At 42.1% G+C, this 119,207-nt stretch overlaps 1 protein-coding gene, 1 long non-coding RNA gene and 1 pseudogene across 3 annotated transcripts; all 3 read left to right on the forward strand.

Moving 5' to 3' along the window:
• Positions 1–13,785: 13,785 nt before the first annotated feature.
• LOC136833912 (uncharacterized) lies at positions 13,786–14,938 on the forward strand. Its single transcript, XR_010851621.1, has 6 exons — positions 13,786–13,855; positions 13,983–14,048; positions 14,171–14,236; positions 14,362–14,453; positions 14,569–14,651; positions 14,746–14,938. It is a non-coding gene; the product is annotated as an uncharacterized lncRNA (long non-coding RNA).
• A 3,760-nt stretch (positions 14,939–18,698) lies between these two features.
• On the forward strand, positions 18,699–39,134 carry LOC136833777 (tubulin beta-1 chain-like; annotated as a pseudogene).
• A 5,909-nt stretch (positions 39,135–45,043) lies between these two features.
• LOC136833770 (myb/SANT-like DNA-binding domain-containing protein 4) lies at positions 45,044–105,231 on the forward strand. 2 transcript variants are annotated; one of them, XR_010851583.1, is made up of 4 exons: positions 45,044–45,715; positions 64,948–65,099; positions 89,784–90,395; positions 96,921–105,231. XR_010851583.1 is itself a non-coding variant. In XM_067096020.1 (3 exons), exons 1-3 carry the CDS (start codon positions 45,450–45,452, stop codon positions 90,233–90,235), a joined length of 870 nt encoding a protein of 289 aa, XP_066952121.1. In that variant the 5' UTR covers positions 45,044–45,449; the 3' UTR covers positions 90,236–105,231. The 2 variants fall into 2 exon arrangements, 1 of the variants encoding a protein (XP_066952121.1); XM_067096020.1 differs by having other exon boundaries at positions 89,784–105,231.
• Positions 105,232–119,207: the final 13,976 nt, after the last annotated feature.

Raw genomic sequence — 119,207 nt, forward strand, 5'->3', positions numbered from 1 at the left:
TCGCCGATGCTAGGAATAATAATGTCTGAATGCTTGACTTGCATTGGTTTTCTGCAGTATCCTGTTACAAATGAAACCAATGAAGCGGTTCCGTATAAAAATCCAACGCAAGAAAATCTGCAGAAACTTAACCGAGTTGACATTAGATTTGTGAGGTTTCCTATGACGGAAACATGACCTAAAAGTATGAAGTCTATGCCAAGAACAGCTATGATTTTTCAATAAAATTGTGCGTGGAGTCACATCAGAGTAAAAACTCCCAGTAAACTAAGCGAGTCGACTAAGGCTGGTAGGCTAAAATATAAAAATAGAAGGCAAGTAGGATTCGGTCTCAGCTGAAAAGGAGATAAAGCTCTTGAAATCTGGAAGACGCAGGGAAACGAGACCAAGAGAGGCAGACGAAAATTCTTAAATACTCTTGCGAACAATAACAAGACGACAACGGAAAACATGAGAGGGTCGAGAAGTGAAAGCTTCTAAAAGAAACGGCCTTAACATCGAAGAGGTCAGAGAATGTTTGAAAGATTTAAGTATCTGGAGAAGAATATCTTGATGGAAGATGTTGTTGGTTCGCTTCTGACAGATTATGTGAGGCAATATTCTACACAGCTAGATAAAAATATAACAGGGGTGCCATCCTTCATAGCTGCATCTGAGGCTAAATTGTTCAAAAAGTGTTTCGCTTCCCTCTCCGGAAACATAATCGATTAGTCAAGTTTTCGCTGACATACAAATACATATATACATATATGTACACACACACATATATTATATATATATATATATATATATGTGCGTGTGTTTGTATGTGTGTGTGTTTCTCTCAACTTGTGGTAGCTCCTGAGAAAAACAACATAACGGTCGTTGCCACATTCATGCTGTACTGCCGAGTCGTGGATGAACCCCAGTGCAATAAAACCTACAAAATATTAGCCAATTTATGCAACTATACAGAAGGCTCAAAAGAGTGTTAAAACGGTGACTATGGTTAAACACCACATATGCAATGGGCCATTCGCCCATATTTGGCACATTCTCACGCTTCCTGGATATTAGGGCCCCACCTGTCCAATACCTCTTCCACACCATCTACTGAACCATTTCTATGTCTTTCTCTCCGCCTTCCTCCTTAACACTCGTGAATTATATAGTATTCTTTTTTACCGACTTTTCATCGTCCATTCTTTCCACATGGCCGAGCCATCTTTACTTTGACTTTTCCTTCACCTATGCTTACCTCTTGACTACTTTTACGTATCTCCACATTTCTCACCCTATTCATTCTTCCTATGTTGCATATACTACACAAACAGTTCATTCCAACAGCCTCAACCTATTTTGCTTTCACTGGCATTCAGCATACACCCTTGACTTTCATAATGGAGAGTTGACTCAACAAATCCCTCATCCACAGATCATCACTCATCCTACTCTCATCCATTACATCTATACCAGAATACTGATAGGCATCAGTTGTTTCCTTACTTCTGCCACTCATTTTGACATTAACTGCTGCATATTCCTGATCTACATTAATATTTACTTTCAACTCTCTCCTCTTGCAAACACTTTTAGAATCTTTTACTAGTGTCTGCAGTTCTTCATCACAATCCCCAATCAGCACTGTATCTAAAAAACAATCAACCATTACACATCATTCATAACTCAGCTTTTCTTATCTCGCATCACTTTATCCATAAAGATGTTTAACAGCCACGGAGATATTACACACCCTTGTCTCAGACCCGCTTCTGCATCAGATCGGTCTATATTCTAACATTTCATTTCCTCTGTAAAAACTTTTAATTCCTCTAAATTTCTTTTTTTATACAGCATATTCTCAACGCTCCACAATGCCTCTCCATCAATACATCATAACTTTTTCACGGTCTCTATAAGCCATATAATCTACAGTATTTTTTCTTTACTCTCAAACTTCTCACATAACAGTTTCATTGAAAAAAAAAATTGATCTACTTACCCTTTCTTCATTATCTAAACCAAGACTGTCCTTCCTCAATCAGTACTTTGTAATTTGTTTTACTTTCCCGATCAAAATCCTTCCACACACCTACCCATGGTATTCTTCTTCATCCAATCCTTCAGGACCCTTCCCTCACCCTTACACGCCCAGGACAACCACTCACCCACAATACCATCACAGCGTCACAGCGTTTCACTTGTAATCCCATCTACTCAGGTGTCTTTCTAGTCTTCATTTTCTTAGCATCTCTCCTTATGCCTCAATAGTCACTTCCACAAGCATTCTCCACATTACACTAAGCCTTTCCATTCTTGCTTCATTCAGCGCTGCATTTGTTATATTCTTTACATTCAACATCAAAATACTCACTCCATCGACTCCAGAACTCCATTTAGACCAGACAGTATCTCTCATGTTGCAACTTTTGATAATTTCATTATACATTTTCTTTGCATTCATTTCCGTGTGGAACAAAATTTTACTGTCTTTCAAGTGCGTGTTCTTTTTCTCCCTTCTAATTTTATTACTTACTCAATAGAGTAAGCCCAAACAACCACTTACACCTCAAATAATCTCTCTTCTCCTGTTGTACATTATATATATATTTATATACACATATATATATATAATATATATATATATAATGTATATATATACTGTATATATATATATGTATATATATATATATATATATATATATATATATATATATATATATATATATATATATATAATACACACACACACACACACACCCGCACACGCACACACGTGAATCACATAACTCTGCGAGATCAAAATTGCAGGTTTGCCACAAAGACGAGAAAATGATAAACTAAATACTAAGTAGTTCTCTGCAAGCGTTACACTACTGAATATAATAAGAGAATTTGTGTACACAGTTACTTAAGTAAAGGAAACCCACTAAAATATAAAACAACAGTTAGAACAAATAACAGAACAGACATACAAGTCTATTCTTTTACCTTACAAGTTAATTCCCAAACGATTCAAACCATACTACCTTCAAAATAATTTAGTTGTTAAAAACAGATCACCAAACTGGCCCTTTCTTATTACAAAGCAAGTATTAAGCATTATGTTTTAAAGAAAAAATTGGAAAACATAAGGAAGTCAGAGGAAAATTTTGAGTTAATAAGCAATAACCAAAAATGATGAAGTGATTAACAAGATTAAAAAAATTCAAGACGAGATATACGGTATATAAAACATACATACATGCATATACGATATATATATATATATATATATATATATATATATATATATATATATATATATATATATATACATATATGTACTGTATGTACGTACGTATATGTACGGTATGTATGTATGCATGCAATGGAGCTAAGGTAGTTTGGTAATTGCGTCAGTAGGATAAACAGTCACGTACAGAGTTCGAAATTTTCGTTTCCTAACAATATCTAGGCGCGCTTGGGCATTAACACATTCTTTAGTAGAATGGAGCTGTTACTCCACCGTTACTCATGTTGTATGACGTAACGAGGGTCACTCGAAATTTTAGGCTGCGTCCACACGATGGAGCTTTGTTCGACGAACTTTGTCCTGTGTGACGTCAGCTGGTTCCATTGGTAAAAAATATAAATGTTTAGTTATGGTGGTTTTAAGCTTGATGGTTGCTTTAGGTTACATAGCCTACATACATACTCATGAGCACATATGAAGTTCTTACATTTATGCATAAACGTTGCAAAACATATACATTATGAAGACATCCTCTAGTGAAATGTAGCTGTTATTCCTTCGCTTCTCATGCGTTATGACGTAACAAGGGTCACTTAGAATTTCTCAGTCTCGCCCAGAAAGCTTCACAGGAAAGAGTGTAAAATAATTGTCTCCCTTAACTTCAGTGCATTTGGTTTGCTTTGCTAAAAATGAATGAAAGTTTAGTTCTAGTGTTTTTTGAATTGGGTGGTTTTTATTAATGAGGAAATAGTTAAACAACTGAACACAAATATTTTATGAATAAATGTGAGACATGGTATTTAGGTTACACTGTTAATTTAGGTTCATGTGCTCGTAAGCATTTGTGTGTGTATATATATGTGTATATAAATATATATATATATATATATATATATATATATATATATATATATATATATATATATATATTAGTGTAACACGATTTTATGCAAATATTTTGGAAATGAAAGAAAAATCATTCTGAGCAGAAAATGTTCTATGAACATATACATTTTAAGGCTTAGTTTGTCGGTGAGGTGAATTTTTAAAATAAGTTATCATTAAATGGGCAAGTAAGCTGGCCCGTACGGGATGTCGGAGTGAGTAGTCAGGGATGTGGGCGGAAGGGTTGATGAAGCACGTTAGGCAACTCAATTGCTAGCCTTTTATGATTTTCTCTTACAGGTTCTTGAAAAATGTACACCTACAGCCCCTTCAACTAGAAAATCAACTGTGAACAGATTTCATATAATTAATTTTAATGATTAGCTTTAAGTATCAAGAAAGTTGTGTATTTATTTGTGATCGTTGAATTCTAGCGCAAACTGTCCCGCCGTCTCGTCACGGAATTGTTGAATCAGGAGTCAGAACTAGGCCTACGGCATTCTTTTTAATGTGACACAGACGAAAGCGTTTTCATAGGTGGGGTTTTTTTTGCTTTGACTGCCGTGTGATGAGTACTTTTGATGGAGAATGAGAGGTTTTTGATAATACTCTTTAAATCTTTGATGGGTGTTTAGTGAATAGGCCTATCTTTGACGTAGTGGAGATTCCATTAGGCTTGCTTTTCTTTCCTTTATCTGAGACCAGTGAATACCATTAACGGAGAGGGAGGTTTCAATGATGCATGCATTTTTCCCCCTTTGTTTGGTATCTAAAGAATACATTTGATTTGGAGGTATTTTATTCACATCGACCTGATCGCCGATTTCATTTTTTGTATAACAGTGGCGTTAACAACCGTTTAATCTAGAAATGGAACTGTTGCAAAACCCGTAAATAAACATCTTATCTGCATATTCTACATTACTGGAACGATAAGGCTTTGCCTCCAGTTTCTTGCTTTCAAAATGAATCCGGAATTTGACACTTATAACCTAGACAAGCTCACTTATCTTGGCGGAAAAGCGAGACTGTTCACAGCAACAAGTGAACTGATCAGCTCCATACCCCATCCGCACCATATCTCTGGCTACTCACTCCGACACCCTGTACACCATCTTACTTGCCCGTTTAATGATAACAGTTATTTAAAAAAAAATTCACCCCACCGACAAACAAAGCCTTAAAATGCATATATTTATAGAAAAATTTCTGCTCAGTATGACTCTTCCGTTTCCCAATATATTTGCATAAATTCGTGTTACACCCTGTATGTATATACACAAATACGAACACATGAACGAATTAAAAATGTAACCTAAATACCATGTCTCACATTTATTCATAATATAAGTGTTCAGTTGTCTAACAATTTCCTCATTAATAAAAAAAAACCATCCAATTTACAATCACCAAACTAAACTTCCTTTCATTTTTAGCAAAGCAAACCAGATGCAATGAAGTTGAGGAGAATTATTTTATACTCTCGCATGTGAAGCCTTCGGGGCGAGACCCTCGTTACGTCATACTGCACGAGTAACGGAGGAATAACAGCTACATTTCACTAAGGAAGTTTTCATAGGCGAACGCGCCTGAAGACTTTGAAAACAAAAAACTGTCGACTATACTGACGCAATTACTAAGCTACTTCACTTCCATTGTTGATTCCCCATTATGTCGCTTCAGTTAATTTGTGTGCTTCTGTGATCCTTGCCAGTCGTCATTTTTGCATCTTACTTGACCAGCCCACCAAAATGCATGTCACACAAGTTCGTACAGCATTTTATGCTCAATGTTATTACTTTTGATTTTTCCACAGTACAAAAATGACAACCATGCAAATTCACCAATATCAAAAACGAAGCTACAACGAAATATATAGCACAAAAATGACACACGCAAATTCAACTGTTATTCTTAATCTATTGGTAATTATTCTTAAAAATAGCCCGCTAACTTGCGTATTCCGAAGCCAAAATGATGTACTCTTTGTGAACAAAGTGTCATTTACTCAGACGTACAATGGAACGAAAAACACGTATGAAACTGGTGTACTGGTAAGCATACCACGGGCTGTATACTGATGCAGCTGTACGTAATTTAATTTTAATCGTTTTCCAAAGCATCGTCTCAGGATACTTGTTCAGCCTAGATTCAGCACGATGGCAAGATTTCAAAATGACGAGAATATTGTTCAAATAACTAAAAAGGTATTTAATTAGACATAACCACTTATGAAAAATGTAAAACTTGGTTTTTATATATAAACTCTGACACTGACTGTATTTCAGATGTCATTATGAAAAATAATACAGGGGAGGCCAAACTATCTATTTTCGAAACTTATATGCCTACTATAAAATTCCTTTACGTACGAGACTTGCATATTTATGCATGAATTCCTTGATAATCAGTTGAAGCTATTCTGCTAACTGGATATTTTACAGCACACAATGGCAACTGAGAACGTTGGGAAGTAAAATCTGATTATTTTCTTTCAACGATTTGCTAACATTTAGCGTTAAGAATAACATACAAATCTCAATTCAGTTTAAATAAAACTAAAGGGCGTTGATACATCTGACTAGATTTTTAAGTAAAGAATTTCATGACACATTAATCATATAACACTGATTATCATTTGCTCAATTAAATTTTGTAGCTTTCCGTTCACTGTATTTAAACGGGAAGATTTGACAATGACTTATTGTCATGTAAAGAGTGATGCATTATACCGTCGGATAAGTTACTAAACTAACACTATTTGTACATGTATTTAATAAAGAAAAATGAATTATCACCCTCTAGTAGTAGAGAAAGAATATTCATGGCACCAACTGTTGAGTTCAAGATCTATAGAATGACGCCTTAAGGAGAAAAAAATAATAAATAAAAACAGACTAACTGCTTTATCCATGTCGAGAAAGAAAAAAACTTCTTCCTTCCTGCACTGCATTAGGAAGGACAATAGAATTAGAACCTCCCTGTATCTATGGATACAATATACTAATTACTAAGGACGAAAAATACTGAAACATTTGTGTCTAACCGCACCTCTCACTTAATGACGAGCTATCGAATTATGATGACACGATTTTTTTTATCCAAATGCACTGTGAATAACTACATCCATGACGAACACGTTTCTTTAACCTTGCCACAAAAACTCTGTCTCTCTCTCTCTTTCACACACATACACTAATCATATATAAATAAACAAACAAATATACATACACAATTATATATGCATGTACGTGTGTGTGTGTCTTTAAAATAACGTTAGATAAAACTGATGTAAGCTATTTTGTATTAAAGTAATACAATTACAAACTGAACACACAATTCCTAATTTGCAAAACTGAAAGGTAGTTTGCTTCGCTTCATTCGAACGCTGACATACAGTATAAGGTATAAATAAAGAACGTCCCGTACTAGATCTGCACTCGTATTTTCAAAAATATAATTTGTAGCGAAGTATCAAGAAGAAAAATGTAATCATGCATTCAGACTGTGTGAAAACATCGATAATCAGAATTATTCTGCTACTTATACATAATTCATTGGCACGGATTCTTTCCAACTTGAAACAAAGATAGCCTATATGCCCACGGGACCTCTCTGATGGAAATAAAGATATCTGATTTATCTTCTAAATGAGATTTACTATGTACGACGGGGACCTGTAGCCTACCTTCGCAACTTGATGTTTCAAAGTACTAAGGCATAACCAAATGATCATCTCATTCGTTATCTCATCGTAAAGCATGAACAATACCTCGTCACAAATTTGCAATGGTACAATTTGAGTTAACTGGATTTTTGTTTGTAACTGGGTACCTGTTTATTTACCATTACTCTCATTAATTTAACTTAACTTACAGTGGATATAATAACCAGTTATACATCACTTAACCCATGCTCCTTAATCTGGCTGGCTTGCAACTCTTCGCGCATTATTCAACCAAACTGAACTGTTTCCTCACATATGGGCTACTTTTATTTTACTGGTATCTGGGGAGCATGACTGAAAGGTGGTAATTTTTATTCTTCACTGAGTGTGTAAATTTATTTATATATCAGCATGTTCACAAATTTGCTATGTAGTCTATGCTCTGTGTCCAAGTAGTTCCAGACAAAATACTCAAGATATTAAATAGCTATTTCTGCATACAATAAAGTTACTTTAATAAAGCATGAGCTGCAATATGCCCTTTACCTCTACCTCACTTCCTTTATGGTTATTAAGTACTATATTTCTTCATTTCCTAACCAACACCACATTTAATATCAGAAAAAATATGAAGGCTTGCATCATATTCTTGGTCCATTGTTACTGTTTTGAGGATACAGGACACTGGCCAAATTCGGGAGACGATATTATTCCAGTTAAAAATGTATTAATTCTTACACTAAAAAACTTGAATGTTTTCTGACTACTCGCAATTAGCACAACAGTTTCTTCAATTTAATAATGTCCATCTTGTGTGTAACAGGTGCTGACGATCGCAACTGTTATATTTCATATTACTAATAAATGTCTATCCTCCACATTGCATGCCTTGGGTGGAAGAGCCAATCACTAGGCTTGGGTATGAAATAAAGAGGGATTGTGTGCCTTGTAGTTTTGTACCTCCTAACTTCAAGGTACGGTAAATGATCAGTGCAATGCTAAGGAGGAAAAATTGGGTGTCCCGTGCTAGCTGATATAAATTTCTGTATTTGCTTTTTGTGTATATGCTGTAGGTCAGCTTAGGATTGTAGTGGGGAGGGTCCTTAGGGGAAAAGCCACTGGGGTTAGGAAAGGCCTGGCAATCTAGGCTAGGTTTGGTTAGATTATGCAGTATCAAGATTTTTTGGCTAGGTTAGATCTGGCTGAACCCCTGTAACCCTCTTTTCCATATTGTCACGCTTGACATAAATGAATTATGTGTATATGTTGACATAAATGAATTATGTATATATATTCTATTGACATTATATTTTGATTTGTACTCTTCCTGAACGGTACATTGCACTTGTTTCTGATGGGAGATGTTGATGGAGATCTTAAATATGTTCTGTATGGTGGCTAGTAATAAAGTCACAGGAAAACGAGTCACAGAAAAAAAAAGTCACAATTTTGGCTAAGAAAAAAAGTCACAGGAAAAAAAAGTCACAAATTTATGGTGGCTGGTAATCATTAGGTTAGGTTAGTTTTTTCCTGTGACTTTATTACCAACCACCATAAATTATTGTGACTTTTTTTCTACGACTTTTTTTACCTGGATTCATTCTGTATCACACAAGATGTAAAATGAAAGACTCAAGGCTAGAAGAGATAACTGCTAAGTATAGGAATGGAACACAAGAAACTGTGCTTTGTAGCTGTGTACCTCCTAATGTCAAGGTAAGGAATAAACTCTGTGCAAATGTAAGTGGTAGGCAGTGTTGGCCCCCTTAACAAGTCGAACATGATTTGTAAGGTTTGGCCGAGATGAATTTATGTACCTGACTTTTATGATTTATGGTGGTCTTGGTCACCTTAGGTGTCCTGAGAAGCAATATGGCGTCCTAGGTTAGATTAGGTTAGGATGCATCCCAGTATTATACTATTCGAGACTTTTCGGGGACTTTAGGTTAGGAACTTTCTGACGCTCTCTCAAATTACCGCACCTGTACTGCATTAAACACGTCATTTACAAGAGAGTAAAAAAAAAAAAAATTATGAATAAACGATATCTGCGCGCTGGCCCTTCCTTACAATTATCCTTAATCGAGCAGATGTGTAACGGCTAATATACATTACAAAAATCTTGCCTACCTCTGACACTTGCAATTTAAATCAGGTGTGCTTCAGTTCTAACTCTATTCCCAGCTTGCAGGTTGCTGTATCTCCGAATTACACTGCGATGTAGCATGAGCTAGACCAGGTAGTCTCCTTGCCAAAGCCTTATTTGGTTCACCTAGTTTAAAAACAAACACTTCCATTTCAAACACTATCTATATTGATCCGCAAAACCATCGCAGTCATGGACACCAATAAGACGTATTCTAAAGGTGACCGAACTTTCAATGAGACACAAATATATGATGGCGAATCCTTAAAATAGCGTTATAAATACAATAACTAGCAACTGAGTAATTTTATTTCTTCGTTTTCTGGTATCACTAAGAAAAAAATGCGATCTATTCTGTCAAAAAGTGCTGTTATATGTGTGAAATATTATTGCCAAAATTATAATTTATGTCAGAAATGTGGATAAGGTCCGTCTCGTGTCACATGTTTAGACTTCCCTCACGTAATATTTCTGTAGGGTCCTTAATGGTCTGGTTCAGAAGAGATGTTCATTATGCTAGCTAGAGTTTCTAATACTAGAATTATTTTTTTAACAGCAGGCTAAGAAGCTTACAGGAATAATCGTTTTCATCTAACGATACTATAATTCTATGATAACTATATTAACTCCGGAAAAAAAATTTCTTATATCTATTTTACATGAAAAACAACTCGTGTTTTCTGGTCAAAAGAAATATTGAGGCATAGTTCAGCAAGTCTTCATTGTCAAACGTCTTTTTATGCTTTTGGCCTTAAGAGAAATAATGAATGGAACTAGACCTATAAAAAAAAAATGTCAGCAATTTACTAAGCTTCAAGCAACACTGAGTAGACAGTACAACTATGATTACTGGCTCATTTGAAATTCCTCTTCTTCGTTACATGCTTTACCACTGATAATGTAAATTAAACACTTCTCTCTTTAATCAGATTGTTTCCACACTGATTGTTTGCTTTCCGCACACATAGCCAAGAAATATTCTTTTTTTTTTTCAGGAGAAAATACACAGTAATTTTATCAATACGAAATATGTCTATCAAATATTTTTTCAGTCGCATTAGTACCAATATGATAAAAAACAAAGAAAACCTGTGAATTCACTATGGACTTTTTACCTAAAACTCTATTCTTTCCTCATCAACTGAAAATAAAAATCTAACCAAGAGAGCAAAAGCTGAGAGACTTAAGTGTAGGCTGTGAACTATGAAGTCCTACTGGGGACACATACATACACATATATATGTATGTACAGGCGGTCCCCGGCTTACGACGGTTCCGGCTTACGACGTTCCGAGTTTACGACGGTTTTTCAGATATATTCATTAAAAAATCCAGGCCGGCTTATGACGTTTGTTTCGAGTTCTGACGCAGCCCGTTCTACGACGCAGCCTGTTTACGACGCTTTTCAATTACGTATATTTATAAAAAAATCCGTTTCTGGTTTAACAGTAATCATCAAAAATCAGTTTCTGGTTACAATTATTAAAATACATTGCAAGGTTATGACTTTTTTTTCGGCGCTTTTACGCCGCTTTGTAAGCGGAACTAGTTTCGTGGCGTAGCTGCGCTCTGTATGTAACTGCATTGGTACTGTACAGTAGTTGACCGGACAACGACCTTCCTGGGTCGATCACGCGGCGCGTAACAATACCAAACAACCCTTTCCTCACTCACGTGTTTGCCTCCGCAGAGTTAGGTACGTTGCCTCATTGTTGCTTTTCTTTAGCTGCAGTTTTTCGTGAATTGTGCCTTCACTATGGCTCCAAAACGGCAGAATTTATCATCTGATGCTAGTGCATCCAGAAGCCGAGGAAGAGCATCACCATGGAAGTCAAGTACGACGTAATTAAGCGTTCGGAGAAGGGTGAAAGTAACACCGAGATAGGCCGTGCCTTGGGCCTTAGCAGAACGACGGTTGTTACCATAGTGAAGGACAAGCAGCGTATTCTGAAACATGTGCAAGACGCTGCACCAATGAAGGCAACGGTGATTAACGTGAAGCAACGTAGCCAGAACGTAGTGGAGATGGAGAAGTTATTGTTGATCTGGCTGGAAGACCAGAACCAACGGCGTGTTCCAGTGAGCCTGAGTGTGATTCAAGAGAAGGCTAGGGAGCTGCATGCGGCAGTGGTGAAGAAAAATGGGGAAGGCAGTGCTAGTGAAGAATTTTCCGCCAGTAGGGGTTGGTTTAACCGCTTCAAGGCTCGTGCAAATTTGCACAATGTGAAGTTGCAAGGTGAAGCTGCTAGCGCTGATGACGTAGCAGCAGAGAGTTTCCTAGTGGTTTGGCTGAGATAATTAGGAAGGTGGTTACACTGCTGACCAGGTATTTAATGTAGATGAGACAGGGTTATTTTGGAAAGAATGCCAAATCGTACATACATTTCCAAGGAGGAGAGGTCAGCACCAGGCCATAAAGCTGGTAAGGAGAGGCTGACTTTACTCTTTGGGGCAAATGCTAGTGGCGATTTGAAGCTTAAGCCCTTGCTAGTGTACTTGGCAGAAAATCCCAGGGCTTTTAAGGGCATTTTCAAGAGTCAACTCCCCGTCATTTGGAAGTCCAATAAGAAAGCTTGGGTTACCTTGATGGTCTTCGAGGACTGGTTCAATGACCACTTTGTGCCCGCAGTGGAAAGGTATTGTGCCTCGAAGGGTCTGCCTTTTAAGGTCCTGCTTGTCTTAGACAATGCCCCTGGTCACCCGGCTAATCTTAGTAATATGAACCCTAATGTGAAGGTGGTGTATCTACCACCAAATACTACATCCCTCATACAGCCGATGGACCAGGGAGTCATTGCTAACTTCAAGGCATACTACCTGAGGAGGACAATACGCGCTGCTTTTTACGGGCCGTTGAAGGTAACAAGGAGTTGACTCTGAAAGATTTTTGGAAGGGCTACAACATTGCAGATGCTGTGACGAACATCGCACGTGCTTGGGACGAAGTAAAGGTGTCGACTCTGAATGGTGCGTGGAAGAAACTGTGTCCGCAGTTTGTGAATAGTTTTAAGGGGTTTGAGCAGGCAGAAGATGTTGAGGCTGTGACAAGGAAAATTGTTGGGCTAAGCAAGAGGCTGAAACTGGACTTGGAAGCTGAGGATGTCACCGAGCTGCTGGCATCCCACGGAGAGGAATTGTCATCGGAGGACCTCATTGAGCTGGAGAAGCAGATGATCGAGGAGGAGGAAGAGGCACCACAACCAAAGGTCAAGGAATTAACAATCAAGGGCTTGACAGAGGGTTTTGCTCACCTGGAGAAATGTTTGGCAGCATTTGAGGGTGAGGACCCTAACATTGCCAGGTTTGAGAGGATTCACAGAGGAATGCTGGATCTTACTACGTGCTACAGGGGAGGCGCTGAAGGAGAAGCAGCTGAAGAAGAAAGTGCAGTCTAGGCTAGACTCTTTCTTCGTGAAGAAGTCTTCAGCACCACCTGCCACTCCTAGTCTAGGTAAGGATTTCTCAACTTTATTTTTATTAACTGCTGTAATATAAATTGTTATAACTTGTAATAATATTTATAAAAAATGTTACTGCAATTTATATTTACATACTGTAGATACACAGCATAACCCAATAAATTTTATCATTTGTATCATTGCAGAAGTGACTCTAATCCAGATTCCCCAGAATCTCTACCTGGCTATGAATCAGAACCTGAGCCTGAACCTGTACCTGCAGTAACCTCCCCAGCAGCTTTTCCAGCTCTATCAGGTAAGGAATTCCTAAGTGTTTAATTTTTATAATTTTCATGCATGAAATCATTTGTACATACAGTACTGTACATATATGGTACAAATTTTATATTTACTATCGCATAACCTAATTTATTTCATTATGTGCCATTCCAGATCTCTTTGGTAGTGATGACAGTCCTGACCCCCTGAAGAATTCCAGGGTTTTGAAGTTACAGGACCTCCTGTCTCCTCTCCAACTTCACCAGGTAAGGAATTCTTAATGTTTTATAAATTTTTATAAATGTTACAAAAAGTGTACTGCACTTCACCCACTGTACAGTACACTATTGCTTTAGTATTTGCTGTAACTTTACATCATCATTATCATTCCAGATCCACATGTTACAGCCTCCTCCCGGCCCAACTCAGCTGACCTTATCCCCTCTCCAGCCCCATCAGGTAAGGATTTCATGACTTTTTTTTCTTTCAAATCACTTTATAAAACTGTATACAGTACAGTAGCTTATTGTATACATACCCTGTGTGGTAATTTCTATCTTTTATCATTCCACAAATGACAGGTGTCCCCTGCTCAACTCCAAATTCACCTGCACCAGTAGCACCTGCACCCATTTCATGTCCACCAGGTAAGGAATTCTTCACTTTTTAGAAATTTCTATTAGCCTACATTGTTTTAAATTGTGTTATTATACTTATACAGTACAGTACAGTACTGCTGTGTACAGTATCATTTCTATCTTTTTCATTGCAGACTCCCAAGCACCTGCAGATGCCACACCATAGCCCCCCTGTTCTCATCTACCATATGCCCATCCCAGTAAGCAAGCCAACCACTAGAATTTGGTAAGAACACTTTCTGTTTTATAAACTGTTATACATTTTATAAAATTAGTGTACTATTTATGAAATCCACAGAAGTACTTTATTCTAATCTTTATCATGTACATTATCATTCCAGACTGACATGCACCTTTAACCTGACCTCTACTGGAACTGTACAAAACCTTCCTCATGTAGCCTACATCTTTCAAATCACTCAAGGTATTGAATTCTTCACTGTTTTTAATGTTATAAATGGTCATATGTACAGTAAATTTGATAAATATAAAGTAACGTCTTCATTCTAATATTCCAGACTGCCCAGCACCTTTACTAGAGCTCCCTCATCCTCGCCTCCATCTTCTAAAAATCACTGAAATTAGGTAAGGCATTCATATTTTTATTTTGTACTGTTGAACATAGGTTTGTGAAATACCTGAACTGATACAGAACAGTGTAACACATACAGTACAAACTCTGCAGCAATTTTATCCTTATCATTGCAGGCTCCCCACATACAATCTCCATCTCCCCCAACCTAGCCTGCGGTTGTAACAGCTTTGACAATCACTGAATGAGGTAAGGAATTCCTAACTCTTTATAATTTTTATATATTTATTATTCTACTGTAAAATACTGACTGTTCTGTATTTATACAGTACAGTACTATACTTTGTTGCATGCAGGACTACTGTACAGTATTATATGTACACTAATACTAAATTTTTACATTCCAGAATCCCCTGAATCATGAGGCCACACCATTTTTCCAGGGTTAAGAAGCACAGGGTTTCCAAAATAAAAGTAAGGAATTCACTTTTTTTATCTTTATAAACTCTTTGGTATAAATTACAGTACAGTACAGTGTACTGTACACCTGTGTTACTGTATAACATGTTGTATTTTACTTTTGTGCAGTATATGTACAGTACTCTATACTTTACTGCATACAGGATTTACTGTACAGTACTGTACTTTGTAGTAAATTGTAAATTTTACATTCCAGAACCACCAGTTTTGGATACACACCACATCAAAATGTAGGTAAAACATCAAGAAACAACATGCAGTATACCCAAAGGATTAAAAGTAAGGCTTTCATAACTTTTGTTTCAAATTTTTATACAATTTTCTGGCGTCGTATGCCATCGTTCCGCTTTGATGATTTTCGGGTTACGACGCAGCGCAAGAACGGAACCACCGTCATAAACCGGGGACTGCCTGTATGTACATAAACATATATTTATATATATACAGTATATATATGTGTGTATATACTGTATGTATATATATATATATATATATATATATATATATATATGTGTGTATATACTGTATGTATATATATATATATATATATATATATATATATATATATATATATATATATATATATATATATATATATATATATATATATATGTGTGTGTGTGTGTGTGTGTGTGTGTAGCACTTGTTATACTTCAGTACTCGTGAATCCATTTTAACCTAGTTAATAATCGGAATTTCGCGAATCCGTTTCTGCTTACATACATATGCAGTAAACACACACACACACACATACTGTATACCAGGTGGTTAAGGTCAACGAGGAAGTTCCACAAAGGTATAGTGGGCGTCTACATGTAAAATAACTATCCTCATTTTCTTCGAGATAACTCAGTGGGTGTAATCTCTCTCTCTCTCTCTCTCTCTCTCTCTCTCTCTCATAATTCAAGAATTCACCTAATATTTATACTGGAGTTTCTGTGAATTATGATTCGGTCTGGATTTTGAAAAACAACGACCTCGGTAAAGAATCCCTCTCCTTCCTTGTCCCAGAGACCATAAAGAAACCCTCAATTTTTAAGTTATGCTCTACCAACTGCTATATATATATATATATATATATATATATATATATATATATATATATATATATATGCAGTGTATATATATATACATACATACATGCATATATATAATATATATAATTTTCAAACATCTTTCATCCTCTATTTATCAGTCGTTTTTAACTGTTTTTGTTATATATATATATATATATATATATATATATATATATATATATATATATATATAATTAACAAAAAACATCTTTCATCCTAAATAGAAAAATGTTTGAAATTATATATATTTATATATGCATGTATGTTTTTATATACACTGTTTTTTTATATTATATATTTATATATATTTTCTATATTCCAATCATATATATATATATACATATATATAGCAGTTGGTAGAGCATAACTGTCACTCTATCAGAGGGTAATTCTTTACAAATAAAATCTGATAATTTTCCAATAAATATTAGTGAAGTCTTGAATTAATGAAGAGAAGAGAGAAGAGAGAAGAGAAGAAGATTACACCCACTGAGTTATCTCGAAAAAATGAGGATAATTATTTTCATATATAGACATACAATTGACTGGAATAAGAAAAAGTTTATATAATATAATATATATATATATATATATATATATAGATGATTATATATATAAACTTTTTCTTATTCAGTCAATAAAAACAAATCTGTCACTTATCAGAGGAAAGGAAATATCTGATTTTGAAAATGTCAGGCTTTCCGTGCGTTGGTTCGCATGCTACACGAAGAAGGAAAGTCTTCCTTTATTTCCCATTTCAGACTGAAGGCTTTCTATGATAATCGAGATGAGTCTTTTAATGTTTATTGACAGGTTTCACTTTTGTAGGAGTAGCGGTCTGCAGGACATAATCCCATGACTCAACCCCAGTTGCTAAAATGACGCCGAGTTTAAAGGGACCCCAGAAAGCTCTTTCAGGTGAGACGCTGGGGTTAAGTAATGCACCATCATGTAAAGCATAGAACTGAATTATGCATAAGAGTTTTTGTTGAATTTTTTTGATGAGCATGCTATCCTGTGCACATTTTTGTATGTATACTCTAAAAAGTGGAGAGGGAGAGAGAGAGAGAGAGAGAGAGAGAGAGAGAATGACTCACTACCCATGGGTGGAGTCGTACGGATGAGCCCTAGGCGTCGAAGACCGGCTTGTCTATCTTAGCACAACTAGGAAGGGCGTACTGAAACCCCCTTTGCATTGGAGGATAGAAGGGGGACCGGTTGACACAAACGCCCTCCTCACAATACATAACCTTTAAGGGCGTTGTAAACGGTGACAGACTGAATCTCCCGTGACGTCATTTATTCCCTTGCGAGTTCAAGCTGGGGGTATGACCTTTCTTATTTTTTCCTGAGACAGAATGGTGGAAATATTTATTTATCAATTTCCACGTTCCATTCTTACCTTTCTTTTTTTTTTTTATCCAGTCCTTCAGAACAAACATACAGTGTGAAATAAGCAGATTTAATCTGTGCCTTCGGCTTGCTGTTTCTTGGTGTAAATTCGAATCTCTACTTTTCTCCCTAGAAGCTCCGAATTCTAATGCCGACTCCGTCTTTGCTCGTATTCAATAGAAGGTCCATAGCATAAATTTATCATCGTTATTGTTACGTCCGTCGCAGTCCATGATAAGAAAACAGAGCAAGGAAATAAGGATGGTTGCGAATGTGGAGCAACGGGCAGCATTAAAGTCTCCTCTGCAGAAAGATTGGCCTGTCAAGTTCTCAGGTGGCAACAGAACAATCTGCTTGCAAAAGTGTGCCTAATTCAATGGATCTGACTGCAATTGATTCAAGGATCCCTGCTGCTTTTGAAAGGGGGATGCATTTTTCGATAAAAGTTAGAACTTCCATTGACTGAATGGCCATTGATAATAAATCATGATATTTTATGGGGATTCTGACAAGTGGCCTCCGTTGTCAACGTTGCCGGCCGGTGCCATCCGACCAATCACAGCTCAAAGAGTAGATCCAGGCACCTCTCACCCAAGGATGACCGAAAAAATATTGATCTCATCCCCCATTTCACTTTTATTCATTCATTGAAGACATAGTTCAACCATGAATTACATAACCTGTAAAAATAAATGCGCTTCAACTTGAATAAATGCATTTAGAGATAAAAGGCACTTCCATATCTTAAATTCAAAAAAGGAAATAATCTGGACCGCAGCTCCACGGAGGGCAAAAAGCAAAACGTGGATGAGACCTTTAATGGAAACTGAGTGAAAATAAAATGCATGCGTGTGGGTTGCTCGTCGGGAGGTAGTTCTTTGGGGGTCACCCATAAGGCGGGGAATGGACTCGGGATGTCTGCTGGGGGACGAGAGGCGTGGAGGGGAAGGAAGGTTTGAAGGTAGCGAGCGAGTGGGTAGGACACTGAGGTGTATCGGTGAGTCTCAGCTAGTCAACACACCACCGCTTGACACCGTCCGAGCTAGACGTGCCGGTCGGGTCCTCCAAGAGCCATTTGAAAGACATTTTAGAAATATATTTATATTTTAATTTACAAACATGAGGGAAATTCTTCACCTACAGACTGGCCAGTGCGGCAACCAGATTGGTTCCAAGGTAAGAAAGATCATTTGTTACTTTTTTTTGTTCTTGCGTCTTTGAGGTGGATTCCTTTGTACAGTACTGAAGATTTACGTATCGGGGTAAAGTGCATTGATATGCTCAAGTGAACATGTTGTTATGCTTTAGGAAAGAAATATTCGTTGATTAGTGATGAAATGTGTACTTGTCGCCGGAGAAATTAATTTCGGGTGAGCTTTTTGGTGCGTGTGGTGCAGAATAAGAGATTAAATAATTTAGATCGCAATACTGAATATTCATCCGTCGTGATGATAACATTATGGCGGATAGCTTGTATATCGTTTCACGCCAAGAGAAAAATATCCAGTACCATATTGATAATTTGGCAATGATTACTGTCGTCACATAATAACTGAGTCCCTTTGGAGCAGTATTCAGTTTTTGTTTCCCCTCACTGCAAATTCCATAGCAGAAATCATATATTTTCATAAAGAGCTGGATTTTTTTTACAAATATATAATGCCTACATTATAATTTTAGGGTTTTAAAGGTTATAAAGGACTTTTTTTTAAATCAGTTAAGTTCATCCTATTATTATATTTATGCTTGTACGAAATTATTTATGTTATTATTAATGCTGTTACCATAACAGTGGGGCAGCAACGTCAGTCCACGCTAATAGTTGTCATATCTTAAGTAGATTTGATTAAGATTATTTTCGTTAGTAGCTGTAGTCATGATTATATTGCAACGAGGTGATTTATGATTATATTGCAACGAGATGATTTACAGTTGAGTTACATATTATTAGTGGTAGACAAATGACACGCCCTTACTTCTTAATTACGCATTTGTTTGCTGTACAGTCCGTGGCACGCTTGCGTGTCGCTTCAATTCTTCGCTTAATCTTTAGGTGTATTATGCATGCAGGGTGTGTGGAAATGCCTGGATTTAAGGCTTCTGGCGTGTTTATGTTTGGTCTCGCGGTAAGCTGGTGGTCTGGCCTTTACGGTTAAACTATCCCTAAATGCGGTTACATTGCGGTTATGTGGGATGCTAGTAGTCACATGAATGTTTCAGGGCATTTCGCACTTCGGCCTCTGTATACATAACACACACATATACATATATATGTGTGTGTGTGTGGGAGAGCCTGCACTTTCTTCCCCAGTGAAGTGAAGGTATTCAATTGTTATGGAGTCGGGGACGTTTTTTTTGTAGGGAATTCGTGTTGCTTGCGCATTACATATCTAGTGAAGTCATTACGAATATTGGAAATAGATGTCATGGGATGTAAGCTTGACGATGAGTGGGAGGGAGACAATGGGCGTCAATACCCGATGGCCTTCTTGCAAGTGTGTCTCCTTCGGCGACGGTGTTGGAATCTTGTCTTCTCCCTTTGTGAAACTGATATTTTTCTTGTTTGTACGTACTACTAATACCGTTATTACTTGATTAAAAAGAACTGCACTGGAAGAGTATATATTAGATGAGACATATGTAAGAAACAACACCATTTTTATCTTTAAAAAGTCATAGATATCGGATGTAACAATATAGGGACAGTATTTTTAACATAAGTAAATTAAATGTACTGCCCTTCTACAGTAGTAAGTGACTGCAGCTTTTAGTCTTCGATATACGGATCTTTGTGAAATGCTCAGATGAAATCAATTATTATTTGTGGTAAAAATACTTAATATTATTCATGTCATCAAGTGACAATGTTTCTGACAGTTATTTCAGGGATGGATAGGCTTGTGCAAAGATGATATTTTAAAAAACTTCCTTTTATCTGCTCCTGGGACAAATATAAAAAAAAATCTTAGTAAAGACAGTGCATTAAACAATAATCTAGATAATTAAGTACTATTTAGCGCATCCTTAAAGAATGTTTGAATGATTAAACAAACAAACTTCGACCCTATTCAGCACAAACGCGTCCAAATAAGTGTCAACGACTCCAATTCGCGATCGATGAGGTTAGTCCCGTGTATGAGACCGAGTAGACAAGCCCAGTGTCTCGTGTCGCAAGTTGTACTTATGTATTCACTTTGTGGATATTGCTGGTAGATTCGATGGTTTGCGTGTTACAAATATACATCTGTTTCCCAAGTTCTAATGCATTCATTACTGACTTGTCATGTGCGTATCAGGAAGGAATGCTTTCACTTGACACGCGTACTCTCTCTCTCTCTCTCTCTCTCTCTCTCTCTCTCTCTCTCTCTCTCTCTCTCTCTCTCTCTCTCTCACACACAAACAAAAGTCCTCTTAGAGCAGACAGGCTAACATAATTGGATCCACCCCCTTTGGGGGGAGGAAAAGACTTATGGTGGAAATTTAATATATATATATATATATATATATATATATATATATATATATATATATATATATATATATATATATAGTGTGTGTGTGTGTGTGTGTGCGTGCTTGTATGTATGAATATTTAATATATAATATAATATATATATATATATATATATATATATGTATGTATATATGATATAATAGATAATTTTACAAATATATCATACACAATAATAGATAATTTTACGTATGATTAAATTGCTTTTCAATTAACTCGAAACCCACCAGGCTTCTGTGGAGTTTACAATTTTATTTAAGATACTCATTTTTGGGTGAGTATAGGGAAGAAAACTTGACGTTTTCATTGTTTAACTGCAGTGCTCATTTATCTGGACATTATTACACAAAAAATAAAAGTATAAACTACTTATTTAAAAAAAAATACAGAAACCCTTATATAGATAATAGAGGTCATCGTGTATCATCCCTCGCCCGTTACAATTGCAGTCGTCTGTATTGTTGATTCAAAGAAGGGAAGGGCAAGGGTGCTTGCCAGGGAGCTTACGTGGGTCCTAGCGGGTGCATGAGCTTAATAAACTCATGTCCAGTGCACGGGTCCTTAATTTTTCAGTGACTGGCATTGCTGAGTTCCGGTGCCACTCAGTGTGCGTGATGTGCACTGTATTTTGTATGTTTGGACAGAATGCTCAAATTCATTTGATTTGATTTTGCAATTGTTTCTCTAATTTATCCTCGTTCTGAATTCTTACCATTTTAGCTATGTAACAAGGAAATGGAGGATATTATATAAGCTACGTAAAAGTTAAATGTCTAGGTAAGAATTTGGTCACGCTAAGAATAAAAAATATTTGTATGGATGCTCCTAGGCATACGTATATTTGTTGGCTGTATTCTCACAGCCACTCTGGAAACGAAATTAATCACCTTTACTTGTGATTTAATTTCGTTTCCAGAATAACTGAAAATTCAGCCAGCACACATACGTAGGCCTAGGAATATAAAAATTCTCACATAGACATTTAACAGGTAGGCTATGCCTATCCACCTTTGTCCAAGTCCAGGGTAAACTCATGCTAAGAAAAGAGGGGTGGAGGCAGTTTGATTTTTTATCTTCGGAACCACCTGTTTTATGACTGTTTACGCAATAAAAATACTGGCGAACTCGAAAAACTTAGAGCAAGTTAGTTGGATCCGAAAAGTAGACCCATTATGGGTTTGCAAGACCCGAATAGGTGGATACACACCGGTTTGATACCCATTTAACATATATATAAATTATATATATATAATACCTTCTATATCCAGGTCGAAGCACTTCTTTTTAACGTGTTATTAAGGTTGGCCATCGTGGTGAGTTTTGAACCGATACGAATGCCTTTAATGAGATCGCTTTATCTCTGTTCGTGCTTCGTGTCATGACTCTGATAAAAAAAGTCAGCCTAACGTATTAAATATTCGACCGTTAGTGTTGCCTCTCGTTATAGATTTCAAGACTGATCAAACATTTTGTTTTCTATTTGATGATGCATTATGCCTTTACCGCGGTTTCGTTCTGTAAATTGCAGTTTACAATCTGAAAAGTTTGTAGCTCACAAGGTTATGATGTCATCTGTCAACATGAGTTGTTCTGTAGAGTCTTCTGACAGTACCAACAACAACAACAACTGAACACTTATGTTGCAGGCTTTCAGAGCAGATTTTTCATGAAAATGGAGACTTACTGCCAACTATTAGATTGGCCTCTTCCGTCCTTGTCTGGCCCGACGTCACATAATTATGTAATTCACATTCTCTTTTGCCTCCATTTTTCTCTTGTCTCTTCTCATCTCTTTTTTCTTTCACTCTCGTCTTCTTTTCCTTTCCCCGACTCTCCATGAGATTACCCTCTCCCAGATTCATTTTATGGAGAAGTTGTAAAAACTGTATTGACCTCGTTCTTGTACATTCCCTGCTCACGGCTCGTGGCTTTAACAGAAAGCTTATTGATTCTTATATAAACCTAAGTTAGGACCTACCTTTTGCAGCTGCTGCGATTTTGTGAGGAGCAAACGTCAGGCCTCCAGTAGGTTACTATTATTAGCAGATGCAATGAGTCTTATTACGGGTGAAATTATTTGTCTCATTTTTATCGAATCCATTCCTTAACAATGCAATAAAAGTTAATAACTTATGCACAAAAAGAGTGAAAGTCGTTGCGTTAACTGCTCCCTAGGATTCTTGCAATTACTTCGATTTTTCCAGAGAACTTTTCATGACGAACTAATGAGATTGATTTCCGCGTCGGCAGTTTATTTTTACGACAGCTGGATCAGGAGATTATGCTACACTAAAACTTTATAGTATCAAATAGCGTGCCTGTTTCTATACAAAGGGGGCTGAAGCACCTCATTGCTCTATCCAAGATATATTTTGTTTTCATGTTGATCTCTATAAGAGGGCAGGTGGGTTGGGTTGTATTTTCATATATTTTCGTCGATAAAACTGTTTTTGTCTCAGTCTGTATTGTTTTCATTTCCACGGTAAATTTACGAAAAAAGAGGACGACTTAATGACAACGGGCACAATAAAAGGCAACACCACCCACATGGAGAGAGAGAGAGAGAGAGAGAGAGAGAGAGAGAGAGAGAGAGAGAGAGCGTGCCTCGCAGAGACAAACGAAGGAGAAACCCCCCAAGCAGGAAGAAACCCGAAACCGTCCGCGGGAAGGAAAAGCAGAAATGATTAATATGGGTGGAGTAGCCTGACACTGGGTGGAGTGACGGGCGCATTAAAAATCGGCCGTAGAGTAAACTGGAAGGAGAGCTTATATGGGGCGACGTGAATATCAGAGTAACATATTATAAAGAATGTGAAAGCTTTTGTTCTTTCCCTTTTTGTTATGCTTTATTATGGGTAATTAGAATGTGCTCTCGCTTGCTATTCCGGATTGCTCTAAGATATTAGACCGAATTCAAGTTGAAAATGATTTAGCATAACCATAGTTTTCACCTTGTTAAAAAAATAAACGAAGGCATGGGTTTAGTAATTTTCCATCCACGTTCCTTTGTTGAAAATACACAAATGTCTTAAATCCATCAAAGGAAAGCGTGAGTGTGACGCCCATTGCGGCATGAGTGGTAGTCAGCATCACACCCAATCCCAAATCGCCTTCAGTCTAGCACTGCAGTGAAGACATTTCAAGGTCACCGGCGGACCATTCATTCCATCGATTCTTCTTTGTTTTCCTTGTTTGCATTCATGTAAGTTCAGAAAATATAATTTTACAAGGAATGAACATAATTTTTCCCTTTTGAAGACGAGAGAAAGGTGTAACGTGTGACCAAACCGTAAACGTCCTTTGTTTGATCAATCGCCCTCTGCAGGAGGTAGATTCAAAGCGGTCATTTATTGAACAGTTATTCATATTTAATAAATTGGCCATGACTTACAAGCATCCCTGTACACGACTTTGCATTCTTCAGGGGTGATTTATGCATATTTCTGCAAATGCTCTGTTGTAAGGAAATATGATAAAATTACTCTTAACGGCAATATAAATTTACGATTTGCTATTCAAATTTTATCTTAATTCATATATACCTTCATCGGTATTGTCAAAGTTATTTTATAGCTTTCTATTTGATTATATTCCAACCCTGACACCTCTCGTACCCTCCATTCTTCAGTCACTCATTTCATAATCCTTCATGAGGCCCCCAGCCTTCCCCCGCCCCCTCCCTTACCTTTTCTTTGTGCTTAAACACCGTCCTTTTATAAACTTGCGTGACTCGTTCACACTTACTTTTTTATTATTATTTTTTCGTGATGTAGGGTTTCTGGGAAACTTGAGTGGGACTGTATTGATTTATGCGTCTATGTTCGTAGCTAACCTGTCACGGAAGCAAAGCTTCAAGGCAGCCGAACGGCCCAGGGGCGTGACGCCTATAAACACGATTTACGGCCAGGGAAGGAGACTGCGCCAGCTGCCCTGGTGCAGTTGGTTAAATCTCCAATTCCAGTATTCCCAGTTTGATTGATTAAAACTTTCTGGCGCCGCAACAACTACCAAGGACATGGACACCATCTTTGTGAACAGAAGGAAGTTCTTGGCACTGTCCAGGTTGTTGCGGTTGTTGCGAAGAGTGCCTTTTTACCTCGAGTTAAACAAAATCGTGCAACAGAGAATCCTCACGAATGATAACTTTCCATTATTTCCTTGATAACCTTTGTTTACCTGGAGGCATACCTGATGACACCTAAGCATTCTAAGCTTTCACTGTCACGAGGTCTATTCAGGCACCGTGTTTATGGACGGGTCGTGGGGGAACGAGTCCATTTTAATTGGACATTGCAATGCTGGTGATTCTCCCCCCTCGGTCGCCACCCACTACTTTGTAGTGCATAATAACGCCTCCTAACCTGCTTCCCTGCTGCCTTCCTTCGCATGTTGCTATAAATTCCTCCATGGGCCCACTTACCCGCTCAAGTAATGCACCTCCTTTCATTACTTACATGACTGACCCTGTTATTATCTGTTTTCGCGGGTTATAGCCTTTTCCTCCGTTCCTTTTCTTGCTGCTGCTGTTACATTCTCGCAGGGATGAACTTGTTTCTTCTTTTCGTTAACATTTCCATTCGCCATATGCATTGCTGGCCCTGTTTATTATCTTTCTTTCGCATCGTGTACTTTCCTCCGTTTCATCTTTGCTACTGTCATCATTCTCTCCTCTCCTCTCCCTACCTTTCTGACCTCACCAAAAACATGAAAAGATAAGAATAATGAATAATTATTTTGTGGCGTCATTTCTTAAATATTCATATCAGCTCATGGCCATTATTTCATTGTAAAATGCCGCATTCGCTCGCTCTTTCTCTCTCTCTCCCTTTCCTTTTTTCTGCAGGGGAAGACTGTCGTCGCCATTCCTTCCCCTCCGTTAGCCCTGAACTGCAACAGGTCTTTGGGGCTAGACTAATCTGCAGATCTTTAAACGACTTTGTCTCTGGATCTTTTATTCAACTTTTGTTTACTTGTGCATTTAAACTCTTAGAATACTTCACAGTTATGTCCCTGCGAGCAACAGACTAGCACTCTCGCTCTTATTTTCTTAAACAGAACGTTTAAATACTTCACTTGTTCTGAGGAGCATGCAAACTTGTGCAATCTCTCTCTCTCTCTCCGCTCCCTCCTCCTCCTCTTCATCCTCCTCTTCATCTTCCTCTTCCTCCTCCTCCTCTTCCTCCTCCTCCTCCTCCTCCTCCTCCTCCTCCTCCTCCTCCTCCTCCTCCCCCAGCTGGGCTCTATTACAATCATTTAACCCACCCCTTCAGACTCACTGCCTGCTGTACTGCAGTCAGTCAAAGCTTCCACGTTCGTTTGAGAGTCACAAGGGCCGATTCCTACTTTTTTGGTGAGACATTTAATGCCCTTGTGTCCTACTGGGTGTTTTATACGTGCTAATTCTAATCAAATGGCGTCATGAGTTTATTAAGCAACCGTTTAAAGGTCCTTTGAATGTCCTTATTTTCAGCTTAGTGTTTTAGATAATTCTAATCAACTGTCGTCATAGTTATAATAAGCGTTGGCTTAAATGTCGTGGCATCTAAGTGCGCAAGTGCTTGATTGGGACCTAATTGGATTGCTACTGATGTCATTTGCATAAATTAGAAAGGAATTGATTTGTCGTTCACCTCGGATAGGATGGCATGGTAGTTGAATATTATTAAATATAAATGATTCCCATTTGTTTTGCAGTATAGCAACGAAGCTTGCGTGTTCATTATTTCTGTAATTAGGACTTGAAGACTGTTCATGTCACTGTTTTCATATTTCTAGCGTAGCACGTAACTCCTACTGCACAAACGTGCTCCAAATCTAAGTAGTCTATTTGCGTTTTTTGGGAAAGCATAACGTTCTTTTGCGGGCTGGATTTATCTGCACTGAAGACAAAAGACTCGGTGTTTGTTGAAGATCTGCTTGTTCTTGTTTCTTAGACGGTAGATGATCACAACCATCTCGGTGACTGTGATTCTGGCGTTTTGTAACTTCTGGCAGTGAGGATTGCTGATGGCCACAGCGGATGGCACGATAACAAGACACAGAGCCCACCTAGTAACAAACCTTAATTTAACAGGAAGGGAAAAGACAGACAGACAGACAGATAGATCCAACACAAAAATTGAGTTAGAGTATCCGAGTACATCCACAGCAGTCTTGCCGCAAGTATGAAGTATGCCTTAGTTTAACCAGACCACTGAGCTGATTAACAGCTCTCCTAGGGCTGACCCGAAGGATTAGACTTACCTTACGTGGCTAAGAACCAATTGGTTACATAGCAACGGGACCTACAGCTTATTGTGGAATCCGAACCACGTTATACCGAGAAATGAATTTCTATCACCAGAAATAAATTCCTCTAATTCTTCATTGGCCAGTCGGAGACTCGAACTCGGGCCTAGCAGAGTGCTAGCCGAGAACTCTACCGACTCGTCTAACGAGGAACTGCCGCAAGTATGAAGGTCAAGGTCGACGACATAAATGAAAGTAATGATATAGTAATAAGCTGGTAAGAAAAAACTAGTACTTTAAAGTACTGATACTTTATAAGCACCACGCGTGGCCTTTTAAATCTCCAAATATGGTCGGTTTTACTACTTGTAACCTTTCGATTTTATGAAGGCGTTGGTAGAGTCGGGTGTAAAAGGCGTTTTAAATGGACCCCTGGGGCAATTGGACGGTCTGAGATTTTAGTGTTGTTTTCCTTTCGTTTTTATCAAAGGTAAGACATCTTAATTTCCTTTCTTAAAACAAGGCAGTAAACTTGGATGCTCTTAATTGGTGTGCAATAAGATAAACCCAACGGAGAAAAGGTCAATAGCTTTCAGCACTTGCTTTGCTCTTTCCTTATGCAGGACTCTTTTTGTTTTCGTTTTCCTTTATGTGAGCAGTAACTCAGTTTGAGAATGAAAGAGAAGTAAACGCCTCAAAATAACCTTTGTGGAAAATCTGCCACTCGTACAGCTGGACTTTCTGTTGTTTATCATTGGTATTTTATAAGTTCAGTTCATTTAGTCAATGAAGGCCACGAATTTCTGAGCAAAAAATAAGTAACAGAACAAATGCACCAAATCCATCTGCACCCATAACAAAAAGAAGAAGAAGAAGAAGAAGAAGAAGAAGAAGAAGAAGAAAAAGAAATTGACTCTTAAATTCGACCCAGGAATGACCAGAAGCAAATTCTGGGCTGAGCTTCATTAAGTTAATCATGGGTTGCAGACTTTCTTGCCTAACCAGAGGTAGACATAAGTCAAGCAAGTGAATTTCAGATCCCGGCTGTATTCCTGGATTTTGATTTCAGATATGTGAAGGAAATTGCAGCTGCATTACTGGTCTTGCAATTATAGCGCAGTGGCCTGCTATACTTCAAAGGGAGGCTATCTCTGTGCACAATTTTATCTTGGCATTTAGTTCGAGAATTTTCTTTGTATATATATATATATATATATATATATATATATATATATATATATATATATATATATATCTTCACCATCAGATATAGGTCTGAATGTCTGAATTTGGAAGTGATCATGACATTATGTACATGATATATAAAAGAATGATGGAACCAGTTAGGAGATGGTCCCCTATCCCTGTACTCCACGACCTCCGTCATTTTTAATTTTTGCGTGGGCAAAGAAAGTTCTTGATGGAATGAACTGTATATCTGCCTTCCCCTGTTGTTTCTTCTCGTCATTCCAGTGACCAAAGGAAGCGTTTTCATTTTCGTTTTCATTTGCGTAACCAGCATCAGTAAAAGTTGCGGTGGTAGGAGGAGTAGCAGTGGTAGCGAACGTAACAAAACTAGTTCTTCTTAGCTAAAGAGAGAAGAAAGTAGAACGTGTGGGTCTGGAAACAAAGGTGAGCCGTCCTGACGAACGCGATGACCAGTCGAGAGGGGATTCAAACATCAGCTTCCGAATGAAAAAAGGCTTTTATTATCCTGTAATATGACTAAAGCTTAGAAAAACAAAAGCAAATTCATACTTATTTTACCTTCTCTTTTTAATGTTCAAACGGGCACAACTGACTACCTCCAAAGCCTTAGGAGAAGATATAGTCAGCACAGATGGTCACCCAACCTAAAGGTTTCTCTCTCTCTCTTTCTGTGTGTGTGTGTGTGTGTGTGTGTGTGTGTTCTTCTTCCTCCTCCTGCCCCTACCTCGTATCTCCCATGACCCCTTTCCTATCCATAAGGTCTTTCCACCTCCCCACCTCCCACAAACGGGTTTGTCACTCGTAAATAGGGCGTATGTAAATTCGGTCTTACTTGTTGTGTAGATCTTAAACTTGTGAGAGGAATTTTCCAGACATCAGTGTCTCTTTTTTAATGAGTGACACAATCATATATACAATACATAGATTTAATAATACATATTTTTCCAACACGAAGGCGTTTCCCAAACAGGTGGTCTCTCCAGAATAAAACAGTGCACAAATCTTGGTGGAAATGTGGCTCATCAGCAGGTCCTTGGAACCGCCTAAACACAATGCACTATTCACATCTGTCTTTGTGCTTTCTGGGTAGGCAGGCGTCCTTTTCCAAAAACTGCTTCACGCCGTCTGTACACCGTCCTCCACGTCTTCTTCTGTTCTCTCCTAACACTTACGCTTACAATTTTGACGAAAAAATTGGCCTCCACTCTCTCCACTTGACCAAACCATCTTAAAACATTCTGATCCATCTTTTAACCTACGTTAATTTTCTTACCACTTCTCTTCCTCTATGTATCTCGAGATTTCTCACCCTTCTATTTCTCTTATACCACAACTACTGTACACACATATATGTACATTATATATATATATATATATATATATATATATATATATATATATATATATATATATATATATAATATATATATATATATAATATATATATATCCACAGTCGTAAAACATTAATATAATTCAAGGTGTGTAAATATGAAATTAAACAATTGCTTGCTTGAAACAACCGTAGAAAAAAAATGTTTGAAAAATACGGAACAGGCAATGCTGGGTCACAGCAGTTTTCTTCGTTTTCTTTAGAACATTGGAAAGGCGCCGATCCAGGTCCCGTAAGAGTGAAGTGCGGGTAGTCTTCAATTTACATGCTCTCTCTCTCTCTCTCTCTCTCTCTCTCTCTCAAACTTATTTGCATATTTTATGTATCCTTTTACATCTTTACTGGAACCTTTAATCACGTTTATTTTGTTTTTACAATTAAATGTTGTCTACCGTTCAGGGTTGTTCCACCCACTTGAGTAAGACAGGTGTCTGACGAACTCTTCCAAGCCATCTTTGGTGTTGGATCTTTGTTGTGCAACCGCCTTCCTGTCGCCATTGGTATATATCGAGCTATCTCGTACGCCTTTAAAGCCCTATTCGTACTAGGGCGGGTCGCCGGTTTGTAACCCGGTTTTTTATTATTATTAAATCATGTCAGCTTTGTAACGGGGCTACCTTTTCCTTCATTTAAATAATTATGCAATACATTTTTTTCCCTTTCTTTTATCATACAAGTTTTTTACATAAATAATCACTTGTGACCTACAGTATTTTGTGCTTTGGTAACTTTCATAATAAGCCAGTTGACTTCCTCTTTTACTGGCATGGCTGTGTGAGGATCTCTGGTGTGCTTCGGTCAGTGCAGTCTTCCCATTGCTACTTGTGTTCGTGGCAATGGCTTTTCATAGAGAAAGCCTGCACTCATTCCTGTTGGGTACAGTCCAAGATACTCAATTCAGACTCGGTGGAATACCAACATAACGCCTACCATACAAGGTATTCATGTGGTATTACCCCAGATTGATTGATTGTATCAATTGGGTCCTCTCTTTCTGAGACTATATCATTTCGGCAGTAAATCCCGTGTGGTGAAAGAATGTATATATATATATATATATATATATATATATATATATATATATATATATATATACTGTATGTATATATATGTATATATATATATATATATATATATATATATATATATATATATATATATATATATGTGTGTGTGTGTATTAGTTACTGGAAATTAAACAAAAGACATTCATATCCACTGAACTAATAACTAGTCTATCTCATTCAGAACCGTTCTTTCACACAGACAGTTAAACATGCCAATTACAATGCATAATCATGTATACACTTTTACTTTCATTCCTTTCAATATACCTCATTTAACAAATCAAGTTCCAACATTAGAACAGAACTCAGATTGCATATTAATATGAAAATGTATACATTTGCATACAAGAAAACATTAATATTCACACTTAGGGTAAATCTTCTACGTTTATATATATATATATATATATATATATATATATATATATATATATATATATATATATATATATATATATAGAGATAGAGAGAGAGAGAGAGAGAGAGAGAGAGAGAGAGAGAGAGAGAGAGAGAGAGAGAGTTTGAAGGGATATTTTTCACACTCTTATTTGTGCTTATGTGAATGGAAGCCGATGTCACTGGATGCTGAGTCACGAATACTGTTGGAACCTAAAGAAGTGACTTGACTTTCCATATCCACCAGGTCATTCTCTCTCTCTCTCTCTCTCTCTCTCTCTCTCTCTCTCTCTCTCTCTCTCTCTCTCTCTCTCTTTAAATGGAAGGTGTATGGAGGATCTAGGTTCTTTGGCTCGGAGGGTTATTTTTTTTTTACTTTGCTTATGCATTCCATACAAGCATTAGTTAAAGTTAAATCCTTCGTATTGAGGGCGTACATTATTATTATGACTGCTACAAGTAGTATTGCTAGTAGTAGTAGTATTGCAAGCTGTCCGCTCTGCCTCGGAGGTTGCCTGGATTATTGACTTGTCACACGATTCCCCGCATTAAATAAGCCAGTCCGCAGGCGTGCAACCTGGTAATGAAACATGCTGCGGAGGCATTCGCATGTTGCGATGTCTTCAGAAACTTGATGGTCGGTAGCCTGCAAATGCTCTGGATATCGATTCATCCTGGAATCTAAGTTTAGCTCGTTCCTGAAGCACAATTTTGCTCCATGAATCGCATTTTTTCATAGGTGCGCTAAGCAGTCACATCTAGGAAACCTTACTTTCCTTTCTTCAGTACTCGCTTGCTTGTGAAGCTGGTGTGTTATTGTTATTCTTTTCATTACGCAGGGCTGTGTCACAAATGTTGGATTTCAGTTGGTAGTTGATGTCTGCGTCAGTTAATGGATAATAGTAGCTTTACGCGTATATACCAGAATATAGGCCTATGTATATATATATATATATATATATATATATATATATATATATATATATATATATATATATATATATATATATATATATATATGATATACATATACGTTATATATATATATATATATATATATATATATATATGAATACATTAGCGTGAGGGCTCGTTACAGAGGACATAAAGGTTGGATAACCAAAGGATAAGCAAAAGTTGGAGAAAGTGTTGTAGTCGTTGCATCTGGTTATCGGAGATCACTGGGACACAAGACCACCTGTTCGGAATGTTCTCCGTTGTAGGGGAGAAACTGCTCTCACCTGCCACTAAAATCGTTCGCTGAAAGTCACGCAAACTGAAAGAGTACTCTGGTAACCTCATGAAAGGTCGACGAGTTTGTTTATAAGGATGCGAGAGAAAATAAGGAGGAGGAGTTAATGGCGGTACCATATGACTAATAGAGAGGGGTTGGAGTCGGGGACGGGTTAGGGCAAGGCCAGGAGCCTGTGGCAGGTTCGCGATCCTTGGAGCAAAAGGCAGGGAGGGAGACGGGCATTCAGTTGGACGTTCTTGAACAAGATCAGCCAAGGTGCACCTTCTCTCTCTCTCTCTCTCTCTCTCTCTCTCTCTCTCTCTCTCTCTCTCTCTCTCCCAGTCCTTATTAGGTCCACTCGAGCCAAACAGTGTCACCTGCCCTTCCCCAAAGGCCCGGTCACTGTTTGCCTTCTTCATTTTTCTCTCTGGGCACTTTCTTCTCACACCATAGCTGATCCTTTTTATATACACCATACGGTTGTTTTCTTGCTCTGATCTAAAGGTTTGAAAAGCAAGAACGGACCTACAACAAAGTTTTCAAGGGAAGCTCCTGAAAACTAGACATTTACCTGTGTTTATTATCTCGCTTGATGCACGCCACCAATATTTGCACACTACTGGTAGGGATTTGATGTTACGTTGATGTTTTGCTGTGCTATGTCTTTTCTATAATCTTGAACATCTGATCCGGCGAGGCGAAGAGCTTTAACAGATAACGTGAGTTGCTTGATCAGCACAAGTGGCAGCAAGGACACAATTTCAACGAAGTCAAGTGGTAATCCCTTTCCCAGGAAATGCTGCAGTTTATTCATCCCTACTTTTATATCACTGCATAGCCACTTGCTTCGACAGTAACCAGTTCACTGCGCAAATGAAGGGAACCCCGTTTATACACTGACAATCAATAAATATTTGTGAAAGAATCTGTGGCAAAAAAATTTATTTATAATAAAACAATTCTATATAAATTTATCAGTGCCATTCGTAATTCAGTATTCATTTAGAAGACAAAAAAATTACTGTTGTTTAAACATAAAAAAAAAAAGATTTTTCTAATTGTGTTGTTTTTCACTTGAGCAACTACTCTCTTGTATTACGTACTCTTATCGTTCAGTAAGAATTCCACATAGCGTGACATTTGTTTTAATCTTGATGATTAACTACTGAATGCGCTAAAATTTTGAAACATCTACTGTCTGTGGCAATATACCCACGTAAAACCAGGTGGAGTATATTTTCCCAAAAAGGAAAATCTCAGGAGAACGAGATGAGAGAGGAAAAGTGACAAAATGTAGAATGTCCATGAACTTCGGTACTTTCCAAAACGAGTCGTTTGCTCTGGTCGCCTCTTGGACATCTCGAGACTAGTTGGAATAGCCGTAAAGGTGTCCCAAATAAGGAGGCAACAGTCTTTATGGTTTCTATTTGCATGCAAGTGAAGGGGACCACAATGGGACGAGAAAAGAGGGGTGGTTGGATGCACAGGGTGGACTGCGAAAGGACGCTTGCATGGTATTTAGGACACTGAATCCCTTTTTGGGGGTCTTGGGAGATAAAGCATATCATGACAGGGATTTCAAAAGGATAAGACGTCGCATAAGGAAGTAAGTAATCGCGTAGCATCTTGTGTGTGTGTGTGTGTGTGTGTGGATGTGTGTTTGTGTGGGTGTATATACAAATGGGTTAGGTCTATAACACACCATAATATATACAGTGTATATATATATTATTTATATATATATATATATATATATATATATATATATATATATATATATATACATATATATATACACGTTTGTGTATGTGTTTCTGTATCTGTTTGATATGTGTTTCTGTGTGTGTTTGATAGTGTGTGTGTGTGTGTGTGTGTCCGTCCAAGTGTACATTACGAGATTCTGCGGTTGATTTCTTCCAAGTTGGATTCTGGTCTCACTTTTCAGTGGCAGGTAATCATTACGTTGCTCTATTCTTTCTAATCTTGTAAGTGGATAACAACAACCTATGTGCACGTCTCTCTCTCTCTCTCTCTCTCTCTCTCTCTCTCTCTCTCTCTCTCTCTCTCTCTCTCTCTCTAAGTATGTAACTTCCAAACTTGTTTTTGGATGATTCACCTCCGGGCAAAAAAATATTGCATCTTTATATATAGACATGATTTTCTTACAAGGTTTTTTGCCTTCCAGTCTCTCCTGGGGATCTTATCGTTGTGTTGGGCAATCAGTTCGTACATGCGTCCATATACGGTTATGCACAACGTTTCACACGTTGTGCACACACACACACACACACACACACACACACACACACACACACACACACACACACACACACACACACACATATATATATGTTAAATAATATATATATATATGTGTGTGTGTGTGTGTTACGCTAGTGTACGCGTGTGTAATATCCAAACTGACCTTTTGACTTCTTGATTTCCACTACCCTTTGGGAACACCTACCGCGTTATCACAACAGGCCTTGTATATCTCGATGAGGGACATTTCAGACACAACTCATCTGCATGTCAGGTGATATTCGTGGAACCACCATTTAATTTCTCTGTGGAAATGCAGCTTCTGACAGAGTGGTGGTGTTGTGCATGTTACCGGACAGTCAGTCGCTTACCGTTTACACTTTTCAATCGTGCGTTCACAGAGAGTCAAAGTTACACCGACACTCGAATTGGGAAGTTGCCGCGGACAGCATTTTTGTACTCCCACTATCGCTCACCGCCTACAGCCCTGGCATCTCGCCTACACGTTTCCATCCCCTATGGCGAGTCCATGTACCGCCCATAGTAGCATGCCTACGCCCACCTGCTCTACGCAACCAATTCCCCCACGCCCAACTACATTGCCTCAAGGACATTACCTAATAAGACACCTTGACACCCGGTCAGGCGCCCGCCCACACTGCCAAATGTTGCATATCTCTCAGGTCACTTTCTGCTTTTTCTTCTCTTTTTCTTTCAACCTCCTTCTTCTTCTTCTTCTTGAGCGCCCATTGTTTTGTTATACAGACAGCACTGAGCATTTTCTCATTGATTTTTTCAATCGTTTTTCTGAGAAAGAATTCAGAAGAAAATTAACTCAGTCTTGCTGATAAGTTCGCTTAGAATAAACGCACACTTCTTCTTGTACACTCACAAACATTTTTTACAGTATACTCACGAAGTGTAAGATTTAAGTCTTTCAGTCAAAGGGTTTTTCTGAGAAAGAATTCAGGAAGAAATTGACTCGGTCTTGCTGTTAAGTTCGCTTAGAATAAACACTTTCACGGTAGCTTTCTTGGCTATATACACACACACATATATATATATATATACTGTAAATCTCGCAAATGGAAACTATTTTTCTTAGATTATAAGTATATGCTATCACTTGGTGAGAGACAGTTGCTGTAAAGAGAAAGGGCTGCTGTTGAAGTGAAAGAATACAGTGCAAGAAAATGTCGAAGAGAACAGGTCACATTCTAACCTGTCCGCGCCAAGGGTGAAGTACTGTACGTTGAACCGTTGAACGATGGCTTCTCTTTTTCCCAGTTAGCTATCATTGTACTTGTGCTCTCTCTCTCTCTTTCTCTACACAGCAAAGATATTTCTTAAAGGCATGGTACTATGAAAGGCAATATCGTGAATCACGAAAGTTAGATGCTCGCAAGGAGATACTACGCAGCTGTAACAGCTTATAACTGTATATGTTTAAATTTGTTTGGGTGATGTTTAATCGTAATTTAATCGTATTTTCTTTTATCATGCGCATACATGCAATGTCTCTCTGAATAATCTACGCAAGTAAAACAAGCACAAAACAACATAATGTAATGCTACATGAAGCAAGGCATTAATAAAAGATAGACACAACTTTATTGAAAGCAAGTTTATTTTTATTGACTTTGAACTTAGAGCCTTCAGTGAAACTGTTATAGAAGGACAGTATGACGTGATTGTCTTTGTAATCAAACATTTAATATATTGTAGAGTCATACGAACCCGGAGGATTTTTTCTGCTTTTACTTTTCCTTGCGTTGGCCAGTGAATAAGCATTTTTTTATGATTGAACACTTGTTTTGCTTTAACTTCTGAATATCACTAAAAACATCCTTCTTTATGTTTTAGTTCTGGGAAATCATCAGTGACGAACATGGCATCGATCCCATGGGCGTCTACCAGGGGGTCAACAGAGACATCGAGGAACTGCAGCTGGAAAGAATCAACGTTTATTTCAACGAGGGATCCAGTTACCACCACTATGTGCCCCGCGCCATTCTCGTTGACCTGGAACCTGGAACCATGGACTCTGTGAAAGCTGGACCTTACGGACAGCTTTTCAAACCTGACAACTTCGTCTTTGGTACGTGAAGATGGGACCTTCTTTATGGTTGTATTAGTTGGTTATGGCATGAAATAATAGGATATAACACAGGCCGAGCTGCCAACGCAATCTGCCTGTGAGGAAACGTGCAAACTCCAAGCATATGAGTCATAATAACCTTTAAGAACTTGCTCAATAACAAAATTCATAAATTATCATCAGATTAATAATGTGCTTCTTTACCCATAAGGTCAAAGCGGTGCTGGTAACAACTGGGCAAAGGGACACTACACTGAAGGAGCTGAACTGGTGGACTCCGTCCTAGACGTCGTCAGAAAGGAAGCGGAAAATTGCGATTGCCTGCAAGGATTTCAGTTGGCCCACTCCCTCGGCGGAGGCACCGGCTCAGGTCTTGGAACGCTTCTCATCTCCAAGATTCGTGAAGAATACCCAGACAGGATTATGAACACCTACTCCGTCGTCCCTTCACCCAAGGTTAGCTCCAGTCCTGAGAAAACTTTTATATTCCTCATTCGCCTTTAAAAGTATCGGCAAAGGAAATGTAAACGTCGGAAAGGATTTGATCTTTAGTAATTTATTTATTATAGTAATTTATTTATAATAGCTTATGGCTGTTTACTGATTTAACTGGAATTACATATTTAATTGCAAACGTTTGTAATGTTGGTTCTTATTCTTGATTACATACAAATAACGTCGTCTAGTTTAGCTGTCACTGAAACAAAAAACCTGTGGTATTATGCAAGTCTTAACAATTCTTTTGCAATGCATTATGTTTACATTTCTTCATTTTACCACAAGCCAGGGAAATACTAGTATTCTGTTACTGTTTCCTCTACAAATTTTAGATTACACAACCTTTTTTTTACTCCGTTATATTCAATGTAGTCAAGTTGGATTCTTCATATTTTATCTAGATGCATATTTTATATGCCTGTACTTTAGTGTGCAAGTAAATTTAGTCAATTTACTTATTCTATATTCTACTCAAACGTATTCATTCTTATATATTTATTTTATCTAAATTCTGTTCATTTGATCTAAACCTGTTCATTGAATATACAAAGAAACTGATACCAAAACTCTTTGAACAGGTCTCAGATACTGTCGTCGAGCCCTACAACGCAACCCTCTCCGTCCACCAACTAGTCGAGAACACAGACGAAACCTACTGTATTGACAACGAAGCTCTCTACGATATTTGCTTCAGAACCCTCAAGCTACAGAACCCAACTTACGGTGATCTCAACCACCTTGTATCCCTCACAATGTCTGGCGTTACCACCTGTCTTCGGTTCCCTGGTCAACTGAATGCTGATCTCAGGAAATTGGCTGTGAACATGGTACCCTTCCCCCGTCTCCACTTCTTCATGCCCGGATTCGCTCCTCTCACGGCTCGTAATGCTGTTGGTTACAGAACTCTCAACGTACCAGAACTCACTCAACAAATGTTTGACGCCAAGAACATGATGGCTGCCTGCGACCCCAGACATGGACGCTACCTCACCGTTGCCGCCGTGTTCCGTGGAAAGATGTCTATGAAGGAGGTTGACGAACAGATGCTCAACATCCAAAACAAGAACACCTCCTACTTCGTGGAATGGATCCCCAACAACGTCAAGACTGCTGTATGTGACATCCCACCACGTGGTCTCAAGATGGCTTCCACCTTCATCGGAAACTCAACTGCCATTCAGGAGATCTTCAAACGCATCTCCGAGCAGTTCACCGCTATGTTCAGGCGAAAGGCTTTCCTTCACTGGTACACCGGGAGGGTATGGATGAAATGGAGTTCACAGAGGCAGAATCCAACATGAACGATCTCATCTCCGAGTACCAGCAGTACCAGGATGCCACTGTGGACGACGAGGAAGATTTCGAGGAGGAAGACGCTCAGGAGGAAACGGATTAAGGGGCACGCCCCTGTTGCTGGTCGTGAAATGGGAATGGCAACATTGCTCTGCGGATTTGAAATGTCAAATGTGCAAGAGCGGCTCTCTCGGAACATTTCATGAATCCGGTCACTGTTCGTTCCTGTTGATGCTAATCCAATCAGAAATGTCAAGGAAAACATATCTCGTAGGACTACTTGTTTCCAAGATGTAGATCTTATCATTTCTTTCTTAATATATCTTTGAGTATCCTCTTCTTTATCCTTCCGATTCTTTTTCTTTCTTAATATTCTTCTCTATGTATTTGCTCTCCATATCTCACGTACTATTTTCCTCCTATCGTTGCTTTACTGCTTTTCATAAATTAAGGAACAAATTCTTTAAAGATTTTTCCAATTTATTTGTTCAGTATCCTTCCCTAACTACTATTAAATACTATTTAATCTAAAGTGTTCAAAAAATTATCTAATAAATTATATTTTATTGTTTGCTGGTGCTATATTTAGGTAAGAGACACAAAAAAACGGATCGTGTATTTGTAGGGTACACCTTCCATTCACCAAGTGCTTTAATGTATGTGCTAACAATGGGTAGAGTACACGGAGAAATGAGTCAGTGAGATTCCTCTTCGGTAGTCCATCATTAGAAGTCTTGGACCTTTTGAATATCTGGTATCTTTCGATTTACCTTATCACCCAATTAGTCTCTGGACTACGACCGCAAATTGTGCCATTACCATCATGTCGTTCATTCTTTTTTTTTTTTTTTTTTTTATAACTGGAAGCTACTTTCATTACTGTGGCTTCTTGGTGTTGTGAACGGCGTTAATGTTTCATGTGAGCTACTTAACAACTAGTATAGTTTTGTATTAATTTTGAGATATGTTCCATGCGTTGATGAGAAAAAAGATCAGGTGCAGCCAAGTGTCAGGCGGTGTGTGTCAACTTGCTTTGTACTAATTGGTCCCGTGGTACCATGCTTTAAAGTGCCATTTCATTGGAAAAAAAAAATAATGAAACTCAATAAATTATTCTAAAGGATTTGTTTGTTTTATCACACAGACTCGCAAAGAGTCCGAACCTTTTATTTATGCTTTACTGAATAAGGTTTTAATCGGTAATCCTCAAAAAATTACATACATGGTTCTCTTAACTGTTTCTTTCTATCTGCGTATAATCCAAGAAATCACTTCCTTTCTCTTTTTCCTGATTCTTACATTTTTTTTTTTTTTTGACGGTTAAGCCTCTTTCCTCTTCCTCCACTCTCCTTTGTAATGTTTTCTTCAGGTCTGGGCTAGAAGAAAATCACTGTTTTGTGCCCTAGTGACCTTTACTCATGAAAAAAAAGAAATATGTTTCGAAGTCTTATTTTGATTTGCTCAAATCCTCTCTTAAAGGTTAATTAGACTCATAAAAGCAGTTTTGCTGATTTACGATGATTCTTCAAAGCCTGTTCGTGTTCGTAAAAGGCTTGATTCATTTTGAATCGATAAGCTGGACGAAAGACGTGGGAGGAACACGAAATACGATTCATTTGGGCCGGATAATAGATGAATTTATGTAATAATAGACAATTTTGCTATAGATATGAAATTATGAATCACGAATGTTATATCCGGTTGCCAATTTGACATAAAAACTTGAGTGACTTGAGAAACAAACTCAAAATGGCAAATTTTGAATAAAAAGAAAAAAAGATTACATGTAAGATCTTAGTCGCTAATTCATGAACGAAAAAAAAAAAACGAACAGCCATACTGATTTATTATTAGAATATTAATTCATCAAAAATGAGATTGTTCTCTTTTGCTAATCATCCGTTCTTACATACAAGTATATTCTTTCCCAAATATCAGTTGGTCTCCCAAAGATATTCCACATGTAGCGAGTCCTTGACATTCAGATAGGGAACCAAACTCCGTTCAAGGGACAACAAGCATTTCCACCCACATACCAACTACCTGGAAGAGAATAAGTTGCTTGCTTGCAGTTGGATGCTGGAGTTACAGACTAGTCTGTTTCTCACGAATCACCAGTTCTTGGAAACCTGCAGGATGTGGCCTTAGAAAGAATCGAAGCGAAAACAGAATTAGATGAATTGTCTCGAATAGACGTTGAAATTGATGAAAAAACTAAATATAATATCAAAACGGAATAAAACCATTAGGAAAATGTTAATTATCTATGAACGTAAGAATGCAATAACCGCATTCTAAAACACTGGATAAAAAGAAGCGTCTAGTAAAAGAAAACGTCGCTTACGAAGACAACGTCCACAACGAACCTGAATCGGAGGCTACATGGAAGATGATTCTGCTCCAATGAAATCAAGTAGGTTTCAGTAACGAATGCAAATTCATCAGTACTTCAGAGGAAACAATTAAAGTGCTTATACTTCAAAGCATAAAGTAAGGATATGACTAATCCGTGATCTTACTATGTGGGGTTACGTTTATAATAAACAACAAATCGAAATGATAACTAAGGTGTCATAATTACCAAAAAGACAAGAGATACAGAAAACACACCAGAGAGAGAGAGACCTTTTAAAAGAACAAATGGAGACATTATATGCGATGTCCTATAGTAGAACAATGGGTAGAAAGGCGTGTTGGAAAACACCAATAAAGCCATCATGAATCTGCCTTACAAAAGTAATATATTTCACTAAAACATTCGAATAGTTTTTGGGGTGTGTGTGTTTGTGTGTGCTTTTCGACCACTAAGCCACTGTCTGTAACAATTGCCCAAGATAAAAAGACGAGAATCGCTGCCAAATTTATACTTTAACTCCTTAACCTTGGATGAACCCTCGGCGCAGAAACTTCCAAAACATCAGCCACTTCATTCAACACCGGTGAGGCCCATCAGCATGAAACTGAAGATCTCCCTCACTTCGGATATTAAATCCCTTCCTTTCCAGTACCTTTTTCACTAGATTCATCCAGCATATTTTAGGTGTTGCTATGTCTCCTCCTCCAGTACTATTGAAATATAATTTCATCGTCGGTCTATTGTCCTCTCTTCTTTTCATATGTTTAACGTCTTTTCCACCTCTACGTACCTCCATATTCCGCAAAGGAGAGATGAGTCAACAATCTCTACATCTGTTCCAACTTTAGCATCGTAGACACCCCAACTCTCTTCCCAGTCTTTTACAAACGCCTATATCTACCTTCCTAGCTTCGTCTATTCTGAAACTCTCCTCTTCGCTCATCCTGTAAATCTGCTCCAAAGTGCAGATTTTAATCAACTGCATTGCATTTATTCTTTTGCTATCAATAAGAACATTTATTTCTCTATCTCTACTTGCAAACACGTTTGAATTCTTTCATTTGTTTCCACATTCACTGTCCTCTATCCAAGGTCTTGCCTCAGTCCCTATGAAATCCTCTGCAAACACCCACACGACGCTCCATTCATGACCTTTTTTTATTATCCAACAAGACTGCAAAACATCTGCTGTGCTTTCTACGGCTTTTCATAACCCTACAATCCTACATTCATTAATAGCCATAAACACGACACACACACACACTCACACGTCTCACTTTTACACTAAACTAAACCAGTCAACGTCTCTCTATAAATCCTAACATTTGCTTTGCCTCTATCATGAAGAACACTAATCACTCTCCTCATGTTTGATGTCATAATTTCTCGACAACTACCACATTGCCTCTCTACTGATTCCAACATAAGTTTTATGCAGGCCCTTGTATGGCTAACACAGCTTTTCCATTTAATTTCAAGCTACTCACATAAGTGTTTCATAACGAAAAATTCATCCACACACCTTCATCCTTGTCCAAGCCTGCATTGTTCTTCCTATCAATCATAACAACGGGGTTATTTTTTAATCAGATCCTACTACATACCTACCATTATATATATATATATATATATATATATATATATATATATATATATAACATATATAAAAATAAATAAATAACATAATATATATATATAGTATATACGAAATTGGGTAAATGCTAATTTCTTGAAAGTCGGATGGATAGTATGAATAAGAGGAGTAAAAGGAGGTCGTTCATTCAAGTTTATTTATATAAATATTGCATGGCTTCATCATCACACAAAATACAAAAGTTAGAGCAATTAAAATCGATAAACATGACTAAACTAAAAGCAGTAATATGAAATTAGATATATATATATATATATATATATATATATATATATATATATATATATATATATATATATATATATATATAAAAGGACTCGAGAATATGGAGGGAGGTTTCATCGGAAGCTTGCCCTATGATTTCAAAATCATCTTAGGAAATAAAAGATTTGCACTGTTTGGCATGTTCCTTTATGTACAAAAACTTCCTGTTCAAAGTATAGCTTGCTCTATGGCTAACACTACGATGAGAGTTGATTCACTCTTAGCATTATTTTGGTGGAACCGATGAAAGCCCCAAGATTACATCTCGGGCGAGTATAGACTACTTATAAGACACCGTAGAACACATAAAGGTGGGCACAGTGCCTCTGAATTTAAAAACTGACCTAATTGTTCTTGGATTCCTAAGAATCAGGTAGGAATAGACAGTAAAAGTGTTTCTTAAAAGTTTGAGTAAGTGAAATTTAAAACTGTCATCATTCGTAAAGGACAGAAAAACATAAAAATCAAGTTTTAGTTACTGTGTGAGCAGGGATTTTCAGTTGAAATTTGTTTATCAAGGATCTTTGGAGATATTTCTCAAATAAAAGTTTCGGATAACAGTTATTTTTTAGATATTATCTGAGACACCCAACCTCATTATGAAAAAATAATGATTCAACGTGAATTTTGCTTGCTAATGGTTGTATCATCGTTCTGAAAACTGACGATACAGGGTAAACAGGTCCTGTCGCTGTCATCGATGGGTGGGATCAGTAGAGGTCTTCATGGTCATTCCCATAATTGAGATAAATACACACACTGAATATATATGTATATATATCCAAACACATTTACATATGTATACATATATACACACTAACATAATGCTATTCTCCCTGCATTTTACACACGTTTAACTATTTATTAATTAATTAATTTATTTTTTCTTTTTTAATAAGTAAGATCCCTTCTTTCTGTATTTTCCTTTACCTTCTCTTACTTCTTCCCAATGAACACATTCTTTGGAAGTTTGAATTTCAAGTCAGTAAAAAGTACACCTCAGTTAACCAGACCACTGAGCTGATTAACAGCTCTCGTAGGACTGGCCCGAAGGATTAGATTTATTTTACGTGGCTAAGAACAAATTGGTTTCATAACAAGGGGACCTACAGCTTATTGTGGAATCCGAACCACATTATAGTGAGAAATGAATTTCTATCACCAGAAATAAATTCCTCTTATTCTTCATTGGCCGGTCGGACATTCGAACTCGCGGCCAGCAGTGACTCCTGTTGGCTTGTTCCATATGAATAGGGTTCATCTTCTGAATAATAATAATAATAATAATAATAATAATAATAATAATAATAATAATAATAATAATAATAATAATAATAAAGTCACGTATGAATTTAGCGGCAACACTGATGAAAATATTTGTGGGGATAGGTTTGTAAATTTAAATTCGTAAATTGTGTTTGCAAAAACTTGTACATCGTGAAATATATATCAAACATTTTCTTAATATGTTCCAAGGAGAAAGGACGCTATAATCATAATAAAGTTTATGGGAGGATCAAAATTTGATGCTGACATTGGATATTAACGCATTACCTAGATTCTTTTCTTTCATCATGCATAAGAGGAAGCCGGGATAAAGATGGTTAATATCCTTTTTCAGGAAGTTTTGAATGAGAATTTAGATATCGCTTATGACAACCTCCTTTTTACCGTGTTTTATTGGGAGAATTTGGTGAATGTTTGAACTCATTCAGATTCCTCAAAACAGCAATTTTTTTTATTCATTGTGTACAACCAACATCTGTCCTGTAAAATAACGGGGCATACTGGCATTGGCACTACCAAATCTATCGATTACCAGTTGGCACAGGCGAACGTAATAACCCATTTGTTTATTATCTTGTTCCTCTGCAACACTGTCACTTTAGTTTGTTTTGACTGGTGCGTCAACGTCATTTCACTGTTTGCAAGGACAACAGACATCCATGGAGCGGGTGCTGTAGTTGTGTGTGACCGTATATCTGTTTAGTTTACTGTGTGTAATAGTGACTGTGACTGGATGGATCTGCCCAATCAATGACAGCTTAACTAAATTAGCGGTATATCCAAATCTACGAAAATATGCCTGAAATTTTGGAATCGCCGTGAAAAGCAATCGTGGATTGGAGTCGTATGTTTCTTTGATATATACAGCCAGACCCTAATGACTTCATTTTGAAATCTGTGCAGGATTGATTCATTGTGTATATTGGAAAAGTCTTCCAATTATGAAGGTTTATGTGGTAACACTTCTACCCCGTCTAGTTTGTTTACATCAACATGGCGGATTACAGTGACAGTACTGAAGGCAGACGAAAATGGTTTATACCCTTAGAGAAAAAAATCCTGACAGCTCTTATTGAGCAGCACAAAAGCGTGGTAGAGAGCAAAAAGAGAGACGGGGCATCCAATCGTGAAAAAGAACAAGTGTGGGAGGTAATTGCTGCACAGTTTTCAGCTCATCCTTCAACTCAGCCAAGGAGCAGCCGGGAGCTAAGACGCTGCTGGGAAAATATGAAAGCTAGAGCCAAAAAGGCATTGGAAAGGTCAGGATTGTAGGTTATGCCGAGTAGAAAAGTCAAGCATGCACGTACCCTGTCCATGTCACAGTTGTCACTTCAAGTGTCATGCCAAAGTTTAGGTTAGAACCGTGGGAGTCGGCTTCGTGAGAAGTCTTGATGCCTCAAGTCTGGGCTATAGTAACCTAAGGTAGGATTAGGCTAGACAGTTGACCTGGTTATGATGGTAGCCATTATACGTCAGTCTCTCGGGAATAGCATTAGGTTATTAATTGTTATGGTGTAAGGCTAATGTAGTAGCGCACTTGGTTTCTCTTGAGATAACCGAGGCCACTGGTACCACACTTGTTCTTACAAGAATACGAACTCACCTTTGTTCTGACACAAATACAAACCTGAAAGTCTTTACATAGGATTTAGCTTGTGAACGCAAGCTGGAATGGCCAATTAACACTCAGACAAGGTTGTTAACTACCTATGGTAGGGGGAAAGCCTGGCCCACTTATCAATTTGCACTCCACTTTGCTTTCAGCTTCTGTTGTGTGAAGACATCTCTGCATTTCTCTGCCCGACTGCCGTTTGCTTTCTGTTTGTTTTTCTCTATTGTTGAAATATTTTTGTGTGATTGTTGTTTGTTGTTTATGTATACAAATATATACAAAACCCCTGAATCACTTCAGCTCTTTATGGAGAGGAAACTGCAGGGTTTAGGAGCTGTCCAGGGAAGGACAGGCCATGTAATGAGTTCCTCTTGCTGTTGAGGTTGATCCTCTCTCATTAACGTGTATCACACTGTGACATGAGTGTAATCAAAACAACTAATCCAATTCCTATTGCAGGTGTTGTGGAGGCTAAAGGTCTTAGAGAGATGTGCTGCTCTAGGCCCCTTGGGGGAACCGAGTGCCTTTGAACTTAATGATCACTTGTAAGCTATGAGGGGTCTGCTGGTATCTGCTCCAACCGTGACTGTGACAACTTACTGGCCACGTTGTCTGCTAGGTGTAGGACTGCTTCTACTTCCTTGGTGACCCCTCATGCAGCATTGGGCATGTGTTCCTGTATGCTGCCATATATGTGATCTCTGGGTGTTGTTCTCCTCTACACACTGTTGTTGAAGGCTGCGCTTGACAAGATCAAGAAGAGGAGAAGGAAGTCGTCATTGTCATTTTCACTTTCATCTTAGTTGTCAAGTCCCGTTGCCTCCTCCCTTCTTCTTCTAAAACTAGCTAGCTGAGGAAGAGGAAGGTTTCCTGGTCCTCCTGCGGGAAGTCTCGTGGTGCTTCCAGTAGCTAGCCCTCGTTTTGCAGAGAGGTCTGACTGTCTATCGCTAGTGAAAGTACCACTGCTTCCTGGTGCCTAGCACACGGGTGCAACTGCTCCCAGATTCTCAGGAACCCCGAACCCTGGTAGCCTGCCTACCTGGGCCACCCTGGCCTAGCCTGCCTACCCAGGTTACTGGTACCACGCCTGGTCTCTCACTAGTGGTACCGCTGCTTCCGTTGGTGAGTGCACTGGTGTAACCACTACCTGTGGTTCTTTGAGTCCCAGATGTACTGTCACCAGTCCTGGTAGGCCTCCTACCCAGGCTTCTGGTACCAGCTGTGGTCTCTTGCTAGTGGTACCATGAGTACTGCTGCTCCCATTGCTGAGCACACGGGTGCAACCACTACCCAGGTTCTCCAGGCCCCTGGTATACCAGTACAGGCCACTGATAACAGGCTACCAGGGTTGGCAAGGGTCCCTGGTCTATGGACCCAGTCCCAGCTGCCTGCACAGCCTAGTGAGAGAAGGTGATCAGAGAGCATGCAGGTGCTCCCTCACCCCCCTCCCACGCTTCCAGAGAGCAGCCCAGGGGTCCTGGGACAGTGGCCTGACCTGACTGGCATGGTCACTCGGGTAAGGCAAGAGGAGGTCCCCTGCTCAATGTTCCTGTAGAAGCCTCAGCTTCTAAGAAGATTGGAGCACGTTTATGGGACAGGTGTCTATCAAGTTCACGTGAGCGGGACTACTTTCCCCAACCCGTGCGGACATTGTCGCTGTGGGTTGATGACTTCTTACAGCTGCACTTGCCAGCTGGGACTTCGGTCTTCAACAGGCTGGGCAGGGGAGCTTGTGATCTCTCACTAGTCCCCTTCTCCCCCTTGTAGTTTTTTTTCTGAGAGATGGGAGACAGACAGGTTCTCCCCAGGACTCCAGCTCCCATCCTCCCATTACACACAGCACATTTCTGGTCTGGTCCTTGCTCACCAGACAGGAAATATGTTCTTCAGAGAGATCAAGAGATCAAGCAGGTGGACTCTGGTGAGTGTTCATTTTCTACAGAAAGAGCAACTCAAGAGGAACATGTCCTGGAGGGAAATGAGGGTCCTGTGCCCCAAGACATGAACAATTTTGAGTTGCAGAGGCTTTTTGTGGAGATCATGAGAATATGTCATTTTAATGATTTCGAGGAAGAGACATTGACTTTTCTTGCACATGCTTCCACCATTGGGTCTTTCTGGGGACCCCAAGATACCCCAGAGTGTCTATCAACCTGTAATGTTCTAGACTTTCTGATGAGGTTTTGGTCCAGGTGAACTCTCTTGGTTCTGGACAAGGGCATTCTCCCCAGTTCAGCCGTTCATTCAAGGGACTTTGTCTGTCTCTAGCTCGCTAGAGGAAATATGTCTGTCTCTAGCTCACCAGAGGAAATATGTTCTCCCAGAGAACTCATTGCCATCTAAGCAGGTTGACTTGGGCCTGAGTTGTTGTCCCGCTCGGTCTCTAGAGTGTCCCCTGTGCGGAGGGAGTCTCCCTCTCGCAGGCAGAGGCAACGGCACTGGAATCGACTGCCATGGCAACATTCCAGTCAGTCTTGTAGATCGATTCGTGGGTCCTGTCATTGGTCAAGATTGTTTATTCTTTGGGTTCCCACAACCCGAGGAGAATGCAGCCCTCAAGAGTTGTTACTGGAGGCAGGGCTAATCTACTTGGTTCACCAGACAGCAAACCTAAGTCTAATCCTTCCCCTGCCATCAGTAGTTAATGGCCATGTGTGAAAGCTGTTTCTAGCTCAGCTTCTGTAGTGGTACAATTGTTCAAACACAAATACAGTACAAGCTTTGGTCTTTAATTTAGGATTTGTTCCTACATGATACACAAACCATCGGTCCTTTACATTAGGAATTACTTACATCACAGCTGGAAATGGCTGTTGAACTTTCAAACAAGGTGGTTAGGCAGTTAACTACAGTCCGGTAGGCGAGAGTTCCACCTGCCCGGATGTAAACATTCCAATTTGCCTTCAGCCTTCAGCCATTGTGCAATGCAGACATGTATTCTTTCCCCTCTGCCCTGACCGTCGTTGAGCTGTTTTTCCCAGTGGGATCTTTCTTTTTCTTTTTGTGTTTGCTTATTTGTGTGTTTGGACTATGCAAGCTCATGAAAGTAAGCCTCATAAGCCCTCATTCCCCCAGCGTGTGTGCCCTGTGGTTGGTGGGAAGAAATGTAGTAGCTTCCATTCAAATGTTGATGTTGATCCACACGCCCTTTGCTCCTCTTGCAGGGGGTGTGTGTATACCCGAAGTTCTACCTGTACTGAGTGTTGCTCATGGTTGGCTGAGCAGTGGGTGAAGTTTGAAGGGGGAAACATTACCAGAAGAAGCCTTTCAAGGTGTCATATGAGGGTTATACGCCCCCCGACAACTCCCTTGGTGGCTAACCCTTTGTCCTCACTTCTCTCTTCCGGCAAACTTCATCTTCTGGCTGCCTCTCCTTCGGGAGAGGACTCCCTCATCTTCACTCGCTTCGCCGGGCGAGGAAGGACGGAGGGGGGCGAAGATCAGGACGACCTCCTCTCGGTGGTCTCTTCTGGTTGTGAAACTTTTCCCCCAGAGTGAGAGGAGGCTCCCTCCACTAACCCGACTTTTTCTTCCAGCATGGCAGTTGCTCTCCATGCTGAGCAGGTGACTGATGTAGATGCAGCCTGGCGTTCCCTGGGTCAGTCTGTCACGCCATTGTTGCAGGGTCTCTTGTTGTGCCTGGTGGCTGCTCCTGTGGTAACCCACGCTGCTGCTACCCCTACCGCCAGCACTCATGTTGACAGCCTTAGACAAGATGCCGGTAACCATCCCGTCCCACCTGGGAACCCAGGTGACCGCCATACTGGCATCACAGCACGCAGTGCCTCTGCCTCCAGGCTTCACCGTGGCCCTGCTGTTCTAGGCCGGACCCTCGATGATGGTGACCTCCACTGTGTCCCATTTGATGGTTCCTGCCCTTGCTGTTCCTGGCTTCACTGGCTCCCAGGCTGTCCTGGCTTCTCCACCTGCCCCTGCTACCCCAGTTGCCCCAGTTGCTACTCCTGGCTTCCCTGGCTCCCAGGCTGTCACTGGCTGCTCCTGGCCCCAGGCTGTCCTGGCTATTCACCTGCCCCGACTGTTCCAGTTGCTCCTGGCTCCTGGTCTTCCCTGGCTCCTGGGCTGCCCTGGCTGCCTCGGCTGCCCCTGTTGCCGCTCCCATAGATGATATTCATAATGATGTTCTTGCTCCCCGGGTCACTCCTGCTACCCTGGCCACCCCAGCTGCTCCTCTGACGTTTGCTGCTCCCTCCTGGGCGGGGGACTTGACCACCATCCTGAAGGTGGCGAAGAAGTTGAAGAAGAGGTCTCGCAAGGTGTTGTCTTCGTCTTCATCATTTTTGTTGTCGTCTGCTATCCCCTCCCCTTCTTCTGAGGTTCGTCGGTTGAAGAACAAGAAAAAGGCTGTCTCTACCCACCGAGAAATCCCATCCTGGGACTTCCAAGGGCTGCCTCCCTTCACAGGGGAAGCAGTGGATCTCTCGTCAGCTCTTCCCAAACTTTGGGTCAGGGAACCGAATAGCTCACCCCTGGGTCTAGCATTTCAGGAGCCTTGGGTGTGCAGACCCTGGTTTGCACACCTTTTGCCTGTCCTAAGAAGTCATCACTGAAGGCTGGCACTGTGTCAGACACTCGTTACTGCCAGTGGTGGGGGTGCCTATCAAGCCATTTGGACAATGTGGCAGCAATATGGAGCTAATACCTGGGTAGTGGATGTGCTTTGAGTCTCAGCCACCCCTCATCAACTGTCCGGTCCATCTCCTTACCTACGTCCCTGGTTTGCCAAAGGATCTTGCACTCAGTCAAGAAGTGCAAGGCATGCTGTGGAAGTCGTGTCGGATCAGTCCCCAGGCTTTTACAGCTGTCTCTTTCTTGTAGAGAAAACTTTGGGGGGCTGGAGACCAGTCATAGACCTCTTTTCCCTGAACTGGTTCATTCGCCAGACTCAGTTCATGATGGAGACGGCTCGCTCTGTGCTCGCCTCCATCAGCGAGAATGACTTCATGCTTATGGTGGACCTGAAGGATGCATATTTCAAATACCCATCCATCCGTCCTCCTGTAAGTACCTTCGCTTTATCCTCGAGGAGACGTTGTTCCAGTTCAGGACACTGTTTCGGGCCCTCGACCACTCCCCAGGTGTTCATGCGAGTGTTCACCCTGGTGTCAGCCTGGGCCCACTCGCATGGGATACGTCTGTTGAGGTATCTCGACGGTTGACTGGTCCTGGCGAGCTCTCACTTGCAGTTGCTTAAGGACAGGTATTGGCTCCTCGAGTTTTGCCGCTATCTATGGATTGTAGTAAATCTCGAGAAGTCAGATCTCATCCCCAAGCAGAGGACAAAGTACCTTGGCATGCTGATAGATACAGTAGCAGGAAGAGTCTTTCCTTCGGACTCTCGTATCAGCAGTCTCAGGAAGGCAGCACAGCTCGGCAATGGTAAGTCATCATTGGTCACCTGTTGTTGTTGTTGGAGAAGCTGGTCCCTCATGGGCGTTTGCACCGTCGGTCCCTACAGTGGCGGCTGAAGGAGTACTGGTCCCAGTCTTGAGACCCTCAGTCCTTTCTCATCCCTCTCTCAGGGGAGGTGAGAAAGGACCTAGACTGGTGGATGGACAACAAGAACCTCCTAATAGGAGTATGCCTGCATACTCCCCCTCTGGACATGCTTCTGTTCTTGGATGCATCGACCAAGGGATGGGGCTCACACCTGGAGGAGTTGCTGACTTTGGGAGTGTGGTTCCGAGACAACAAGCACCTTCACATCAGCATCTTGGAACTCAAGGTAGCCTTCTTGGCTCTCCAAGAGTTGCTGGATTGAGTGATGGGGCACTCTGTGGTTTTGATGAGTGACACCACCATGATAGTTGCATATGTCAACAAGCAAGGGGGCCTGGGGTCCCTTCTGCTTCATCAGTTGACAATGCAGGTACATGAGTGGGCTTTGGCTCACTCGGTAAAGTGTCTTCATGGCTGGTGGTTATCCAGCATCTCCTGCGAGCTAGAGGCTTTTCGTGCCGTGCAGCAATGGGGATGGCGGGACACCTCAGGCAGTCCTCTGCAGCAGCATGCCAGGGAAAGTGGGCCATCTTCTGTGGTTGGTGTCATAGACAGGGTCTCTCTCTGGTCGGAGCTACTGTTCAGCAGGTCGCAGACTTCCTTGTCTTTCTTCGCTGAGAGAGGCTTATGTCCGTATCAGCTGTAAAAGGCTACAGGGCCGCACTCTGCCTAGTCTTGTGGCTGTAAGGAGTAGATATCTCCTCTTTCAAGATTTCTCTACTGATGAGAAGCTTTGGAATGTACTGCCCACCCAGGGACCTCAGGCCACCTGAGTGGGATGTGACTCATGTTCTGAGGAGCCTGACTCGTGCGCCATATGAGCCTGTACGAGACTAGTCAGACAGGCATCTAACCTCATGGACTTTCCTTGGATGTTAAGCACTTCAGGGGATGGGGATCAGTTATGCTCGATTTTGTCCCAGACTACGTAGTGAGGACTCAGAACCCATCAGTCCCTGACACTAGGTTTGAGTCCTTCATGATCCCCTCCTTAGAGGACTTCGTAAGTAATGACCCAGACGATCTGCTACTGTAAGTAATGACCCAGATGAGATGCTACTGTGTCCTGTTAGAGTGCTGTGGCGCTATCTGAAGAGAACTCTCCATCTCCGGCCTGAGTGTTGACAACTCTTTGTTAGCACTGGCTCGACAAAGAAAGAATTGTCCAAGAAATTATTTCTTTCTGGCTTTGTGAGACATTTGGGAGAGTACTCTGCTGCTGGTGAAGATGACACCTGTACCTTCCACTTGAGAGCTCACGAAGTCCTTAGTGTTGGTCCGACCCTCAAATTCTGGGAGAACACATCGGTTCCTCAGGTATTGAAAGTGGGGGTGTGGTCTAAGTAGACCACCTTCACTTCTTTCTGCCTTTGGGACATTGCCTACAAGTCCTTGGACACCTTTTCCTTGGGACCTGTGGTGGCTGCTCAACAAGTAGTGTAGCTTACTTGGCTCCTCTACCAGGACATGGGTTGCATCTTGCCTAAGATGTGCAGTTGTGGATGCAGAATAAGTGTGGGAGTGACTGGCCTCTCCTTCTCTTCATCCTGGCTCTCTTCCAGCGGGCAGAGAGCAGATTCGAGCCGTTACATACTGGATCTGGTGGTTGATGCAGATAAACCTTTACTTCGAGCTTCTGTTCTATTTCTTTCAGGGCTACAGAAGCAAACCCGCTCCTTCCTCTAGCAAGGGGAGGAAGGAGATCATAACAAACAGGCAAACCCAGTACTGATATTTGCTTTACTGTTACTGACTTTTAAGGCTCATCCTAGCATATTTTGTATGAAATAATGCCTTCCTCATTCAAACAAAAAGGCCCAGAAGTCTGACAATTGATCTCGCATTTCCTACAACCCAATCGATTTGTCAGAGGCAGGTTTCCCTTCCTCGCTCTGTTGACCAGGAAAGGAACCCCAGGTGTGGTGAACTCCAGTCAGTTCTAGAGACTCACTCAGATTCCTCCTTCCAACCAGTGAGTCTTCCTGATGTAAAGGACCGATGGTTTGTGTATTGTGTAGGAACAAATCACAATTTTTGAAGTAAATTGTATTTTTTGTAACTATACAAACCTGAGGTCCTTTACATTACATTTTCATGCCCACTTCATGCCACCCTTCAATCTGACACTTAGGCCAAAAGACAAATTGGAATGTCTACATCCAGGCAGGAGGGACTCCCGCCTACCAGGCGGTAGTCAGCTGCCTAACCACCTTGTTTGAAAATTTAACGGCTGTTTCCAGCTGCACTGTAAGTGATTCCTAATGCAAAGGACCTCAGGTTTGTATAGTTAGGAAAAATACAGTCTACTTAAAAAATTGTGATTTTGCTTGTGAATGCAAGCTGGAACGGGCGTTAACTTTCAAACAGAGTTGTTAGCTACTGATGGTAGGGGGGAAGCCTTGCCCACTCATCGGTCTGCACTTCACTTTGCTTTCTGCCGCTGTTGTGTAAAGTCGTCTCTGTGCTTCTCTGCCTGACTGCTGTTCACCTTTTTGTTGTTTCTTGTGTATATGAGTGTTTATTTGTTTGCTTTATATTTATAATGCAAACCCCTAACTTGCAGCAGCCTGGGGAGAGGAAACCTTTTATTATAAGGCATTGCCCATGTAAAAACAAGCCTTATAATCAGTTCCTCTCCTCGTTAGAGATACACCCTCATACTTTGTGTATGTCATGCAGGAAGCATGACTGTAATCAAAATAGCCCTTGTAGTGAGTGTTGAGTCTGGCCTTCTGAACAGTGTGTGAAGTGTGTTTGGAAAAAGAAGAGAGGGTAGAGTTTCTCTGGTGTCATCAGAGAGCAATACTCCACTGGTGACACCGAAGATTCTCTCTGGTTCCTTCTTGACCCTGGCCAAGCTTTCACCTGCTTTTGCTACTCCTAAGGCAGTGGTTTCTCCTTTGCCGTCTCCTACTGCGTCGTCAGTAGAGAGCCAGCGTGGGTGAACAGTTGACTGTTTGACTACTCTCCAGCGGTCTCTGTGGGAGGGGGTTTGTCCGGGAGGGCACACCTCCTTGGGGTGAAGGGAGATGGCCTCACCTAGCCCGACTTGTTTTGCAGGTGTTTTGTAGCCCAAGGGGCTTACGGATTTATGGCCATCCTGGGCCTCCTAGGAGCTGAGTATAGATTGATCTCCACTTAGCGCTCCCAAAGCCCCTCTTGGTAACTAAGCCTCCGCCAGAACTGTCAATCAATACTTCCATAGTTTCAGTGTCTTCGGCTCGAGGGCCACCGCTACACCGATGATATCTTCACGCATGCCTCTGGTAGTGTGCCCACAAGTGTTACCCTTTACATCATATTCCTTGGTGACATCCTCCTCCACACTCTGCTGTCCAAGGCCTGCCGCAACTGGAAGAAGAAGTTGAAGAAGAGGAATCGGAAGTCAACAACATCATCTTCGTCTTCATCTTCATTGTGTACTGTTACCTCCTTCCCTTCTTCCAAAGCTAGTAAGTGGAGGAAGAAGAAGGCTGCCTCTCCCAGCCGTAAGAAGTCCCGTAGGGCTTCTGACAGCCAGCCGTCTTCCAGGGAGACTGGATCCAGGCATCTGTAAGTCTGTATTGGATGCTTGCCGTTACATCATGAGCTGGTAAACGGTGCGGAGCACATGTTGGTGGAAGCTGTCCTCTGTGGGAGGAAGTTTCCTGGGAGCAATTTTCTCTGCAGCTTTCTCACAACATAACATATTCAGAGAATCACAACCTGTTTTTCCATACAGTGCTCCAACAAAATTCGTGCAAAGGTTGCTTATCAGCATTGCTTAGAAGTTAAGTAGTACCCAGGCTTTTGAGAGACTGATGAAATCCAGCTTATTCTCTCATAGTTTTGAATGCTTTTGCCTTTCACAAGCCATGGAAGGAGCTCACTGTGTCACAGCCTGTAATGCAGTATACTGGTAGAATAATGTTGATTTGTTCAGGAGAAAGTTACTCATACAACAGATGCACAGGTATATATCTGGTTAGTGATGTTTGTTTTCCAGTATGCCCTGTCAGAAAGAACAATTTTTGTGCGCTTGTACTCTCTCGAAGATGTAGAGGCAACACGAGAACATCTGTGTCAGGGCTGTTGAGTCCCATCCGTTTAGCTTCATTTTCTCCAGCTACAACTGAGTGCAGAATTATTCTACAATCAGCCTCTTCTTGAAGTGAACCTACGGCAGGAAATAATACCAACTGTTATTTCATATTCTCTGTCTACTATACCACAACTTGATCATCGTCAAGTACACTTCCAGCGTGTTCTTTTATGTAGTCTATGTAGCAGTTTGCAAGATTTAACTTGTTTTCCCCATTATTGAAAAATACTGTCCACATCTTGGGAACTTGCAGATCTAGTTGCACATGGTATTTCGGACACTTATGGCCAACTCTTTTCTGTCTAGTGATATTCTTTATGCTGTCCTCATCATATCTGACAAATACTATATGATTCTGTTTAATGTATCTATGTTGGCCACAGACATACATAACATAACAAAGAAAATTAGATGCCATATTGTTGAATGTAACTCTTTCTGTGGCACTTGGTCTGGAAGCCTTTGGATGATGGCGTGACCATCAAATATAGTGGTATCTGACCCAGTTACCAATAAAGTTTTGACTTCCGGTAAAAGTGACTCAAGTTTGTCCATAAATTGTGATTTGACACATGACAGGGGCGAGCCATCATCAGCAAACATACTGAGATGCACTGAGGAGTTCCAAAAGAAAGAACCCTTTGGATTGGGACTTTCCTCAGTGCGTTCATTACCAGTAGTCTGGGGTACATGACTTCTCCATTGAGGGATATGTTCTTGTTACGGACTTCCACTGATTTATTCATATCAGACATTGTTTGCACATTTGATCTTGTTAGTGGATCATAGAAATTCCTGTCTTTCCATCTTCAAACGATACAAGCCAGTCATGGATGAATGTAGATAACTTGGTGGATCCTTTTCCTAATGCTCCAAGCAAGCTATCCTTAATTGTGGGTGGTGCTACGCATCCAGTAGCAAAGTTTATCAAGTGTTCTGGTGGATCCAACAGACTAAAGGGTCCATGAATGTTCCTCCAAACATTGTGTTAATTTTTTCGACATCTCTATTCCATCTCTTTACTTCAGATTTAGACATGTGCTCTGCTTTATGCTGCTCTCCATGTGCCATATGTGAATTTTGCATCATCTTAGTGAAATTAGTGGAGTAGACTGCAGTCACAGAATGTGCGAGAAACCAGCGATTAAGTGGACTTCCTTTCAGTGTCAAACCATTTATTCCACCATTACCCTTAAGTGCTTTGTCTTCTGTTGTCTCTAGTGTATAGTCAAGCCAGACATTGTTGAACTTACCATGTGTCAGCTTGGCCACAAACAAGCCTTCATGAAATGCAGCTTTCACTTCATAGGCAATCATTCCATTAAAAGTATAAGAACAGTCATATACCATGCGTAATTGGCACACTTTGATGCAGAGAAGTTTAAGGAATTATCTTTATGATGTCTGGTAAACAGACCATTTACCATTCTGTGATGCTGCAACATAGGTTTTAAGAGGGAGCATGACTTTGGTTAAAGTTGGTGATAAACTTTGTCCTTCAGTCCGAAATTGTCTTAGCTGTGGATACACAGTAGGCTTTATTTACTCCAGGGACCTCATTATTAAATCTGGATTGGCATTGCCTTTGATCAGTTGATCCTTTAGATTTTGAAGTATCTCGTATACTTCATCTGGAATATCAACTCCTTTGTCCTCACACCATTTGTGAAAGTTGAGTAGGAAGCGTGAATTCAAAACTTCATCCACTAATTTTGGTGCATAAACAGTTCTGTCAAAATCTTTACCAGCTAATATTTGTTGTGATGATGTGTTTGTAGCAAATGCCAGAACATTCTATACTACTAACTTTAGATTTCTTGACATGTCTTTTGATATGATATGGGCTGCAGTATGATGACCCACAGCTTGTATGGTACCCACTCTCTTGAAGAAGAAGTCAAAGAAGAGAAGTCGCAAGGTGTTGTCTTCGTTATCTTTGTCATCTTCTGCTGCTGCCTCCTTATCTCCTGCATCCAAAGCTCACCAGCAGAGGATGAAGGAGGTTGATTCTTCCACCCCAAAAGAAGTCCCATCATGGAGCTTCCAAGAGCTGCCTCCCTCCATGGGGGAGACAGGGATCTCTCATTGGCTCTCCCCGGTCTACGGAGTCAGGGCCCATTTCATGGGTCTTGCTGAGACCTCATGACGGGCTGGTTCAGGCACTTGCATGAGAGAAGGTAAACAAGTATGCAGGTGCTTCTTCCAGTAGTGGCCCGAGTATTCGGCCAGAGTTCCTCAAAGGTGTAGCTGACCCCAGTGTCCGTGCACCTGGAGAAGCTTCGAGGAGGTCCTCACACAGTCTTCTTGTCTGGAGACCATGGCCTCGAAGAAGACTGGGGAACATCATGAGGACAGCCTGAGTTCTTACCTGAGAATACACGATTGCTCTCCCCCGGTCAGCCCTTGTTCATATTCACTCACCTGGCGACAGCCTTCGTGTACATTCGCGAGAGCCTGTTCGCTCTCCTTGGGACCACACTCCACCATGTTCACGTGTGTGGGGTCATTCTCCTAGACCAGTGCAGCCATTACCACCGCGGGTTGGTGATCGCCCACAGCCTTCCTCCCCTGCCAGGGCTAGCCCCCGACAGGACAGGAAAAAGTGCTCGATCCCTCTCACCTGTCCTCTCAACCTCCTGCGATTTATACCGGTAGGCGTGAGTTTGATGGAAGGGTTGGTGATTGGGATGCTACATCCCAACTCAGCCCCACCATGAAGGCTTGTGTTCTGGGTTCGGTCCTTGGATCAACTCAGATGTATGCCCAAGTGGTCCAAAAGGGATCAGGGGTTTCTGGTGAGGTTCTCCCTCCTGTAGGGAGAGTAGATTGGGAGGACCATGCCCTGGAAGGAACCGAGGGTCCTCTTCCCCAGGACTCGGACACCCCTGAGATACAGAGGACTTTTGCGGAGATTGTAGCGCTGATTCGTCAGCACAACGATCTCGGGGAAGGAGCCATGGCCGCATCCGTGGATCGTCCATCGTGCCTCGAAGCTTTTTGGGGACTGAAGAAGGAACCCAAGGCTTCTGTGGGCTTGCCTTGGTCCACGCTTAACGAGGGGCTATTGAAACAACTGAACTCTCTAGTCTCTGGGTAGGAGAGTTCACTTTGTTCTAACCGCTCGGATAAGCTACTTCCTCCTCCTCTACCTCGACAGAAGTGATACTACACCCCCTTGGAGGGGTCTCTGCCGACAAAACAAGTTGACTCAGACCTAGTTCGTGAATCGACTTCCATGGCAGCATTCCAGGCAGTCTCCTGGTTGGACCTATGTTCTTTCACAGTGTCCAAGTTTGCCACCTCGCTGCATCGGGTTCAAATAACCCCAGGGGAGGATTCCACCTTTGGGAGACTGTGCCAGTCTGGAGGTAGGGCAGTCACCTACCTAGCCCACCAGACAGCGAACCTGTGGGCAAACTTGGTTTTGAAGAGGAGGAACACTGTCCTGACTTGGATATCCAAGTTCTTGGGCCCTGAATTGTCATTGACCCTAAGGAATGGACCGCTGCTGGGATCGGCCTCTCTCTTTCCTAGAGAGCAGGTAGATGCTGCAGTGAACAAGCGTTGTGTTGAAGATAACAACCATTGTCCACTAGGTATTGGCAAAGACTTCTGGGTCTTTGCATGCCACTGCAGCCCAACCCTCTTGTCAGGCTAACACTTCTTTGGCCCCTAAGAAGTCCCAGGCTTTGAAGGGGCCCTGAGGAAACACTCAGCCTTCTACCCCTGCGAAGAAGGGTTGCAGTTGCATCCCTTTCAACCCTCCTCCCAGTCTGGAAGAGGGGACAAGGGAAAGAAGAAGAGAGATGCTAGTGGCGGCGTTCCCCTCCACATCCTCTGATGGGGGTTGCCTGTCAAGCCGTTTGGCAACTTGGCAGCGATACGGAGCCAAGACCTGGGTCATAGATGTCCTTCGGGAGGGCTACCTACTCCCCTTCAAGTTTCATCCACCCCTCACCAACAATCTGGTCCGGTTCTGAACTTATGTTCCCAGCTCACCGAAAGACCTCGCCCTTCAAGAAGAGGTAGAGGTGATGCTGAAGAAAGGTGTTGTGGAAGTCATGACAGACCGGTCCCTAGGCTTTTACAGCCGAATCTTTCTCGTAGAGGAAGCAACAGGGTGTTGGAGACCGGTCACAGGTCTTTTCCCTGAACTGATTCGTTTGCCAGACTCGGTTCACAGTGGAAATGACACAGTCAGTGCTCACAGCCATCAGGGAACACATTTTCATGCTTATGGTGGATCTGAAGGATGTGTATTTTCAAATACCCATCCATCCGTTCTCTCGCTAGTATCGACACTTTGTCCTTGGGGAGACAGCACTTCAGTTCAGGGCACTCTGTTTTGGGCTCTCAACCGCTCCCCAGGTGTTCAAGTGAGTGTTCACCCTTGTGTCAGCTTGGGCCCACTCTCACGAGATACATCTGTTGAGGTATCTTGACGATTTGCTTGTCCTGGCGAGCTCTTGATCGCAGTTGCTCCAGAGCAGAGATCACCTTCTGGAGTTTTGCCGGAACCTGGGGGTTGTGGTAAATCTCAAGAAGTCAATCTCATTCCCAAGCAGAGATAAAATACCTGGGCATGCTGATAGATACGGCAGCAGCAAGTGTCTTCCTGTCAGACTCACGTATCAGCAATTTCAGGAAGACAACGCAGTTGTTCCTGTCTTGGCAGGAGCAACCAGCTTGGCAGTGGCAAGTTGTTCTCGTCACCTGTCGTCATTAGAGAAGCTGGTCCCTCACAGGTGGCTTCACCTGTACAGGCAGTCCCCGGTTATCGGCGGGGTTCCATTTCTGGGGTGTGATGATAACCGAAAATAGCTGCTAACCGAAAATCGGATTTTCGGCTCTTTTTCGGCAATTTTCGGGGTTATTGGCGCCTCTGTTGGGTATGTATTGCGCCAATACCCAATTATCGGCGCCGATAAGCGGAAATCAGCGATTTTCTGCGCCAAAAATTGCCGATTCTCGTCGCTAGACAAGCCCCATAAAACCGGATTGCTGTTAACCGAGCCCGCCGTTAACCGGGGGACTGCCTGTATTCCCTTCAGTGGAGAATGAAGGAGTTCTGATCTCCGGCATGGACTCCCCGTCCTTTCCCATTCCTCTCTCGGAGGAAGTGAGACAAGACATAGCCTGGTGGCTAGACGACAGGAACCTCATAATAGGAGGAGCTCTGCACACTCCCCCTCCCGAGAAGCCCGGGATTTAAGTCGGACCTGCAGTGGTGGCTGTCTGAACTAACTTTCGGAAGGGAAGGTCCTTCATTCTCTGAGATTAGACTTATTCTCAATGCCTTGATATAGGTTAGGGAATCCGCTTAGGGAACTGGGAAGTTTCCAGGACGTGTCCTTGGAAGAACAGAGCCTTCACATCTATGTCAGAGAGCTGAAAGCGATTCGCTTAGGGCTTCAGTGCTTCTCGTCCCAAGTTCTCTTGTAGACTGTGATAATCCATTTAGACTAGACCATAGTTCAGACACTCTCTCTCATTTTCTCCCCACCAAACAGCAAGAGAACTTCTACTTTGGATGATCAGAATCGAGTTCTCTAGTCTTGATATATTCAGGCCAACTAATAAGTTCTGGCGGACGAACTGAGCCATCAGAAACTTGTTCTTACCACTGAGTGGACCTAGAATCCCCCAGTCTGACGGGATCTGTGGAATCTATGGGGCAGGCTGATTTTGGACCTGTTTGCCATCTGAAGGAACCTCTGTCTTCCTCTCTTTTGTTCTCCAGCCCCAGACCCTCTAGCATGGGCAGCAGACTCCATGCTGCAAGTTTGGTCCAATTTGGATCCTTATGCCTTTCCTCCCCTCAGCATAGTTAAGGAAGTACTGAACAAGTTTCAGGTTCATTGCAATGGTACGATGACCGTCATAGCCCGGTTCTGATACATGAAATAATGATTTCCGAACCTGCCACAGTTGTTGGTAGACTCTTCAAGACTCCTTCCCCAATCCATGTCTACTCAGTCAACCTCACTTCAAGAGATACCACCAAGGGTGGCTCTCTCTTGTCCAGACAGGTCTCAGATTGTCTGGAAGCTTGTCAGAACTAAGGGTTTTCTAGATGTACTATAGGGACTAGTGTATTGCAATGAAGACGTCAGTCTTCTAGCTGTGTCTACCAGAATAAGTGAGCGATTTTCCGTAGCTGGTGTCTCGGACTCTACGTCTCTCCTTTTGAGACATTTGTGACCTGAATTGCTGATTGCCTCTTTTATCTGAGGAGATCTAGAATCTCTTGCATTCCTCCTTTAAAGGGTATTCCTCCTTTAAAGGGTTTTGAGATATGTTTAACTCAGTTTTTTTAAGCAACTTCATCAAGTTCTTTTACTAGTCCAAGCAAGGAAGGTAATCTAGTCTTCTGGAACCTGAATGTAGTGTTGAAGTGACTGACAGGTCCCTCTTTTTATTTACTACGCTCCTCCTCTTGGAAAAGACCTTACCTGTAAGGCTATCTTCATGGTGACCTTGGCTTCTGTTAAAATGTTTTAGTGAGATCCAAGCCATCATTATAGAGACGGTTTGCTCGTTTACCCTCAGATTTTAGCCAAGAACAAGGACCTATCCAAGACCTGGATCTGTTCTTTTTCCCTTAAGAACTTAATGGACATCCTTGGCTCTGAGGAAGAATAGAGAGCCCTCTGTCCAGTTGGAGTTTTCAGGTACAGGCAGCCTCCGGTTTACGACGGGGGTTCCGTTTTTACGCCGCGTCGTAAACCGAAAATCGTCGTAAACTGAAAAATCGTTGAAAATCATAAAAAATCATAAGAAAACCTTACTTTTAATGCTTTGGGTGCATTGAAAACGATGTAAACTGCATTTTTATTGAGTTTTCATAAAAAATCTTCAAATTATGATTATTCTGCCGTTTTGGAGCCATATTTCTTCCGTCGGATCGGCGTATGAGCGTCATAACCCCGGAACATGCGTCGTAAACCGGGAAATAATTTCTGATGAATATATTTGAAAAGCATCGTAACCTCGGAACATTGTAAGCCGGACCTGTCGTAAACCGGGGACTGCCTGTATTACCTGAGCAGGACCAGAAGAGCAGAGGGCTATCCATAACCTATACTGTAGTGTTCTGGCAAGGACCCATTTTGACCTCTCACTAAGAATGCATTGTCCTTCATCCTGAATGGACTTTATTTCTGAGACCCCTCTCAGATTCAGGAGAGCATTTTGCCTACTTGAGGTGAAAGCTAAGGATGTCAGAGCAGCCTCTACTTCATTTTCTTGCAGGCACACTATGTTCCTTACTTCCATTCTGCAATCGACCTACTTGAAGTGTAATCAATTTTTGCTTCTCACTGTATTTAATGAAGGTTAAAACAGTGTTAAAATTTTGCAGTACCTTGCCACCATTGTTAGTAACTGGCATGGTATCAAGGGAGGAAGCATAGGATTTTCTCCTACTATCTCTTCACCTTGTAGCAAGGTGTCAGGTTTTGGGGAGGCAGGGGGTACAATGTACCTGGAGCACCCACCACTCTCAGTAGGTGGGTTGTGGTTTTATTGCAGTGTAGGTGACACTATTGTCTGGTTGTTTTTATTTTGGTACTGTGCTTTGCTAGCCATTGGAATACTCCTTTGCTGCAAAGCTCCCACTTAGGTAGAGGCGCTCCATGGCTATATTGCCACGCCATTACAGGTCAAGATGAGCACCAACCAGAGGCAGTATTCTCTTGCAGTAAATAAATGGACATGTCTGCTTTCTCCCAGATCTTTGAGTGTTGTGGTCTCATCATTAGCATCTCAGTGGAGTTGAAGAGGTCATGCTTGCAATTTGAGAAAACGGCCTCCTAGATGTAGTAAGCCAAATAATTCAAATCTCTTATTGATTTTGTTAAGTCTGGCAAGACCTCTTTTTAAACCCTCAATCAGGCCTCCTTAGCTAATCTTTTACTAGTGTTGGGTTTCCTCTTAACCTCTTTGTTTTGAAGATGGGTCAGCAAATTACACGCCTTTACCAGCAAAGTTACTCTTTCTAGGAATTGGGATTATCTTTTGGTACAGACTTTGTTGGTAAAACAGATGCATTCCAAGGCTTTTTTGTTATTCTTAATCTAGGAATGATGAAGACAGCCTCCTCTTCTGGTTAGGGCCATTTGGCTGTATCTTTGTAAAGCTAAGTATTTAAGGAAACACATCTCAGCTGATTTTATCCCAGGTTGTGTTAATAAACATGTAAAGATGAATAATATTTCCTTAAGGACTAGAAGAGTCATTTTAAGGGCATATAACTATCTCAGAGGCAGAAGTTCCTCAGTGTACGGTTAAGCAGATGAGATCAGGGCACGTTCACTGTTATTAAGTTTTAAAAGAAACCTGAATATCAGCTCTGTTTAATTGGTCAGCATATGGTGGTGCCGGATTACTTTTTTTACCTTTTATCTAAGTTATAGCACCCTTGGGCACTGGGATTCTCATACTCAGGTTTGGTAGTCACTGTTGATTAAGGTTTACCCAGATGATTGGTGTTTTGTTCTTGGGGAATCATCCTTTTCACCATGGCATTTTATAAGGTGTAGATATTCCCGGGTGAATGCCTTTTTGTTGCTCAAGCAACAAAATTGTTATAGTAATGTTCTTTTGCTAAAGTGGTCCCAATAAGCTCTTCACCCCCTCTGTTATGGTGTGGGGCTATAAGTTGGGTCCCTTACCTTTCCCCTCCCCAGAAGCTCCCAGTGGTTCCTTCAGGTACTTCATGATTTTTGTCAAGGCTACAGCAACTCAGATCCTACCATCTGAGTTGCTGTTTAAACTATGTTAAAAAGCAATAAGTTTGTGGTAAAACAACTGTAATTTTAAAAAAATTAATAATTTTTTAAAACCCATTACACTTTTAACTAAAGTTCCCACCTCCCAACCCCACTGTTCTTTTGCAGCTGTTCAGACTGTGGAAACAGTTGAGTGTTTCCTACTAGGGACGTCCTACAGTCTATGAGGGCCAGCAGAATATCAACTTTCTTCTACTGACGAGTAAAGTGTGTTGGATTCATGCAGGCACACTATGCTATGCTAAAAATAACATTTTTGTTTTGAAAAAATTAATTTTGTTCATAAAAATAGAATTTTTTTGTTCTATCCTAGCGTGTAAGGATTTTCTTGTAAAGGTGTATGAACACGAGTGAACTACCCAATAATTCTTTCTTTTTATCTTATGACCAGCATCTCAATCAACATCACCTTATTAGGCAATAAGCAGAAGTAAAATAAGTGTTAAATAGAACACATAAAATTGTTTCAATTTTGTCATTTTTATTTTGCAGTGATAGAACAGTCAGAGATGGCTCCGGAGAAAATCGTTCAGTTCCAAGTGCTGTCACTCCTGAAGTAGAGGCAGTTCTCAATGTTCTTAATCCATGTATGCTGGATAATATTTCTACCTCATTCGATGAAAAGACTGGTGAACCCATTTTAGGTATTGTATAAAATTTTAGCTTATCATTGTACTAGGAGCCATAGAATAGTAAGATGCACATTTTCTTCCATACCACAAAAATATAATAAAATCCATTGCTTCTTTGTGAGAGGCATCTTTTGTATTGCTTTTTGAAACTTAAGACTCATAGGGTAGGTAAAAGCAGAGATGATAATGTTATTAAAAGATCTTGCACTATATTAACCCTCTAACGCCGAGCCCTTATTTACAAAAGTGTCTGTCGTATGCCGGCGGCGTTTGGGAGTTAAGCGCCGAAGCGGAAAAAAAGTTTTGTTCATGAAACTTACCTGTCAGATATATATACAGCTGTATTTCTCCGAAATCCGACAGAATTTCAAAACTCGCGGCACACGCAGTGTGGCCAGGTGGTTAGTACTCATTCCGCGCTGGGTGGCGGGAATCGGAACCATTCCATTTTCTATTCAGATTTTCTCTGTCGCCGGTACTGTTAACATCTGTTTACAGTACCTCCGCCTCTGGATTTCGTTAACTTGCATAGTTTTCCACTTGAGTATTCTCTTGACTTTTGGTTTTTGACTTTGGCTTGTGGATTGGCATACGCTTTTTGTTGACTGTTTATGATTTTGCTTTTGACTGCTCTTGAATGATGTCTGGTACTAGTTCTGCTAGCTTTCGATTATGTTGTGTGAGTGAGTGCAAGGTTAGGCTACCGAAGGCTTCGGTAGACCCTCACTCAGTTTGCATGAGGTGTAGGGGGCATGTATGTTTGATCAATGATCGCTGCAAAGAGTGTGAGCCTTTGTCTGATGCGAGCTGGAAATTGTATGATTCCTATGTTCGTAAGTTAGAGCGTGACAGGATCAGGAGGTCCTCCTCCAGGAGTGTGTGTAAGAGTCAGGGTACTATTTCTTCATCTGATAACCCTAATGTAGACATTGTTGTACCTGTCCCTGTGGTTTTGCCTTCGGGCCCTGAGGTTGTGTCTGCGGAGGGTTTGGCCCTGACGGAGATCATGAACACCATCCGTGCTCTAGAAAACAAAGTGTCATCGCTACAAAGTGCTGTGCAGTGTAGTGTTCCCCCTAGTGTTGTGGAGGGGGCGTCAGATCGGCCCCATAATGCTTCTAGGCCTGGACCTCTGTCAGACTCCCAGAACTCAGGGAGAAGGCATGTCGAAAGCCATAAGAGGGTTACGGGGGCTTCCCACCGATCTGGCGTCCCTTCGGCAGGTCCTGTTGTCACTTCCCAGGCTGCCAAGGATCGTGCTTCGGCTTGTATCCTCAAGGACTGCTTTTCGTCCTCGGCGTCCTCCTCGTAAGGGGTGGAATTCTCGTAAGGACTCTGGTCCGCTGAAGAGGAGCTTCAGAGAAGACGCCACGTCAGTTTTCTCCGTCTTTGCGGGATTTTGAAGCTTTCCCGCCACAGAAGAGGACCAGAACGTCGTTAGAGGAGGGCGTTTGCGGCGCCCCAGTCGCTCTAAGGAGAGAGCTGTTCTTGCTCCTGTAAGGAAGAAGAGCGTCCCCTCGCTCCTCGTCTTCCCGCAGGATCTCCTCTCCTCCTGGATATGAGACCTCTCCATCCAAGAGTATCTTCTGAGATATGCAGCGTCAGTTGGCCTCTCTTCTTGCCGAGAAGGAATCAGAACCGCGTCGTCGCAAGGACTTGAGGCTTCCCATCAAAGAAGTCCAGGAAGTCCCCTTCTCCTGCTCCTTTTTCTTCGTCACCGTCTCCTGCTTCTTCGCCCCTGTCGCCCTCACAGCTCGCGAGTTCCCTTTCGTGATTTTCGTCATCATCACGACGCCTGCAAGCAGCTATCCAGGACTCTTCGTTAGCTGCTCGTCAGGGCCTTCTCTCGCTGCCGTGCAGGGCGCCGGCAGGACGCTCAGCATGGCGCAGGTTGGGCTCCCGATCGGACGCTCTTCAGGGCGCTTCGCCAGGGCGCCTCTTTTAAATCGCTCGTCGGGACGCTCCAGAGCATTCAGATCCTGCAGGGAAAAGTAGATCCCTCTTCCGTGTCGGACCTCAAGGCCTTCGTTCCCCGAAAGCTTTATGTGATTCTCGGGTTCGCCCATTCACGAAGGAGAAGTCTCTGGCGATTCAGAGCCTGCGGGATTTGATCAACCTTCTGCTTCCTTGTCTTCTGACTACCAGGTGTTAACCGGTCTTCTTAAGGACTTATTCGGTGATAAGTTTAAACCCTCGCTCCTCTCTCTCCTCCTTCGCAGCTTGCCTCTTCCAAAGCGAGGAGAACGCCTGGGTTCGTGAAGATGACTTCTTCATTGGCTACGAAGAAGGCCTTCAAGAAGGTTAACGCCTGGATGGAGGAACGGAAGACGCAAGGCAAGACTTCTTTTGCCCTTCCTCCATCTAAGCTTTGCGGTAAGGCGGGCATGTGGTATGAGACAGGTGAGGACGTCGGTTCTCGAGTTCCTTCTTCGTCTCAAGGAGATTTCGCCAGCCTTGTCGGCGCTTCCAGGAGGTCCCTACTGTCGACGGCTAAGGTTTCGTGGATGATGTCCGAGACTGACCATCATCTGAAGGGGACTCTTCCGATCTATGGAAGTTTTCAACTTCTTAGACTGGTGCTTGGTGCTTTGGACCTCAAGCTTAGAAGCCCGACTTCGATCAGCCTGGGGAGCTATCCAGCGTTTTGAATTGCATGGATAAGGCCGTCAGGGGATGGCTCAGAGGAACTGGCTTCCCATTTTTGTACAGGTCTTTTGAAGAAGAGGGCCTTGTACTGCAATTTCACCTCAAGTCAGTTTCTCCGTCACAAAGGGCTGAATTATTGTTTGCCCTTTGTCGAGCCATCTCTTCCCCATCCTTTAATCAAGGACCTCGCTTCTAGTCGTAAAGGAGAAGGCCACGCAAGATCTTCTGGCCCATTCGTCTAGGCGTCCATCAGTCCCTTCTACGTCGTCGTCAGTTCTGTCCTTCAAGAAGAAACAACAGCCCTTTCGTGGAGGAGCTTCTTCCTCAAAATCGACTCCGATGAGAGAGGTTTTCCAAAGGAGCAGCCCCATCGAAGCCCAGGGGCAGAAAGTGATCTTCAGCACCTCCAGACACCTGTGGGAGCCAGGCTTCTTTCATTTGCGGGAGCCTGGAGAGCGAAAGGGGCGGACTCTGGTCCATCGAAGTTCTAGAGAAAGGCTACAAGATCCCCTTTCTTGATTCGCCACCCCTTTTTATCGTCACCCAAGGATCTGTCGCCTCCTACCATCGGGAAAAACAACAGATCCTTTTAGATCTTTTGGAGCAGATGCTCGAAAAAAGAGCTGTGGAGCTAGTTCAGGAGCTAGACTCTCCGGGGTTCTACAACCGACTGTTCTTAGTTCCGAAACAGTCGGGAGGATGGAGACCAGTACTGGACGTAAGCAGACTGAACCGCTTCATTGTCAAAGAGAAGTTCAAGATGGAAACGTCCCAGTCTGTTCTCGGAGCTCTAAGACCAGGAGATTGGATGGTCTCTCTGGACTTACAAGACGCGATACTTCCATGTTCCCATACATCCTCAGTCAAGACAGTACCTGAGGTTTGTACTGGGGAAAGAGTCTTCAATTCCGAGCTCTTTGCTTTGGTCTAAGCACAGCTCCCATGATATTCACCGTGATCATGAGAAATGTGGCGAGGTGGCTTCACTTGGCGGGGATCCGCGTTTATTCTTTACCTGACGATTGGCTCATTCGAGCTTCTTCCCAAGCTCAGTGTCTGGAGGACCTAAATTCGACATTGGAGTTGACGAAGTCCCTGGGACTTCTAGTCAATAAAGAGAAGTCCCATCTGATCCCGACTCAGTCCATCGTCTATCTGGGGATTCAGATGGATTCAGTGGCTTTTCGGCGTATCCATCCCAAGAACGTCAACAACATTGCTTGGAAAAGTTTCGTCTCTCTCTAGGGAAGGAAACATGCTCGGTGAGGGAATGGATGAGTTTGCTGGGGACCATTTCCTCGCTGGAGAAGTTTGTTTCCCTGGGAAGACTTCATCTCAGGCCGCTCCAGTTTTTCATAGCGGAGAACTGGATGAACAAGGAGGACCTGGAAGAGACCTTGAAGATCTCTCCTCTGTCAAGACTCACCTGAGGTGGTGGCTCGACCCCTTGTTACTGGCAGAAGGCGTTTCTCTTTCTTCATAGCCCGACCTAGTGTTGTTTTCCGGCCCAGCGTCCAGGGAGGGATGGGGAGCAACACTAGGAGGGGAAGAAGTGTCAGGCACCTGGAGAGGGGAACAGGTGTCCTGGCACATCAATCTCAAAGAATTAGGGGCTATCCATCTAGCCCTTCAATTCTTCGAGGATCGATTGTCAGGCCGGGTTGTTCAAGTGAATTCCGACAACACCACAGCCTTAGCTTACCTCAAGAAGCAGGGGGGTACTCGCTCCCGTTCCCTGTTCAACCTGGCAAAGGAGATCCTGCTTTGGACTCATGCTCGGGGGATCACAATTCTCACGAGGTTCATCGCGGGCGTGGAGAATATCCGCGCGGACCTTCTCAGTCGGCAGCATCAACTTCTGCCGACGGAATGGACCCTTCACGAGGAGGTGTGTCTAGATCTGTGGAGGTTATGGGGACGTCCCCTAGTGGACCTCTTTGCGACGTCCAGAACAAAGAGGCTTCCTCTTTACTGCTCTCCTGTCCTAGATCCAGGAGCCTTAGCAGTAGATGCCCTCCTCTGGGACTGGAAGGGCCTAGATCTTTACGCTTTTCCTCCCTTCAAGATCCTGGGAGAAGTGATCAGAAAGTTCTCAGCGTCGGAAGGAACGAGGATGACTTTAATAGCCCCCTTTTGGCCAGCAGCGGATTGGTTCACAGAGGTCATGACCTTCCTTGTGGACTTCCCAAGGACACTCCCCTGAGAGTAGATCTTCTCAGGCAGCCCCATTTCAAAGATTCCACAAAAACCTCCCGCTCTGAGTCTAACTGCATTCAGACTATCTCGAAGTTGGCAAGAGCGAGGGGTTTTTCGAGAGCAGTGGCAAAGGCTATCGCCAGTGCCAGAAGACCCTCTTCTAATTCAGTCTATCAATCAAGTGGGCCAATTTTAGGAAATGGTGCAAGAGCAGCGGGATTTCCTCGACCACGACCTCTGTGCCTCAAATAGCAGACTTCCTACTGCATCTCAGGGAGAAAGAAAAACTGGCAGTCTCAACTATTAAGGGCTATAAAAGTATGCTGTCGGCAGTCTTCCGACACAGGGGCCTAGACTTAGCCGACAACAAGGATCTTCACGATCTCTTGAGATCCTTTGAAACTGTCAAGGTTCCTCGGCCCACGACTCCTCCTTGGAACCTGGATGTGGTCCTGAAATTTCTTATGTCAAGTCCTTTTGAACCTATGTCTTCTGCTTCTCTCAAGAACGTGACTAGAAAGGCGGTTTTCCTAACTTCTCTGGCGACGGCGAAGAGGGTTAGTGAAGTTCAGGCTATTAGCAAGCACATTGGCTTTAGAGGTCCTAATGCCGTTTGCTCCCTAAGTCCTTTATTTCTTGCCAAAAATGAAAATCCTTCAAACCCTTGGCCCAAGACTTTTGAAATCAAAGGTTTGACAGAGATTCTTGGACAAGAATCAGAGAGAGTCTTGTGCCCTGTCAGGGCTCTCAAATTCTACTTAGCCAGGACCAAAAGAAAGCCGAGGCCCATTGGACAATCTGTGGTGTTCGGTTAGAAGACCTGACTTGCCAATGTCCAAGAATGCTCTGTCATTCTTTTTAAGAAGTACTATCAGAGAGGCTCATTCTTCCTGCCAAGATGGTGACATGAGGCTTCTGAAGGTCAAAGCTCACGAAGTGAGAGCCATCGCGACTTCGGTGGCTTTCAGAAGAACATGTCTCTAATGATCTTCTGGGTACCACCTTCTGGCGGAGTAATTCAGTGTTAAGCTTTGCATTATTTACGAGATGTGAAGTCAACTTTTGAAGACTGTTCTTCGCTGGGACCATACGTTTCCGCAGACACAATGTTGGGAGAAGAGGGCAATACTCATCCTATCCTTTAGGGGTTAGGTGGTATTTTTTAATCTTGTTTTTGTATTCTTGGTTGTTGGGTGGCCACCGATGTGGACGTCCCAATCTTTAGCCTATGTTAGGTTCAATGGCTTAGATAGGCTTGGTCAGGTGGTTGGTTGTTGCTCCTTTTCCCTCTCAGTATGGTCATATGATCTAGTCCCATTGTGGTCACGCCCCCATGGACAGGTCATCTAGATCTCACCAGCTTTATAGGTCCCTACCTTGCTGGAGAATCTAGTAAAGCAGAAGCAGGCTTGGGTGACAGTAACCTCGAAGTCAGCTATGCTAACAGGTAAGGAACCAAGGCGTCAATCGCCTACATTTATTTGTTTCCTAAATCCTATTCTGTCTCTACCCACCTCCAATGGTGGCGTTCAGCTGTATATATATCTGACAGGTAAGTTTCATGAACAAAATGATATTTTAATGATAAAATAAAGTTTGTTCATACTTACCTAACAGATATATAAATTATAGTGCCCACCCACCTCCCCTCAGGAGACAGTGGCACTAGAAAATCTGAATAGAAAATGGGAATGGTTCCCGATTCCCGCCACCCAGTGGCGGGAATGAGTACTAACCACCTGGCCACACTGCGTGTGCCGCGAGTTTTGAAATTCTGTCAGATTTCGAGAAATACAGCTGTATATATATCTGCCAGGTAAGTATGAACAAACTTTATTTTATCATTAAAATATAATTTTTTTCAAAAAATCACAGCACGCTTAATTTTTAAGATTAAAAGTTCATTTTTGGCTCCTTTTTTTTTGTCATTGCCTGAAGTTTAGTATGCAACCATCAGAAATAAAAAAAATATCATTATTATATATAAATATTGAAATACTGTATATGACAGTACGAAAAAAAGTCATATATAATTGTATACAAATCGCGCTGTGAGCAAAACCGTTAAAACTAACAAGTTATTTTTTTTTCTTTGTATTATACACTAAATTGCGATGATTTTGGTATATAACAAATTGTAAAATGATCAAAGCAACACAGAGAAAATATTATCACAAAATGATGCATGAATTCGTAACGTGCGGACGTAAAGTTTTTTTCAAAACTTCACCATAAATCGAAATATTATGCTAGAGACTTCCCATTTGTTGAAAAATGAAGGTAATTGATTGAATATTACTAGACTGTAAGTGTTTTAGCTTACAATTGCAGTTTTCGACCATTTCGGTCGAGTTAAAGATGACCGAAGGTAGAATTTTTTCTATTTATCTTGATTTGTATGAAAATATTTAGAAACTGATAAAAGCTACAACCATGAGTTATTTTTTGTTGTATTCTACATGAAATTGCACACATTTTCATATATAAAAGTTTATGTAACGACTAATATAAAAACAGGTGCAAACATTACGACAACGTGTTAAAGAATTTCTGAGATGTTGGCCGAGTTACAGCTGTGGACGTAAAGGAAAAAGTTTTTAAAAATTCACCATAAATCGAAATATTGTGCTAGAGACTTCCAATTTATTGCAAAATGAAGGTAAATGATTGAATATTACTAGAATATAAGAGTTTTAGCTTACAATTGCGTTTTCAACCATTTCGGTCGAGTTAAAGTTGACCCGAAGGTTGAAATTTTTGGAGCACTGCTCGTGATTTATATGAAAATATTTCAAAATTGATAAAAGCTACAACCATGAGTTATTTTCTGTTGTATTCTACATGAAATTGCACACATTTTCATATATAAAAGTTTATGCAACGACTAATGTAAGACTCAGGTGCAAACATTATGACAACGTGTTTGAAAAAATTTCTGGCGCGGATGTAAAGAAAAAGTTTTTTTAAAAATTCACCATAAATCGAAATATTGTGCTAGAGACTTCCAATTTGTTGCAAAATGAAGGTAAATGATTGAATATTACTAGAATGTAAGAGTTTTAGCTTACAATTGCGCTTTTTACCATTTATCGAATGAAAGTTGACCGAAGGTTGAAATTTTGGCAGTTATCGTGATTTATATGAAAATATTTCCAAACTGATAAAAGCTACAACCATGGGTTGTTTTCTGTTGTATTTTACATGAAATTGCACACATTTTCATATATAAAACCTTTTTGTAACAGCTAATATAAAACGTTGCAAAAATTACACTGAAATGACAGAAAAGAATTTCTGAAACTTTCGCAGTTACCGAAAGGACGTAAGGAAAAAGTTTTTCAAAATTCACCATAAATCGAAATATTGTGCTAGAGACTTCCAATCTGTTGCAAAATGAAGGTAAATGATTGAATATTACTAGAATGTAAGAGTTTTAGCTTACAATTGCGTTTTTACCATTTCAGTCGAGTCAAAGTTGACTAAAGGCTGAAATTTTTTGTAGTCGACGTGCGTCGTCCACTTGGCACCCAACAGACAATTTTAGTCGACGTATGATACGTCCAGTAGGCGTTTAAGGGTTAAGAGTTAGGTTTTAGCAAAATTCTTTACCTTTGCACCACTGCTTAGAAGTTCTGTTATGTACAGAATACATTAGTCTTAGGTTTTGATAAATTTCTGTCCTCTCTAAACTATTTTTTCCTTATAATCTCAAAATCTTGTTAATTAAGGTTCATATTTTGTGGATTCCAAATGATAAATATCCTCTTATAAGTTGTCACTATAATTGATGGGTTATTTTATGCGTGAAAGCATCCGCTATACAGTGTCTTCAAAGGATTTTTTTTGTTTAATGCTGAAGTAAACCTACCCAATTACCATATTCTTGTGAAATACTTCCTACTGCCAAGTTGTGATTTTTTCCTCTTCATTCTAGCACCCAGCAGTCTTCAAGTAGGCAGAGGGTGAGAAAAATCTTCTTGGAGAATAGAAATAAATCAAGCACCATGAAAGTGAAAACAATTAACATTAGAACATTAGGAAGAAAACGTAGGGAATTACTGTAATGGAGTTGCTAGCCAAACGAAGCATCGATATTTGTTGGATATAGGAAGTAAGATGTAAAGGACTTGGTACAGCAACAGTAATTAGCAACATGGAGAAATAGAAACTTTGATGGAATGGCAGCAAGACAAGACAAAATGGAGTAGACTTACCTAATAACAGTTTAAATAGTTTAAATGGCATAGATGTGATAGAAGGGAGATGAGTAGGTGAAAGAATGAGAAAAACTAATATTACTTTGAAAAAAAAAAGGTAATGCATGCACTCCTAATATTTCTGCTGCAGTCAGCGAAACCAGGAGAAAAACTAGAATTTTTAAAATGAACCTTACCTCTCCTTGTACTGTATAGCTTTTACTTCCATGCCAGTGGTAGTTTGACAGATAAAAAAAAAAAAAAAGAGAAGGCTCGGTTTTCTATGAATATCTGTCTTTTATCCATCTACTTCCCCACCCCCACCCCCACCAGGGGACTGCTAGGTAAAAACAATTGTAGCCGATCAGCGTACTTCTGTCACTGGTTTTGGTAGGAGTTCGACAGATTATAGTCAGTTTTCTGGTGGTTTGTTCTTTTATTTTTTTAATATTCGTTTGGTAAGAACTTGTAAGATAAAAGTTGCCATAATAGGCACGATTCCAGTTTTATTGACCCTCATATGATGTTTTTGCTGAGGGAAAGGTTATGATTGGATAACTATATGAATCGTAGTTGAACAAAATACATTAATTGATCATGAACGGAAAGAGCTTGTTAGGTTGTAGAAACAACAACTGTATAGAGGATAATACTAGTAAGACTCCAGTTAAATGGATGTATGTCTTGTCTGTTTCCCCATTTAGTAACTGGTTAGGTCCTATGCTGCTTCTCTTTTATCTGTTCCTCCAAATGAGCTTCCCATCAATTCAGGGCATTAGATTTGATAGGATGGAGTAATTTTTTATGTTCATTTGGTGTAAGTTTCGTGGAATCTTGGTAAGTTTGGGTTGTTTCCCACATTGGAGGAAGGGTCAACGCCCTCATTATTTCTTGCCTTGTCCTTGTCACATCCTGTCTTACTCCCTCGTGGCTTGGAGTGATAGGGAACCAGGACATGTCAGAAAGTGGTGTAGATCTGTGCCTGTCGTCCCGTTCCTCTGTTTATTCTGGTAGGACACCAGGTCCAGCAGTAGTGGCGCCAGTTCTAGCACCGGAATTTGTTCTCCGATAGGTTTGCTCGAGTAAGAATAAGAGGAAGTCTTCCGACGTTTTTTCCCTTTTAATTTAGCATATCTGATCGGCATGGTAGCGGTGATGCTTTATCTGTTTCTGGTAGTATTTGTGAGAGTTTAAGCTGCCTTGTGGAGGAAAGTTACCTTTTGTTTTGATCAGTTTTGCTTTAGTTTCCTGTGGCTAAGGACTGTCTTCAGCTTTCCTGTGTACTATTGCAGATTTTTTCAGCCAGGGCAATAATCTGTCTTGCAGCTCTGATGCACCAGTATACAGCTCTGATGCACCAGTACCATGTGTCTAGTGCGAATTTGCACAGTTTGCTGCATTCTTGTGTGTGCGTGCTTAGGGACTGTTATATATGTACATAACAGAGTATGTCATGACAGAGTACTGTACGTGTAAACTTTACTGACTTGCACATATCAAGTATTAAAATACAAATAAAAAACGATAGTTACATAATTTTTAATTGTTCCAACACGATATACAAACCGTTGGTCCTGCACATTAGGAATTACTTGCGGCAAAGCTGGACATGGCCGTTAAACTCTAGAACAAAGTGGTTAGGCAGTAACTACCGTCAGGTAGGTGGGAATACCCACCTGCCCGGGTGTAAACATTCCAGTTTGCTTTCAGCTGTCATGTGTTGCAGATGTGTTATGGATCGCTTTGCCTGACTCATTAACCCTTAAACACCTACTGGACGTATCATATGTCGACTAAAATTGTCTGTTGGGTGCCAAGTGGAGCGTACCGTCATGACTACAAAAAATTTCAACCTTCGGTCAACTTTGACTCGACCGAAATGGTCGAAAAACGCAATTGTAAGCTAAAACTCTTACATTCTAGTAATATTCAATCATGTACCTTCATTTTGCAACAAATTGGAAGTCTCTAGCACAATATTTCGATTTATGGTGAATTTTTGAAAAAAAACTTTTTCTTACGCCAATGTAAAATTCGGCTGAAAATTTCAGAAATTCTTTAAGTCATTTTGTCGTAATTTTTGCACTGTTCTATATTAGCCGTTACATAAAGTTTTATATATGAAAATGTGCGCAATTTCATGTAAAATACAGTTAAATACAACCCATGGTTGTAGCTTTTATCAGTTTGGAAATATTTTCATATAAACCACGATAACTGCCAAAATTTCAACCTTCGGTCAACTTTGACTCGACCGAAATGGTAAAAAAATGCAATTGTAAGCTAAAACTCTTACATTCTAGTAATATTCAATCATTTACCTTCATTTTGACATTCTAGTAATATTCAATCGTTTACCTTCATTTTGCAATAAATTGGAAGTCTCTAGCACAATATTTCGATTTATGGTGAATTTTTGAAAAAAACATTTTCCTTACGTCTGCGTGGTAACTCGGCCGAACATCTCAGAAATTCTTTCGTCACGTTGTCGTAATATTTGCACCGTTTTATATTAGTTGTTACATAAAGTTTTATATATGAAAATGTGCGCAATTTCATGTACAATAGAACAGAAAATAACTCATGGTTGTAGCTTTTATCAGTTTTGAAATATTTTCATATAAATCACGATAAATAGAAAAAATTCTACTTTCGGTCAGCTTTAACTCGACCGAAATGGTCGAAAACTGCAATTGTAAGCTAAAACACTTACAGTCTAGTAATATTCAATCAATTAGCTTCATTTTTCAACAAACGGAAGTCTCTAGCACAATATTTCGATTTATGGTGAAATTTTGAAAAAAACATTTTTTTTACGTCCGGGCATTACGAATTCATGCATCATTTTGTGATAATATTTTCTCCGTGTTGCTTTGATCGTTTTACAATTTGTTATATACCAAAATCATCGCAATTTAGTGTACAATACAAAGAAAAAAATAACCTGTTAGCTTTAACCGTTTTGCTCACAGCCCGATTTGTATAAAATTATATATGAACAATTTTTTTGTGCTGTCATATATTTCAATATTTATATATGATAATGATATTTTTTTTCATTTCTGATGGTTGCATACTAAACTTCAGGCAATGACAAAAAAAGGAGCCAAAAATGAACTCTTAATCTTAAAAACTAAGTGTGCTGTGATTTTTTGAAAAAAACTTTTTTCCGCTTTCATTGCAGGCTAACTAACGAACGCCCCGGCATACGGGAGACGTTTTTGTAAATAGAGGCTCGGCGTTTAAGGGTTAAGCTCTTTGTTATCCCGGAGGATCTTCCTGTATTTTTGTGTATGCTGTATATTGCGTGTGTTTGATATTTATTAATGCAAACCCACGTTGTTCCGACACAATATACAAACCCTCGGTCCTTTACATTAGGAGATACTTTCAGGCGTAGGCTGGAAAACGGCCGTTGAACTTCAACAAGGTGGTTAGGCAGTTACTGTCCGGGAGGCGGGAGCACCGCCTGCCCGGCTTCATCTCGGAAGTCTCTTCCCGTTCCGGAGGGGAGTTTTTCCCTTCGGAGCGGGTGGAGGCTTCTTCTATTAACCCGACTTTTGCTTCAGGTACCAGGCTCGATAGCCAGACGATGATACCAAGTTCACCCTGGCTGCACCCGGGCCTACCTGGCTCGGCTCTGGAAGGTTTGGCTCCCATGGCCCCCCCTCCAGTCACGACCCACACGGCAGCAACAGCCACTACCACGATTTCAGTTGCTTCGCATCTGGACACCCAGGTATCGGGGTCATCCGCGGGCCAGCACGCTGTTCCCCTGCCACCTGGCTTTCTGGCACCATTCGCGCACTGGCCCTCCTACATGGTGACGCCATCGCACCCGTATGTGACTGTTGCTGCCCCGTTGCTGAACATGGCCTGGCCTTGGATACGGTTCCTCGTCTGTCTCTCCAGCCCGGCCCTTCGTCTGCCTCAGTTCCCTTTCCAGCGACCTTGGCGCGTCCGTACCAGATCTGCATGCGGGAGGGGCGGCGCTTGCATCCCTGGCCCCGCCCGCCGGTTCCTGGCCGACACGCGGCTCTCGCTGCCCAGGCAATTGCTGGTCCGAGCTCCGCCGTCTCTGCCCGGGTTGCACCTTCTGCTGTTGTGGCCCCTCCCGCTGTTCCTGAGTCCGCGTCTTCGCTTTCCTGGATTGGTGATCTGACTGCTTTCCTGAAGCAGATGGTGAAGAAGAAGAAGAAGAAGAAGAAGAGGTCTAGGAAGGTGTCGTCGTCGTCTTCATCTTCGTCTTCATCGCTGCTGTCGTCTGCTGCTTCTTCCTCTTCCTCTTCCAAGGCTTCATGACCGAAGAAGAAGAAGTCTGTCTCTCCCCTAAGAAACCTCGTACTGAGATTTCTAAGGGTCTGTCTCCTTCCACACAGAAGGCAGTGGGTTCTCTCGTTGGTTCTTCCCGATCTTCGGATCAGGGAACCGGTGTTCGGCCTCCGGGCCAGGGGCAGCGGGAGCCAAGGGTGTGCAGACCAAGGTCGGCACTCTCCCGCTGCGCCTAAGAAACCTCCTGCTTCTAAGGCCAGCGAGACCCTGCGGACGGACTCTCGTTCGCGAGTTGCTCCAGTACCCGGGTCTCCAAGGAGACCAGGATACCCCAGTCTGTTACGGTGGACACTTCTCGCTGTACAGACCAGGGCGTGGGACGAGAAAAGAGCCGGGCATGCAGGTGCCCCTTCTCTTCCTGCTGGCACTCCATCCAGTGCCAGGTCAGGTTCCCCGGGATAATGCTTCAGCCCGAGGGGCCGAGTGCATGGAGAAACAGGGAAGAAGTCCCCTGCTCAGTCTTCCCGAGAGGCTTCGGCCTCGAAGAAGTCTGGAGCGCGCGTCTGAGGATAGCGCAGCGCGCGCCAGCCAGCCGCGCGTTCGACTCCTCCCAGTCCCAGGCTGCGCCCACGCGCAGACTGGCTCAGGGAGGCGAATGCGCCGCTCGACTCGCGAGCCGCTCCGCTCTCCTCGGGAGACCGTTTCACCTGGGATGAAACGTTCTCCTCGACCTGAGGGCCCGTCATCACCGCTGGTTGGTGACCGCCCTCGCCTGCTGCCTCTACTGGTTCTGCCAGTAAGGGCAGTGGGAGCGCCGATCTTCCTCCCCTGTCCCCTCCGCTCCTTCGGTCTCCTCCAAAGGGCGTGAAGTCGGAGAGGAGGAACTCTGGGGAGTGTTCTCCTCAGAGTTCAACTGCATGGGGTATGTTCCTGGCTCGGTCCTTGGCTCGACCAGGTCCTATGCCCGTGTAGTTCAGGAAGATCCTCAGGGGTCTGCCGAGGTTCTCCCTCCTGCGGGAGAGTAGTTCGGAAGGACCGCACCCTGGAAGGACTTGAAGGTCCTCTGCCCCAGGATGCGGACACCCCGAAATACAGAGGACTTTTTCGGAGGTTATCGCGCTGATTCGTCGGCACAATGACCTCGGGAAGGGACCACGGCCGTCTGTGGATTGTCCTTCGCGCCTCGAATCCTTCTGGGGTCCTAAGAAGGAACCCAAGGCTTCGTGGGGCTGCCGTGGTCCACGCTTGCCGGGGGTACTCGATCAGGTGAACGGTCTTGTGTCTGGGCAAGACAGTTCCCTCGATCGAGCCGCTCGGAGAAGCTTCTTCCTCCCCCTCTACCTCGTCAAAGTGTTTTACTCTCCAATAGAAGGAGCGTTGCTGACTAAACAGGTTGACCCGGACCTGACTCGTCTGGATCCGGGTCTTTCGTTGCAGCAATTGTCGGCAGAGAATGTTTCTCTCTCCCAGCAAGAAGCTGCAACCCTGGAAGCCACCGCCATGGCGGCCTTTCAGGCAGTCTCCTGGCTCGATCTGTGGTCCTTCACAGTATCGAAGGTAGCCGCTTCCTCAGGCGCCATCGCACCTGGGGAGGACTCTGCTTTTGGGAGACTCTGCCAGTCTGGAGGTAGGGCTATTTCCTACCTTGCCCACCAGACTGCAAACCTGTGGGCAAACTTGGTGTTAAAGCGAAGAGACGCCGTTCTCTCTCGCTTTGCCAAGTCTGTAGGTCCCGAGTCGGCAATCGCTCTGCGGAATGGACCGTTGCTGGGTTCCTCCTCTCTCTTCCTAGAGAGTTGGTGGATGCCGCGGTAGACAAACGCCGTGCCGATGAGAACGACCGGCTTGTCCACCAGGCAGTGGTTAAGACCTCCGGGTCTTCGTTCCACTGCAGCCAGGTCTTCGGGCCAGGCTGGCCCTTCTTCGGCCCCTAAGAAGTCCCAGTCTTGAAGGGGTCCCGAGGAAACACCCAGCCTTCTTCTTCCTCGAAAAGGGGGTTACTCCGTCCTTTTCAGCCCCCTTTCCAATCCGGTAGAGGGGCAAGGGTAAGAAGAAGAAGGGGAAACGCTAGGCGTTCCCCCAGAAGCTGCCAAAGGTGGGGGTGCCTGTCGAGCCATTGGGCAACGTGGCAGCGACATGGAGCCGAGACCTGGATAGTGGATGTCCTTCGGGAGGGATATCTCCTACCCTTCGAGTCTCGGCCTCCCCTCACCTACACTCCGGTCCATCTCCAAACTTATCTTTCAGGTTCGTTGAAGGACATCGCACTACAGCAAGAAGTGCAAGCCATGCTGAGCAAGAATGCTGTAGAAGTCGTGTCGGACCAGTCTCCAGGCTTTTACAGCCGGATCTTTCTCGTAGAGAGAAGGCATCAGGGGATGGAGACCAGTCATAGACCTCTCTCCTTTGAACCGTTTCCTTCGCCAGACTCGGTTCACGATGGAAACAGCACGATCGGTGCTGGCCTCCATCAGGGAGAACGACTTCATGCTTACGGTAGACTTGAAGGATGCGTATTTTCAAATACCCATCCATCCGTCCTCGCGCAAAGTACCTCCGCTTTGTCCTCGGGAGTCGGTCTTCCAATTCAGGGCACTTTGTTTCGGGCTCTCGACCGCTCCCCAGGTGTTCACGAGTGTTCTCTCTCGTGTCAGCTTGGGCCCACTCGCCGCGGGGATACGTCTTCTGAGGTATCTCGACGACTGGCTAGTCCTGGCGAGCTCTCGCTGCAGTTGCTACAGGACAGGGATCGTCTCCTCGAGTTTTGCCAGGATCTAGGGATCGTGGTAAATCTGGAGAAGTCAGATCTCACCCCAAGCAGAGGACGAAATACCTGGGCATGCTGATAGACACGGTGGCAGCAAAAGTCTTTCCCTCGGACTCTCGTATCAGCAAGTTCAAGGAGGCAGCACAGTTGTTCCTGTCTCGACAGGAGCAACAAGCTCGGCAATGGCAAGTCGTCATCGGTCACCTGTCGTCATTAGAAAAGCTAGTTCCTCACGGGCGTCTTCACTTGCGGTCTCTCCAGTGGAGACTAAAGGAGCTCTGGTCCCAGTCCCGAGACCCCAGTCCTTCCTCATTCCTCTTTCTGAGGAAGTGAGATAGGACCTCCACTGGTGGTTGGACGACAGGAACCTCTTAATAGGAGTATCCTGCATACTCCCCCTCCGGACATGCTTCTGTTTTCGGACGCATCGACCGAGGGATGGGGCACACACCTGGAGGAGTTGCTGACTTGGGAGTGTGGCACTGAGACGACAAGCACCTTCACATCAATATTCTGGAGCTCAAGGCGGCCTTCCTGGCTCTCCAGGAGTTCCAGGATCGAGTGATGGGACACTCCGTGGTGTTGATGAGCGACAGTACCACGGTAGTGGCATATGTCAACAAGCAGGGGACTGGTGTCCCATCAGCTTCATCAGTTGGCAATGCAGGTGCACGAGGCAGTAGCTCACTCGGTAGAGCTGTCAGCCAGATACATTCCAGGCAAGAGGAATGTAGTGGCGGACAAGCTCAGCCGCCAGAGCCAGGTGGTAGGGACCAAATGGTCCCTCCATCAGGAAGTAGCGGAAAGGCTGTTCGACCTGTGGGGCGTCCAGTGATAGATCTGTTCGCCACCCGGCACAACAGAAAACTTCAGGTCTTCTGTTCGGTCGTGCGGACCCATGGGCCGCTGCGGAGGACGCGTTCCAACACCCGTGGGACAACCTCGACACGCGTCGCCTTTCCTCCATTCTGTCTGATTCGCCGGGTGATCAGCCGGTGATGATCACCCCGAATCTCAGAATGACTCTGGTGGCACCCAAATGGCCACAGGCCAATTGGTACCCGGACCTGCTAGCTCTCCTCTCCGAGGCACCGAGAGAGATTCCCCTGGCCCAACCTTCTGAGTCAACCTCACGCTGGCGGTTCCACCTGGCAGTGCATTCCCTGTGTCTTCACGGCTGGAGGTTATCCACCATCTCTTGCGAGCGAGAGGCTTTTCACGCCAACGCAGCAACAGAGATGGCAGGATACCTCAGAAGATCCTCCGCAGCGGTATACCAGGGAAAGTGGTCCATCTTCTGTGGTTGGTGTCGTCGAAGGGGTATCTCTCCGGTCAGAGCTACTGTTCAGCAGGTCGCGGACTTCCTCGTCTTCCTTCGCCGAGAGAAGCTTCTCTCCATTTCAGCAGTAAAAGGCTGCCGCGCCGCACTCGGCCTAGTCTTGCGGCTGAAAGGAGTAGACATCTCTTCCTCTTTCGAGATTTCTCTACTCATGAGAAGCTTCGAACGGTCTTGCCCACCCAGGGATCTCAGGCCCCTGCGTGGGATGTGACTCGTTCTAAGGAGCCTGACTCGTGCACCTTACGAGCCTTTAAGAGAGTCGTCAGACAGGGATCTGACCCTCAAGACCGTTTTCTTGCTTGCCCTGGCGTCGGCGAAGAGAGTTGGCGAACTTCATGGACTTTCCTTTGATGTAAAACACTCAAGGGGATGGGGATCAGTTACGCCGATTTCATCCCGGTTTCGTTGCGAAGACTCAGAATCCTTCGGTCCCTGACGCACGGTTCGAGTCCTTCACGATCCCCTCCCTAGAGGACTTCGTAGATAATGATCCAGACGAGATGCTACTGTGTCCTGTTAGGGTGCTGCGGCGCTATCTGAAGAAGACTCGGCACCTCCGGCTTGAGTGTCGGCGACTCTTCGTTAGCACCGGCTCGACCAAGAAAGAAGTGTCCAAGAACACCATCTCTTTTTGGCTTCGTGAGACAATAAGGAGAGCGTGCTCTGCTGCAGGAGAAGACGACACCGTGCGCTTCGTCCGAGAGCTCACGAGGTCCGCAGCATTCGTCCATCCCTCGCATTCGGGAAAGAATATGTCGGTACCACAGGTACTGAAGGCAGGTGTGTGGTCCCGACAGACTACCTTCACTTCCTTCTACCTCCGGGATGTTGCACACAAGTCCTTGGACACTTTTTTCCTTGGGTCCTGTGGTGGCTGCTCAACAAGTTGTGTAGCTTATCCAGCTCCCCTAACGGGACAGGTTGCATCTCGCCTATGTTGTGCGGTAAGGATTGGGGAGATGTTTGTTGAGTGACTGGCCTCTTTTCCTTCTCCCCATCCTAAGCTCTCTTCCCACGGACAGGAGCGGACGTGCCGTTACAAGCTGGACCGGGCGATCGAGGCAGGTAAGCACATAATGTGAGCTTCCGTTCTATTCCCTTTCAGGTTATAGAAGCAACCCCCACTCCTTTCTCTTGCAAGGGGAGGAAAGAGTAAATGACTTTGAGACAAACCCAATGCTTGTATTTGCCTTATTGTCATCCGACGTCAATTCTTCCTAGCCTACTTCGCATGAACTGACGTTTCCCTCTTTCATGCAAAGGGTCTCACAAGTCTGACATAGATCTTGCGTTTCTTACAACCCGATCTTTTGTCAGAGGTGATTTTCCCTTCCTCGCTCTTACGACCAGGAAGGGAAGACAAGGTGGTGAACTCCAGTCAGTTCAGAGAGACTTTTTCAGATTCCTCCCTCCAATCAGTAAGTCTCCTAATGTAAAGGACCGAGGGTTTGTATATTGTGTCGGAACAAATAACAATTTTTGAAAGTAAATTGTATTTTTCCTAACTATACAAACCCGAGGTCCTTTACAATTATGCCCACCTCATGCCACCCCTCAATCTGTACATGGGCCGAAAGGCAAATTGGAATGTTTACATCCGGGCAGGCGGTGCTCCGCCCCCGGACAGTAACTGCCTAACCACCTTGTTGAAGTTCAACGGCCGTTTTCCAGCCTACGCCTGAAAGTATCTCCTAATGTAAAGGACCTCGGGTTTGTATAGTTAGGAAAAATACAATTTACTTTCAAAAATTGTTATATTTGTGATAACCTTGCATAAGCCGTCATTCCCTTGCGTCTGTCTTGGGTTTGACGGCCAAAGGCATGTTTAGAGGGGCGTAACCAGGTAGTAATGCTTCTCTTCCAGTAGCCGTTTATTTAGATACTGAAGGCATTCCCCAGCACGTTTGGAGATAGTTGGGACGTAATATCTTTGCTCCCCTACATTGATCGGGATGTAAGAGTTCGCTTCCCTTCTTGGGCTCCTGCCCTCTGTGTACAAGGACATGACTACTTCCTTCCTACTTGTGCTGAGTGTTGTTTTCGCCGCCTGCGCTATAGAGTTGTGGGCGTCATCGCTAAGTTCCGCTTCCACGGTGCCCTTGGTGGCCTCCCCTCCTTCCTTCTGTCTCCCTGTAAGTTCTTCCTTATCTCTCCTTTGGTAGAGATCTCACTCCTTCGCCCTCTTCGCTTGCTCGTCGGGTGAAGACCGTGAGGAGGGGGCCGCCCATGGGCGGTCAGGCGACCTCTTCTAAGGGGCCTCCTCTCACTGTTTAGGGCAGTTCCCCTTGTAGTGAGAGGAGTCTCCCTTTTCTAATTATCTTTGCTTTTTCTTTCAGGTTGACAGTGAGCATCGCAGGCACAGCAGTAGTTGGCTGGATATCTCAGGGGATATCTTGCATTAAGGAGTCCTGACGTTCATTCAGCATTGCTTCAGGATTGACCACATTACGTGGTTGGAATGGCATAGTTCCATGTCGGGATTGTTCTGGCTCTGTTCCCGCTGATGTGGATTGGTCACTGTCATTGCTGGCTTTCATGTATGCTGTGGCACTGCCTCTGGCATAACTGTGGTCCATCTGCTCTTGCTGTTTCCTGTGTTATGCTTCTGTTAACTCAACGACAGTCTCTGGGCAGCTCTTCCTGGTCTCCTGCCACAGCCGTCCTGATCGTTCCTGTCGCTGCTGGTGACTTTCATGTGACGTTCCTGGCCATTGCTGTAACTGCTGCCTTCCAAACCACTTCCATAGCTCCTGCATCAGCTGTCCTGATCATGCCTGCTGCATCACATGGTGGTCGTGTCCTGGGCCCTTTACATTGTATTTTGCCTTAGCTGCCCTGGGGTTACGAAATCCGCCATCCTGTAGAAGATGCTGGAGTGAAGGTGAAGGAAGTTGCCCTGTGGAAGTGACGTTCCTGGCCATTGTGGTAGCTCCTGCCTTCCGAACTGCTTCCGTAGTGCCTGCATCGGCTATCGTGATCGTGCCTGCTGTTTCTCCTGGTGGTCGTGTCCTGGGCCGCTTCCGTTCTGTTCCTGCCTAGCTGCTCTGGAGGTTACGATGTTTCGTGTCCACCATCCTGTAGAAGATGTTGGAGTGAAGGTGAAGGAAGTTGCCCTGTGGAAGTAGTCTCAGTCTTCTTCAACTTATCTTCGATTCCATTTTCTGCTGCCTCTTCCCTTCCTCTCCCGAGGTTTGAGGGGGTCCCGGGAACTGGACATACCTCTGTTGGCTGAAGGAGAGGATGGCTGCTTCTTTCCCCTTGATGCCCTTGGACGTCTAGGGACTGCCTCCTTCCGAGGAGGCAGTGGGTCTTGTTGCCTCTCCCCAACCTTCAGGTTAGGAAACCGATTCATACCCCTGGATTTTGTGTTTCGGGAGCCGCGGGCATGCAGACCTCAGTTTGTGATCCCGTTCCCAGTCCTAGAGGTTCCGCCTCTAAGACACAGGCTGCTTCGGGTGCTCGTTCACGAGCTGCTCCGATTGCTCGAGATTCGGTGGAATATCGAGTATCCTGATCTGGTCTGGAGAGTACTCTCCCCGGCCCCAGTTCAGGAGCAGTGCCAGAGAAAGGGTTGAGGCACCCAGGTAGGTGTCTCAGCTCTTCCTGCCAGCACCACAAGCTCTCCCCAAGTGCTTACCAGTGCTCGGTTGGGTCCCAGCCTGGTGTCTCGATCCTATCAGTTCGAACACCAGAATGAGCAGGGAAGAGATTCCCTTTGGGAGTTGTGAGGGACTTCTAAGGGACTGACTCTCTTTTCAATTTCTTAGGAAACCGAATGCAGCCGCTTCCGATTTTTTTTGAGTCTTGTGGGTCACTTGAATCATATGAATCATGAGCACTCTCCTGATGAGAGGCACAGGACGAGAGTACCGAGAAACCCAGGTGTCTGGGTCCCGAGACGCCAGGTGTCTCGATACTGCCCGCCAGCTGCTTCGGTTGCTTGGCTGGGTTCTATCCTTGTGTCTTGAACCTTAGGGTTCGAGCATGCAGGATAGCAGACACAAAATTCCCCTTTGGACCTTCTTCTTGAGGGGCCTCAGCCTTCGAAGGAGTTTAGAGTTCGGGAAACTAGTGCTAGTTCACGGGAAACGAGTTCCGCCCTGACCAATTCCGATTGTGTTTGCACGATCGGCTTGCTTGGCGTGCTCGCCCTGCCCAGCCCTTGGTCGCGCTTGCGAGACTGGCTTGGCTCGCCCCGCCTGCCTCCCAGTCCACCGCATACCACCCAGCTGGATCATGTTCTCGTGATCGGCTCAGTTCGGTGCAGCTTGGCTCGGCTCCAGTCGGTTTTTCCGAATTGGGTTCTCGGCTCTGCTCGGGTGAACTTTCTTCCCAGGAAAGCGCTTTGCCACAGCGCAAGTGCTCTTCTTCCCTCGTGTGGCAGTAATCTCCTTCGGTTGATAATCGCTCACGGTCCACCTCTCCTGCTGGTCTTACTGGCAGGACAGGTAGGGGTACTCTTTCTCCTTACCTGTTCTCTTTTCCTCTTGGTTGTTCTGAGAGGTGTGAGACGGATAGAGAGAGCTCCAACGAATTTGTTTTCAGAGTCCGGCTGCTTGGCATACTTTGGGTGTCAGTCCCCGATTGTCTCGTAGTACAATCAGGTAGCCGAGGAGGGTTTCTTGGGATCTGTCAAGGTCTCCCTCCAAGGAGAGAGGTACAGGAGTTTCATGCTTTGGAAGTAGCGAGGGTCTTCCTCTTCAACGACTAAAATAAAACGGTGCAAACATTACGACAAAGTGACGAAAGAATTTCTGAGATGTTCAGCAGAGTTACAGCTGGACGTAAGGGAAAAGTTTTATAAAAAATTCACCATAAATCGAAATATTGTGGTAGAGACTTCCAATTTGTTGCAAAATGAAGGTACATGACTGAATATTACTAGAATGTAAAGAGTTTCAGCTTACAATTGCGTTCTTCGACCATTTCGGTTGAGTTAAAGTTGACCGAAGGTTGAAATTTTGGCACTTATCGTGATTTACATGGAAATATTTCCAAACTGATAGAACCTACAACCATGAGTTATTTTCTGTTGTATTCTACATGAAATTGCGCACATTTCCATATATAAAACTTTATGTAACGACTAATATAAACCGGTGCAAACATTACGACAAAATGACGAAGAATTTCTGAAATTTTCGGCCGCGTTGCTGTGTGGATGTAAGGAAAAAGTTTTTTCAAAAATTCACCATAAATCGAAATACAGTATTGTGCTAGAGATTTCCAATTTGTTGCAAAATGAAGGTAAATGATTGAATATTACTAGAATGTAAGAGTTTTAGCTTACAATTGCATTTTTCTACCATTTCGGTCGAGTCGAAGTTGACTGAAGGTTGAAATTTTTTGTAGTCGACGTGCGATGCGTCCACTCGGCACCCAACAGGCAATTTTAGTCGACGTGCGATACGTCCAGTTGGCGTTTAAGGGTTAAAATCACAAATATGGCTAATGTATGTGATGGGCTTGTACTGAAAAGACTATCTTTTTAAAAACTGATTCTCTATTACAAAATTTATTAACCAAATTGTGTTTTATGTATCATTAATGAAAAGACTGGTCATTTCTGTACTGTACATTGAAAATATGGTTGTATGAAACATTTCTTTTCTAAGCTTCTTTTTGCAGTTCAGTTTGATTCTGGATCATTTGTAATCTTTTTTAACATAATTTCTATACTTGAGGTTCTTTGCTAGAATAACAAACTGTTTTGAAGGGACATGTAACTCATGAATAAACTTTAAACATTTCTTTAGACTTTTCACCCACTCTTCCTTCATCATCATTGCTTCCTATGCTATGTGATGCAGAGGGCCTCCATGAAATTCTGCCACTCATGTCTCTCCTTGCTTTCACTTCCACAGATATCCATTTACCTTCAGCCTTCTTTCTTAGTCCTCATCCAAGTAGGTCTGGGCCTTCCAACTCTTTAGGTACTCAAAGGACCCAGCTAACACTCTCATGTACTGTTCTTCATGGGGTTGTGCAAAGGACATTTCCAAGCCATCCCCATTTCACTCTTACATCATCTAATGTGGATCTTAAATAATGTCCCTTTTAATGTAATTTGCTATTCTGCTAACTGTTTCCTGTTATTCTTCATAAAGATTTATTCTCAGATTTACAAAATATTTTAGATATAGTGTCATTTTTATACCATGATTCATTTGTGCATACTGTACCAATAGAAATCATTCAGGACTGTTTTTGTAATACACTGAAATCACAGCTATCGGTTAAATGGGGCCATCCTTGTGGCTTCTTATTCTCAGATAGAACTTTGTTCTGGATGATCATTTTGAGTGGGTCAGCTTGTGTGGCCAAGGAAACCCAGTCAGGAACTACTGCATTTCATCAAAAAGCTGCTCCCTTCAGATGCACCCTAAGGAATTAATGTAGAAAATCCCCAAGTTTTGTGAATTTTATTATTCATGCATCAAGTTAGGTCTTTGGATCAGGACAGCGCTGATATTGCTTTATTATCAGTAACCACCTAAAGGGGACAGGAGCGCTCTGGATTTACCATAGCTGCTGCGTGATGATCCAGGCAATCATTTTAGATCTGCTCCACTAACAGCTTGGTCAAGTGATGTCCAGATATTTCGTATGAACTGAGTTGCCCCCATCCCTGGAAGATAGCTGATAAATCCTGCCAGAAATATACTAAATGTTTCAATTACAGTTTCCAGTGATGTATTAATCCAAGCAAAGAGAGAGCTTTTCCTGCATAAGGTACTTAACCAACTTCAACTATCATGAGTTAATTTGGATTATTGGGCAGGAAATTGAATGATGCAAGGCATGTATACAGTACAGTAAACCTCCCACATTCGCATTCTCAAGATTCGCGGACTCACGCATACGCGGGTTTCCCTGTGGAACATATCTACCCATCATTCGCGGAAAATTCGCCCATTTGCGGTATTTTTCACTGAGAAATATTCACTAATTACTATATTTTCATATAATTTTCATGAATAAATGCACTTTTTGTTATAAAACTATTAAAATACTCAGGTATAAGCATTTTTACAGGGTTTTTCTTATGTTTAAACTATCAAAATGGGCAATTCTAAGTGTTTTTAGAGGGTTTTAAGTATTTGTGGAATTTAGCTATTCGCGGGGGGGGGGGTGTGGTACGCATCCCCTGCGAATATGGGGAGTCCACTGTATAGGCAAAAAATAAAAATATTTTAACCATTAGGAGTTTGAGATATTCAGTTTGTATGTTTATAAAATATCTGTCCCTAAAAGAATGTCTTACATTTTTTTTATTTCAGATGGAGATGTTAAGAATGTGAATTCTGAAAATATGGTCAGTGAAATGTTAATGCCAGAGACATCTACAAATACAAGTGTGAGAATGGATGGATTTCAGACGAACCAACAACCAGCTGCCCCTGAGGCACCTCAGAATTGTGATTTAACAACCTATTATGAAAAACCATCATCAGACATGAACCCAAATATTGGCCCTTCTAGGAGAACCAGGAAACAAAAGATGGATCAGTTATGTGATCAAGATATTCTTCTAGCACAGATGCAGATGCAGCAAGCCCAACTTTCCATTGAAAATTTACGTTTAGAGCGAAAAACTTTACAAGAACGATACCAACAGCAACGAGAAGCTCATGAGTGGCAAAGAGCACAGCATGAAGCTAATCTTAATCTAGCAATGCTACAGATCAAATTCTGGGAAAAGAAAACTGGTTATGGAGATATGGAAACTTGAGCTTAAGTATATCATAGCATTATAATTCAAATGCATCATAACCAATATTAATTTTATGAAAGTTATACAGTCAGTGATCTTTCATGTGACAGTAGTCGCAGTTTGCTGTACTATTCTTTACGATAATTACAACACTGCATTTTTATATTTGCAGTCTGTGGTAAGTGTTTGTACTTTATAGCCATGTTTAAGGAACTAATCAGGATTGTCTTCAGGTTTAGCTTTACATGTGATAAGTTCTATATCCTTAGCAAGTACTCTAAGTTTTCTAGCTTGGAGAGAGGTAAGAATTCAGGCACATAATTGAACCTTTGATCATTCCTGAAATATTTTCCAAAGGTGGATTAAATATGGCTTACAGTGACTAGTGTCTTGTAGCTAACCAAATTAGTTTTTTCATGTGCGAGATTGATAGCACACAAGAACATTTGTATTTTACAGATCAAAATTTATCTTCATGACTGAGGCTTGTTGGTTAGATGGATTGCTAATTGTTCCTGTGGAAATACAAACCATTCCCTTTTATGTGTGAGTATTCTTCAGCGCAAACTGGAATCTTTTGCTAAAACTTGGTAACAAGGCAGTTAACTGATGGTAAAGGGGTGTGAATGGAGGAATACCCCCTAACTCACCTGCCTCACCTAGCACTTTTTTTTTTTTTTGGCTGCAGTCAAGTGTGGACATCATCGTGCATTACCATTTGGCTGAGCTGAAGCTTCCTTTTTGTTTGAGAGTTTTATTCTTTTTTATCAGTAAATGGAGAAAAAACCTGTACACAATTGTTGTGAGGGGCGTGAGTTTACGTGCCAGTGCTTCATGTCTGGTATGTTCATTGATCCATACCATTATTGTGTATTCTGTAGGGTTAGGCTCTGCAGTCGTATATCCTGTTGCAAAGAGTGTGTCAGGTGGTCAACTTTGCAGTGGGAAAGGTTAGAGAGTAAGTGGATGAGGGTCAGGAAGCATTTTCCAGTATCCTAGAGAGGAAACACATACACACCAAGTGACATCACTGAATCATCTCCACCCCTCCTTGCTTCTTCTGTGTTTCCTGCTCTTTCTCAGTCTAGGGAGGGTATGTGCAGGGGGTGTGTAACCCCACTTAATGTTGTCTAGTGATAAGTCTTATGCTCAGGCCACGCTTTCCCAAGGTGAAACCCCAACCTGTGCAGTTGGAGGAGGCTCCTGCTGCATTTGCTGCTACTCCCTCTAAGGAAATGAGCCCTACTGATCTTCCAGCAGTGGTTGCCCTTCCTATGTATCAACCTTATCTCTGACAATTATGATAATCTTGCCTCTACCAGTACTGATGCAAACATAATGTACCTCAGTTCTCTCTCTCTCTCTCTCTCTCTCTCTCTCTCTCTCTCTCTCTCTCTCTCTCTCTCTCTCTCTCTCTCTCTCTCTCTCTCTCTCTCAGTATGCACATCCTTTGCTCTTAGGGGTGGGTAGAGCTCTCAGCTAGCACGCTGTTGGCCAATGAAGAATTAGAGGAATTTATTTCTGGTGATAGAAATTAATTTCTCGCCATAATGTGGTTCGGATTCCACAACAAGCTGGAGGTCCTGTTGCTAGGTATCCAGTTGGTTCTTAGCCACGTAAAGTAAATCTAATCATTCGGGCCAGCCCTAGGAGAGCTGTTAATCAGCTCAGTGGTCTGGTCAAACTAAGATATACGGTACTTAATTTTTTTGATGAAAAAGCAAGCAAAATATCAAATGTTAAAGTAAAATCCCACAAAATCACAAAACAGCTTACCGATGTAAACGCACTGCTCAGTTCTTTCTCTCTCTCTCTCTCTCTCTCTCTCTCTCTCTCTCTCTCTCTCTCTCTCTCTCTCTCTCTCTCTCAGTATACATATCCTTTAATGAAAAAAAAAAGCACAGCAAAATATCAATAAAACATTATTACACTTACAGAATTCATTTATACTGTATTGTATTAGTCTATTATCATCGTAATATGTACTGTATGAAAAAAGCGATTGTTCTGAATGAGTGTGTGAGGATGTAGGTACGTGTTGCCATATTTTTTTCTGTTTCTGATTTACTGTACCATAACCTTACCTTACCTTACAGACCTTACAGTTCGTTTGGGTTGCCCCAGGTCCCTCAGTGTGAGGCACCTTTGATGTCTACCAGAGAATTGCTAACGCAATTCGTTACGAGTTTAGTTGACTCTATGGTTATGACACATATTACAACAGTAAACCAGAGAATATTTTATCACTGTTGATGTTTCATCTCTGATCTCCGTAAAAATATTTAAAATTCAAATTACATACACAGGCAACACAAGGTCTTACTCTCCTTCCCAGCTAGTTTAACTGTGCCTGTCATGTCTCATCCCCAGCTACTGTGCTTAAACACCTCAGCTCTCTCTCTCTCTCTCTCTCTCTCTCTCTCTCTCTCTCTCTCTCTCTCTCTCTCTCTCTCTCTCTCTCTCTCTCTCTCTCTCTCTCTCTATCATGAATAGAAAAATATGAAACCAAAACTAAAACTTTATGAGAGAAAATGGCTGTTCCTGAATATAGGGGTAACTTGATTAGTTTTCACACATAGCTGTAAGCCGTATATTTTTAGGGTAATGTTGTAAGATGACTTTGAAATTACTGTATATTAAAGTGGTTTAGGATGATATTTTAAGGTATATTTGGTGTTTGAACAATTAAAATAGGCATTTTAGTTTAAGGTATACATGTACTGTACAGCATATTTGGTGTTTGAACTGTTAAAATAGGCAGTTATAAGCCTTTTTAGAGGGGTTCCATTATATCGCAGATTTCAGCTTATTGTGGGTGGTTGTAGAACCTAACCCCGTGAATACGAGGGGTCAACTGTATTAGCATTTGTATGCTGTTCTATATTAAACAGTTGGCAAATATTTTGCTATTGTATTTTGGTATATCTAAATTAGAAATTTGATAAATATTTCATCCAAATTGCCAAGTGTGAGTGTAGGGCTTATTAAAGATATAGTTCAACAGCATTATCTGGTATGAAACTTATGAAGTCGTTGCATTGTCCAAAACATGTTTTAATCTGCTTGAGCTATTTGTATATCATTGGTTGAAACTGGGTAAATATGCAGTGTACTGATATTTACTGACTTACACAATTATATTAATCACACTTGTAAGATATGTTATTGTCATCAGAATTTGGTGTAAAATGATACACAATGCATGAGACAAAACTTGGAGTAAAATAATGATTAAAACGCAAGAGAAACTAGGCAAATAACACTTTCTTACAGTCGCTATTGAGTGATTCTGATTCACAATACAGTAGCATTAATGACGGCACATACATGATGTCATATGTATGTAAGGATTCATGAGTGGCCAGTTCTGTTGTTGAGCTTTCTGAGAGGTACATTTCAGGCCTGAGAAATGTGGTGGCAGATCAGCTCAGCTGTTTGGATCACGTAGTAAGGCTTGTGTTCCCTGCACCCTCGTGAATTAGAAATTAATTCAAGATTTCTGAACACCAGTGAGTTACTTGTTTGCTGCATGGTTAAACAGTAGGCTTCCAGTGTTATGCTCCCCTGTACCAGATCCTTAGGCAGTGATAGTAGTCACCTTCCAGCACCAGTGTGCTAATACCTATCTGCTGTGTAGTCTGATGTGCGGGGTGATCATTTGAGTATTAATGACACTAGGGCTTAAGATGATCCTCATGGCACCTCAATGTTCCATGCCAAGTGGTCAAGGCATTGAGAGATTCCCCTTGGACCCACTTTTCTTTGTCAGTTGCATGTGCAGAGGTATCATCAGGCAGTACAGGCTCTCAAGCTACACACATGGATGCTTTGCAGCAGATCCTGTGAGAGAGAAGCTTATATGGCTAGACTGCCTAGATGGCAGGGTACCTCCAATGATCCTTGTTCAATATGTACCAAAGAAAGTGGGCCATCTCTGTTATTGGTGTTGTAAAGGTGTTCTCTCTTTGGTTGGAGCTTCTGTTCAGCAGATTGAAAACTACCTCATCCACCTTCAATGAAACAAGCTCCTCTCAGTCTTGGCTAAATAAAAGGGTATCGCTAAGCCTTGAGGTCTTCAGACTGAAGGGTATGGATTTCTCTAGATCTGTAGAGTTATCCATGCTCATAACAAGCTTTGAGCAATCTTGTTCTCCTCAGGAATTTCATACCTCTGAGTTGGATGTAAATCTCCAGCCTAATTTGGGTGTTTATGGGCCTTAGGGAGAGGTGTCGTACTGGGAGCTTTCACTTAAGACTGTCTTCTTGCTAGCCTTAGCCTCAATGAAATGTATTGGTGAGTTACAAGGCATGTACCTGGTTCGGCATTCAGAGGGCTGGGGACCTCTCTCATTCTTGCACATCCTTGAGTTTGTGGCAGAAATTCAGAACCTGTTCATCTCAGACAAGAGATATTAGTTTCAAAATCCCTCCCTCTAGTACTATGTTGATAATAACCCAGATGAAATGCCCCTGTGCCAGGTGCGAGTCATAAGGTGCTACCTAAAAAGGAGCTACCTCTTAGGCTAGAGTATCTGCAACTTTTTGTTAGTACTACTAAGCATGAGGAGTGTCCAGGCTACTTGAAGTGATCAAAGAAGCATACAACTCCTCCAGTGAGGGTGATAGCCATTTAGTTCAGGCAAGAGCTTAGAAAATCAGGGTCTTGGGACTGTCCCTGGCATTTTGGAAGAGCTTGTATGTTTCATAGGTCATGGGGGTAGGGATCTGGAAATGTTAGACTACCTATTACCTTATTCCCCCTAAGGAATATTGCCTACAAGTTGCTGAACACTTTTCCTTCAGACCTGTGGTGGCTGCTCAACAGGTTGTGTAATAAACCAGAATCCTTTTTAACAGTACTGTAGTATTTTGCTGGAGTACTACTGTAGGTGAGCATAAGTCTAGGGAGGAGTGGTTTAGTGACAGGCTTTCTTCCGTCTTTCCTATTCCTCCCTCTACAGGGCAGCAGCAAAACTGAGTACTTGATGGATCCGACCTAGGTGCAGGTAAGCTACATAACCAAGCAGCCAGTCTTATTGCTTTGGCTGTTAAGATGTGACTCTGTTTTCCCTTTCAACAAGTTTGTGGGGGTGGAACTGTCATGTAATCCATTATTTGTATTGGCCAGATTGAGCTACCTTCCAACTCGTGTCAGCCCTTGAAAGGCCACATTTGGTTCTTGGAGACTTTGAGTTATTAGAGTGAGGTTCCAGACATTACTTGCACAGGCTCAGGTTCTTATCATTTTGCCATCTTTTTGTTGGTCAGAATAGGAGGTTCAGGAGTCATTACAGTACTCCCTTGCTTAAATCGTGACCAGGGAAGAGGCATTTCCAGATGGATTTCAACTTAACAGTCAATTGAGAGAGACAACATTCCATGTAAGGAGTGAATCTCTTACCTAAAAGGCAATGGTCTGTATATTTCAGGAATAACAAAAAATTGTTTAAATCTATATTTTTTGTAGGTATACAAACAAAAGCATTTTATTATACTTCCTACCATTCACCAGTTAATGACCTTGATACCAGGTTTCAGTGATTGATTTCAGCTCATGCTGAGGAATACGCGTACATAAAAGGCTCTGGTTTGTATACCTAGGAAAAATGCAAATTACTTTCAAAATTGTTTGTTTAGCCGTGTAGGAAAAGTAATTTTTTTGTGGTATCTCAGCTATTGCTTAAGGCTAACAGTTTTTATTTGATTTTCTGACCCCAACCAATAATTTTAAAGAATATTTAATAGCCTAGGTCAGTAATTTTAGTCATTTATATAATATTGAGTCTTAATATATTGGTATGCTGTAGGCTACTTTTTGAAAGACTGGTGTGCCAAATTTGTGAAATGTGATCATTAGGGACCTGCTTTATTTCTGTGATGTTTTACTATGTCCACTTAAAAAGTGGCAGATTTTTTTTTTTTAGGCTTCTGAGTATTGAGTTATTTTTTATAATAATTTAGTTAGTTTACAAAAGATGTTATTGAATAACAATTTTTGTGTAGAGGTATGCCCTATGTAATGTCTACAGTGCATTCAGTGAAACTGGACGTTAATGGGATCTTATGTTGCCAGGATATTATCATAGGCAATGTAGGCTATTCTGCTGTAGTGTAAGATACCTTGAGCTACTAAGTAGTTTAGATATTTTGCACACAGTGCTTTATTTTAAACAATAAAAGAGAGAGAGAGAGAGAGAGAGAGAGAGAGAGAGAGAGAGAGAGAGAGAGAGAGAGAGAGAGAGAGAGAGAGAGAGAGAGAGAGAGAGAGAGAGAGAGAGTAACTTGTACCTGCATGCATACAAAATTAGAGTAAAACACATTCACTATGAAAAATAAATGACAACTAACTGAAATAGAGAATAAAAACACAAAAAACTGAGAGAGAGAGAGAGAGAGAGAGCAGCTGCCCAACCATTCCTCCATGGTTGACTTGAAAGGTAGTTCTGTATACAAGATTTGGTAATTTTTTTATTTTGTTATTTAGTCCAGATACAGTGCTGTAAAAATATTTTGGAGGAATGAGTTGGGAAAAAATGAATGTTCATAATTTTATTTTTTGCTTGAAGACCTTTTTAAAGTGAATTAAAGAATTAGGGAGGCTAGAAGATGTGATAACATTTTCTAATTCCCTAACTTCTTGTTTGCTTATTCATACTAAGTATGTCAAGATAAAGTTTTCCCATTCTTTCTAATCTGAAAACAGTGGAGGTGTTTGCTTTAGAGGCTGGCTCTAAAACCTTGCTCACCACCTGAGCCCCACCCACACTCAAGCTGACCACCTGCCTTTCAGTCATGCCTCTGCAGTCAACTTGGAAAGGGTAAGAAGCTATATAGGGGTAGAATAAAGGAAGTGTTATTTTATATTCAGAAATAACAATGTTAGAAAAGGATACAGATTTGTATAATTCCCTAACTTTCTTATCTGCAAAAGTTAACGTAAAAAATGTGCCGAAGTCTCTTCGGTGCAATCGAGTTTTCTGTAAAGCATATAGTCAAGGCCACAAAAAATAGATCTATCTTTCTGTGGTCTTGTTATAATGCTGCATGAGCTGTGGCCCATGAAACTTTCAGCCATGGCTTGGTGATGGCCTGTCCTGTAGCATTGCCAGACACATAACCATGGCTAACTTTAACTTTAAATAAAATGAAAACTACTGAGGTTAGAGGGCTGCAATTTGGTATATTTGATGAATGGAGGGTCGATAGTCAACATACCAATTTGCAGCCCTGTAGCCTCAATAGTTTTTAAGATCTGAGGGCAGACAGAAAAAGTGCAGACAGAAAAAGTGTGGACGGATAGACAAAGCCATCTCAATAATTTTCTTTTACAGAAAACTAAAATGACAGTTTTTTAAAGAAACATTTAATCATAGGATAAACTTATAACATCAAATTTCTCATCTCTGATATAGTCCCTCCTCGCTTCTTGATTAACCTGGTAGCTCTCAGTGAAGGTGTCCCTTGCAGAGCTTGCAGGATTTTGTTTTTACTTCTTGGTATCGATGTGATCGTTGAATGAAACATTCCAAGATCACATTTCATCTTCATACAGTCATATCTTTTACATCAGGATCAATATTTCTTCATGGTTCCTTGTTGCTATTACGTATCACTAACATTAGTGTGGTTGCATTTTGGAGCCATGATTTAAATTACAAAAGGTCTTTATGCATGAAAATAAAAAAAAATAACCAAGTTGGAATCCAGAGCCTGAATAGTTTTACATGCTATTTACTAAACATATTTGTAATTTATGGAAATTCACAATAATTACAGAAAATACATGCAGTCCCCAGTTAACGGCGATCCGGTTTTACAGCCCTTGTCTAGCAACGAAAATCGGCAATTTTTGGCCTGAAAATCGCAGATTACCGCTTATCAGCGCCGATAATTGGGTATTGGCGCTGATATATACTAACAGGGGTGCTGATAACAGAAAATTGTCACTTTTCGGCTCTGATAAGCCCCGAAAATCGCCGATTTTGGGTTAGCAGTGATTTTCGGTTATCATCACACCCTCAGAACAGAACCCCCACTGATAAGTGGGGACTGCTGTACAGTTATGTACATATAGTATGAAAGCAAATACTGTAACACAGGAATCTGCTATAATTAGGTAAAATATTTTAATTAGAGGTCAATACAGAACTGTAGCATATTTTGGGAGTGTTATACAGTACTGTACAGGCAGTCCCCAGTTAACGGCGGGCTCGGTTAACAGCGATCCGGTTTTATGGCGCTTGTCTTGCGACGAAAATCGGCAATTTTCGCCACCAAAATTCGCCGATTTTCGCTTATTGGCGCCGATACATACCTAACAGAGGCGCCGATAACCGAAAATTGGCCCTTTTTGGCGCCGATAACCCCCGAAAATCGCTGAAAAAGCGCAGAAAATTGCCGGTTTTCTGTTAGCAGCGATTTTCGGTTATCATCACACCCTCAGAAATGGAAACCCGCCGATAACCGGGGACTGCCTGTATGTTTATTAGCAACAATACTTATCACTTGCTCTGAGGCTGCTTGTGGCTGCAACATCTGGCATTAATATACAGATTTTATTTACAGTTTTAATTCTTAAGACTAAGGATGTTCAGATAAATGTTAAGTGATGCATACCTATACAGTATTGTATAAATAACCAAAATTTATTATATGATTTTAACTCTGAATTTTTTTTAGAGTATCTGCAAGGAATACCTATTTCCATTTATGATTTGGTTATGTCATTTATTCTAACTTCATTTTATTTAGTCATTTGTGGAGTATTTTGCTACATATGCCTGGAATCACTTGGCTCATAGTTGGGTTCTCTCAGTATGCTTGTACAGTGTTTAAATCTAATCCCTATTTGTTTTTTTACATATGCATAAACTGCAAATTATCATTTGGTAGAAATCCTCTTGCTTATAACTCTTAAAAACAATTGTGTTTGTGGGAAGTGGCAGTAACTTGAGCGGTAAGCTTAAAAATGTTTATACCTTTTTTTGTTCAGAGATGCATAGCTCTGACAGTTTTCAAGGTAGACCACTAAATTTTTTTCTCACTTTGAAGCTGAATAATTTTTATATACTAGAGCATAAAAATCTACCCAAAGTAACTTATGTAAGTTAAATAATTAGTAGAAATTATGAGATACGAGAAAATTTTGCACTTTTCCCCCCTAAAACATCACCGAAAAAAAACTGCTTGCAGTAAGGTCTTAATTTTTTATCCGTAGCTCACCCAGGTAAATTGCCTAGTTATTGCAATGAAAAGTTGTAGTTATAGCAAGGAAAATATGAAAAAATGAATGCAAAAGTAGCATCATGCTTTCCATAAGGAAAGTGCCTGTCACTCGTGATACTTGCAAAAAAATGTTTATACCTATATTAGTTCAAAGATGTGTACCTCCAACATTTTTCTAGGTAAACTGTTAAATGTTCTTTAATTTTGCAGCATGAAAAGCCCCCAAAATAACTTTATATAAGTGAAATAATGAATAGAAATTATAAGATATGTGAAAATTTTGTACTTTCCCCTAAAAAATAATTTGCCAAAAAAAAATATTTGCAATAGTCATAGTCATTGTTGTAAATCTGTAGTACTGTATACCCAGATAAATCACCTAGTTATTGGAAAGCAAAAAAGTTATAATTATAGAAAGGAAAATGTGAAAAATGAATGACTAAGAAGTGTTGCGTTTTCCATAAGAAAAGTCCCAGTCACCCATGTGATATTCTCAGAAACTCTACCTTTTTTAGTTCAAAGATGCATAGCTCTGACAATTTTCAAGGTAAACGGGGTTGAACAAGGACTGGTAAAGAACATGTCTGTTGAACTTTCAACCAATAAGTCTAAAAAGTAATACAGTAGATAGAAGAGAGAGAGGTTTTTATAAACCACACATTGCTCCACTCATTTTAAAAGTCTTTTGATTCCGGACAGTTGGTCAATATTCCAAGCACCAAAATCAGATAGAGGGACAACTGCAAATATAGAAAATGGACTGCTATATAGAGGAAGCAGCATACTTGCTAATAAGAACAAACAGGTTGTTAATTGAAACAACCAAAAAACCACTCTATGGTCTTTGAAGCTGTCAGAGAAATCAGTGAAATGAATGTAAATGTAACAAAGAACTGAGCACTGCACTACATCGAAGGAACTGGAATTTGTCCTCAAACCCAGGAAGATGAAGAACCGACAGATAAGAATCTATTCCCACTTAAAACAGTATCCATGATCATGAAGTTTATGAGAATAAAAGTAACAAGGTGAATAATTTCATTTGAAAAGACTTAAAATAAAACTCATTTTAAAAAAACATACTTTTGAAAATTTAAGTAATTCGGCAAAATAGAGAGGTGAAATCTTATATTCTTAAACCACTATGGTGCAAACTTTTGTTATAAATATGGTCATGCCCTATAAAAGGTGCCAAGTAGGTGGCTCAGAATACCATTTCGCTTACTGGACTCAGAGCAGAATTCAAACCCCATAAAGGGAAAGGCTGACATGAAATGATGATGATGAGACTGGAATTACAGCAGCCAAGTTGCATAAAGTACAGACTTGAACACCATGCTAAATCTAAGACGTCAAATTTATATTTGTAAGACAGGATTGAGAAACTGATGAGTTGAACTGGCATTTGCGCTAGAGATGTTGAGGACTCCTTAAACCAGCAAAAAAAAAAAAAAAAACCTTCATGCTCAACAGTTCTGACATAGATGAAAAACAAAAGTATGAAAGGCACCAAGATTTGTCAAGAAAGACGATGTTATTAATCCAAATCACAGTAAAGCCCTTTTTATCTCACTAGATGCTCAAGAGAGCCACTACATGACTTGAACAAAGACAAAGACTAATAAATAATGGAACTCCCAGTTCCTGGCTGTAGAAAGTGCAGTGCAACATTGACAATGAAACTAATTTAGTGTAAATGGCCAAATTTCAGTGGATAGCAAATGACAGTTACTGGACAATAATCCATAAAAAAGAAAATTTGTGAACCTTCAATATTTACAGTGTATCCAGTTATAGTTCTTACAAAGGTAAAAAAATCCAGTTAACCCTTAAACGCCGAACCTCTATTTACAAAAGTGTCTGCCATATGCCGCAGCATTCAGGAGTTAGCGCCGAAGCGGAAAAAAGTTTTGTTCAAAAAAATCACAGCACGATTAGTTTTTAAGATTAAGAGTTCATTTTTGGCTCCTTTTTTTGTCATTGCCTGAAGTTTAGTATGCAACCATCAGAAATAAAAAAAATATCATCATATATAAATATTGAAATATATGACAGCGCGGAAAAAAAATTTCATATATAATTGTATACGAATCACGCTGTGTGCAAAACGGTTAAAGCTAATGAGTTATGTTTTTTTCTTTGTATTGTACACTAAATTGCGATGATTTTGGTATATAACAAATTGTAAAACGATCAAAGCAACACGGAGAAAATATTATCACAAAATGATGCATGAATTTGTAACGTGCGGATGTAAAAAAAAAAAGTTTTTTTCAAAAATTCACCATAAATCGAAATATTGTGCTAGAGACTTCCCGTTTGTTGCAAAATGAAGGTAATTGATTCAATATTATTAGACTGTAAGTGTTTTAGCTTACAATTGCAGTTTTCGACCATTTCGGTCGAGTTAAAGTTGGCCGAAGGTCAATTTTTCTATTTATCGTGATTTATATGAAAATATTTCAAAACTGATAAAAGTTACAACCATGAGTTATTTTTTGTTTTATTCTACATGAAATTGCGCACATTTTCATATATAAAACTTTATGTAACGGCTATTAGAAAAACGGTGCAAACATTACGACAAAGTGACGAAAGAATTTCTGAGATTTTCGGCCAAGTTACCGCGCGGACGTAAGGAAAACGTTTTTTTCAAAAATTCACCATAAATCGAAATATTGTGCTAGAGACTTCCAATTTGTTGCAAAATGAAGGTAAATGATTGAATATTACTAGAATGTAAGAGTTTTAGCTTACAATTGCGTTTTTCGACCATTTTGGTCGAGTCAAAGTTGACCGAAGATTGAAATTTTGGCACATCGTGATTTATATGAAAATATTTCCAAACTGATAAAAGCTACAACCATGAGTTGTTTTTTTGTTGTATTCTACATTAAATTGCGCACATTTTCATACATAAAACTTTATGTAATGGCTAATATAAAACAGTGCAAACATTACGACAAAGTGACGAAAGAATTTCTGAGATTTTCGGCAGAGTTACCACGCGGACGTAAGGAAAAAGTTTTTCAAAAATTCACCATAAATCGAAATATTGTGCTAGAGACTTCCAATTTGTTGCAACATGAAGGTAAATGATTGAATATTACTAGAATGTAAGAGTTTTAGCGTACAATTGCATTTTTCGACCATTTCGGTTGAGTCAAAGTTGACTGGAGGTTGAAATTTTTGTAGTCGGCGTAAACGTCCACTCGGCACCCAACAGACAATTTTAGTTGACGTACGATACATCCAGTCGGCGTTTAAGGGTTAATCTTATTCGTGTTATGAGAACAAACCCTTTTCAGGCCAACTGTGTGAGAGCTAAGATATCCCTGTGGTCAAGTTAAAAACAGGAAATTACCTCTTTTGCATTAATGCGTGTGCTGCTTTGATTGCTGCTTGTTACCTGCCCCATACTCTGTAGTAAGGTAACACCTAAATTGTTTCTATGGGTGCACTAAGTGACACTAGAATTTTTGTGCAACATCCTTGCAGCCCTTAGCTTTTTCATTTTATTTTCTCTCTATCTTTTACCTTTGTGAGAAAGAAAGAAAACATTTTTACCCACCGTAAGTTACTCTATTGTAATGATAATACAGTACTTACTTGTATACTGGTTTTCCACATTCTTTTGGGAAATATTGCCCAGCACCAGAGGTTTATTCCTTTAACTGAACTGATGCTGGTAGGTGGAAGTTTAACAAAAAAAAGTGTGGTGCTACTTTCAAGTGCCATACACTAGTGCTATAATTTTTCAGACACTGCAGTTAGGCAAATGTATTTATATATTTTTGGTTGTTGGTTTATCTTCATTTTGTTCTATCTTGCTTTCTCTTTATTTATGGGCATTCTGTCCTATGGAAACTTGGTTTAATGGCTCTTGGCACCAGAAGTCGTTTTGACATTTATATTTTCACAGTTACCCAGACCAGTTGGCAGTTGCTGTTTTGCAGGCAATAAAACAAATTTTTGGAATAAGTGTTTTTAGTGGTGCATTAAGTTACTTAAGGTTTCCTAGTGGGAGCAGCCAGTGCTCTCTGTCTGTCTGTCTGTCTCTCTGTTCATTGCTGATTATTAAGCAAAACAAATTAGTACAGTATGCATTAACCCATAGTTGAACTTATGCAAGATAGTATACAAGTTTCACTGTTATGTATGATTCCCAAAGGCATGTGTTTATTACTAGGAACATTTGTGGTAACTTTATAATAATGCACTAAATGTGTAAAACCACTCCATATCTTTGTTTATTGTCCATATCTTTGTTTGTACAATAAAGACTCCCATGTTCATTTGATCTGTGCAGTGCAAGGATGCTTATGTATTTTCTGTGCAAGCTGAATGAGTACATTGTTCTGAGTGGAGTGGAAAGGTTCAATTAATGAATATAATTAATTATTAAGTTGTAATTTTCTCATTGGAGAGAAAAGGTTACTGTTTAGAGGACTGCAGTTTTTATTTAGCAAGGGTACCAAGATAGACTCATGGACAGCAGCTAAGTCCTGATGTTCTTGAAAGCTATCGGGAATTAACCCTTAATATTTACTGTATTTTTTCTTTAGGAGGTTATTTTTTTAACAATACACCCTCTGTTTATAAATACTTTACCGGTACTTTCTTATACTGTATGTACTTTATATTAGTCAGAAATAGTTATGAAAACTGTAATTTTTTTGTTATGAAATAACTTCGTCTTATAGTTGAGACATGAATTTTTATTCATGGCATTGTTTCATAAAGTGCAAAGTTAAGGTCTATAATTTTTGTAAATTAGATCTGATTGGGATTTTATTAGGAACAAAATTTATGGCTGATAGTGGCAAATAGGCATTACTGTAGCTTGTTTCAAAGCTCCAAGCTAATGTGGAAAAAGCTTTATGAAAGGTATCGTATGTACATTGAGCCCCATGATGTACACTTTTGACTATATTAATTACAGTACCTGAACTAGTCATGAATATAGATACATTTATAAAATGTATATTTATACTAGAGCTAAGACTCATATAATGAGCTTTATAAAAGGCATTGTTGTGAGTAGTTAAGTAGTTCTGTGATGCTTAGGATTAGTTTGATGTTAAGTATGTGAAAGAGGCATATATCAAAAAGAGGGCCATATAAGTGTAGAAGGATAGAATTGTGTCTGCTACTTAGCACAGTTTTATAATTTATAAATGATGGACATTTCCATATTGCCAAACTCTGTAACTTCAGTATTTTAACTCCCAAGCCCCTGCAAAAAACTGTCACTACTTTCATTTAGGATTCACTTCTTCCTCACAAGTGTACAGAATTTGCATTTTGATATACCTTGCTACCTTAAAGGAAGACTGACTATTGTTTATTCCCTAAACTTTTCCAAATAATGTTACTTTTGTTATATATCTCAGTTATTAGAATAAAACTGATTACAGTACAAATTCCTGATAAGAGACCTTCTGATAATGGATTTCATTCTACAACAGGCTCTGTCCTTTTATGTTTTTTGTACATGATCCGCACAATGAATTTTCAGTAATAGACTTGTTTGTTTTACCGTTGAATATAAGATACAATATACTGTAGATGTTAAGTTTATGTAGAGGAGAAATGCTGAAACTGAAAGGTTAAGGTTGTAATGAGAACTAAACCATTTCAGTAGTATGTTTGCACTGATAGTGATGAGATTGCTAGCTTTGTGCTTCAATAACTTTGGTGTAGATTCATGTACTGTATTTCTTGTTTGCTTGTGCTTTAGAAGATAAAATCTTTTGATATCTCAATTTACAAAAATCTTTGAAACTGAACTCTTATTTTAAAAACCTTTCCAATTATGTAAAGGGAACTCATTGAAGTAGGAATGGACATGAAGCATGAAGGAGCAAAATAGTGATAGGAAAGACAAACATAAATACTTTTGGAAAGCATAAAAAATTTATATGAAATGTGAGCTTTTATGCTGTTGTTGACATGATCAGACCTAATCTGTTTAGTGTAAAGGGTAAAGCAAGAAATGGAAGGGTCTTCAAGCACATAAGATATCCAAGGCAATAGTTTGTAAAACTGAAACAAAATTTGTTGTAAAAGATTATACAGAATCTTAACAAAAACTTTGTTTCAGGCTAGACATTCCAGTGTATAGATATTGTGGATAAGAAAATACACAATAGAAAATTATATTTTATAAAAATTTCTCTATAGATTAGACATTCAAAGTGAGGGATTCAAATGGCACTCATTGTTACTCTCTGGTGCTAAAAAAAAAATTGTGAGTGTAGAGGATTTTGTTTTTAAAGGTCTGCCTAATGTAGTCTTAGCTGCCTTAGTTAAAGTACTTTAGGTACTTGGTCTTCATCAGCTGAATTTAAGATCTAAAAAAATTAAAAGCTGCTATAAATGTTTTGTTCAGCAGATCAAATACTCTTTCTTTAAACCATATGAAGCTTAAGTCTTTGGCCTAGCCCCACACGAGTTAAGAATGCTAGCTCAGTGGTCTGTTTAAAGTAGTAGTAGTAGTAGTAGTAGTAGTTTGTTGTTGTTGTTGTTTTGAGCTGTGCTGCATCCTTGCTGCATAATCATCAAAATATATCACCAAAATCCATTGTAATGAATTAATTGCAGAATTTGTGGAATAATGGCATTGTAGCTCACACCAATAGTACTGTGGGTACCGCTGCACCTGTGGCTTCGCGCATGGGTGCACCCCATTGCCCCAGGGCCCTTCAGTCTCTCGGGTACCAGTGTGGTTAGCAAGACTAACCAGTCTGGCCAAGTCCTGGACCCCCTGCCACTACTTGTACTCCATGCAGTGGTGCAACCATTAACTGGGGTTACACGGAACCCAGGGATACTGGTCTGGCCCAGTACCTATCTAGCCAGGCTGTCTCGGCCAGCTAAGGTACTCATATTACTTGTGTGGAATCCCTGGCTTGCAGGGCCAGTGTGAGTGCAAGAATTAAGTATACAAGTATTCATTTCCCCACAACATTTCCTTGGGAATTGGTCAGGGGCCAGGAAAGTGACGGCCCATGCGGTCCCATCATCTAGACCTAGTAAGAAATTATTTCCCCTTCCCTCCTTTCTTTCTTGTAGGAGTTTTGTCTTTTAGGAAGGTTTTGGCACAATCACGGACAGCCCTCACCCATGTTTTCGTGAGTGAGTACACTTGCCGTGACCCATGGGTTCATTGTCAGTATGATTGACAACCACTCTTGGCCTTGTTCACCTGGCGGAAGCCCTGCCTTTACTAGATGGGTCAGGGGTGCCAGGGACTGTTTGCCTTTTTCTCCTACTTCTTTGGAGGTTTCTGAGAAGTGAGGGTTGGATAAGCATTGGGGCTAGAATAGAAAGCATTCACACTTTCTTCGTAGCTTCTTTACAAGGAAGTATATACCCATATTGGTTGTAGAACCAAAGGGGTTTTGTGCCCAAGTGTGGAACGATCCTTATGGGGTTTTTGATGGGCCTCCTCCTCCTCCTGCAGGAGGAGCATCTTGGGTTTTTGGCACTTTGGAATCGACCTGACGGTCCTGTAAAATGGATTCAGATACCAAGTTGCAGGGGCTGCTTTTTCTAGAGGTCATCAAGCTTGGTTGCAAGCTGGATGGCCTTGGGAAAGCACCTGGGCATTATCTTTAGATTTTTTCTACCATCAAAAGAGTCTAGGTTCTCACTCAGTTGCCGTGGTCATTACTTATTTGGTGTGTTTTTTATTTCTTCTGCATCTGTATAGGGAATTCATTTAGGGCCAGTCGAGCCTCCTAGTAAGTTACTTTTTGTGCCCCTAACTTGTCAAAAGGAAAACTCTTCTCAGCCAGTGTAGAACTGACACCACAGGTAGGCTCAATTTTCTCTCTTTTAGCCTTCTTTTTGTCTATCCCCAGACCATCTCTGAGCAGGGAGAGTCTCTCTCTCTCTCTCTCTCTCTCTCTCTCTCTCTCTCTCTCTCTCTCTCTCTCTCTCTCTCTCTCTCTCTCTCTCTCATACGAAGGCAATGGCTTACAGTTGTCTACCATGCACATTTTAGGAGATTTTTGTGTGGAATCTTTGATCTTTTGCTGTAGAAAATGTGTTGGTGTCCTATAGGCTCCCAGGCCTATAAGGCACTGCATTGAACTTTCATGTTTGATTGGCCTTCTCTTTGGGACAGTGGTTAGACCAGGAATATCCTTTTCTAGTACTGCTGCTAATGGAAGAAGAATTGTAAATGTTACCAGATGTGCTCTTTTTGTAATGTAAAAAGATAAGTGGTGATCTGTAATCCTGCCTCTTTGGAGGGTGCACCAGAAATTTCTGGCACTCCTGCCTCTTCAGCGTGCTAGATATGCCTGGCAGTCTTGCCTCTGTTGGCTGCACCCATTATACCTGGTGTGTCCAGGTATAATGCCTGCCTCTTTGCTGCCTTTGTTGCCCTGGAGCCTGCACCAACTCTGACTGGTGCTCCTGATGCTTCAGGAGGTGCACCAGTTGTGTCTGACATTTCCATCTCCCCTGAAGGCAGTGCCAGCTTTGTCTTGTGCTCCTGAGCTTGATATTTCTTTGATAAAGATGCCATCAAAGGTGCCCAACATACATAGTACTGGGGAGGCTGTGCCATCAGCGACAGGCTCCTCCTCCATGGAAATGGCACCGTCGTCAACCTTGAAATGGAAGGCAGCCATGAATAATCAGTCTCATGGGAAAAAAGACTGGAGCAAGGCATTAAAGTACATCACTCAAAAGAGGCTTTAGTTTACCGGCTTCTAAATATAAGTAAAATTCATTCATTTTCTCCAGTGGAACTGTCAGGGATTAAGAGCTAAATGAGAAGAGCTAAGGTTGCTCATATCAGAAGTGTCTCCTGTATGTATAGCTTTGCAAGGGACTATGATTAGTAATATTATACGTCTGAGCCCACGAGAGTATACAGCTTATCATTCCCCTTATAACATAAATATAGGAAGCAATAGGGGTGTAGTTTTATATACTTGTAATGACACCCCACAAAATCCTATTAATATCTAGTCTACACTGCAAGTGATAGGTGTGCAGATCCATTTGCAAAGAAAATATACAGTATGTTCTCTATATACCACCTAGTGAAATCTTCCTCTCTTATGAATTTAAATTTATTATTCAACAGCTACCACATCCCTTTGTTACTCTGGGAGATAGGATTAGTAGAAACCCTCTTTGGGGTGATATCATTGCCAATCAAAGAAGTTACAAGGCAAGCTTGCCGCGTGTGTTAAGTGTGGTGAACCAAAGCATGGGCGTATATTGTAAAGAAGGAAAGTGTATACATTGTGGAGAGAATCATCCATCCTCTTCACAAAATTTTGATGTGTACATCATGGAAAAAGAAAACCAGACATTAAGGGTAACTGAACTCATCACATGTACAGAGGCAAAGCACAAAGTAGTGAGCCAGTATGTTAGACCAGGAATATCCTTTTCCAGTACTGCTGCTACCAGAGGTGCTCTTTTTTGTAATGTAAAAAGATAAGTGGATCTGTAATCCTGTCTCTTTGGAGGCTGCGCCAGAAATTTCTGGCACTCCTGTCTCTGTAGAGGCTGTGCCAGTTGTCTCTGGCGCTCCTGCCTCTTCAGCATGCTAGATATGCCTGGCAGTCCCGCCTCTGGCGGCTACACCAATCATACCTGGTGTGTCCACCTCTTTTGGAGGCTGCTGTAGCTCTAGTTGGCATGCCTGCCTCTTTGGTGCCTTTGTTGCCCTAGAGCCTGCACCAACTCTGACTGGTGCTCCTGATGCTTCAGGAAGTGCACCAATTGTGTCTGGCATTCCACATCTCAGACAGTGCCAGCTTTGTCTGGTGCTCATGAGCTTGATATTTCTTTGATAAAGATGGCGTCAAAGGTGCCCAACACACTTAGTACTGGGGAAGCTGTGCCATCAGCGACAGGCTCCTCCTCCACGGAAACAGCACCGTCATCAGCCATGAAAAGGAAGGCGGCCATGAATAATCAGTCTCATGGGAAAAAAAGCGGGAGCAAGGCATTAAAGTAAATAACTCAAAAGGGGCTCTAGTTTACCAGCCTCTAAATCTAAGTAAAATTCATTTTCTTCGGTGGAATTGTCAGGGATTAAGAGCTAATTGAGAAGAAATAGGTTGCTCACATCAGAAGAGTCTCCTGTATGTATAGCTTTGCAAGGGACTATGATTAGTAATATTGTGTGTCTGAGCCCACGAGAGTATGCAGCCTATCATTCCCTTGTAACATAAATATAGGAAGCCATGGGGATGTAGTTTTATTTATTCAGTAATGACACCCCACAAAATTCTCTTCGTGGATTTTTCTGTGGAACGTATATACTGTATACAGGGGTAACTTAATTAGTTGTCAAACATTCTGCAAGACACATTTAATTAATTTGTATTAAAGATTGATTTACTTTGTATTAAACATTTTGTAGATATTTAGCTGTGTTGACATAATATTAATATTTGAAAATTTTAAAATCATTATAAGCATTTTAGGGGTGCATATACATAATAGTAACAGTTGCAAAAGGGCACTAATCTAAGAAGACTCAGAATTTTTTGGGTGATGGTTTGGGGTGTATTTTGTTTGAATTGATATTAAGTTATTTTAATATGATAATTTAAGGTATAACTGTATTTGTTCCGACACAATATACAAACCCTCGGTCCTTTACATTTGGAGATACTTTCAGGCGTAGGCTGGAAACGGCCGTTAAACTCTTGAACAAGGTGGTTAGGCAGTAACTACCTCCAGGTAGGCGGGGATACCCGCCTGCCCGGATGTAAACATTCCAGTTTGCTTTCGGCCGTCAGCCGTTGCTGACGTATTTTTCGTTCTCTCTGCTGACTGTCGTTAAGCTCTTACGGTGGGATCTTTCTGTATTTTTGTTTATATATTGCGTGTGTTTGATATTTGGTAATACAAACCCACGATTTGTGATAACCTTGTGTAAGCCGTCGTTCCCTGCCTGTGTCTTGGGTTTGACGGCCAAGGGCATAGCTGGAGTAGCGTAGCCAAGTGGTAATGCTTCTCTCCAGCGGCCCTTTACGTAATACTGGAGGCGCCCTGTACTTTCGGGATTAGTTTGGGACGCTTTTTCTTCACTTCCCCTACATCCATTGGGACGTAAGATTAGTCCCTTCTTGGGCTTCCGCCTCCGTGTGTAAGGGGCATCACTAATTTCTTCCTTCTTTTGCTGAGTGTTTCTCGCCGCCTGCGCTTAGAGATTTGCGGGCTGAGTGGGAGGTTACGGGTGTCGTCGATAAGTTCCGCTTCCACGCGCCCTTGGTGGCCTCCCCTCTGTCCTTTTTCTCTTCCTGTAGGTTCTTCCTTCTCTCTCCTTCGCCCTCTTCGCTTCGCCGCTCGTCGGGTGAAGACACGGGGAGGGGGGGGAGCGAGCAACCTCGTCTAGAGTAACTCCTAACGCTGCGTAGGGCTGTTCCTTGTAGCGGGAGGAGCCTCCCTCTACTAATCATATTTGTTTTTCTTTCAGGTTGACAGTGAGCATTGCAGAGACAGCAGTAGTTGGCTGGATATCATATATCAAGAATATCTTGCATGAAGCAGTCCCAACTTTCATTCAGTGTTGCTTCGGGATCGACCACAATACCTGATTAGATGACATATTACCACGCCGGGATCGCTCTGACTCTGTTCCCGCTGATGTAGTTCGATCGCTGTCATTGCTGGTTTTCATGTATGCTGTTGCAATGCTTCCTGCGTATCTGTGGTCTATCTGCTCCTGCTGTTTCCTGTGTTTTGCTCTTGTCAACTCTCGACTGTCTCGGGGCTGCTCTCCTGGTCTCCTGCCGCAGCCGCCCCTGATCGCTCCTGTCGATGCTGGTGACTTTCAATGACACTCTGTCTGTTGCATTAGCTCCTGCCTTCCGAACAGCTAACGTAGCTCATGCATCGAATGTCCTGATCGTGCCTGCTTCTTCTCCTAGTGGTCGTGCCCGGGCCACTTCCGTTGTGTTCCTGCCTGCTGCCATCCTGTAGAAGACGTTGGGCGTGAAGGGAAGGAAGTCGCCTTGTGGAAGTGACGTTCCTGGCCGTTGCATAGCTCCTGCTCTCCGAACCTTTGCCGTAGCTCCTGCATCGGCTGTCCTGATCATTCCTGCTGCTTCTGGCGGTCGTGCCCGGTCCGCTTCCGTGCGTTCCTGCCAGCTGCCCCAGAGGTTCGATGTCCGCCATCCTGTAGAAGATGTCGGCGTGAAGATTTATGGAAGTGGTCCTGTTGAGGTGATGTTCCTGGTCGTTGCAGTAGCTCCTGCCCTCCGAACTGCTGCCATAGCTCCTGCATCGGCTGTCCTGATCATGCTTCTCCTGGTGGTGGTGTCCTGGCTGCGTCCGTTGTGTTCCTGCCAGACTACCCTGGAGGTTACGATGTTTTGTGTCCACCATCCTGTTGAAGATGTGGGAGTGGAGATGAAGGAAGCTGTCCTGTGGAAGTAGCCGCCGTCTTCTTCATCTTATCTTCGATTTCGTCTTCTGCTGCGTCTTCCCTTCCTCTCCCGAGGTCCTGGAGGTCCCGAGAATTGGACAGACCTCCATCGGCCGAAGGAAGGATGCTGCTTCTTCCCCTGATGCCCTTGGACATTTAGGGACTGCCTCCTTCCGAGGAGGCAGTGGGTCTCTCGTTGGCTCTTCCCGACCTTCGGGTTAGGGAACCGATTCGCATAGCCGTGGGTTTTGTGTTTGAAAGCCGCGGGCGTGCAGACCTCAGTTTGCATTCCATTCCCGAGTCTTAGAGGTTCCGCCTCTAAGATGGGGCTGCTTCAGGCGCTCGTTGTGAAGCCGCTTCGAGTGCTCGAGATTCTATGGAATATCGAGTATCCCGTTCTGGTCTGGAGAGATTTTCCTGGGCCCAGTTCGGGAGCAGTGCGAGAAAAAGGGCCGAGGCACCCAGGTGTCTCGGTTCCTCTTCCTGCCAGCACCGCAAGTGCTCCCCGAGTGTTTGCCAGTGCTCAGTCGGGTTCCCAGCCTGGTGTCTCGATCCTCTCGGTTCGAACACCAGAAGAAGCAAGGAAGAGATTCACTTTGGGAGTCCTGTGGGACTTCAAAGGGACTGACTCTCTTCCGGAAGACAAGTTGGCTCTCGTTGACGATTCGCATTTTCCTGTGGGATCTTGCGTTTTAAAAGGGCAGAGAGCACGGCCTCTCGAGGCCATTCCTCGTTGCCAGTCTTGGAAGTCTGCATCTAAGACTGGTTCTGTGCTTGGCTCTTTTAATCTATTAGGTAACAAAGCAGCCGCTCCCGATTTTCGGAAGTCTCGTGGGTAGCTCGAATTCTATGAATCACGAGCGCTCTCCTTACGAGAGGCATAGGACGAGAGAAAGTGCCGAGACACCCAGGTGTCTGGTTGCCGAGACACCCAGGTGTCTGGTTGCCGGGACGCCCAGGTAGACACCCAGGTGTCTGGTTGCCGAGACACCCAGGTGTCTGGTTGCCGGGACGCCCAGGTAGACACCCAGGTGTCTGGTTGCCAGGACGCCCATGTGTCTGGTTGCCGGGACACCCAGGTGTCTGGTTGCCGAGACACCCAGGTGTCGTGTACCGCGCGACGCCAGGTGTCTCGATTCTGCCCGCCAGCTGCTTCGTTGCTCGGGGCTTTTTTGTGTCTCGAACTTTAGGTTCGAGCATGCAACGATAGCAGACACAGAATTCCCCTGAACCTTCTTCTCGAGGGGGCCTCGGCCTCGGTCTCGCCTCGAAGGAGTTTAGAGTTCGGAAACTAGCAATTGTTCACAGCAGACGAGTTTGGCTTGCCAGACTGGCTCGGGCGCGATTGACATGGCTTGCCAGACTGGCTCGCTCGACTTGACTCGGCTTGCCAGACTGGCTTGGCTCGCTTCGGCTCGCCCCATCTCGCCTGCCTCCCAGTCTGCCGCATACCGAACAGCTGGATCGCGTTCTCGTGATCGGCTCGGCTCGGCCCTACTCGGTTTTTTCCGATTTGGGTTCTCGTCTATGCTCGAGTGAACTTTTTGCTCTTCCCAGGAAAGCACTTTGCCACGGCATAGGTGCTCTTCTTTCCCCGTGTGGCAGTAATCTCCTTTGGTTGATTATTGCTCACGGTCCGCCTCTCCTGCTTATCATTCTGGCAGGACAGGTAGGGCTACTCTTTTCTCCTCACCTGTTCTCTTCTCCTTTCGGTTGTTCCGAGAGGAGCGAGACGGACAGAGAGAACTCCGACGAAATTTTCTTTTCGGAGTTCGCTGCCTGGCGTGCTTTGGGTATCGGTCCCCGATTCTCTCGTATTATAACCAGGTAGCTGAGAAGGGTTTCATGGGATCTGTCAAGGTCTCCTCCAAGGGAGAAGTACAGGGTTTCACGATCGGAACAGCGAGGGTCTTCCTCTTCAAGTCGACGCCCCGTGTTCTCGGGAACTTCAGCGCCCGATTCGTCGGCGCGAGATCCCCGGGACAGGACCGCTCTCCCCGATGAATAACCTTCATCACTTGCAACCCTTGCAGTTTCCGAGGGCCGAGAATGTCAGGGACCGCCACGGTCCTGTCTTCCGAGAAACGTTCTCGACCTGATGGATTCTTTTCTTCGATGGAGTTAATTCAGGTCGAAACACCAAACTTCCACCCCTGCCTCGGCAGAATATGAATTCTTCTTGCCTCGGAGGGTCCTGCTGACCACAGTTTTTTGGGCAATTCTGGTGCTAAGAAGAAGGACTTTGTCCCACCGGATCTCCAGTTTCGTAAGTCCCGAGTTGGCTCGACCCTTGGGAACGAACCTTTACTTGGTTCTGCCTTTCTCTTTCAGAGATTTGCCAGATACCCTGGTAATCAAGGTTCCCACCAGGGCACTGCCTTGTCCTTTGGACAATGGCCAAGAATTTTGGGTCTTAGTCATTTCAACTCGGCCTTGGGTTCAAGCCAGCCCACCTCAACTCCTTAGCTAAGAAGTCCTAGGCTTCAGAAGAAGATTGCAACTGCTGATGCCTGGACAAAATGATGCTTATCGAGTCTCTGGAGCTGGCAGCAACATTGCCGAGACCTGGGAATGGATTCCTTCAGGAGAAGTATCTATTTCCCTTAGGTCTCGGCAATTCTTTCCATCGATCTCTCATCCCACCACCTCTCCCGTGCTCCCGATTTGGGAAATGCCAGCCGGCTAGAGCTAATTGTCTCGGTTCCCTGTCATCTTGCAGAAGCTTCCCATGGTGGAAAATGGAAGTCTGCTTCCTTTTCCCCGTTCTTTCCTCTTCGAGGTATGAGGAAAGAGTTAGGCTAACGCTTGATTATAGGAACCTTTGAATAAAGACCTTGTCTTGAATTTGTAAGACCTTGTCTTGAATTTGAGATGATTAGTACCTTCCGTCACCGTCCTGGGCTCAGGGCAGCCTTTTGGCCGTCCGAGAATCCAGGATGGGTTTTATGGCACTCACTGGTTTCATTGAACAATAAAACCACAGTAGTGACTTTTGTCGACAAACAGGAGGCAATCGTTTTTCCCCTGTTTTATCTCGACATTTGAAGGTACTCGAGTGTTGTTCTATTGCACACTCGACAGCTCAATTAACCAGATGCATCCCTGGTGGATGTATTGGTAGGCAAGCCTGGCCTCGGGTTTGAGTGATCGACAGAACATGCTGCTCACTCTTTCTTCACGAAGACTCATACAGAGACTGCTGGACTGAGAAATCTCTACCGTCCTTCTGTTGCCTCCTGCACACAAGTCAGTAGTGTTTTCTCGCTCCCTCATACCAGACCAGGGCCGCTCTGTTGAGGCATGCTGTCTTTTGGTGAAAACTCGATATCAACGTTTTTCCCTCCGTATTTGTCCGTTTAAGCTAGGGTTCACAAACATTGCTCACCCCGAGTTACAGACAAATACTTAAAGACTTCCCTTCTTCCGACCTGATTGCCGAGGCATCGAGAAGAATTCCGCTTGACCCATCCTCCTGTGCAGCTACACAAGAAGCGGTTCTTGAGGCAGTACATCCCTGTGGGTTCAGCACTGGGAGACTTTCCAGCTATCCTTGCAAGCACAGGCTTTCTCGCTGAGCGGCAACGGATATAGCTGGATATCCCTTGAAGTCCTCTGCAACACTGTCCCAGGGACTGGATCCGGACCCATCCTCCTGTGCAGCTACACAAGGCGGTTCTTGAGGCAGTACATCCCTGTGTTCAGCACTGGGAACTTTCCAGCTTTCCTTGGGCACAGGCTTTCGCTGAGCAAACGTCTGGATATCCTTGAAGTCCTCTGCAACACTGTCCCAGGGACTGGATCCGTGGTGTCGTTCGGAACTTCTTCCCGGGTCCCGCTTTCTGGATTTCGTCTTCTCCGAAAGGGCTGCTTCTCTCCCTTTCAGTTTTGAAGAATGTAGTCCCTTCTATCTGAAAGTAGCCTTTGTCTCCTTAGTCAAGAGTTAGCTACGGACGAGAAGCTTCTTCAGTCATGCTGTCCCAGGGAATGTTTCCTGGGTGGCATGCAGCTCTCGTTTAGGGTTCCTGTCCGTGCTCTGCACTCGCCCTACGAGTCGTCGGATAGAGATATGCCCTCTTAGGTCCATCTCTCATCTTACCCTGGCTTTGGCGTAGAAGATGGAAGAACAGGGTGGGGATCATCCTTCCTCTGGGATGTCGTAGGTGGACTCCAAATCCATTGGCATCGACTGTCGGGTTCGAGTCCTTCTTGTTCCCATCCTCCTTGGACTTTGTATCGATGATCCAGATCATTCGTTACTTTGTCCTATTGGGAGCTGTGGTACTTTCCAAAAGGTTTGACATTCCTAACCTGGATGTCGTCAACGTTTTCGTTAGTACTGTCTCTCCCAAGGAAGAAGTGTCTAAGGACACATCTTCCTCCTGACTTCGTGAAGCGATCAAGGGAGGTACTTGGCAGCTGATGACGACGATACCGGTACCTTTCACCCGAGCTCACAAAGTCGATGGCTTGGTCCATCCCTCGCATTCGGAAGAATATGTCGGTACCACAGGAGCTGAAGGCGGGTGTGTGGTCCCAACAGACTACCTTCACCTCCTTCTACCTCCGGGATGTTGCACACAAGTCCTGGGACACTTTTTCCTTGGGTCCTGTGGTGGCTGCTCAACAAGTTGTGTAGCTTATCCAGCTCCCCTAACGGGACAGGATTGCATCTCGCCTATGTTGTACGGCTGTGATGGGGAGAATGGAGGTTGAGTGACTGGCCTCTCTTCTTTCTCCCCATCCTGGCTCTCTTCCCACGGGCAGGAGCGGACATGCCGTTACAAGCTGGACCGGGCGATCGAGGCAGATAAGCACATAACAGGAGCTCCCGTTCTATTTCCGTTCAGGTTAATAGAAAACCCCACTCCTTCCTCTTGCAAGGGGAGGAAGGAGACCATGACTATGAGACAACACAATGCTTGTATTTGCCTTATTGTCATCCGACGTCAAATTCTTCCCAGCCTACTTTGCATGAACTGACGTTTCTCTTTCATGCAAAGGGACCCAGAAGTCTGACAACTGATCCTGCGTTTCTTACAACCCGATCTTTTGTCAGAGGCAGTTTTTCCTTCCTCGCTCTCACGACCAGGAAGGGAAGACAAGGTGGTGAACTCCAGTCAGTTCAGAGAGACTTTCTCAGATTCCTCCCTCCAATTAGTGAGTCTCCAAATGTAAAGGACCGAGGGTTTGTATATTGTGTCGGAACAAATAACAATTTTTAAAGTAAATTGTATTTTTCCTAACTATACAAACCCGAGGTCCTTTACAATTATGCCCACCTCATGCCACCCCTCAATCTGTACCTGGGCCAAAAGGCAAACTGGAATGTTTACATCCGGGCAGGCGGGTATCCCCGCCTACCTGGAGGTAGTTACTGCCTAACCACCTTGTTCAAGAGTTTAACGGCCGTTTCCAGCCTACGCCTGAAAGTATCTCCAAATGTAAAGGACCTCGGGTTTGTATAGTTAGGAAAAATACAATTTACATTAAAAATTGTTATTTTTGTTTGAAATACTAAATTAGGCAGTGAACTTTTAAAATAGACAGTTTAAAGTGTTTTAGTTTAAGGTGGGTATTTGGCAGTTACAAGGGTTTTGAGAAGGATTTTGCATTTCCGTGATGGGTTCTGAAACCTCTCCCCGCTAAAAAGTTTGGGAGTACTTCCACCCTTGAGGTATCCATGTGATATCTCTCAGGTCCAAACATTATCAGGTAGTTAGTTGATGATCCTACCAAAGTTCCCACTATTAGCTTCAGATATAAACCCCAGTCCCAGCTATGATACGTTTTCCTATTTATCAGGTCAGATAAATTTTACAGAGTGGAAAAGTCCACAAGAGTTAACCCAAATGAATACGTAATAACATATAGGACTCTCAGATTTGAACCTGGGAACAAATTCCAGTGGTTCAAGAGCCCCCTCATCATATCAAGGCAGTCCCATGTTGAGGGGGTTGTATGTTAGGAAAAATATAAATAACTATTTAAATTTGCTATTTTTCCTAACACACAAACTTGACCTCTTTACATGTTTAAATTTGCTATTTTTCCTAACACACAAACTTGACCTCTTTACATGAATGGCCAAACTCTGCAGTCCCTCACTCTGGCACCTGGGTTGGAAGGCCAAGTCGAATGCAGACTGACAGGTGGGCGGGTTTTTCCCCGACTGTCAGTAGTTTACTACCATGTCAATAAGTCTGAATGGCTGTTCCAGCTCACGTTCACAAGCTAAATCCTAAGTAAAGAATTTCTGGTGTGTATGTTAGGAAAAATAGTAATTACTTATAAAATTTAGAATATTTATGTTCTTTTCCTGTTTTAAACTCTTGAGGCCTTTTCTTACATTGTAACCCCTATGTACATCAGTACCAGTGGATCATGTATTTGATGTAGCCATCACAAAAGCAAAATCCCTACAGATATTACTATTATCTACAGCACAGTATGCCTTGATGTATATGTTTATCTCTGGGTAATCTATCATGTTGAATGTTTGAAATGAGACATTTTGCTCTCTGAAATGCCAGTCGATGAGTTTATTGCAAGTAAACTATACTTAACATGATTTATTTTTTACTGCAATATTAAACTGTTCTTATTTCTGCAAATTTTATAGTATAAATTAAGTGAGTTTGCATAGGATAGGTAAGAGACTTTGTTAGTAGTCTTGTGAGGGCTAAACTTAGGTATGGTACTATCTTTTGTCAGTGGCAGGTCATCCTAGGTTACTGGTTCCTCACAGTTGCCTTCACCTTCGCTCTCTTCAGTGAAGACTAAAGAAATTTTAGCCCCTTTCGAGGGATTCCCGTTCCTCTGTCGAAAGGGTGAGGCAAGACTTAGCATGGTGGTTAGACAACAAGAACCTGACCATAGGAATGCCCCTTCACTCTCCCCCTCCAGAAATTCTACTGTTCTGAGGTGCTCCATACAAAGGTTGGGGAGCACATTTGGAAGATCTCCTAACATCAGGACTGTGGGATCATCAAGAAAAACAGCTTCATATCGACATCTGGAGTTGAAGGCAGCCTTCCTAGCACTTCAGGAATTTCAAGAAAGGGTTACAGGGCACTCCATGGTCGTCATGTCTGACAACACTTCAGTGGTTGCTTATGTCAACAAACAGGGGGACTAGTGTCCCGTCAACTTCATGGCTTGACTGTACAATTTCATCAGTGGGCGGTCTCCCATTCAGTAGATTTCTCAGCCAGATACATCCCAGGCAAGAGGAATATTGTGGCAGACAAACTGAGCCATGGGACGGAGTGGTCACTTCGTCAAGAGGTAACGGAAAGGCTATTCCATCTGTGGGAAAGGCCTACAGTAGGGCCATGGCAGAGGACACCCTACAACATC

Source organism: Macrobrachium rosenbergii, chromosome 52 (assembly GCF_040412425.1).
Source record: "Macrobrachium rosenbergii isolate ZJJX-2024 chromosome 52, ASM4041242v1, whole genome shotgun sequence".
Lineage (NCBI taxonomy): Eukaryota > Metazoa > Arthropoda > Malacostraca > Decapoda > Palaemonidae > Macrobrachium > Macrobrachium rosenbergii.

What these genes read in the sequence shown, in the direction of transcription:
- LOC136833770 (XM_067096020.1), top strand. Translation starts at nt 45,450, where the DNA reads ATGGCGGATTACAGTGACAGTACTGAAGGCAGACGAAAATGGTTTATA. An exon ending in GCCAAAAAGGCATTGGAAAG is followed by an intron (nt 45,716 to 64,947) that starts GTCAGGATTGTA and finishes TTTATTTTGCAG; the next exon opens with TGATAGAACAGTCAGAGATG. An exon ending in GACTGGTGAACCCATTTTAG is followed by an intron (nt 65,100 to 89,783) that starts GTATTGTATAAA and finishes TTTTTATTTCAG; the next exon opens with ATGGAGATGTTAAGAATGTG.